This window comes from Vulpes lagopus, chromosome 1 (assembly GCF_018345385.1).
Source record: "Vulpes lagopus strain Blue_001 chromosome 1, ASM1834538v1, whole genome shotgun sequence".
NCBI lineage: Eukaryota > Metazoa > Chordata > Mammalia > Carnivora > Canidae > Vulpes > Vulpes lagopus.
This window is the reverse complement of record NC_054824.1, coordinates 67,703,845-67,831,848: the sequence shown is the minus strand read 5'-3', so window position 1 is coordinate 67,831,848 and position 128,004 is coordinate 67,703,845. Positions and strand designations below refer to the sequence as shown.

Here is a 128,004-nt window from a genome sequence, read left to right as displayed (position 1 = left end):
CCCTGGGTCAAAGGCAGGCGCCAAACCGCTGCGCCACCCAGGGATCCCCAAAATATCATTTTCCTAATAAGTTTTAAAATATAACTAAAGCCATTTGCCAAACCCTGTCAACATGGCCTCTTCTGTTAATGTATTAATTGTCATTAACACTTGAGTGTGAATTTGCCTTCCAGATGGACTCCCTGACCAGGCAAGGCTGTGAGCTTTGGCTCTGAGAGAAGAGGGATGAGTGGTGAGACTCCCAGGCCCTGGGAGGAGTGCCGAGGGGAGACAGAGGGTGGGCTGCCCCTGGGTCTGCAAGCCCTCCTGCGGCATCTGCACGACGACGAGTGCGAACATTTTATCTGACCCTGCCAGTGAGGGAAGGAGGACGACGTTGCAGGGGAGATATGGTTCCTCAAAAAAGTGGGGCAGAGGTTTCTGCCTCACTGTGTGGGGGGAAGTGGGGCCAGAGGTGTGTGTCTGCTAGGCCGGAGTTAGAAGGGTCTCTGACTCAACCTTGGCACTTGGGGGTGCCCTTCTGCTTGCCCTTTCCCTTCCAAGGGCAGCAGACGGCGCTAGGGATGGAAAGAAAAAATGGATATACATATGTATTTTCTACAAGGTTAATATCCTTTTTTAAAAAGATTATTTATTTATTTGACAGAGCACAAGCAGGGGGAGAGGTAGAGGGAGAAGGAGAAGCAGACACCCAGCTGAGCAGGGAGCCGGACGTGGGGCTCGATCCCAGGGCCCTGAGATCATAACCCGAACCAAAGGCAGATGCTTACCGACTGAGCCACCACAAGGTAAATACTGAGAGGGCCAGGACTCAGGCTATGTCCCCAAATTTCAGAAGGGTTGTTGCATTGTTAGGTCAAAGTATACTGTATCCTTTGCTTGGCACTTGGGAAGTGGATTGGAAATAGCTGGTTTCACTCTAATCGCCCTTGCTCCTAAGCAGTGTGAGTTCCTCCTCCTTCTTCCTCTCAGCCTTGTAGCGGCTTGAGAGACATAGAGGCAGCATTGGCAATTCAGCGCTGACGGCTCCTGATGGGCAAGGGTGCTAGAGGCACGGGTACCCCGGAGTCAGCCCCATCTCCCCTAGCTACACGGTCCAGGAGGGCACCCAAGGGATTTTATCTGAGCTAGTGATGGAAGGTTATAAAATTTGCTGTTCGCTAGCTCATTCAGAACGTTGGTTTTAAAAGGAGAAATACGATGACTTGTACTACCCAGAAATAACCATTTCTACCATTTTCATGTAATTCCCTTTAGTCTCTTGTTTTTTGCCAGATAGAGCATGTACTTCCAGTTTCTTGTACTGGGCAGCTGGGTAATCGGCTGTCCCGAGAGGCTGTGTGTTCTGACATCAGTGCAGGAGTTCTTGGCATGACTGGAACATGAGGCCCAACCACTCTCCTGCCTAACTTTGGCCTTGCTGTGTGTCATAAACTGGCCCAAGCCAACTGTTGCCTGTTTTTGTTTTTTTTTCCCCTTTGTTTTGCTAACATATTCATGGTCTCCAGCAGTGGAAATGAAGTGGGAGTTATGTATCTCTATCCCAGGAAATTTGCTACTTGGTGTGCTTTTGCTACTCTGTGTGCTCCATGGAAATAAATCCTAGACCAAATTCCGCCCTGTGTTCAAATATCCGTGAATAAGGACACCCCCAAGGGCCATGTCATTTCTTCTCTAGCTTGAGAAGTTCCCACTCTGCCCTCAGGTTCTGCCACCAGCACCTGGCAGGGAAGGTCACTCCAAGCTACACACAACTCTGTTCTGAGGGCAAAGCCAACAGCCAGGTAGTCAGGCTAGGCTGCAGAAGCAGTGGAGCTTTAGAACTTGAATTCTATTATTGTCGTTGTTGTTTTAAAAGATTGATTTATTTGTGAGAGAGAACATGTGGGAATGGGAGGAGGAGCAGAGGAAGAGGGAGAATGTGAAGCAGGCTCTCTGTGGAGTGCAGAGCCTGATGCAGGGCTCGATCTCACTACCCTGAGATCACAACCTGAATGGAAACCAAGAGTCGGTCACTTAACTGACTGAGCCACCCAGGCGTCCCTTTACTGTTGTTTTACATACAACTTTACATATAGTAATTAAGGTACACACCTTAGGTTTAATGTATAATTTTTACATGTGTATCCACCCATGAAACCACCACCCACATTAAAGTCCAGAACATTTCCAGTGCCCCAGAAAGTTCCTCATACTCCTTCCCAGGCAATATCCCCCTTCTCTAAGGGTAACTATTGTCAAGGCTTCTATGGCCATAGATTAGTGTTGCCTATTCTTGCACGTCATATCATGGACTCATAGAATATGGGCTCTTTTGAGTCTGGCTTCTTTCATTCAGCGTTATGTTTCTGAACTCCATCCCTGTTTTGCATGTGGCCACAGTTTGCTTGAATAGTATTCTATTGTGCAAATACACTGCAGCGTGTTTGTCCGTTCTCTTGCTGCTGGTTGTTGGGTTGTTTCCGGTTTGGGGCCCTCATGCATGGGTAACACTGCTGTGAACATTCTTGTATGTGCCATTTTGTCAACACAGCACCCATTTCTCTTCAGAATATCCCCAGGAGTGTTAGGTCACGGGGTTTGGCTTTAAGCATTTAGTTTTAGCATAAAGCTTATGTGTTTAGCTTTAGGAGTCTCTACCAGTTTTCTGTTGGTTATATGGTTTGCCCTCCCACAGCGTTATATGGGTGTCCAGGTGCTCAGCATCCTTGCCAACACTTAGCACTGTCAGCCCATAGCTTTGCTCCAGGCAGGCTTGTTGACCGGCTTCCATTAAGCTCTGTATACAGCAAGGTTTCTCCTCTTCCATGCAACACTACCCGGTCAAGGTGCTTTTCCGTTGGGGAACCCATTTCTCGGTGCCACCCAGATGCCTGTACTGGCTCTTTGTGAAATAAGCTACCTCTTAGTTCAGAGTAACACAACTCTCCTTATCCCTGGCTGTTGGACTAGGGGTGGGGAGCACTGAGCCCGGCTTCAGGGCTCAAGCTTCAGACCCAAGCTGCCAGCACACCAGTCCTCAAGGAGGGCAGAAGCCATCTCCTGAACACTGTGTCCAAATCCTTCCTTGCCTGCTGGCTGATGCCATTGTTTTGTGCCTTTACCTCTCAGGCTGTGGTCATTGGGGACATGTCCGTGACCCTGATTTCCTTCAAGTTATTGGTATCCTAGTGTAAATTAAGGATGTGCAAAGCAGGTTTTCATGAGGCCCTTGAGGGGAGGATTAGAAAGGGGATGGAGAGAGCCTGTTTGCTGTTGGCTGCCCTTGGTGACACGGAAGCACAGGATGAAGGCACAGAAGTCCCTGAAGCGACTTCAAAGGAATTGCTCCAATCACTCATGGAGTGAAGGCCTGAGATAAGAAGGCAGGGTCGGGGAAAGAGACCCAAAGGAAGCTTTGATTGGAAATGGAAGATTGCAAGGCCAGAATTGATGTGCCCAATTGTTTGAAGCCGGCCCTGTCCTTAGGGGCAAGGCAGTGATCTGGTCTAGGCCTGAGCTGTGGGATGACCCCACAGGCTTTCCTGGGCTGTCCAGCGGGGTTTCTGGCTCCCTGAGTGACCCTGGGCACACCCAGAAAGTTTAGGCACCTGAAGTCTGGCCAGTCCTCCTCCTCCCACCCCACCCCTCCTCCTCCTTCCTTACACCCCCCTTTCCTTCCTCCCCTGCCCACCCCTGTTTCTCTGTCTTCAAATGTTATTATTTTTAAGTTGGTTTATGTGACTCAAAATTTTAAAAATTCAGGGAGATTTCCCTCCTTGTCCCCAGTCTCCCAGTTCCCCTACCAGAGGCAGCCAGTTTGGCCAGTCACACATGTAACCTTCCAGAGATAACATGAATACCAGCATGTGTGCATGTGCTTGTGCATGTCCCTTTTTTATACAAATGGTAGCATACTGTTCACACTGGTCTAGGCCTTATTTTAAAAATTGTTTTTATTAAATATTGAGCAGATACAAAAATAGCAGTTTTACAATAACATATAAATTTAAAACAAAAACACCACAATACAATAAGCTATCTGGTCTCTGCTACCTGTCCCAGGCAACGAAGCAGAGCTTTTAAAATCTGTGTGGCCCTCCCTTGCCACCCCCACCTCTTTCCCCAAATACTATCCCGAATGTTATACTTATCATGCCCTTTTTTTTAATATAGTCCTGCCATATGTTTAAATCCCAGCACACAATAAATGTGTGGTGTCTCATCTTTTTGGATTTTGAAGAGATGGAAGTGTATCCACGCAGTCTTACACAACTTGCTTTTATCCCACTCATGATTACAGTCCCAAGATTCAGTTATGCTGAGATGTGTGGCTGTGCTTGGTTCATTTTCACTCTGTATGGAATTCCATTGTATTAAGATAACACCATTAATTTTTCATTGTACTATTTAAGGACATTTTGGGTTGCTTCCAATATTTGGCTTCTAGGAACAGTACTGCTGTGAATGTTCTTAATCGTTTCTTTCCTGGTATGGATGTCTTGGGTGCGTTGGTGGGGACTTGGATCAGATCTCCTTCGGGTGTTTGCAGGGTCTCAGGGAATACACATCGTCAACTCCAGTAGCTAAGGCCAAACGGTTTTCCAGAGTGCTTGTGTCAATTCACACATTTGCCAGTGTGCTTGAGTGTTCCCTTTGCCCCACTTCCTTGCCAATACTTGGAATTAACAGTTTTTTAAAAATTTCCAGACTGATACGTGTGAAATCACAACTCATCATGCTTTAAAATTTTATGTCCCTGTTTATGCACATTGCATTTACTTAAAATATATTTTGGTGACTGTTGCATATCAGAGCAATGAGGACTTCCTCCTCCTTTCTTGGGCTGAAGAGTGTTTTATCATATGAAAATCTGATCGATCACACCAGTTGCTTATTGCTAGACATCGAGTTGGCCCCAGTGTTCCCCAGACAATTCTTCAATGAATAGCTTTGTGCATCGGTGGCAAAGTGCATCTGTATGTGGAGGAGCCTATGTGCAGCTTTCTTACATAGGAACCTCCTAAACTGTTGAGATGGAAATAGAAGACCATTTTGCTCCCCTCTGGGACTGTGCCTAGCTATTTCCAGCAAATTCCCTTAACTCCCTGAGTTCCCCGAGGTAGGAACCACATCTGCCCTATCTTGTGTCATCACACTGTCTTTTCCCTCGGAGGATGAGGTTCATCACCTCCCTTCTCCCTCCGCCCCAACCCAGAACCATGCTGTTGGTCTCTACATTACCACCCCCACCTCCACACAGATTCCTTAGGGATGATCCCTGCCCCCAGCATCTCCTTCTTATGACCATCCCCATCTCAGAATTAGTATTCCCTGAAGAGCCGGACTTTGCCTGGTCCTGATGGAAAGGAAAAAAACTGCCGACCACCCTTAGAGTCTCCAAGGGGGTGGGGCAGTACATACATAGAAACAACCAGAAAGGCTAGGATGGATCGCAGCCCAGCACCAATCAACTGTGACACTCATGTCCTTGAACCTCACTTCTTTTTTTTTTTAGATTTTATTTATTTATTCATGAAAGACAGAGAGAGATTGAGAGAGAGAGAGAGAGAGACAGGCAGAGGGAGAAGCAGGCTCCATGCAGGGAGCCCAACCAACACAGGACTTGATCCCAGGTCTCCAGGATCATGCCCTGGGCTGAAGGTGGCGCTAAACTGCTGAGCCACCCTGGCTGCCCTTCTCACTTCTTTATAAATGGGGATGCTAATATATCTCTGGGGCTGGGGACAGTGTGGGGTCAAGCACCCAGAGCACCCCACACTCATGCACTTCCAAGTTGTAGCTTTCCTCATTATTGAGGACACTTCCAGTTCAAGGATACCCTTGGTGGTATTACTATAGACGCAAATTCTGAGTCTGAGAATGCCTGGAGGAAGGGCAAGGAAACCCAAATCAGAGGGCCTTCCTGTAGGAGGAGATATTTATACGGCATCCATCAAGGCAAGTGGGGAAATCTCTCTTGAGGAAGGAAGGGAGCCTCGAAATCAGAAACATGGAGGGTGAAGGAAAGGTTTAAATGTGCTTGAGGTCAGCTGAGTGATTTGGGGAGAGATGTGGAGTATAAAGGGTGTGGGACTGAGTGCCAGAGATGTGGCTGGAGCTCCGTCTTGGAGGCCTCAGTGGGCGAGGTCCTAAGGGAGCTCAGGAATCTGGCGTGCACCAGCTATCCAGGTGCAAGCTCGTGTTCACAAATTGCTGTTTTCAACAGTAAGGGCCTACAGCCCAGCATGAAGGGATGTGGGGCTCAGTAGGGCTGAACCGGGTTACCAGAGGGCCGAGTAGCCAGTCTGCAGGGTTTTCCTCGGGAAGGAAGAACTGTATTGTATTGAACTCAGGACATTCCTTCAGCTCCCTGTGCCCACCCCACAACTACCCTGTGACCTGGTACCCTGGAGGCACAGGGACTCCCTTGGGCTGAGTGCCTGGGGCATTGCATGGGACCGGGAAAGAACTGCACGTCCCCTCCAGGAACTTTGGAAGCTGAGCTGCAGAGTGGGAAGCCTGGGCTGCTTAAACAGCCACAGCAACCATTTCCCACCTGAGTGCTTTTGAACTCAGCCTCAGTCTCCCAAGAGTCCAGGTGAGCTTTACCAGGAGCCGTTACTGTATGATCATGCTCCTTTTGTGCAGAAAGCCTCAGAGAGATCAAGTGACTTGTGCAAGGTCGCACAGCTGGAAAGTGGCAGCGCTGGGGCTCGTGCTGGCTACCTGCTGGCTACCTGGTTCGAGAGCCCACGCAGTGCTCCTTGCCCCCTCACCCCTCCTCCCACCGGCCCCCCAAGATACTGCATTTACACAGCCTCAAAATCAACACATTCAAACGGATATACGGTGAACTTCCTCTTCCCCCCTTCCTAGAGACAACTAATGGGAAGAGTTTCTTATACCCAGTTTTAGTACCTTCTGTGCCTGAATAAATACATATATTCCATAGAGACTCTCCCCTGCATTTTTGGATAAGAAATGACAGCATCCTACATACTGTTTTGCACCTAGTTTTTTTTTTTTTTTTTCTTTACTTAGTATTTCTCAGCTCTCTTTCCGTGTCGGTTTACAAAGAGCTTCTCCTTACCGTATTTTACAGCCCATGTATTCACCCTGTTTCATTTCGGTCGATGTTCGGGGGGATTCAGAATGGAGGCTGCTATAAATCATTCTGCAGCAGACCATCTTGAGCTCGGGTCATTTTCCAAGAGCAGACACATCTGTTGGACAACACTCTGGAAGGAGAACTACGGGCCCCACTCAGCACCGTCACGATACTCTCCCCAAATCTGCTCATCGACTCAACAATGAAAACACTTCTTCCTCCTGGAACCCTAATCCACCTCGAACTTGCTCCCGTAGACTATGGCCATCAGGATCAGGGTCCACATCCTGCCTTTTGAATATTCCCAATTCCACAGGCTGGATTCTGGACCTCGGAGCCCAGGACACAGGAGGCGGGCACTCAATCCAGTGAGCCACATACCCTCTTCCAGCGAGTCCTCATTTGGTCAAAGCAGCCTTTTGTGGGCCAGTGGGACGATCGCCTCCCCCCCCCTTTGCAGGTGGGCAGGGTGAGCCTCAGAGGCACCTTGCCCATGCACTGGGCTTGGGCCTTGAGGCTAAGAAGGAACGAAACTTAAAACCCAGGGCTCCTGACTCCCAGTGGACTCAGGGCCCCCAGACCACACTGCCTCCCAGCAGCTTGGGAACTGCAATTAGTGGAGGACAGACCAACATCTCAGCTTTGCTCTGTTGGTTTTCCACACAGAGCAAGAGGAATGGCATGGGCCTTCCAAGTCTGTTTTTGTCTTTTAAAGATTTTATTCATTCATTCATTCATTCATTCATTCATTCATTCGAGACACAGAGAGAGAGGCAGAGAGGCAGAGGGAGAAGCAGGCTCCCTGTGGGGATGCCCTGAGCTGAAGGCAAACGTTCAACCGTTGAGCCACCCAGGTGCCCCTCCAAGTCTGTTTTCATTTGCTTGTTTATTTGCCAGTGGAGATGAGAAAGATCAGAATATCTAGCCCACATTTTTTTAGTCCTCCCACACTCCAGGCTAGTCCCTCTGCATGTATGCTCAGAGGTGGAAGGGATAGGTGCTGTTATTACAGCCCTGTTGTCCAGATGAGGTGACATGAGGAGTAGTAAGGAGTAGAGCTGAGGCTTAAACCCAGGCAGAGCCCATATTCTTAACTCCTCTACACCAAGGCCTCGAAAACAATGGCTTTCAATAGATGACACACAAATTATCTTTATTATATTATATCAAGCTTCTGTAGAAATAAATGGTGGCTATCTCCTTGGTATTTTGTTATTGTATTATTATTATTATTATTATTATTATTATTATTATTAAGAAAGCACATGCGAGTGGGGGTGGAGCAGAGGGAGAGGGAGAAAGAGAATCCCAAACAGACTCCCTGCTGAGCATGGAACCCCACCTGGGGCTCGATCTCATGACCTGAGCCGAAACCAAGTCAGATGCTTAAACCGGCTGAGCTACCCAGGTGCCCCTTGGTATTTCAGGGAAAGCGAGAAGACCCTTCACCCATCAAAAATGAAATACCTTCCCACCAGCTTAGGGCTGCTTTTGACTGTACACATAGAGCTGTGTCTCTTAGGCTGACAGTTTGGATCCTTGATGAAATGAGATTCTCTTGGGCACCTCCCTACCCTTTAATGCTCCGGCCTGCCTTTCATGACAGAAACAGCTCTCTCCCTTCCTGCAGTTCTTGTAAAAACAAGAGAAGACTGCCCCAAATGTGACATTAAATTTTACTGTTAAATATGTCTTTACAGGGGCCTGGGTGGCTCAGTGGTTGAGCGTCTGCCTTAGGCCCAGGGTGTGATCCCGGGGTCCTGGGATCAAGTCCTCCCTGTGGGGAGCCTGCTTCTCCCTCTGCCTCTGCCTCTCTCTCTCTGTGTCTCTCATGAATAAATAAATAAAATCTTAAAAAAAAAAAAAAAAAGTCTTTACAAGCTCTTCCACTCACCACTGTCAGTTTTGCACACCCCTGAAGATCTGAGCTCCCGCTTCACAGCCCTCTCTCCACTCATCCTGCCAGGACACTTGCTGCTTTCGCCATCCACTGAAGTCCTGATCTCCCCATTCCCTGATCTCCTCTCCCGCAGTGGCTCAGCTACTCAGTCCCAAGTTCAAGCCCTGGACCCTCTAAAGACCCCACGTTCAAATGTCTTCCTAGCTCATTCCTTCAAGCCTTCAGCCCCACAGGCCCCGCGGGCTCCATGGTCACTGACCTCCTCACCTTTTCATGGTCCCCTTCAAGGCCCGCCTCCTCTCCTTTCCCGGCCTCAACTCCACAGTTAGTTATTAGAACTCCTTTCTTGTCTACACTTCTTGCACCTCAAGCTTGTTAGATCCTCATCACTCTGCAAAACCCTGGCCCAGTTAAAGCCAACTCTCCACATGCTCTACTATGGCTCCTATTTGTTTATGTTGCTTGCTCCTGGCTGTCCTGCTAGAATGTCAGTCCCACAGGCAGGGGCTGTGTCATCTGGCTGCCCTATCCACCTCCCAAGCATAGTGCCCCCCTGTGCCCAGTGGGTACCCATTGGGTGAATGTGCACATTTGTTGAAGGAATTTCTTTCAGAGTGTGAAGGATCTGAGAGCTTGTTACAGTAGTATCTAGAGAAAAAAGGTCAAGGACAGAAGTCACATTGTGTCCAAGGGAGGCTAGAGGAGGGTGGGAGGCCAGAATGAGGAGGACAAGCCCAAGTTTGCCCAAGGAGGAGGCTGTTCTTCCTCGTTCCTAACTGGCACTTCTTGGTCTAGTGGTAGATCTCGAAAGTTTTTCAATCTCAAACCCAAATTACAGGATTCTGAACCTTTACTAAACTGTAGATTCCTGCCAGTCTTTGTTATTTAAGGCTTCCAAGACTCTCCTGAAATGGTGTGGTATGGGCAAGGCGGGCCCTGCTTGTTAGGTCAGCTGCCTGCTGACCCTCGGTCCAAAGGGGAAATAGCAGGGGACCTGGGAGAGGGGATTGACCCCTATCGCATGCCATTTTGTGCCAGAGGCTTTCTGCACATCAGCCCCGCTAGATTCTCACGATGCATTCCCACAGCTAGTTGGTGGTTGGGATTCAAACCAGGCACATTCTATTCCATCAAGAGGGTTCCCAAGGCTGTGTTATATGGGACCTAAACACTGCAAGTAAGGCATTTCTGGGCCATGAGCTTAGAGTCTGAAGTGATCTCAGTGAGCCCCAGCTGAAGTTCTGAACATTCATTCTCTCCTTTCTCTTACCACTTGAGAACCAGAAAATATTGTACAGACTGGAGTTTCCCCAGAGATCGGTAAAGGAGCATGAACTGACTCATCACCAAGTTTGGACTCGAAAAAAGAAACCATTTGTTCTGATTTGCCAAACCTTAAGTCAACTTTGTTTTGAAAATTGAACCTTCTATGGGATCTCAAGTTTGGCATTTTGTCTTTTTAAAGGTCAGTGAATCTGTGAGATTCCTTTTTAAAAAAGATTTACTTATTTGAGAGAGAGAGAGAGAGCACAAGTGGTGGGAAGGGGCAGAGGGAGAGAGGGAATCTTAAGCAGACACCGCACTGAACACAGAGCCCTACATGGAGCTCGGTTTCATGACCCTGAGTTCATGACCTGAACCAAAATTAAGAGTCAGCTGCTTAACTGACTGAGCCACCCAGGCACCCCAGATCTGTGAGATTCCTAACTAGAGGCTGCCCAGTGGGATAGAAATAGCCTGGGAGTCAGGACTTGGGCTTGCTGTGTGACCTTGAGCAGGTTATGGCCCATCTCTGGGCCTTTGCATCATGAAAATAAAGGGCTTGGTTCTAGTCAGCTCTCCATTCCCCTCTAGACCTAAAGTTCTAGGATCAGAATATGGGCTCTGACTCAGACACCTGAGTTCAAGCCCTGTTTCATCATTTATTAGCTGGTAAGTGAGCAGGTTGGACAGGTTGCTTAACTACTGTGGGATTCAATTTCTTCACATGTAAAACAGAGATTGAGAGTAACTTTGTCATAAGGTGGCAAAGCCTGAATTAGAAGATTCATATAACTTACTTGGCATAGGGAGCCAGCATGAACAGAAGATGCGCTCAAGTTGGCTTGGCACAGTGAAGAGGAAGTTTCTTTCTATGTTATTGGAAATCTATAAAGAACCAGATCATAAAAATCTGAACTCCACCAATAATATTTATTTAGCACATACTAGCATTTGTGGAGAACACTTTTGGTTGGCCCCACCCAAACCATTCCCAATCCCATGTTTGCCATGTCCAACCAAAGAGACTGGAAATGCAGATACTCTCTTTCTCAGCCTCCCTTGCAGCTTGGGGTGGCCACATGATCCATGTGAGACATAAGCTACTGGTGGCTTCTAGGAAAGGTTTTGTTCCCTGTGATAAAGGACAGCCACCAGAGGAGATCCCCCTGCCACTGTCCTTTTGATTTTTGCTCACTGTAAATATGAATACATTATGTGGAGCAATGGCAGTAGTCTTGTGACCATGAAGCACAACTATAAGGAGAAAAGGCCAATAAACCAAGCATATCATAGTGTAAGGCTGAAAAGAACTTGGGTCCAGAGAGACCAACCACAGCATCTGCTGGTTGTTAGACTCGTCACGGGGTGACAATACAAGCCCTGTTTGTTTAGGCAGCTGTCAGCTGGACTTCCTGTTCCTTATAGCTGAGGCCATCCTATCTCATATATCATTCAACAAACATTTGTTAAATTTCTACTAGTGCTAGGCCCCATTCTAGGTATTAGGTTTACAGGGATAGAGAAGATATCTTTAAAGTTTTACAGCCTATTCAAGCAGAGTTTTTTTTTTTTTTTTGAAAGATTTTGTTTGTTTATTCCAGAGAGAGAGAGTATGAGCAGAGAAGGAGCAGAAAAAGAGGGAGACAACCAGACTCCTCACTAAGCATGGAGCCCGAGGCAGGGCTCGATTCCAGGACTTGAGCTGAAACCAAGAGTTGGTTGCTTAACCAACTTTTTGTTTGCTTTTAATACAATGAAAATGTAAGAGGTGGTACAGTTGATGTTAGCATGAGGGCATAAAGGAAGGACTTTCTTCCTTTCTAGACTGTAAATGCTATCAGAACAGATACTTTGTTTTTCTTACCAATACACCTCCAGCTCCTTGCCTAGTATTTAGTCAATGCTCAATAAGTATTTGTTGAATGTGGTAACTGTGAGTGCAGCTTACCCTGTACAAGGGATGATCTCACTTTTATGCCCTTTTAAAGTTAGGTGTGGCTGTGTGACTTGCTTTAGCCAATAAAATATGAACGGAATTGATAATATGTTTGTAGTAGGCGGAAGCAGATGAAAGCTGGTATGGATCTCTCTATTCTTTATCTCCCTACTGCTGCCATGGCCATTGAAAATTAACCTGATTCATCAATGGATGAATCACTGAATGAATGAATGAATGAATGAATAATGGCAGTGTTGGAAATGGATTAGAGGGGTGGGAAGACCAGACAAGGACTTGGACGTGGACACTACTGTATCCCTACTCTATGTTGAAGGTAGAAACAGCCCCTTTGGCCTTCCCTCCTTCCCTCTGACAGAGCCTGCATCCCACTATGGAGATTGAAAATGCCAAATAGTGGCCTTCTCAGCCTCCCCTGCAGCAAAGGCATGGGTGTGTGAGCGAGTGCTGGCCAGTGGACCCTGAGGGAGAGTCTTCTGGATGGATTTCTGGACATGGTTTCCCCCCCCCCCCCCCCGCCAAGTTAAAGAATAGACTTTCCTCATTATTGAAGCCGCTCTGCTTAAATGAACTTATTGAGTTTTCTGTTTCTTGCAGCCAAGAGCAAGCTAACTAATATATGAGTCCATGGGAGAGATAAGGAGGCCCTCAATGCAAGCCTTAGATGAAGGACTTGAGAGAAAGGCACAGAGCTGAGGGAAGCTAAGAAGTAGAATCAATAGGACTTGGTGCCTGAGTGCAGTGGTTGAGCTGTGGGCTGTGCAAAATAAAAGGAGTCTGAAAACCTGGTCTCAAATATTAAGGATCCCAGTGGAAGAGACACGCAGTGTGTCCTGAGGGGGTTATGAGGAGCTGGGAGGACCAAGCAGTCAGGATGGCTGGCCTTTGGTTGCAATGGAGAGAGCCAGTGATAGTAATCTGGGAAGGGTCTTCCTAATATATTTTATACCAAATTTTATAGCTACAACCTTACAAATAATCTTTGCCTTACAACTTACACAATTTTCATTTTGCTTCAATCATTTTGACCTGTTGAATGGAAAGGCAATAGTGGGACAATCCAATTTAATGATGAATATGCTTTAAATATAAGCATTATTTAAAATAGGGCTACTTGACATGCCATTAGGGTGATAAACAGTAGGTCATTTAACCTATGCTTGAACATTTAAAATAGTGCTGTGGTAAGCTCTTCTGGCCAGAGGTTTTCCTATGACTTAGATTATTAGGATAAGTTTCCAGAAATGGAATAACTCATTCAAAGCAATATTGGAAGCAATGAACCTCACCCAAGACACACTGCTATTATTTTTTTTAAAAAAGATTTTATTTATTCATGAGAGATACAGAGAGAGGCAGAGACATAGGCAGACGGAGAAGCAGGCTCCTAGCGGGGAGCCCGATGTGGGACTTGATCCCGGGAACCTGGGATCACGACTTGAGCCAAAGGCAGATGCTCAACCACTGAGCCACCCAGATGCCCACAAATGCTATGATTTCTTTTAAAAAATATTATATTTTAAAATAATCTCTACACCCAATGTGGGACTCTAACCCACAACCCAGAGATAGTCACATGCTGCACTGACAGAGCCAGCCAAGCACCCCTATAATTTTTTATAAATAGCCAACTTGCTTTTGCAGACTGGTAGAACCAAAATGGTTCTGTCATTGCACCAGAGAATTTTGTTTAACATCATACATACAAGACTGGATCGCCTGACACAGAAAGAACTTAGTATGGGCTGTGGCTATTCTCACCATGGAAGCTGAACTCTCAGGACTGTTTTTTCATCGTAAGTTCCTCATAGTCAGGTTATGCTGTTCTGGTTCTGAGCACATATGGCCTGAATACGGGGCTTAAACTGTAGATATTAAGTGAGCTAGAAGGCAAAATATTTCCTCTAAAATACAAAATCATGGGGTGCCTTGGTGGCTCATGGATGCTTGCTTAAGCATCTGCCTTTGACTCAGGTCATGACCCAGGTTCTGGGACTGAGCCCCTTGTGAGCAGGGAGCCTGCTTCTCCCTCTCCCTCTGCCACTCCCCCAGCTCATGCTCTCTCTTTCTCTCTCTTTCAAATAAATAAATAAAATCTTATAAAAAAAAAAAAAGAAAATTGCAACCCTTTATCAAACAGCTAAACAGAGTAACCATTTAACAGCCAAGTAAATAATCCAACATCATGAATTGTTTTTTTTTAAATCTCTTAGGTTTAAATAGTAAGGTTTCTTGAGAAAGAAATGTAATGTTCTCTTCTTACTAATCCTGAATTATTTTCAATCACAGCCAAATATTAACCTCACCTTGATCCTCTGATTGATTAGAATGGACCACTCCAACTGGAGTGGAGCTTAAAAGTCCTTGTTAGGCTGGCGTAAGGACCCGTCTGGCTTTCTAGACTTGGAATCTGTTAAACTGACTATTCATCCTTGGGCTCAGAACCCCTCAGGGGCTTGAGACCTCTCTGAGCCCTGACTAAGCAGACAGGAGGGGCTAGCTGTGTGAACTGGATTGTTGTATTTTCCTCCTGAGGGACAGGACAGCCCTGGGCATTGAGAGAGGAGCACAGTCCCAGCAGAGACTAGAGAGGATGTTCAAAGGGGTGTCAGGGACTGACTTCCCAGTTTGGTTAGACATCAAATGTCTGCATCATCAAAGACCATGATAGCATCTGAACAATGAATTGGCCACCTTTTAACCTACTATAGGACTAGAGAAACTTAATATAATAAATGTCACTTTATTACTCTGAACCTCAATTTCTTTTCTGCAAACGGGGTTAATAAAACCTCTAACTCAGTATTGCTGTGAAAGCCAAATGAGATGATTATCTGAAGGTCTCTGAAAACAGATTAAGAAATTAACTAAGGGGCACCAGGTGGCTCAGTCGGTTAAGGGTCTGAGTCTTGATTTCACTTCAGGTCATGATCTCAGGGTCGGGATCAGGCCCCAAAATGGGCTCCGTGCTCAGCTGGGAGTCTGCTCCCTCTCCCTCTGCTCCTCCTCTGCTTTGCATGCTCTCTGTCTCAAATAAATAAATAAATCTTTTTAAAAAAGAAATGAATTTTTATGCTTTGTTTTCATTAATAATACAGCTAACATCTCTACTGCAGCATACAGTATAGTAGTTCTTCTTAGACTCCAATGTGTGTATGAATCATCTGGGAGTCTTGATTAAATGCATATTTAGATTCAGTGGGTCCAGGGTATAAGACACTGCTTCTGGTTCATGCACACACTTTGAGTAACAAGGATGTACAGCAATTTGCAAGCATGACATTTTCTAATAGTAGATTCCAGGCAGACTTCAAAATTATCAGTTTGGACAGTCGTTATGCATTCCATGTTGTCATATGATCAAAACAGTCTGTGGCCTTTAATATCCTACAGGTGAAATAATTGAATGGCACAGCTTTCGAAGGTAGAAACTAGAGTCTACACAGGACTTTCCTAAGTGTGCTTGACATTTCCTTAGATACTAGTTAAAAAAAAAGATGTGGTCACATACATTGGGTAAACCTTGGGTCAAATGAAATGAAGCCAAGTTTTTTATTGTAGTGTTGTAACTTATGATGCCTTCTTTCTCAAGTGAGTAACATAAAACCCAAATAGAAATTGCTTAAGTAAGGACTTTCTATTTTTCTTCCAATACAAGAAGACTGGCCGCAGGGAAGTTTCTAGGCTGGCTAATCCGGTAGCTGGCTGATATCATTAAGGACCCAGGTCCTGTCTATCTTCTTGCTCTGCCATGTATGGTGCATGGGCCCCATCCTTGGGTGCCCATGGGCTATCCTCATGACCAGAAGATGGTGGAGGCCAAAGAAGCATTACATCTTGATGCTGACCAAAGGTTAAAAAAAGGGGGGGAGGCTATTTCTTCTTTTCGTCTTTTTCTTCTGAGTATTTTTCAGTTCTAGGATTTCCACTATGGTCTTTCTGTAGTTTCTGATTCTTTTCTGAGATTCCCTATGTTTTCATTCCTTTTCTTTTCCATATTTTCCTTTATGTTCTTGAATGTAGTTATAATGGCTCCTTTAAAATCTGTGTCTGCCTGCACCCCGATGTTTCTATCAGCAATGGCCACAATAGCCAAACTGTGGAAGGAGCCTCGGTGTCCATCGAAAGATGAATGGATAAAGAAGATGTGGTTTATGTATACAATGGAATATTACTCAGCAATTAGAAACGACAAATACCCACCATTTGCTTCAACGTGGATGGAACTGGAGGGTATTATGCTGAGTGAAATAAGTCAATCGGAGAAGGACAAACAGTGTATGTTCTCATTCATTTGGGGAATATGAATAATAGTGAAAGGGAATATAAAGGAAGGGAAAAGAAATGTTGGGAAATATCAGGAAGGGAGACAGAACATAAAGACTCCTAACTCGGGGAAACGAACTAGGGGTGGTGGAAGGGGAGGAGGGCGGGTGTTGGAGGGGAATGGGTGACGGGCACTGAGGTGGACACTTGACGGGATGAGCACTGGGTGTTTTTCTGTATGTGTAAATTAAACACCAATAAAAGTTAATTAAAAAATAAATAAATAAATAAATAAAATCTGTGTCTGCTAATTCTTCCATCTTGGTCACCTTGAGTTTGGTCTCCACTGATTGAGCATCCTTTGTCAGCTGGGCCACATTTTCCTGTTATTCTAAATGTTGAGTATCCTGAACATTGCAAGCCATATGCTGTAGAGACTCTGGATTTCTGTTGTTCTTCTCAAGAGTGTTGCTTTCTGTGTTTGTTTCAGCAGGCAGTTGGCTTGGCTGAACCCCCAAACTGCAGACACTGTCTCCTCACTGGTGGATGCAAGCAGCCTTATCTGTCCTACATAAGTGGTCTTCAGAGATGCATGCAGTCTACACACACAGCTCGGGGTGATTATTTTGTGGCTCCTTCCCCTTTCCAGGATTTTGCTCCTCACTTTCCAGCCATGTGTTTACCAGAACTCTGTCCTCTGGTGTTTCTTTTTCTTTTCTTTCTTTTTTTTTTTTTTTTTAAGATTTTATTTACTTATTTGAGAGAGAGAGAGAGCACAAGCACGGGGAGGGGCAGAGGAAAAAGTGGACTCCCAGCTGAGCAGAGTTTGACCCGGCGTTCAATTCCAGAACGCTGGAATTAGGACCTGAGCCAAAGGCAGACGCTTAACCAACTGAGCCACTCAGGCACCCTATCTTCTTCTTATTTTAAGATTTTATTTTTAAGTAATCTCTACATCTAGCATGGGCTTGAACTCACAATCCTGAGATCAAGAGTTTCATGCTCTACCAACTAAGCCAGCCAGGCACCCCTTAGGATCTTCTATTATAATATTGTGTCATCCTCTATGCAGAATTTTTTAGTCTCTCTTTAAAAAATGAAGAGAGCTTTCTCAGAATTCCTCAGCAGTTCTTGGATTTGCTTGCCCTGAAGGGACATGGTTGCCCTGAAGAGGGTAAATAGAATTAGGGTTTGATTAGCCAGGAAGAAGCTGAGAATCTCCCAGCTGAGTGTGGAGCCTGACCTGGGGCTCAATCTCATGACCCTGAGATCATAACCCAAACCAAGAGTCAGACATTTAAGCAACTGAGCCACCCTGGTGCCCCCAGGCACTGGGTTTCATCAGTGTTTTCCACTCAACAATTGTTGGTGAACTATGCAGTGGCTTGGACCAAAACTTGAGATCTGAAGCGATTGCTGAAATAAACAAGAAAGTGTTGTCTCAATTTTTGGTGAACTGTTCCTGGAAGGTGGGTATCTCAAGAAAAATCCAAGGAAAATTAATCTTTCCTTATAACTGTACCTAAATAGAGGGCTCAGGGCTTTGCTCTGATAATTATTTAAACTAAGTTGAGGAAGTGGTGACTTCCCTGGATTTTCTGCTTTGCAGGTAGGTTAGCTAGATCCTGGTGCTGGGGAATGCCTCCCTCTAAAAGCACCAATTATCCTAAAAACAGTTTAAAATATGTTTTTAAAAAACTATTGAAAAGGTGATGTAAAAATACTAGTAAGGACCATTTTAAAGTAGAAAGATCCCCATAGGGCAGCCTGGGTGGCTCAGCGGTTTAGCCCTGCCATCAGCCCAGGGTGTGATCCTGGAGACCCGGGATCGAGTCCCACATTGGGCTCCCTGCATGGAGCCTGCTTCTCCCTCTGCCTGTGTCTCTGCCTCTCTCTCTCTCTCTGTGTCTCTCATGAATAAGTAAATAAAATCTTAAAAAAAAATCCCCACAATCCCACCACACAATGGTTTTCATTGTTACAATCCCTTTCCATGTGCCACATTTTTGTGTACTGTTTTTCCTTGATTCTAAAACCATCAATTTTAAGACTCAGCATCAATTTATTAAAAGCTTTTTAGGGAGAAGAAGAAACTGCCACAAGAACCTATTAAGAATGCCCATTGATTGTAAGATACATTCTGATACCAGAAACTTTAAAATGTAGGGGAAAAACCCATGCCTCAGAATTGAGGAAAAAAGTAGGAAAAAAACCCAAACCATTGATCTATTTTACTTTGCTATGTAGCAGCAAGTGTTTTATTTTACTTTTCTCTCTTTCTCTTTTTTTTGGGGCGGGGGGAAGTAATCTCTATGCCCAAAGTGGGGCTTGAACTCATGACCCCGAGATCAAGAGTCACATGCTCTGCTGATGAGCCAGCCAAGCACCCCCTAAACTTTTTCTTTTTCTTTTCATAGCAAGTGTTTTAAATTATTTGAGTTTTGAATTGGAAACATTCTCACATGGTGCAACATTCAGAAGGTACAAAAGAACTGTCAGTGACCTATCCACCACTGCTCACCTCTCTGTCTCCTTCCTACAGGCCCCCAGTGATTTCAGTCTCTTGTGTGTCATTCAGAGGTATTCTATGCTTATAGCTGCTGCGAGTGAAACCTTATATTCCCTGCTCCCTTTTAACATAGATGGTAGGTTATTAGACTCCCCTTTTCTGAACATTGCTTTTTCACTTAAAATATCATTGAGCTTGATCAACATCATGTCCAGACCATATTGATTTCTTTTGTTTTTCTAAGACTGTGTCACAAGCTTATCTCTGTCTTTTTATATAATTGCCATAATTATCCTTTTCGATGACTGGTTTTGTGGGGTGACTGGACCCCACTTAATAACAACTCCCCGTTGTTGAGCATTTATATAATTTCCAGTGTTGCTCTGACAGGAGCATGCTATGACCATTTACTCATTCAACAAGTATTTATTTGACAACCATAAATTGAGCTCCTCCTATGTACCAAAGTGTTTTCCCCTAAGGGGCTGACAGGCAAGCCTCTGGAGCCGCCAGGGAAATAAGCATAGAAGTGTTTGCACTCTTCCAAGGAGCCTCTGAGTACAGTCAGGGCTCCCACATGGGTAGTGGAAGGAAGGGCGATGAGGGACTCACCCACTGTGCTGGCCTGTGTAAAGGTACAAGCTGGGTGGCAGCTTATTCTGCAGGCTTGAGAGTGGGTTACTGTGCACGCAGGGCAGACACGGATCTCGCCTCCCAGGGCCTGGGCTGCGGTGGGATTTACAAAGGAGGTAAATAAAGACCATATTAACCATGTAAGCACTTCCTGTGCATTTAGCATTTGCCAGGTGAACCCCCGGTGGGGTAAATATTACGTTCCCATTTTATAGATAAGAAAACTAAGTCACCAAGGTGTTAAGTAACTTGCCAGTGGCGCAAATGAACGTGGCTGTGATTTCAGTCCCCGCTGCCCGGCCCGGCCAGCTGCCACGATACTGTCCTGAGAGCACCTGCCGGGTTTAACCCTGGCAGCACTTGGGGTCTTGGTTCTGTAACCACTGACCCAATTCCTTCCCTTCTGAAATCTCAACACGGGTGAACTCAAGTGCCTTTAATTCTCACTTATAGGATGAGTGTTTCCCTCCTGGGAGCCTGGCTTTAACTTTCCTCCCAGAAGCCTTGAGATGGGGGCTCTCCTCCCCCACTGGGGAAGAGGATGCAGAGCCTTTTCTTACCCTGCAGCCAGACAGCACAAGGAGACTCAGAGCCTGGGCGGGAGGTGGGGACCCAGACCAGGGGACTCAGACAGCTGGCCTTGGTACCATAGGGACCCTGGCAGGTCCACTCGCCTCAGACCTGCCCCCACCTTCAGCTGTCTTTCCTCTGCCCGCTTCCCCCACACACACACTCCCATTCCACAGGCAGGTTCCCATCCCCCACTTCTCTCAGTTCCCCTCTCCCTTGTTCTGCAGAAGCCCCTCCGCCCCCCACCCCCCACCCTGTCCCCTGGACAATGGGAATCTCATCACCCGGCTGGAGCTGCTGGGAGCGTTGCCCTTCTGACCCAGCTCCGGAACATATGTAATGAAACTGTCCCGCTGACGCCCAGTCTCCTGTCCCACTTCTAATAATTCAATTGCTTCTCAGCTATTGGAACGAAGGCCTTCTTCACCTTGAAATATTTCAAATGCCAAAACAAATAGCAACTTATAGCAAAAATGGGACCATCCACAGCCATTATTCTTTGTTTACAGTCATGGAAATAAAAGGGAAAACAGCACAAAAGATGGGCAGTGAACATGGGGTTTCCTTCCTACCCTCAAAACCTGGTTCTGTCCTTACAAGTTACCACCCTCAATAGTTTTATTTCTGGAGTTTTATAAGCACACACATAGAGGATCTTTTTTTTTTCTCCTCCTCCTCCTTTTCAACATAAATGAGAGCATATTGTTTGGATCTTGGGATTTTTTTAATTTTCATTTTTCCTACTTATCAATATATCTTAGAAAAATACATTTCATTTATTTATTCATGAGAGACACACAGAGAGAGGCAGAGACACAGGCAGAGAGAGAAGCAGGCTCCCTGCATGGAGCCTGCTGTGGGACTTGATCCCAGGTCCTGAGCCGAAGGTGGTTGTCAACCACTGAGCCATCCAGGCATCCCTTTACCAATATATCTTGGAGAACTTTCCCTATGAGCACATCCAGATCTCCCTTATTCTTTGCTATAGCTGAGGAGAATTACGTTATATGACCATGCCATAATTCATTTAATGAGTTTTCCACTGATAGATATTTAGGTCGCTTCTAGATTTTTGCTATTACAATTGTTGCTTGTATGAACAACCCCATACATATATCTCTGGGGACTCCTGTGAGTACGTCTGTAGGATAAATTTCTACACACATTTTATTTTAAAATGGATGGTACCAAACTGCCCCCCAGACTCTAGTTTTTCAATGGAGACAGAACCAATAGCTTAGGCTTGATGGTTAAATCATTTAAAGTAATCAAGACTCTATTTTACATGGGAGAGCTTTTTTTTATGACTTCAAGCCACAAAAGCGCAAATTGTAAAGGAAAAAGTACGACACATTTTAAACTTCTATACCATAGAGACATCATTAAAAACGTAAAAGACAAGCCACAAATAGGGAAGTGATATTTGCAACGCATTTAACACTAGCTCGTGTTACTACCAATATGTACATGTTCTCGACAAAAGACAAACACTGCCCCCACCCCAAAGGGAAGAGGCTAAGAACAAGGATTTCAGAGAAGAGGAAACTGGATTGGCCGACGAATGGATGAAATGATGCACAGCCTCACAAATAACCAGAAAAATATCAATTGAACAATGAGATAGCCTTTTACATCACTCAGATTGGCAACAATTTTTATTCTGACAATACCAAGAGAAGCAAAGTAATTAGATTTCTTATAAATGCTCAGTGGATCATAACTTGGCATGACCACTGTCAATGGCATGACCACTTGCCACTGACCACTGTTGACAGCAACAGTCAAATTGAAGAAGTGACCTCTGCATTAACTACATTTTCTTATTTTGTATATTCTTTTTAAAAAAGATTTTATTTATTTATTTGACACAGAGAGGGAGAAAGAGAGAGAGAGAGAATAAGCATGTAGAGGGAGAAACAGGTTACCACCAAGCAGGGAGCCCAATGTGATGCTCAATCCCAGGACCCTGGGATCATGACCTGAGTCAAAGGCAGAACCAGTCAAAGGCTCAACCAGCGAGCCCCCTTATTTTGTATATTGATGCTCTGGCCTGTGTGGCTTCCCTGACTGGGAAGAGACTGCCCTCCCATCTCACCCTTCACCCTAGGGCTGGCCAATTCTGAGAAAGTGCAAAGGGTTGGGAGCACACCTTTCTTATGCAAACACGCAATCTGAGCTGAACTACCAGACTCTGAACTACCTCCCCTAATTGGACTCCTACACCCCAGGAGGCGCTATTCCCTGCCCTAAATCACCCAGGATCTGGTACTAGATAGCTAGAGACCACCCCTCTAGTTCACAGCCCTGGCCGGCATGCCCCCTGGTCACTGGAAATGTTAAGTGTGGTAGTCCCCCCCTTAACCAGTGGTTCACTTTCCGTGGTTTCAGTTACCAGTAGTCAACCATGGTTCTGATGCAGACGATCCTCCTTCTGGACGTAGTGCCAGAAAGTCAGTGGTAGCCGATTCTGTGTCCCACGCCTGCATCATTCACTTCGTGTCATCTCGTCACATGGGCATCTTCTCATCTTGCATCGGCACAAGAAGGAGGGTGAACATAGTACAGTAAGATATTTTGAGAGAGAGAGAGAGCTGGAGAGAGAGAGAGAGAAACCACATTCACACAATTTTTATTACAGAATTTTGTTATAATTGTGTTGTTATTCATTATTGTTGTTAACCTCTTACGTACGTACTGTACCGAATTTATAAATTAGACTTTATTATAGGTATGTATGTATAGGAAAAAACAGAGTATAAATAGGGCTCAGTACTATCCATGTTTTTGGGGATCCACTGGGAGTCCTAGAGTCCTTTTCAGGAGATGGGGGGACCACTGTAGCAGAAATCTTCTTTCAATGGTATTAGCCTCTCCCATCATCACTCAGTTCCCTTCCATATATTCAGATTTTGTGGGTGCAGTTGATAATACCCATATCGTGACCTGAAAATCCCCATACCCTGCAAAGGGAGATGTAAATCAGGGTTGCTCACTGCAGCATTATTGGTTGTAGTGAAATGGTGGAAACAACCAGAATGTCTGTCAGTAGGAGAATGATAAATATGTTGTCCCATGGTCCCGTAACGGGTTACCCGAAAGCAGAGAAATGGAGCAGAGAAAGACGAGAGCCGTGTATATCACAACATTGAATGAAAATGCAAATTGCATAATAAATCAATGTGTGCCCTTATGTGAAATTTAGAAATATGTATAAAACAATACTATACATTGCGTATAAATCATATTCATGTAATAAAAGTGTAAAAACATGAAAGAGACAGATTTTATCCAATCTGGGACCTGGTTTCCTGTGGGAAGGAGAGTGGGGGGTAAGACTAGAAAAGGGTTCCAGGGAAGTCTCATTTCCATCCGTGGTGTTTCGCTTCTTTAAAGCCAAACAAATATTTGACCAAGATGTGGTGAAATGTTAAGGTTGTTGAATCTGTCTGGTAGGTACTTGGATGTTTGCTGTTTGCTGTTCTATTTTTGGTACTTTACTGTATGTGGGAGCTACTTCATGAGAAGATATGATTTAGGTTGCATTAGTTATCTCAAGGTCATATAAAGGACAACACGACAGGATGCCAGCAAGCTCTGTTGCCACCTCTGTTGTGTCACATTTTCTCCTCTCTCCCTAAGCCTTATTTTAAAAAATTGCTGACTTTTTTAGAAAAGGTGTAAACACTTGCACCACACAGAGAATATACCTATAGTCGATGGAGTATTCTTTTGCTCATTCAGTGTGGAGGCTGGCCGCCAAATCAGCCCTTAACAATTTCTACCTTTTGGTATTCACACCCTTCCTACATTTTACCAGGGCTAGCCTGTGTGGCCAATAGAATATGGCAGAGGGGATGGTATCGCTTTCGGGATGAGGTTATAAAACGGTTACAATTTCCATCTTGGGTTCACAGTATTTCTGGTTTTATTTTTCTCTCTCTCTCTTTATCTCTCTTCTGCTTTCTCACTTTCTGGCATCTCTCACTCTGGGGAAAGCAAACTGTCATCCTGGGAGCCACCCCTTGGAGAGGTCCATGTGATGAGGCATCAGAGCTTTCTATTAATAGCCAGCTAAGAACTGATGCCCACCAACAACCATGAGAGTGTTGAGCCACTCAGAAAAGCCATTTCTGGCTTTCTAATGCTCAGAAACTGTATGAGATCATAAATATATATTTTTAAGATTTTATTTATTTATTTAGAGAGTGAAATGCATGAATGAGGGGAAAGGGCATCGGGGTTGGATGGACGTGGGGCTCAATCCCACGACCCCAGGACCACAACCTGAGCCAGATGCTTAACCAACTGAGCCACTCAAGCATCCCCATAAATGTTATTTTAAGCTATTAAGTTGTGAGGTAGTCTGTGACACAGCAATAGATAACCAATACACTCCCTGGGCCTGCCATGTTTCCCTCATTAGGTGTAAGATGACTGCCATAGCTCCAAACACCACATTCTCACAAGGCAGCATCTCAGGCAGGAAGAATAGGGGATGGAAAAAATGGGGCTCTCCCCATGTACCTTTCTCTTTTCATCAAGGAGGAAAGTCTTCCTTAGAGGCTGCCAGTGGATTTCACTTTGCTTCTCATTGACCACAACTGGATTTCTGATTGCTTCTAGATGCAAGGGGTGAGGGGTGGAGGGTGTGGCTGGGAAATCAAGTATCAGGTTTTTCAGCTGCTTTATAGGGATGTGGGCAAAGAACAAGTGGATAGGGAATGGGTGTCATGACAGCAATGCCAGTAACTACCTGCCCTTCCCACAAGTTCAGTTTGTCAGGTTATTTCTGTCTGGCACTCTTAAGTTTTTCCTTCATACTCTGTATTCACTGTGAACTGGAAAGTAAGTCTTAATTAGATTCAGGTTAAACATTATTGGCAAGATTATTCATGGGCAATGCTGTGACCTTCATACTCGCTCACCCCAAGAAATTACCAGTTTCTTCACCAAATAAACATTTCACAACATTTAAGCAGAGGATGGCGCACCATCAGTGAAGAGCTAACCCAGAATCTAGATGGTGTCTTTCTCCCTGAGACTTGTCCTGAGTAGCTTCACATATTTTATACTTATGGGAACTCCAGGTTCTCCTGTAAATTCATTTTTGGTTGTCTCATTGTGATCATGGGTGGTGAGGAGTCTCATTTTCCTGCCAGTGACTGCCTTTGTGTGTGTGTGGGGGGGGGGGGGGGCTGATGAGTCGCATCAGGGGCTGTGCTACCTTAGTTCAAAACCCCTAACAGGGTTATGAGCTGACTTTAAAAATCAAACGCAGAAATACTGGAACATGATCCTTTCTTGATGTTATCCATTTGAGGTTCTCAGGGCTTTCAGTGTAACATCAGGAACGTGGGACAATGAGATGAATCTTCTCCATTGTTCAACTCCGGGGCCCTGGACCAGCGAGGCCTGCGGCCCACTTGCCCTCATCAGATGCACAGCACTTTGCCAGGGTCAGCGCTTGGTGAACACCAAGGTTGGCGGCTCCTCTGGGGCCTTCTCGTGTGCTACTGTGAGATTCTGGTTTGCTTGATGGCAGCCGGGCTGTCCTGCACCTGCTGGGGCCTGCACCATCCCAGTGGGATACGTGCCCTCAAGAGAGACTGCAGCCTAGTCCAACAGCCAGGCCTGGGCCATGTCAGGACAAGGCACCACCGTGCATGAAAGGGTGATGGGCCTCAGCCTTCTTGAGCCAGGGCAGCCTGTGTAGAGCAAGAGTCTTGCTTCCTATTTCAGGGATAGCGAGGTGAACCTGGAAGGAGAATATTTGTTCAAGATCGTCTTTCTTCAGCATAACCCTGTGCCAGTCTCCTCCAGCTATCTACCCTTCTTGGCTGCCTCAATGGCAGGGGTCTCTGACACCTCTCTGGGGCCTTCCCACACCCCTGCCTCCAGTTCCAACATCTTTTTTTTAAGATTTTATTTATTTTTTCATGATAGACACACAGAGAGAGAGAGAGGCAGAGACATAGGCAGAGGGAGAAGCAGGCGCCATGCAGGGAGCCTGATGTGGGACTCAGTCCCAGGACCCCGGGATCATGCTCTGGGCCGAAGGCGGACATTCAACCACTGAGCCACCCAGGTGCTCCAAGCTCCAATGTCTTCTTATCTTCTCAGATATGTCCTCTATCCAGTTTCCTCAGCTCAGCCCCAGTTTCCTTAAGTCAGCCAAAGGCTTCCCTACCCATCCCGACCCCCCTCCCCCCGCCCCAGGCTGAATATAAGGCATCAGCAGTGACTCATTCCCGTCCAACCAGTCCCCTGGTCGGGAGAGTCTCTGCGGCAGTGGCATCACTAACTTGTCTTCCTTCAGCTGCTGCTCCGGCCTGGCCTCCAAATCTCTAGGAGGATCCGATGCTATTCTCCTTTCTCATCTTCCAGTCCTGGTCTCCTTGCCCGGTGTGAGCCGCCTGCCAGCTCCTCCTGCACGTCACAAGCAGATCATGCCTTCCTCTTCCCACCCCACCTTTCTATTCCGTTGTATCTCCCAGGTCCATCTTTTCCCGAAGCCTTGACCCTTACTACCCTTTAATCATAACAGATGTTCCACATGCCAGGCATTTTACAGCCACATCTGTATAGCTACAGCATAGGTGTTATTGTCCCTTTCACAGATGAGGAAAACCGAGTCCAGGAGCAGTTACACAGGTCCTGCTGCCTATAAACAGCTGGGATTCAACCCATTGTTGGTGTGATCCAAAACCCTTCATCCTGCGTAATCACCCGCCATCACACCCGTCCCCTCCTCTGCAGGAGCTTGCGCTGTTCCCTACCACTCTACCCTCCCTCTTCCTTCTAGCTTCTTCATATCCCCCAACCCACAACTCCACTGCTTAGATTCTCTCGTGGTTCCTGCCCACGCTACTCACCCTTGATTCTTCACTTCACTGGCAGGAATCTCAGCCTGCACAATTTGGTCCTTAATTATAGACTGCCTTGTGTGGCTCTCTGGTTATTTCACATTTGCCTGTCTCGTTCCCAAGAAGCCTGTGAGTGTCCGAGTTCGGGGATGGTGCGTCCACCACTCCTATCCCCTGGACCCCCGTTACAGAGCCGGGTAATCAAATACTCAGTGGAACTGACCTAGTGTCCCAGGAAGGAGGCAGGGTCTCGATGTTCCAAAAGCTGACTGAACTCCACCCTGTCACATCCCACCTTCTAGTCCAGCGGTAAGCCTCATACCTCTCTCTGCATGCGTGCATGTGTACACACAGATGCACACGTTTGCCCTGTCACTCACACATTTAATCCAAAGGGCTCTTCCCAGATGGAGGATCAAATTATGTATCTGGAACTATCCACCCAAGAGAGAAAACTCCTTCCTAACTGAACCCTGGGCGTGGCCCTCATTGTGGATTCCAGGGGGGACCAGTAAGGCTAAGAGTTGACAGGAGTTCCCTGTGTCAGGTGAGGCATTGACATCATATCCTAACAGAGTGTGGAGCTGGACTGAGCACCAAGTGGGGGACTTGGTGGCTTGATTCCGATGCTGGTCCTGCCACTGGATGGTTTTGGGGGGAGGGGAGAGATGTGATCTTGCCAGCTTTGTAATGACATCCTAGGCAGAGAAATTGTGGGCTGAGGAGGGGCCCTCCTCTCCAGAACCACATTGCACTGCTCCAGAGGGGGCATTACCAGTGCTCCCTGTAGCCAGCCTTGGTCCCCAAGCACCACCTCCTTGCCTTCTGGGCTCCAAATGCCTCTCAGTCCTGACCCCAATGCCCCCATACCTGCCCTCCCAAGCTGCTCATTCTTGGGGTTAAATATTGCCATCTCCAATTTATCATTAGAAGAGCATGCAGTATGAAGGTCCAAACACTTAGAATGATCTAGATTTCAAACTGATTTTTTTTCCTGGACGCTGAAAAGACCACATGAGAGTCTGGGACTTGGTGAGAGGATGCTACAGCTGAGTGAGTCAGTGTTGGGCCAGGAGAAAAGCTGGAGGGCGATGGAGAGGCAGTGGAGGGTGGGGCTCTGAGGCCTGACTTCTCTTCCTTTAAAATTTTGCCGTGGCCAGTCCTGACATGTGAACAAACACACACATTCTTATGTAAGAACAAATAAAAACAATTGTGTAACACACCACACCCGCCCCCAGAGAGCCTGGGGAAGGAGTCCAGGGAGGAGTGATGTTGTCAGGGGGCATGGGTGGGAGGGAGTGTGTCTCCCCCTCAGAAATCATAGCCCACATGCTGGCTCTGCCCCTGCCAGGGAGGGGACACCTTCCTCCTGGGAGAGAGGCCAGCAGATAATTCCTTGGCTGCCACAGCATGTCAGAGACAGAGGCATCCTCTGATAACCATCAGTGAAGGGTTTTGCAACTCTGTGTGTGAAGCCTCCTGGGCTGAGGGCTGAGCAGCGCTGACTCTTTGGGATGGCCCCAGTGGCGGCTGCCAACGCTGCTAGGTTTACGCAGCCTCCTGGGCCAAGGGCTGAGGAGCCCGTGCCAGAGATGAATCTAGCCACTCAATGACGCCAGGGGGTACTCGCAGGCCCGAGACGCTGCTCATACATTCAGGGTGCCTTCTGCACCTTGACCTGGGCCTGGGGCCTTTGATCAGCCTTTGGGACTGCCTCCTGGAGGAGCTGGATGGGCCCAGGCAGTGGCTGCTGAGCCGTCCGTGGGTGTCCCAGCCGACCCAGGAGAGACGGCCCCTTTCCAGGTGCCAGGCTAGCAGGAGAGTGTGGCCCTGACTTGCAGCAGGAGCGCAGCCCAGGAGGCAATCCTTGCCCAGGGCCCGAGGAGATGGAAGAGCAGGTGTTCAAGGGGGACCCAGACACTCCCCATTCCATCTCCTTCTCCGGCAGCGGATTTCTCTCCTTCTACCAGGCCGGGGCTGTGGATGCCCTTCGAGACTTGGCCCCCCGGATGCTGGAAACGGCCCACCGCTTTGCCGGGACATCAGCAGGTGCAGTGGTGGCGGCTCTGGTCATCTGTGGGATTGAAATGGGTAAGGCGTTTGTTCTGGATTCCCTGGGGGAGCCTTGGGGGTGGGGGGACTCCCCAAAGTGGGGATGCTTTGGGAAACAGAGCCAGGCCTTCTGGCTGGTGGGAAGGGAAGGTTGAGAGGGATGGCAAGAAGCTGGGACATTTGAGGTTGGGGTCAGCCAGGTCCCAGTCTCTGAGCCACTGGGTGAGTGTGGACCCGTCCGTCCTTCTCGGTCTCCCTCAACATTTCTGTGACGCCCTGTCTGCCAGGGCCTGGGAGGGACAAAGGCAGTATCTCCCTCAAACATTCTGGTCTTGGAGTCACACCATGACACAGTCAGACACTGGGATGGAGTGTCATTCCTGTTTGGCCTCTTTTGTAGCGCACCCATCCTTGGGTGGGGCAGCACTTTAAACCTTTATTACCTTGGCAGGGTAGCTTCCAGGTGGCTGGAGAAGTGGAAGCCTTGTGGTCACAGGGAACAGCCAGACTGGGAAAGAATCGGGAAGGTGTCCCTTCCCCCTCTTTCCTGCTGCCCCGGGTCCCACTGCTGACCCGGAGGCCAGAAGCGCCATCCCGTGCAGGACCGCCTGGCCGCCCCACATGGCAGGCCTAGCCCAGCGTCCTCACAGCTGCCTCGGATGGCAGTCATCCCTGCACTGTGCTACTGCTCAAAGGCCGTGCCCCAGGAAGCAGAAATTCTAGAGAGGGGAGACAGAAAAAAACATTCAGACAGGCAACCTTGTGATGTCACATCAGGACACCATAAGATCTATGAATAAGATTATAGCAGGAAAGGGGCAGACAAAAGAGAAGCTATTTTTTTTTTAATCAACCCAACCTTTTATCTATTTATTTATAATGTATGTATGCATGTATTTAGTCTATTACCCAGTTACCCCTTCCCCCATCCTCCTCCTCCCCCAGCAACCCTCAGTTTGTTTCCTATGATTAAGAGTCTCTTATGGTTTATCTTCCTCTCTGATTTCATCTTGTTTTATTTTTTCCTCTCTTGCTCTATGATCCTCTGTTTTCTTTTTTCTTTTCTTTTTTTTTTAAGATTTTATTTATTCATGAGAGACAGAGAGAGAGAGGGGGGGGGGCGCATAGACACCGGCAGAGGGAGAAGCAGGCTCCATGCAGGGAGCCCGATGTGGGACTCAATCCTGGGACTCCAGGATCACGCCCTCCGCCAAAGGCAGGCGCTTAACCGCTGAGCCACCCAAGCGTCCCTATCCTCTGTTTTCTTTCTTAAATTCCACACATGGTGGACCTCACATATGGTGAGATCATATGATAATTGTCTTTCTCTGACTGACTTATTTCCCTTAGCATAATATCCTCTCATTCCATCCATGTCATTGCAAATGGTGAGTTCCATTTTTTTGATGGCTGAGTAGTATTCCATTGTATTCCATTGACCACTTCTGTATCCATTCATCTGTCAGTGGACATCTGGGCTCTTTCCTCAGTTTTGCTATTGTGGACATTGCTGCTATAAACATTGGGGTGCATCAGATCACCACATTTGTATCTTTGAGGTCAATACCCGGTTGTACGATTGCTGGATTGCAGGGTAGCTCTATTTTCAACTTTTTGAGGAACCTCCATACTGTTTTCCAGAGTGGATGCACCAGGTTGCATTCCAGTGGGGGCTATTTTAGAAAGAGTGGTCAGAGAAGCCCTTTTGAAGGAGACAACATTCAAACAGAGACCCAAGTGCTATGAGAGAACAAGCCATTTGAAGTGAGGGAAAGAATTTTCCAGCTGGAGGAGCATCCAGGGAGCCAGGGAGTGGGGGCAAGAAGAAAGGAGTGGGGGCCAAGGGTGGAGGGGCAGGCGGGGGTCAGATGGCACCCACATGATGCCTTGTAGCCAGAGCAGCAAGCTCTGAGTCACCCTGATAGCTAAGGAGTGCAGGCGGGCTGTAAGGGGGCGAAGTGGGGAGGCAGTGAAGAGCACGGGATCCAGGTGGATTGGACCCCAGCTCTGCTGTTTCACCATGTGGACGTGAGGCAGACTATTGAATGCTCTGTGCCTCTGTTTCTGCATCTGTAAAGTGGGAATTCTACTCGTACCCAATTCCAAGAGTTGTTAAAGGGTTAACTGAGCTAGAGTGACCAGTTTATCACAGTGCCTGGCACAGGGCAACTGCGTGGGATGTGTCAACTCCCTGGTTAGGGTTTGTAAGGAACCCCAACAGCTGGGCAAAGTGCCTTAGGAGGGGGAGGGCAGCAACAAGGAGCTTAGCGGGAGACCACAGCGTGTCCAGGCAGGGATGAGCACAGCAGGTGTCTGGGTCTTGAGGGGCAGTAAGAAGCCAGTTGGTTTAGGATGTACTTTGAAGGTGGAGCCAGTGAGACCTGCCAAAGGGCCAGCTGCAGTGTGCGAGGAAGCGGTGCCAGCAGGCTGCCTTCCTGCCTGGGGCCTCTGTGCTGGGTGAGAAGTCTTTCTTCATCATAAAGAATATTAGTGATGCCCATTCACTGAGTACCTCTTATGAAGCAGGTAATTTTTTTACTTCTAATATTTCACAAGTAACAAATTCCTTCTCACTGTACAAAATTCAAACAATGCAAAAGTATATGTCCCTAATCCCACTCTTCCTCCTGTAGCTAGTCTAAGAGACCATTTTTTTCCAATTAAAAACATTTTAAAATTCCAGTATAGTTAACAAAGTGTTGTATTATTTTCAGTTCAATACAGCGATTCCACAATTCTACACATTGCTCAGTGCTTACCATCTTAAGTGTACTCTTAATCCCCTTCACCTGTTTCACCCATTCCCCACCCACCTCCCCTCTGGTTGCTACCAGTTTGTTCTCCATCGTTAAGAGTCAGTTTTGGAGTTTGTCTCTTTTTCTCCTTGTTCATTTGTTTTGTTTCCTAAAGTGAAATCGTGGTATTTATCTTTTCCCTGCCTGACTTACTTCACTTAATATTCTATCCTCAAGGTCCATCCATGTTGTTGCAAATGGCAAGATTTCGTTTTTTTATGGCTGAGTCATTATGTATTCATCTCTCAATGGAGTCCTGGGCTGCTATTATAAATAATCCTGCAATAAACATAGAGGTGCATATATCCTTTCAAATTAGTGTTTTTGTATTCTTTGGGTAAATACCCAGGAGTGGAATTGCTGGATCATATGGTAACCCACTTTTTAATTTTTTGAGGAACATCCATACTTTTTTCCACAGTGGCTGTACCAGTGTGCATTCCCACCAACAATGCACGAGGGTTCCCTTTTCCCACATACTCACCGACACTTGTTGTTTCTTGTGTTTTTGATTTTAGCCATTCTGGCAAGTGTGAAGTGATATCTCCTTGTGGTTTTGATTTGCATTTCCCTGATGGTGAGTGATGTGGAGCATCTTTTCATGTGTGTTTTGGCCCTTCTACACCTTCTTTAATGCACAGAGTCCTCTTTGAATGTAGCAGTTCACTTCAGTCACACAGTAGACCCTAGAACAAGCCTTCAGAAAGGGGCTGGGTGAAAGCCCACTCTCTCTTGTCTGGGAGTCACAGAATTCCTGTCCTTGGAGACATCCTGTCTCTGGGATTCTCTCCCTTTCTGGGTATGTGTGTCACTCACATGCTCCATCACTCCCACTCTCTTCGTGTCTTTATTGCGACTTCTTAAAAGACACTGTCTGAGAAAGTCTGTGGTGTTTCCACCCTCTGGCATTCAAGGATTTGCCATAATTCATTCATTTCAATCAGTTCCACCAGTACTACCAAAAACGGAGTCGGCCAGGCTGTGAGAGGCATGGACAGCAAGTGAGAGGCACTAAAGCCCAGGAGGACACTTAACTGTAGGTGTGACCAAGGCCCTGACCATGCACACTGCCGGTGATCAGGACAGTAGTTCAAGGAGGAGTGAGATGCACGTGGGACTTGCCCTTGTCATTCAGCAGCATATTTATGAGATTTATCCACGTCATTCCAGCCGCCTTCATTCAGGTTAACTGCCACATAATTCACTGTTAACTAGCACTTCCTTATACCAGGCACTGTTCTAAGTCTTTGGTATATTAACTCATCCAGTCCTCACAGCAAGCCCCTGAGGTGAGAACTCTTATTGCCTCCATTTACAGAGGAGGCAACTGAGTCACAGAAGGCCTAACTAACTTGCCTACAGTAATAAAAAGAAGCACGTGGTAAAGCTGGGGTTAGAACCCAGTCTGGCCTCACCTTTTATTTACATATTTATTTTTATTTTTATTTTAAAAAATGTTTTAAAGATTTATTTATTTTAGAAAGAGAGAGTGTGCACAAGTGGGAGGAGGGACAGAGAGAGAGAGGCGGGGGGCGGGGAAGGAGACTCTGTGCTGAGCACAGCGCCCAACGTGGGGCCCAATCTCATAATCCTGAGATCATGACCTGAGCCAAAACCGAGAACCGGACACTTAACCGACTGAGCCACCCAGGCGCCCCTGGCCTCACCTTTTAAACTACTCTGCTTCTTGACAGAGCAGGGTCAGGGAGCGCAGATGCTGGTTGTATGGCTCCTGGGGTCAGGAAGTCTCTCTAAACAGATGGAATTTGCACCGGGACCTGGAGGGGGTGAGAGAGTGAGCCACGAGAGTATCTGGGGAGATCATTCTACAAAGAGGGACAAGTGACTTGTGTAACGTCCTGTTATCAGCCAGAAGCAGAGCAAGAAGCAGGACCAGATTTCCTGACTTTTATTAAGGATCTTTACCTCTTTCAGTATATATTCCATTAGGACTATATCATGGCTCATCCAGCCATTCTGTTGATGCAACAGCCTTGTTTTTGTTATAAACAACCCCGCCATGAACATCCTTGCTTGTATTTCATGCCCACATGAATGTTTCCCTAGGATATGCACTCACATTAGCATTACCAGACTAAAGTATTCTCTGAAGTTTAACCACTAGCAGCGTGTACAAGTTCTAATTTTCCCACAATGTCACCAGCTCTTGGTACTGTCAGACCTCAAAGTTCTAAGTCAATCTAATGAGTGTGATACTATATCTCATTTTACTTTGCTTATTTAATCTTCCTACCCTGATTGGTAGTAAGCAATGTTAGGCATCTCCGTGTGTTTATTGCCTGTTTGCGCGCCCTCTTCTGTGACTTACCTGTCTGCTTGTGAACTTCTCCTGCCTTTTTTCTCTACCATTATCTTGTTCTCTTTAACTTGTAGATGTTCTTGATATAGTCTGCACGTGAATTATGTCAGTTTTAAGCATTGCAGCTACACTATTCCACTCCGTGGCTTGTCTTCTTATTTAAGGATGTCTGTTTTTCACTCAGAAAATTTTAGTTTTAATATAGTCAAATGTATGAATCGTTTCCTTTTAACAACTTCTGTGTTTTAATATCTTCACTTTGTTACAATGAGTCCTATATTTTCTTTTAAGAGTTCTAAGGTGGGACACCTGGGTGGCTGAGTGGTTGAGCATCTGCCTTTGGCCCACAGCATGATCCTGGGGTCCCCGGATGGAGTCCCACATTGGGCTCCCCACAGGGAGCCTGCTTCTCCCTCTGCCTGTGTCTCTGCCTCTCTCTTTGTCTCTCATGAATAAATTTTTTTAAAAAGTTCTAAGATTTCTTGCTCTTCCATTAATCTAGCTGGAATTTACTTTGTGGCTAGTTTGAGGTCAAAATAAAAAAATTTCATTGTTTTGCCACATGATAACCAATTTCCCCACACCATTTATAGGCAACCGTTTTCACACTGGTCAGCTCCCTCTAGTTTCATTCAAGGTCCTGGATTCTCAAGGGTCTATCCCTGGAGTCTCTCTTCTCTCCCACTGGCAAATTTGTAGATTTCTGCACCACATCTCGCTGTTTTAATCACTGTAGCCTATTGTGTATGGCAATCCCCCTCTCCTCTGCTCCTTTTCTAATTTCTTCTTCAATATTGCCTCTGTTATTCATTATCTCTCTTTCCCCCTTATGAAAGAACTTGGGATTTTAATTGAAATTATGTCTTCCCATTTATAAATATAGTCTATTTCTTCTGGCCTTTTATGTCATTTAATAAGGATTCTGTGTCTTTTATTGGATTTATTAGTTTTTGTTGCTATGAAGAATGGGTTCTTTTTTCCAATGGCATTTTCTAATCTAATTGATTATTGTTGATATAAAGGAGTGTTGATTGTTTTTGCACATCGATCTTGTTTTGAGCAAACCTGTGAATGTTCTTAATAGTTCCAAAAGTTTATTGATAGATTATTTCATATTTTATGTGTAAACAATCACCGTATCTCCATATAATCAGAGGTTCATTATTTTCTAGAAAATCTTTGAGGTGCCTGGGTGGCTCAGGTGGTTAAGCCTCTGATTGTTGATTTTGGCTCAGATCATGATCTTAGGGTTGCGAGCTCTGTGTTGGGCATGGGGCCTGCTTAAGATTCTCTCTCTGTCTCCTTCTGCCCCTCCCCACCATCATGTGCACATGTTCTCTCTTTCTCTCTCTCTCTTAAAAAAAAAGAATTCTCGGGGATCCCTGGGTGGCGCAGCGGTTTGGCGCCTGCCTTTGGCCGGGGGCGCGATCCTGGAGACCCGGGATCGAATCCCACATCAGGCTCCCTGCATGGAGCCTGCTTCTCCCTCTGCCTGTGTCTCTGCCTCTCTGCCTCTCTCTGTGTGACTATCATGAATAAATAAAATCTTAAAAAAAAAAAAAAAAGTTCTCTATGAAGGAAATATTTAGTCTTACTTGAACAGACAAAAGAAAACTTGGTGAATGCAATTTAAAAAAAAAAAAAAAAAGAATTCTCCAACACATGGCATGCAGGGCTTCTCTCTTCCAGGTCACAGCCCTCCTCTTGTTCCAGTCTGGGCTTTCTGCCCTGGGAGTGCATGTTTATTTCCCTCAAATGCTAAGGTAGCAGTGGGTCCACCTTCTGGAAAGTGTGCCAAGCTCTGTGATAGGACCAATTTGGGGTATATGAAAATGTTTGTAAAAACACTTAGCACAGTGCCTGGTTTTCATTAGTAATGCAGTAAAGGTTTCTGTTCATTCATTCATTTACTTGAAGATAGATGGTCTTAGTGACAACAGGTGGGGGATTCAGGATTTCCAAGCTGGACAAAACTGGGCCTGGGAACTTGTCCCCAGTTGCATAATTTTGAGAAATAAAATTTCTTCTTATTCAAGAATGGGGATTTGGTGGACTTAAAACCCCATCCCCACTTTAGCTACTTAGCACCTTTTCCCCCATAAAAACTACATAAGCAAGCCTTTCCTTCCTTCCTTCCTTCCTTCCTTCCTTCCTTCCTTCCTTCCTTCCTTCCTTCCACAAGTGTTTTCTGAGCATATGCTTGGCTCTGCAGAGGACACAGAGACAGAACACAAAATGAAACTCTGTCTTCGCCCTCACAGAACTTACAGTCTACTCAAACTCAAAGGCAGCTGCTGAGTAGGTACAACACAAGAGAGTTCCAACTGAATGTTGGACAATTCAAAGGCTTAGGAGAGCAGAGGAAGGGAACAACACCTCCAATGGTAGGAAGCCTCGTGGAAGTGGCATCTGAGCTGGCACTTCAAAGATGAGGAGAAGCTCCACAGGGAGGGATAGGTAGGGCAGGAGCCTAGCCTTCTAATGAGGACCAGGCATTACAGCACAACAGTAACACAATGGGGGAAACGTGATGCCTCCAGGAGGTGGTGAACTGAGCAGGTTGGCTGATGTCAGGGGCCTTTTGCGAGAGTCACAGAAGCAGCTTTGTCTCAGCAAGAGTTGCCCAAGACGGGAAAGAACTGGTCCTGAAGAAAGGAGCACCTGCCCTCGGAGAGGCCCACACAGAACCTGGAAGCCACCTGTCTGGTTGCTGCTCCCATGGGTCCCCTTCATTTGGTGCAGTCACTGAGATGACCCATAAACCCGAGGTCTCCAGATTCCAAGACCGAAAGGAACAGGGAAAAATATTATTTATCTTGTGACTCATTGTAAACATAATTCTAAAAAAAAGAAAAGTTTCCATGATAGGATACCATACTCAATGCCATAATTTTATTTTATTTTATTCTAAAGACTTTATTTATTTGAGAGAGAGAGTCTGTGAGAGAGCACAAGCCAGGTGGGGAGGGGCAGAGGGAGGGGGAGAAGCAGACTCCTCATTGAGCAGGGAGCCCCAACACAGGGCTCGATCCCAGGACCCTGAGATCATGACCTGAGCTAAAGGCAGATGCTTAACCGACTGAGCCACCCAGGCTCGCCTCAAATGCCATAAATTTAATATTCTCTTCCTGTCATTAAAACGACTTCCATTAAATCAGTGGTCCTCTCAGCTGCATATTCGAATCACCGGGGTGCTTTCAAAATGTCCACTGCCCAGGCTTCTCACCAAGCGAATTAATCACATTCCCCCAGGATAGAACCCAGGCTCTAGTGTTTATTCAACCCCAGCAGATTCCACTGTGCAGCCACGGTGGTGACCCAGTACGCGTTGAAAACCTAAGTGTACCACTACCCTAAGACTCTATGAATGTCTGACCAGGCAGTGGGAATGGGTTGGGCATTTCATATGCAAACCTGCAAAATGCCCATCACAGTCCTGGACTAATGGCATTTCTCTGTCTGATTATTAATGGGGAATGGCTTTTCCCAGGATAAAGAGAAACTGTTGCCTTAGGTTGGATTAGATTCTGTGAATTCCTCTGGCTGGGCCATAAATGAGGAAGACTGATTTTGTGAAGGGGTTGGTCCATCCCTTTCTCTTGGACCATCCCCAAGTTGAAACCACTTTTCAGAGAAGCCAGTGGACACCCCTGGCTCAGAGCCTCCCCTGGGTGTCTTTATTTTTCTCCTTTACAACCCCCTCCTGGCCTTTAACTTGCAAAAAACAGCTTTATTGAGATATAGTTCACATACTGTACAATTCATCCATTTAAATCATGCAACTGAATGGCTTTTAGTATATTCACAAAGTGGTGCATCCATTATCGCAATCAATTATAGAACATTTTAATTACCTCCAAAAGAAAGCCTAGACACCTTAGCTGTGTCACTTCTCAATTCCTATATTCCCCCCAAGCATCTGACAGCCGATAATCTACTTTCTGTCTCTGTAGATTTGTTTAATCTGGACATTTCATATCAATGGCATCACACAATATGTGGTCTTTTGTGTTCAATTTCTTTTATTTATTTATGCATTCTAAAATATTTTTTCCTTAGATTTTATTTATTTATTTGAGAGAGCGAGTGAGAACAAGCCCGGGGGTGGGTAGTGGGGCAGAGGGTGAGGGAGAAGCAGACTCCTTGCTGAGCAGGGAGCTCTATCCCAGGATCCCGGGATCATGACCTAAGCTGAAGGCAGATGCTTAACTGACCCAACCACCTAGGTGTCCCTCAGTTAATTTAGCAGAATGTTTTCAAATGCATCGTATTATAGCCTGTGCTAGTGTTTCATTCCTTTTTATTGTTGAATAATATTCTATTGTGTGGATATGACATTTTATTTATTTATTCATCGGGTGATTTACATTTGGGTTGTCTTTGCTTTGGGCTATTATGAATAATGCTGCTATAAACCTTCATGTACATTTTTAACACTTACTAATTACTTTTTTAATGAAAAAATTTCAAACATGTTGGAAAGGGCAATACCTCGACTCCCAAGGACCCATCTTATAACTTTAGTAGTTAATTACCAGCATTTACCAACTGGATTTCAACCACAGACTCCCCGCCTCACTTTGTTTTGCTTTGTTTTTTACATTTTTTGTTTTGTAATGATTTTAAGCTCAGATGGAAGTTGCATGGAGCCTCGCCAGGCTCTGTTTTCTGCGCCAGTGTTCCAGAGCATGTATCTCTGTGCAGATAAGGACTGTGAGCCTGAGGAAACCCAAGGGAATGGGACAGGTCGATCTGCTTGCAGCACAGAGAGTGTGTGTGTGTGGGGGGGGGGTGTAGGCACCTGCTTGGTAGAGGGGACTGTTCTCCAGCTCTTCACCCATGGGTGAGGGGAGGGACCAGGAGACAGAGCTGCCTTTTAGCTGAGATCATCAAATGACTTTGTTTTGTTCTCTAAAAGTAATTATCTTCCAATATTGTCACACTGCCTTCTCAACAATGCCAACCCCGGCCTCTACCCTCACCGCCTCCAAACACCCAAACCACTAAATAAAATATTAAAAGGGTGGGGCCCAGGATCCGGGCTGGGTTTGGGAGCTTTTCTTTTCACTTCCACAGTAGGTAGTCTCAGGAGATGTCAGTTCTCTACCTCTTTGGTGGAGCTGTTTCCTCTCTGAGGAATGCCATCTCTGCTTCTCTCCCTGTGGATCAACTCTCCATCCTCCAAGTGAATCCTGATTCCCTTCAGGCACTGAATCCCTGGTGTTCCCACAGCGGCTCTAGGATAGGCTTGTCTCAAAGGCCGGAATTGCCAGGGGAAAGGGCACCTGAGTAGGAATAAGGCTCTCGGGACTCTGAGAACTGGAGTGTCCCACAGTCAGATTATGAGCCTCGCTTGCCACATGCATTATTTTCACATGGTCTTTCACAGTAGAGTTTAGTAAGGAGGGAGGTGCTACAGGGCCTGGGCAGGGCCACCACGGCACCGTTACATCCTCCACGTAAAATGACCTTCTGGTTTTCTCTCGAGAGATGTTACCCTCCCAAGACACCTTCCCATTTTACCCTACTGGATCTTTTTCCATGATCTCTAGTTTACCCACAGAATCTATCCACCTGTCCTAGCACTTGATATACGATCTTATTTCAGATGCTGCATCTGATTTCATCAGCTAGATTGGTTGAGCAATCTGAGATCTTATGGGTCCCAAGGCTTCACAGACTGCTTGTCAAACAAGAAATCTTGATAAACTCCTCACGATTGCTGGCCATGGGCAGGCATGACCTTGAATGGGTTTTCGCATTTCTATTTTGGGAGCCTATTTCACCTGACTCTTAGATAACTTTGTACATTTATGGATATGACTTTACTTATAATACTAGAATTTCATAGAAGGAAGGTCAAGGAGTCCAACTTTTTCATTTTAAAGGTAATTGTATTTAGACTTTGGGAAAGGAAGTAACTGGCTGAAGGCAGACCTTGCTTAAGCCAGTGATTTCCAAGCTGTGTTCTGAAAAAAACCAAAGTTCTATGGGAATGAGGGAGGGTGAGGGGTGAGGGAGGGAGCCAGGGAACAGGGAGAGAACACACACTGAAGCTCTGGGACCTTCCCCAGCTTCAAAAAGTATAGTCCTGCTATTGTCCATTCTTTTTAAAATTTCATTTAGAGGAAGTTTTCCAAGTGATTTTTTTTTTTTTTAAGTTTCAAAAACCACTGTTTGAGTATAATCCACTTAATGTGCAGACAAAGAAATTGAGGGCCAGATTCTGGCTGAATTACAGTGAGTTCCAGCAGTGAACAAAACGCTGTCTGCCCTCATAAAGCTGACATTGTCTTGGTGAAATCAAGCCATAAATAACCAAACACATAGAAAAACATCAGCATGCGTGCTCCAAGGAGAAAATAAAGCAGAGGAAGGGTGTGGTGAATGATTAAAGGGTGAAGTTTCAGGTGTGCAGGTCAGGGGAGGCCTCTCTCAGGCAGAAGGAAGGGAGGAGGAGCCACATGAGCTCAGAGAGAAGAATGTTCCAGGCTGAGAGACCTATGGCACAAATGCAGTTGAATTCAGCTGTCCTTCTGGACAGAAAATGGTCTTTAAAGGGACCTCGCAAAGCATACGAGGGCCGGCAGAGCAGTAGGGGCCCTGCCCCACATCCACGGGCACAGCAGGACCCAGCAAGACCCTCCCATGGAGAAGGAGTCCACTACGGGTGTTTGGTCTGCCTCCCACATGCGGGCCAGTGCTGCCTCAGGCAGCTCCTGCTACCCCAGTAACCAAAGGCCTCCTGGGGCACTTGGAGCCAAGGGTGGCTGAAGTTATTGTCACTGGCAGGTGGCTCAGGTGTATTCTCCGCCCTGGGCCCGGTGGGGTCTCAGGGGCATGTGCTGGGAGGACAAGACTACTTTGCAAGAATCTTGACTCTGGTAACTCCTTTCTTTTTTTTATTTATTTATTTACTATTTTGTTTATTTATTCATGAGACACGCAGAGAGAGGCAGAGACACAGGCAGAGGGAGAAGCAGGCTCCACGCAGGGAGCCCGATGTGGGACTCGATCCCTGGACCCGGGATCACAACCTGAGCCAAAGGCAGACAGACGCTCAACCGCTGAGCCACCCGAACTGCCTTTTTTTTTAAGATTTTATTTTATTTTATTTTTTTAAAGATTTTATTTATTTATTCATGAGACACACAGAGAGAGAGAGAGAGAGAGAGAGAGAGAGAGAGAGAGAGAGAGAGAGAGGCAGAGACACAGGCAGAGGGAGAAGCGTCTCCCAAATCCTTCAAGCGAGGAACGAGAGCCTCCATTCCCCCTGTGCGTGCGTGCGTGCGTGCGTGCGTGCGTCTGTGTCCCTGCGTGCCTACGCGCCGGCACGCATGCGCATATGTGTGTGCGCGTCCCTGCGAAACCCTGGGTGGGTCCTGGCTGCCGGGCGCGCTCTCCGAGGCAGGGTGTCTTCATCAGCCGTCATCCCGTTACCCATCTGCCCGGAATGGCGACGTTTCCTGTAAAAAGTCACTCTGCTCCGATTCCTGCCTTGATGTCATGCTATTAACAGCTATTTATCAGGCCCTGAGAGCGTGCCCGGCCCTGTGCTCAACGCCTCGCACGAGTCACTTGCTCTAATTCTCTCGCAACCCCACGAGGCAGACACTGTTTAGACCCATTTTAGAAAGGAGGAGACAGGTATTTAGAGCGGTTAGATAACCTGCCCGGGTTTATACGGCAGAGCCAAGAGTGAGCTCTCTCTCTTGCTTCTGCCTTCTCCGTCCTCAAATCACGAGTTCAGATGTTGCTTTGCAAGCAACGGGACAGCTTTCCTGCCAAACTCTGCCCAAGCAATTATTTGCACATTGCCTAAGAAGGTGAGATCACATGACATAATCAATGCAAAAAATGACTTTTTATAACATGCTATAGAAGTGACATCACTGCATGGTGATGGTTGTAACTCACTACGGTGCTGACATCAGTACCTTTTAAATCACTCAAAGCAATTTGTGTTTCGCATGTTTAACATTTCCAGCCAAGTGGATAAAGGTCAATTTCCCCCCAAACAATCCTCTCCACTCTTAAGTTGAAGAGAAGTGAATGGCAAATCTGGTCAAACTCTGAATGTGCTGGTTACACAGTAGAAACATCTAACAACTCGGAAAACAACTCAGTGATGTCCTGCAATCCGTTTCCCCCAACATCCGCAGGCGTGAGCTGAGCCCCTGCCGAGTGGCAGGCTCTGTGTGTCTGACAGCCCTGTCATCTGTGGTGGGTTTTTTTTTTTTTTAATTTCACTTATGATAAACTTTTAATTCTGGAATATTGCTAGAATTACAGAAAGGTTGCTGAGATCATACAGAGAGTTTGATATGTTCTTCACCCATTTCCCCTCCCTAATGGTAGCATCTTCGTAACTATGGTACACTTGTCAGCAGTAAGACATTAACGTTGGTACATTACTATTAATGATAGATTTCACCAGTTTTTCTACTAATGTCCTTTTTTTTCTGTCCTAGGATCTAATCTGGGATCCCTCACTGCATTTTATGGATCCATTTCTTCTTTTTTTTAATCACTCTGATTTGGTGATTTTTTTTTTTTTAAGATTTTATTTATTTATTCATAGAGACACACAGAGAGAGAGAGGCAGAGACACAGGCAGAGGGAGAAGCAGGCTCCATGCACCGGGAGCCCGACGTGGGATTCAATCCCGGGTCTCCAGGATCGTGCCCTGGGCCAAAGGCAGGTGCCAAACCATTGTGCCACCCAGGGATCCCCATTTCTATTTTTTAAAAAGATTTTTTGATCTATTCATTCGTGAGAGACACAGAGAGAGAAGAGAGGCAGAGACACAGGCAGAGGGAGAAGCAGGCTCCATGCAGGGAGCCCGATGTGGGACCCAATCCCGGAAGTCCAGGATCACACCCTGGGCCAGAAGGCAGATGCTAAACAGCTGAGCCACCCAGGGATCCCCTATGGATCCATTTCTAAACCAACTCAACTCAGTATTAAGATAGCATTGTCTTTCTTGCTTCACTTTGGGATTAAATTCAGCAAAGATAGCAAGCTCCATTTCCAATTCTATAGGGAAAACAGGCAAACAAAGGATAAACAAACCTCCAGACCAGCTTGACTCCCATTTGAGTCAGGAGTTGACCATTGCTCCAACTCTGACCTTGTGAAACCACCACATTAGGAAGAATCTCCTCCTCAGCTCCAGCTCAGGGCTTTGTGCACATTGATCGATGTGGGGGCAGCAGCCAGGACCAGGCTTGACAGAGAAAACTGCTCTGTGGTTTACTTTCTCACAACCCCCAGTCTGGCTGAGTCACTGAAGTTTCTACCTTCCTTATCAGCAGTTGGAAAGATCCTTAACAGCCCAGTAGAAAATATATTCTCTCTCTCTCTCTCTCTTTTTCATTTTTATTTATTTATTAGAGGTGGGGAAGAGCATGAGTGGGAGAAGGGCAGAGGCAGAGGGTGAAGCAGACTCTCCACGGAGCAGGGAGCCTGATGCGGTGCTCAGTCCCAGGACCCTGGGATCATGACCTGAGCCGAAGGCAGATGCTTAACTGACTGAGCCACCCAGGTGCCCCTAGAAAAGACATTCTTTGATATCCTTTTTCAGCTCATTCTTTCACTCATTTTGTTAAACATTTATTATTAATTTATTAAATCGGGCAGCCCGGGTGGCTCGGCGGTTTGGTGCTGCCTTCGGCCCCGGGTGTGATCCTGGAGACCCAGGATCAGGTCCCGCGTCGGGCTCCCTGCACGGAGCCTGCTTCTCCCTCTGCCTCTCTCTCTCTCTCCAATCTGTGTTTCTCATGAATAAATAAATAAAATCTTTAAAAAAATAAAAAATTATTAAATTAATAAACATATATTAAGTTCCTACAGTGTGCCAGGTACTGAATTAAGTGCTGGGGGCATAATGTGGAACAAAACAGAAATAGTCTCTGCTTGTGAAACATTAAATAGTTTATTTATTCTTGAATACTGACCAAGTGATCAACTCTGAGCTAGGCAATGATGGGAGAGAAGGGTATTCTTTTTTTTTTTTATTCATGAGAGAGAGACAGACAGACAGAGACACAGGCAGAGGGAGAAGCAGGCTCCATGCAGGGAGCCCTATGCAGAACTCGATCCCAGGACCCTGGGATGACACCCTGGGCCAAAGAGACGCTCAACCGCTGAGCTACCCAGGCATCCCAAGAGAAGGGTATTCTTAATATAGGCCCTGCCCTGTCTTCAAAGGATGCAGCTAGCCAGAGAGACAGGACAGGCCACTCAAGACAGACTGAGATAAATTGTGTGGATGGTAAGGGGAGACAGAGAGTGACTCCTATGGCATGAATGGAGAGAGATGGAGGTAACAGACCGGACCATCCGAAGTCTCGGACAGCTGGGGTAGTGAATGTCTCCAATCAACAGACATAAACTTTTGTTATCATGGTGTTTGAAAGAGGGAGACCTAGGTGTTCCTCTGCGGTGGCACCCTAAATTGAGCATATCTGGAATGAGGAGATGTTCAGAGATGGCTTTCTGTCTGTAGGGCAGAGGCTCACATGAAGGTCTCTTGACTACCCACCCCCTCATACACAAAACAAAACAAAACCAGCTTTTAAGACTAAAGGGTGACTAGTTCACAGCTCTCACATTATCCCAGGAGCCCCCTCAGTAGTGCAGGGAGAGTCTGGAGGGTAGGACAGGCCACAGCCTAGAAAGGAGACAATATTGGTTTCTACCTTGGGGCAGGATCCCAAAGAGACTTCTAGATCCACCAAAGAAAACAGAGAGAAAAGAGCAGGGGCAATGGCCCTCAGAACATTCTGAGGTTCCAGAGAACCTTCTGGATACATTCCCTGACTGCCTGTTTTATCTCAAGGTGATCAATAGATCCTTCAGTGGAAAGCTGGGGAGAGTGTGCCCAGGTTCTGGGGGAGAGGCACACAGGCAGAGTGAGGCCCCAAGTGCTTGGAAAGAGCTTCAGGGGCACCTTGATAGGAACCTAGGTGAGGAACCAGTGGGAGGCACCGCTGTTTCCACAGCAACCTGAAATTTAAAAAACAGATATGAACTTTAAAAGCCAATTCTGTAGCAAACTCTTAGGGTTAGAAAAAGGTGTGTGTGAAAGATTGTTATTATCCGTAGGACAGTATTGGTTTGGGGTTTTGTTTTTTATAAGTGCTTACTAGGTCAGACTTGTTTTGCCTTTGGCTGAAGCCTATAATGCATTCTGAACAGGGTAGAAAAATGTGAATTTTGTCATACATTCTACTTCCAGCTTTTGTTAACATAGGCTGTGTGACCCAGGGTATATCCATCCTATTCATTTCTCTGTGCATCCAACCACCCAGCCATCCGGCTGTATTTATTGAGCTTAATCTTCATTTGGGCTCAATTTCTTACCTGCAAAATAAGAGAAATAGTCTGGTTTCACATTTTGACCTAGGCTCCTAGCATCTTAGGAGTTTCAAGGTGGTGCTTTCAGCAGTCACCTTCCTAGGGTGGGGATGGGGCGGCAGGCAGGGTCTGACACCCCACTTGGCTTCAACCTAGAACAGCCCTGTTATAAGCCGTTATATGTATTGGATTTCCACTTGAGATTTCTTTGGAACAAAGGCTCCCTGACTGAAAAATCGCTGCCCCAGAAGATCTCCATGGATCTTCCCCGTGGCAATACTGTCGCTTCAAGGCAAACTGTTTTCCAGTCAATGCCCCTGCAGTGCGGGGTATGGAAATAGAATGGTGAAGGAACCAGGGTCACTACCCCTGGGGGCTCGCTGTCACTGTGAGGATAGACTGAGATTGTAAGCGTGAAAACCCGCTCGGGTGCAATGACTGTTGTTAAGATAATAATTTTTATTATTATAGTGCAGTCGCGCAGTGGAAATATACCCATGGGGAAAGGCAGCGATAATTCAGCCTGCAGTTAGGGACCAGGTAGGAGCAGCAGACTCCCAGGGGCTCCACACAGGGCCTCGGAGAATTGCAGGGCTTTCCTGGGAACGCAGCTCTGCTCGCTGCCGCCTCCCCTGGGGCTCCCCGCGCCCGCTGCTGCCGGGGGCGGCCCGGGGCGATGGGGGGGGGAGGTGTTCGCTGTGATTGGCTGAGCAGGAGGTTGTTGCTAGGCTACCAGTCCGCGGGAGACTGGGGCCACGCAGTCCCATCCAACACCGCAGATCTGTCCCCCACTGCCGACCCCAATCGGCTACCCCGTGAAGGAGATTCCCCAGCAGTTTAAAGTGGCAGCTGCCAAGTGCCCATCTTTCTAGGATTTTTTCACTTAGCTTGAGGTCTGGTGGAGGAGGGGAAGAGAAGCTGTTTTATTCTCGGATCGCCTTGAATAAGCTGCTTGCCTTTCTGGCCCTCAGTGCCCTCCTTCGATTCCTGAGGTCCCTTCATTTATTCATTATGCAGGCATGCATTCATGTTTATTAAGTGCCTCCCATGCTCCCGGCACCAGATCAGGCGCTAGAGACAAAAGGATAAACAAGATAGAGACCATCCTTGCTCTCAGGAAGCCCGGATGGGGATGGAGGTGGGTGAAGAGGTGGAAGACATTAGACCTTTAAGCAAATAAATAAGATAATAAAATAAACATTTATCTAATCCCTTTCCTTCCTCTTCAGTGATATTTCTAAGCCCTGTCCCTTTTCTCTGCTAAATCTGTAGGGTTCCCCAAGTTGACAAGGGAGGGAGGGCAGATGCCAACAGTGCCTTTACTGCATTACAGCTGACCTATCACCTTACTGTGCTCTGAAACAGAGGGACACTCTCATCCCCACAGTGCTTGCTCTTTTGCATCCCAAAGGAAGCCTGAGCATACCTCAACAAAGATAGGAGGCAGCGATCATCATGGTCCTCTGCTCAGATGAGAAAGCTAAAAGCCAGAAACATCAAGAAGACTTCTCCACGGTCACACGAATTACTAGCATAACCTAACTGATAGTGAGCACTTATTATGCACAGAGACTTAAATAAAACAATCTGCCTCATAACATAACAAGTCAGTTAAATTATTATTATTCCTATTTTATAGGTGGCAAAATTGAGACTGGAAGAAGTTATTTGACTTGCCTGTGATAGTATGTGGTGAAGCCTGAGCCTTTCTGAGAAATGGAGCTGGTCCTAGAAAAGAGTAAAAGACTGTCTGAGTGGCTGAGACCTGGCTTCCAGATGCCCTTTAAAATCTCCTAGTCCCCAGATCTTGTTTATTTATTTTCCTATTGAAATTCTTGGCACAAGAGACTCAAAATGTGATGAATTGGCCACAGTTACCAATACAGTTGACCTTGTTGTCGCTCCATCTATCTGGGATGATCCTGCCTTCAAGCTTTTACTGAGTAATGATGTTGAGTAGCTCTTCCCTGTGAGCATCTCCATCGCTTGCTTCTCCTCCCTGCCAGGTTTTCATGTTTCTTTGTTCACATACTGAACAAACATTGGGCACCCACCAAACGTCAGGAGAGGCTTGGTAGACAAAGGTGAGTATCCATCCTTGAGGAGTTCCCAGCTTACAGCAAAGGTTTCTGAAGGGCCTTCCATAGGCAAAGCGCAGTGATAGGCCTTAGAGAGGAAAGGACCATAAGGATCTTCCCCCAAAGAATCTTCTTCTTGGCTTGGGAGACAGACCGAACTTAGATAATAAAAGGTGTGAAAAGAGGTGGGAGGAAGCAGAAGTGAATGTAGCAAGTGTGGGTTAGGGGTGGGAGAGCCAACCTTGAGTCTCCTGTGGTGCTGCTTTTAAATCCCATCTTGCCGTGGTCAGTGTGGGAAAGTGTGTCTTAGAGCCCAGCAGCATGCAGCTTGGAAGGAGGCCTTTAAATGGGAGAAGGTGCTGGAAAGTACAGAGATGCATAAAGAAGCAAGCTAAATTTATCCCTTCTCCCAACACCCAGCAATCGCTATGCTTAACACTTGACTTTCTACCAACAGAGACTTGTTTAACCAGATTAGTCGCTTCTACCTCAGCTGGGAAAAGAGAGAGAAAAAAGAGAGAGACACATTTAAGCATCGGCCTTCGGCTTGGGTCATGATATCCGGGTCCTAAGTTTGAGCCCTGCATTGGGCTCTCTGCTTGGCAGGGAGTCTGCTTCTCCCTCTCCCTCTGTGCTGTCTCTCTCTCAAATAAATAAATAAATAAATAAATAAATCTAAGAAAGAAAGAAAGAAAAAAAGGAGAGACAGTCAAAAAGAGACAGAAGAAGGGATGGTCAGAGACTCTAAAGACAGAGACACAGAAAGACCTGAAAAGAAGTAGGAGAGGCAGGGATAGAGGCAGCCTCTGCTACAGAGTACCGGGGAGCAGCAGGAAAGAATTTGACACTGGGCGCCTGAGTGGAAGAAATCAGACAATCTCCTGCTCCCTCCCTCCCTGACTACATGATCCTGGCTAGAGCACTGCTAATTTCTAGACAGCACAATTTTCAGATGTGAGTATCCTGGAGATGTCTGTACTATTCCTATTGTCTTGGTCACTGATTTGTCTCTGTCACCCATCACCACTCCTGAATAGCTGAGAATGGACTGTAAATGGGTGATACACAAAAGCCATGATTAAAATAAGCAATACAAGATGAAATATGCATGCCTTTGACCTAGCATTTCCACCTCTAGGAATTTATCCTAAGGACAATAATTAAGGACATAGGTTAAAAAAAAAAAAAAAGGCATGAGATTATTCCCTGCAGCATTGTTTAGAAAAGCAAAGAGCAAACTACATAGCTAACCCCTACCAGGCACCTGCTCAGCAAATAATGGTGTAACCTGACAATAGCTTTCCATGCTGCTTGTAAATTGGATTATAAATAGACACTTATTGATGTGGAAAGATGTTATTTATTAGGTTAAAAAACCCAACCAAGTTACAAAATAATGTATATAGTATGACTCCATGTAAGTATTCTTATAAGTAAGAATACATATAAAACCTATAGTCTAGGAAGACATAAACTAGATGTAATCTCTGGTTGGAGAGATGCCCAGACACTTTTTTTTTTTCTTTTGGCATTTCTGTATTTTAAAAAATTCTTTTTGCCACAAGGAACATGTGTTTCTTGTGCAATTGGAACAAATTTCCTTCCATCAATCCCAGTGAGCATCTCCTGCGGGGAGTCCAGGTGTGTAGGGGCAAGCTGAACCAGTTGTTCCTGGCTCAGAGGCATTGTGGGAAAGGCCAACCAACCCATGCAAGGCCATTCGAGCTGCTCATTAAGAATTCCACAAACAGCATGTCCCCATCCTGGTTTGACTCCTGTCCTGACTGGTCTGGTGGGCAAGAACTCAGTGACCTAGCCACTGGGTATCCACATGCAGTTGCTTCGTAACTACCGGTGAGTTGGCCACAGCTCTCCCTTGAGGGAAAACGCTGTTGGTACAAGTTGGCACATGGTAAAGCTAACCTTGCTAAAACCCTAGGTCCTTCCCACCTCCCAGGGACACCTTCCCCTGTAACAGGATGACGGCCAGCATGTTCTGTTGCTCTGGTCAGTCTCTACTACACAGATGCAGTTTGATTCTGAATGTTGGGAGGCGGGAGGCCGTCACTATGGCAACCCAGGCTTGCTCAGCCTCTGGGATCAGTCCAACACCCGGGAAAGAAGGTGGGGTCTAGAGTCAGAACAAACATTGTGGGGCTATCTGACCTCACACGAGGCACTTAGCTTTTCTCTGCCTCAGTTTCTACACCCATAAAATGATGCTGAAGCTCTTTATCCTACCCACCTCCAGGATAAACTGTAAAACATGGAAGGAGTAGCGCAGTCCTAGCTTTCATTTGTCTTCAAATTGCTGTGTGTGAGTTTGAGAGAATCACTTAACCTCTCCATGCCTCAGCCACTCTATTTGTAAATAGGAATATAACATCCACTGTGATGACTTCCCAGATATATTGTCAGGCATCTGTAAGAATCCAAAATCCACATGTTGGAAGGAATCTTAGCACTCATGCAGGAATCCCTTTGATAAATCCTCTGGCTGAGGTGCCTGTCCCTCCTTTGCTTGATTACCTCCAGTGGCAGAGAGCTCATGACTGCCCAACTTCCCAAATAACCATTGCTACCATGACACTAATTGTAAGAAAGTTCTTCTGTATAGGATTTCTTACAGTTAAATATTCATTTTAAAACATTGGCAATCCTTTTCTGAGCTATTGCTGCTTCTGATTTTGCCAGAGGGCTTGCACAGGGTAGAAATTAGCAGCAACTGGCAAGGAGCAGGTCCAGGCCCAGCTCTAGAAGCCTGTGGTTTAGTGTAAGGGAAGGAGTGTGGGTTCTGGTGTCACACACCCCAGGTTAAAATCCCACTTTGTTCAATTGCCAGGCAGCTGGTCTTGGGCCAATTATAGTATCTCTCTGAGCTGCAGTCTCCTGATCAGTGAAATGAGGCTAGAAATGCCTACCTCACAGTGTTGCCAGGAGAATCTGGCATGATAACAGTTCTCATCGAAATTACACCCCTAACTTCCGCAGGAAATTCTAGGGATTGGGAGGACAGGTTACACCTTCTCTGTGATCCCCTGAACAACACATCTGCCCGCCAAGCCCCATCTGGCACATGTAGACTCTTATGTGACCTGACTGTGCTCCTCTCAGAAAGAGGGAGAAAGTTCCTCTCCAGGCCCTGGGGACACCTGCAGCCTGGCCTGGCGCAGTTTGTGCTCCATATTTTACGGCCTTTTCTCTCTCAGGCCTGTACCAGGGGTCCTAAAGGGAAGATGCATGCAGTGGTTTCAAGACACAATTCACTTTCCCAATTCACCTGCCTCAGGGCCAGTACCCCCTCCCTGCCCACAGATATTGTGGGCACTAAGCTAAGTGTCACAGGGTGTCACTTGATGAAGGCTTTCAACTGTATCAGTGTGTTTATTTAATTTTTTTTCAAAGATTTTATTTATTTGACAGAGCAAGAGAGAGAGCACAAGCAGGGGAGTGGCAGGCAGATGGAGAGGGTGAGGCAGGCTCCCACTGAGCAGGGAGCCGGATGCAGGACTCGATCCCAGAACCCTGGGATCATGACCTGAGCTGAAGACAGATGCTCAACTGACTGAGCCACCCAGGTGCCTCTGTATCAGTGTTTTAATAGGAATCTCATATAGGGCAAAAAGTCTCTAAGACTCCAAAAGAATGTAGTCTGGTGGTAGATTTCCATGCAAGTTGGGGTAGGCATGGGGTCCTTTGCCCTCAATATGAAAGGGGTCAGGATGCCTGCATCGAGTTTGGCCATCGACTAGCTGCAGGCTCCCTGAAGCCAGTGACTTAATTCTTCTGTGCCTTGCTTTCCCCGTGTGTAAAACAACAGGTTGATTCCAGAGACCAACACTGCCTCAGAATTCTAGGGTTTCCCGTGTTGGCTGCAGCCTGATTGCCACTGACCTCTCTTGTCCACAAGCGGCTGACCTGCCCCCTCCTCTCTGCTTCCTCCACAGAAGAGTACCTGAGAGTCCTCAATGTAGGTGTGGCTGAGGTGAAGAAATCCTTCCTGGGGCCCTTGTCGCCATCGTGCAAGATGGTGCAGCTGATGCGGCAGTTTCTGTATAGGGTCCTGCCCGAGGACTCCTACAAGGTCGCCACAGGGAAGCTCCACGTGTCCCTCACTCGGCTCACGGACGGAGAGAGTGTAGTGGTTTCAGAGTATACATCCAAGGAAGAGCTCATCGAGGCAAGGGGCAGGGCCTGGACCAAGGGGTGGGGCCCAGTTTGGGGAAACAGTCCCCCATTCTTGGAAGGAGTGAAATATCACCAAATGGGTTATCACTTAGGAAAGGGCACTCTGGGAGCTTATTATATGCTCATTAATATAAATCTTAGTTATGAATTATTATTGTTGGAAAGTGCTGTGGATATGCCCAGTTTTCTTTTGGGACAAAAAGGTCAAGTGGCATGACCCTCTGTCCCTTATCTCCACTCCCCTCTCCTCTCTGGAATACAAGGCCCTTGCCATGCAGACTCACAGCCCCATGCTGGCATGGCCATGATCTTGGGGGTGAAGAATGAATGGCAGTAGGCATGGACACCTCCTTCACCTACCTCACATCTTCCTGGATTTATTAGCACTCAGCTCTCCAAGACTTCTCTCTCCTGGCCATCTCCTACCAGCTTGCACTCTTGCTCCTGCCAACGAGAGTGAACCATACACAAAGCAGACCTCTGTACCTTTGCACCTGCTGTGCCATCTGCCTGGGATGCCTTTCTCCCCTCCCAGCTCGCTTCACCTGCTTAACAAGACTCTAGTCACTCTGCCTTGGAACTTACCTTCATCATCTGTCTGCCCTGCACTCCCCTGGGCTGGGCACTCCTCCTTAGGGGCTGCAATGCCCATGCTCACCTCCTTCACAGCTCCTGTCACCCTTGTACCCTTGTCACCTACTTGCTTACTCTCCCTCGTTGAGCATTCTCAAGGGTGGGCATCTCACCCTCCTTTGATTCCAGAGCCTGGCCCAGGACACACACACATTAATGGTTGCTGAATTCCATTGGATTCATGAAGATATGGTGCTAGAAGGAACCCTGGAGGTCACTGAGGCTGCCCTGTCTCTTTAAAACCGGGATCTTGGGGATCCCTGGGTGGCTCAGCAGTTTGGTGCCTGCCTTTGGCCCAGGGCGAGATCCTGGAGTCCCGGGATTGAGCCCCATGTCAGGCTCCCGGCATGGAGCCTGCTTCTCCTTCTGCCTGTGTCTCTGCCTCTCTCTCTCTCTCTCTCTCTCATAAATAAATAAATAAATATTAAAAAGAAAGATAAATAGAAAGAAAGAAAGAAAGAAAGAAAGAAAGAAAGAAAGAAAGAAAGAAATAGTAAGATACCTTTAAAAAAAAAAACAACAAAAAAACGGGATCTTGGGACCAGACTACCAAGCACGTTCACAGGGACGCAGCTCTTTGGGGCCAGGCCAGGAATTGAACCTGGGGCTCTGGTCCCCATAACAGTGCCTCTGTCTTGGATTTAAGAAGGGCCAGGCTGCTGAGGAGGCCTCCCTATCCAGCCACCAGAGCCTCAGGCATCTCTGCTGGTTCTCTCCCCACAGGCACTGTACTGCAGCTGCTTTGTCCCTGTGTACTGTGGACTCATCCCCCCAACTTACCGTGGTGTGGTGAGTGCTTCGGCGTGGGAGAGGATGAGCCAGGACCCAGGAGTACCCTGGGGCCCATAACTGGGAGAGTAGAGGGGTGGTCTCAGAATTCAGTGGGAAGTCCAAGAGTTGGAAAGATTCTTGTGTTTTTCTACTTCTAATTCCCAGTGTGGATGGATTTCTGGGGCTTTGAAGTGAACTTTCCCTCCATACATTGGGCTTCACTCTGGACCCACCAACCCATTACTGAGCCTGGCTAGTCAAGACTCCATAGGCTTGCTGGATTTTCTCACACTTGACAGAGGGTGTAGAATAGGACCCTGTGACATTGGTACCCGGAACTGTGATTGACGAGGACCTTTAAAGTCATCTAGGCTAGTGTACATAAATCACCTGGGGTCAGAGGGAGTCATGTAAACTAAGGCAAATTCTAATTCCCTAGGCCTGGGCCAGGGCCAGAGACTCTGCCCCTCAGACCAGCCACGGCTAACCCCAGTGCTCCTGATCCACGGACCATGCTTTGAGTAGGAGGATCTAACCCATGTTTCTTCTTCATTTTATATGGAAAGAAAATGAGATCCAGAAATCAGGATTCAGCTAAGAGATGGAGCACATATTGCACATGTCAGCCGTGTACTTCTCAGGCACCCCAGAGAAGTATTTGTGGTCCTTTGTTCAAGATTGAGGCAACAGAAGCCCCATGAGGGAAGGGATATGTGGCGGCTGGTGGCCAGGCCATGGTCATTCTGGAGAGTGCCAGGGATACCTGACCTCAACAGAGGGAGGCAGTGTAGACACACAGCAGTCTGGAGAGGGGATATTTCCCAGCCTGCTCAGACCCACTATGTGTTCACATTTTCAAAAGGCCATGGGAACAGGCTCCATTCCCTGGCCCTGCCCTTAGCAGTTGACTGGCTCAGGAGGGGTAGCCTGGGAGAGGGAGCTGTGACTGGGGAGCATTTGCTCATGCTTTATCCAGATTATAAATGTCCCTCTCCCTGCAGAGGCCTGGAAGCCCCAGTCTCAGGACCATAGAGATGGCTGAGGACAGACAGTGAGGGACAGAGCACTGGGCTGGGGGTTCAAGGACCACTGTGGACACACCACTTACCCACCTGGACCTTGGTCTCAAGGCTTGTCCCAAGGGACTCATTTCCTGGGGGTACTCCTTGATCGGGGAAGAGGAACTCTGATCCCATGAGCATTTATTACTCTGCCTGCCCCCCATAGCGCTACATTGACGGGGGCTTCACAGGCATGCAGCCCTGCTCCTTCTGGACCGACTCCATTACCATCTCCACCTTCAGCGGGCAGCAAGACATCTGTCCCCGGGACTGCCCCGCCATCTTTCACGACTTCCGCATGTTCAACTGCTCCTTCCAGTTCTCCCTGGAGAACATCACCAGGATGACCCATGCCCTGTTCCCGCCAGACCTATTGGTGAGAGGAGGGGCCCGAAAGGGAGGGAGACCCGCAGAAGGTGACAGGGCCTGGGGGTAGGGTTGGGGAGCCAATGGGGTCCATGCATTTCCATTTGTGTCTCCTTAAACTTCCTCCTAAACCCGTATCCTCGTCTTGCTGCTACCTAGCTATGTGACCTTGAATGAGGCCCCTATGTGCTCTCGGCCTCAATTCTCTCCCTTGTAAAATGAGATGATATCAGAACTGCTGATAGGAATCTTACCTGAACTTTTCCACTCTGACATACAATGTAGGCAACAGCAGCCATGGCCCATGAGCCAAATCCAGCCAGTGGCTTGTGTTTTGTTTTCAACTTTCAATTTCCAAAACTGCTCTTAAAAAAATAAAGTCTACATGTCTTTCCAAATGTATGTCTTTCTCCAACACAGAAGGGTGAGCCTGGGAACAGGCACCACGTTTAACTCATTTTTTTGACTACACTCACCATGTCTACAGAAGGCATTGCTTATAGAAGGTTCTCAGTAATTGTTGTTTGAATGATTAACTCCTCTGAGCCAGTTTTGTGACTTGCACTCTAATTATTGTTTACAAAACTCATAATCAAAACACTATTACACTTAGTCAGGCTATGGATACACAAGGTATTTTATTCATCTGATTGACTTTGTCCTCCAACAGTTGCATTAGGAATTCCAGCATCTGCCTTAAACTAATTCTTTGGTAAAGATTATGTCTATTTACTTTCATAAAAGCAATCCACAAATAGGCAGTTCAAGAAAGATAGAACAAATACATTGTATTCGTCAGAGCCTCTAGAACTTGAGTTTCTGCTCACAATCAGTGCCTGCCTTCCATTCTCAAGGTGGCTTATTTTTATATAGCCTGTGAGCTGAGAATGGGCTTTCCATTTTCAGAGGGTTGTAGAAGTAGAAGAAAGAGAAGGAGAAGGGGAAGAAGGAAAAAGAGGAGAAGAAAGAGGAGGAAGAAGAGGACAAGAACAAGAAGAGATAATCTGTGGCTTTCAAAGCCCAAGTTATTGACCATCTGGCCCTTTATGGAAATGCTTTGTGAGCAATGATAACCCATGTAATCCTCCAGAATCCTTTGCAATAGATACTATCATATTCCCATTTTACAGGTGAAGAAATCGAGGTTGTGAGAGGCTACAGCCACACAGCCACACAGCACCAGGATTTGAACCCAGTCTCCAAATTCTGCTCTTCTTATGGCCCAAATGCACCTTCTCTGGCTCTGCTATAAATATCTCTCCTGCCTAGGGGAAGCTGATGATCAGCTAGAAATGGTTTAACACATTAATGCACTGCCACTATGGACCCATAATCTGCAACTGCTCCCCACTTCTCAGCAGATAGTGAGGGATGGAACACTGGATGGGTACATTCTGAAAAATCCATCAAATAAAGCTCAAGGGCCATTAGGTGAGGGGACCTCGGCTCTCTCCATTGCTGCAGCCTTAGTCATTTTCCTGCTGTCCCCTCCTTGCAGATCCTGCACAACTACTACTACCGAGGGTATGAAGATGCTGTTTCATACTTGAGGCGGCTGAGTAAGTACGGGGTAGGGCCCCCAAAGGGGTGGGTTGGGGGTGGGGTAAGACAGGAAGTAGAAGGGCTGAGTCCAGGAGCATTGTCCTAAAAAGAGAACCCGAGATGCCCTTCCCCAGGAGGGCTGGGAATGGGTGCAAGGACCTGGCAGCTTGCATTGTCCAGGACACACCACTGTGGCCAAACATTAGGATCTCCATGGAAAAGTGGTCTTTAGGGTCACTGCTGGGACAGTCGATATGTTTTCATACAAATATATTTCTGGATTTAAGGACTATGTTTAGGAAACACCATAGCTTGTATCTTCCTGGAACATTCCATTTTCAGGTCATTTCACTTTATTCTCTTTCCAAGACGATTGCATTGTTAATGCAGAACTAGACATGATGAGTTTATATTTGGGTAAGACTCCAAGAGACATTGATCAACAAAGGAGAGGGTCTGTGTCCAACAAATGTTGGTTTAGCAAGGATGGTCCCCTACACCTGCAAATGGCTCCGTGAATCCTTGCCTGGAAGATTCCAAAGGTATGTATTTTACACGCTAACTCCACGAAGACCATGGCAAACATCCCTGACAAAAGGAAAGAAAAAAATCTTTTGCATATTTAGAATTGTTTCCATAGAACATATTTCCAGGGGGAAGAAAGGATTCCGGGATTGGATGGTGTTTACCTAATGCTGTATGAAGTGGGGGGTTTTGTTTCCCAGGTTGTCATGTGGTCTTTGTGACTGTCTTTTTTGGCAATCCTGTGATATTCCATGACAGTTGAACAGAAACTTTGATCATTCCTTTGAGTTTCCAAATGTTCACTGTTATAAGCAATACTGTGGTGAACTTTTTGTGTACATAGTTTAAAAAAATATTTTAGGAGTCAGTTAAGGGATTGAATGTGGGTTTTTCCCTAGGATGTGTTGGCTATTTTTCCTTCAAAGCTGCTTCCTGCTTTCCCAAGCTCCCTTTGTCTTGACTCTTTCCTTTCTCCTAGGGCCATTCTCCGAACAAGGGGTGGGGAGAAAAGGATGGAGGGACTGTGAGTTCTGGAGGCAAGTAGGTCTGAGCCAGGATTCTCATCCCCCCTGGCTGTGTGAACTCAAGGAAATCACTTGCCCCCTCTGTCTTGATTCCTAACCTGTAAAAAGGATTAAATTGTTGTTCCTGACACCTACTAACTGTGTCATCTTCTGGGACCTCAGTTTTCTCATCTGTATAAGGGGGCTGACCATGGAACTTACCTCAGAATTATATTCCTAGACACAGTCATTCCAGCCCACTGACCCTGTGACCTAGGAGTCAGGGCCATCCTCTCACCTCCCTGGGGGACAGATTCCTCCTAACCCGGACTCTGCTTGGACAACTCTCCTCTTCTCCACATTTACATGAGTGACATCTCTGAAAACTATGCCAAGCGTCCAAAAGCTGGACCACCTGAGGGGTGTTAGTGGAGGGTTAAGATGGGGTCTCACTCTCGCCTCAGGAATAGGAGGGGCTGGTGAGGGCCTGGGGTCCTTTCCACCACCAGCTGGGAAACCCCTTCACTCTTTCCTCAGTGATGGTGTGTACTGGGGATGTGGTATTGGGGGATCCCCTGATTTGGGACCAATTCCCTACGTCAGGAGACCCCTCTACCTCTCAGGTTCCAGCCTGGCTGCCTGGCTACCACCATACCTGTCTTTCCCCTAGAACTTCTTTCTCTTCCTCTCAGAGCAAGCCTAAGGAGAGTTACAAAGTGCCTTGCTTTAGCATCTCTGGTGTCCCTCACTCCTCAATAGCCTCTGGAAGGAACCCAGTGCCATCTCATGCCCCCACACTCTTCTACCCTTAGGTGATATGAACACCATGGTCTAAATGGCAGTCTTAAACCAAAGGATGCTCTTATAGGAGCATTTCGGGTATCCATGAAAGAATCAGGGCAGTGTATGGAGGCTGGTGGGCTTTCCCAGGGGCCATGGAATCACTCCAAGTAGGAACTGACACAATGTGTAAGGAAGAAAATGTCTCTTGCTGGCTACTGACTATTTTTTATTCCTCTTCCAATTTGCCAGTGTTTGCATGGCTTTCTCAGTGCAGGTTTCTTCAGCTCCACCCTAGATCCTCTTAGGTTTGGTAGGGCTGGATTTTCCTCCCAGCACCAGATGCGAACAGGAGGTATGACGCATCTTGAGAAATTGTGGCCAGTGCCCAGAGCCACACTCTTAATTCCCACCTCCCATCTGGGAACAGAAAAAAACGGGAGTCCGCCCCAGCCTCCCACCCACCCTACTGCTTTCTGGATGGGGGTCAGCTCCAGCAGAAGGCTACACCTGCAAAGTGTCACCCTCAATTCCTCCACTCACATCCTGGCATCTCCCTCTGCTGCCCTCCTCAGGGCTCAAATCCACCTAATTATTCCTGCTGCCAGGCCAGCTTCCCTCTCCACCCTTGGCCTCCCCTGGCAGCAGCCTTCTGCCAAAGGGAAGGGCACTGCTTGCTGGCATGCTTGAAAATCTACATTCCCCACACAGACATGTGGACGTGGGTGCTGAGTGAGGTTGGAGCTCAGAGGATGCCATGTCTAAAATAATCCATCTGGCATCCAGGCGTGCCTGGCCAGACCAACCCATCCATCCTTCTTCCCTCCCTCCCTCCCTCCCTCCCTTCCTTCTTGGCATTCTTCCTTCTCTTACAATTTGTTAAGTTCTCTCTCTCTCTCTCTCTCTCTCACACACACACACACACACACACACCTACCTATGAAACTAATACCACAATCAAGAGAGTGAACCATTATCCATCATGCCCCAAGTTTTCCTTACGTTCTTTTGTGACCCTTCCCACCTTCCCCCAGAGTCCCCAGTCTACTTTCTATCATTATAGAAATTTCCTACTGGACTTACAGTATGGGCTCTATTTTGTCTGCATTCTTTCACTCAGTATAATTATTCTGAGATTCGTCATGTTATTGCATGTATAAATAGTTCATTCCTTTTTAATTTCCAATCCATTTATGAAATCCCACAGTTCATTTCTCCATTCACCAATTAATGGACATTTAGGCTGTATCCAGTTTGGGCTATTATGAATAAAACTGCTGTGAATACTCATGGAGTCTTTCTATGAACATATGCTTTCATTTCCTTAGGGTAAATACCTAGGAGTGGAATGTCTACATGGTATGGTAAATGTACATTTAATCTATAACCGTATTTACGTAATATACAATATTATATGTGTATAATTAAGGTAAATGCATAACACAAAATTTACCATCTTAACTATTTTTTAGATTTTTTTTTTATTTTTAAAAAATATCTCCTACACTCAATGGAAGGCTTGAACTCACAACCCCGAGATCAAAAGTTGCACGCTTTTCCCACTGAGCCAGCCAGGTGCCCCACCATCTTAACCATTTTAAGTGTACGGTTTGGTAGTATTACGTATAGTCACATTGTACAACCAATGTCCAGAACTTTTTCTTACTGCAAAACTGAAACTCTATACCCATTGATCAGCAACTCCTCATTTCTCCCTCTCCTAGGCCATGGCTACCACCATTCTATTTTCTACTTCTAGGAGATTGACTACTTTAGATACCTCATATCAATGGAATCATACAGTACTTGTCTTTTTGTGACTGGTGTATTTCGCTATCATAATTTCCTCCAGGTTTGTCCATTTTGTAGCATGTAACATACCACATTTTCTTTATCAATGAACAATTTGAATTGCTTCTTCCTCCTGGCTATTGTGAATAATGATGCAATGAACATGGGTATGCAAATACCCTTGTTTCAATTCTTTGGGATATAGAGTAAGGACATATATCCAGAATGTATGTTTAACTTTTTAAGAAACTGTCAAATTATTTATCGAAGTAGTCGTATCATTTTACATTCTCACCACCAGTGCAGAAAAGTACCAGTTTCTCTGTATTATCACCAACACTTGAAATGGTCAGTCTTGTTAATTTTAGCTATGTGAATAGTTGTGTGGTGGTATCTTACTGTGATTTTAATTTGTATTTCCTTAATTTCTAATGATGCTGAGCATCTTTTCATGTGCTAATTTGCCATCTATATTATATATCTTCTTTATTGAAGTGTTTAACTCTTTTGGTCATTTCCCGCCTAGACTTACAATAAGCTTTATTTTTAAAAATACTTTTAGATTTCCAGGAAAAAATATGAAAATAGCATGGAGAGCTTCCATATACTTTACATTCCCTATTATTATGTCTTACATTTGTTATATGTTATAGTATGGTATATATAAAATTTGGTACATAGTATAGCATAGTGTTTACAATTGATATGCTAATATTGGTTATTATTAACTGAAGTCCATATGTTCAGATTTCCTTACTTTTCAACCTAATGTCCTTTTTCTGATCCAGGATCCCATTCAGGATACCACATCACATTTTACCATGATGTCTCTTTAGGTTCCTCTTATCTGTGACAGTTTCCCAGACTCCTTGTTTTTAAATGAACTTGGTAGAATGGAGTACTGGAATGGTCCTTAGTTGGGGTTTGAGGTTGCCTGATATTTTTCTCAGGATTAGGCTGGAGTTCTCAGTTCTGGGAAGGGAGATCACAAAGGCAAAGTACCATTCTCATCACATTATGTCCAGGGTGCATGCTATCTACATGGCTTATTATTCATGAAGTTGGGCTTGGTCATTTGTCTGCAGTGGTATTTATTGGGTTTCTCCCTGTGAAGTTGCTCTTTCTCCCCCTTTCTCTTTGAAAAGAAGTAACTATGCACCACCTACTTAAGGGATGGGGAGTTAAGCTTCACTTCCTTAAGGACAGGGTAATCTACAAAAATTATTTGGAATTCTTCTGGTTGGGAGATTTGTCTCTTCTCCCCTATTTGTATACTTCTTCAATTCCTTGTTTGTTTCAGTATGGACTCCTGGATACTCATTTTATACGTTGGGCTATTATTCAGGTTTCCTTTATTTATTTTGCTACTCAGATTGGTTCAGCTTTGGCCATTGGAAGCTCTTTCAGTGGGCTCTTTTGCCTGTCTTAAAAATTGAATTGTTTGTTTTCGTATTTAAGAACTTTTATGTAGTTCAGATAAATGCTCTTTATCAGAAATATGATTTGTAAATATTTTCTCTCAGTCTGTAATTTCTCTTTTCAAGTCGTTAAGTCTTCTGAAAAGGTATTTTTTTTTTGAAAAGGTATTTTTAATTTCGATAAGGCCCATATTATTAATTTGCTTCTTTTATGGATTATGCTTTTGGTGTTTAATTTGCTTCTTTTATGGATTATGTTTTTGGCATCTTATCTAAGAAATCTTTGCCTTACTCAAGATCACAAAAAGGTTTTCTCCTATGTTTCTTTCTAGAAGCTTTCTAGTTTTTTGGTTTTCCATTTGTGTCTATATTCCATTTTGAGTTAATTTCTGACTATGGTTCAATATCTAAAACAAAGTTCTTTTTTTTTGCATATGGATATCCAGTTGCTCCAGCACTATTTGTTGAAAAGGCTATGCTTTTGGGTGGCTCAGGGTTTAGCGTCTGCTTTGGGCTCAGGGCATGATCCCAGGGTCCTGGGATCAAGTCCTACATCAGGCTCCCCAAAGGAAGCTTGCTTCTCCCTCTACCTATGTCTCTCTCTCTCTCTCTGTTTCTCATGAATAAATAAATACATAAAATCTTTTAAAAAAGACTATGCTTTCTCTGTTGAGTAGTCAGTTGTCTCTATATGTCATGGGTCTATTTCTAGGCTTTCTGTTCTGTGCCATTCATTTATTTCTCTGTCTTTATGTCAGTATCATACTGTTTTGATCACTGCAGCTTTATCATAAGTCTTGATACCAGGTAGTCTTGGTTTTCCATCTTTGTTTCTTTTTTTTTTTTCTTTCAAAGTTGTTTAGGTTATTCCAGATTCTTTCTAATCCCATATGAATTTTAGAATTAGCTTGTGGATTTCTACACAATGTAGTCGTGCTGTATTTGTCTTGGCAACCTATTCTCTCCTCCTCTGCTATCACCACCCTAACACTTCCCTGCTCCCTGACCTTGCCTCCAAACAACTTTACAGAAGAAAGCAAAAGCCAACAGAGAGTTCTCTCAACTTTGTGCTACCAAATATACAAACTCACCTTGCTTTGTTTCCCTCCTTCCTAGAACATTAAAGGAAGCAACCATCTTCTTGCCTAAAGCCCACTTCCTACCTGTACTCAGACCCTTCCCCAACTCAACTCTTGAATTATCCATTATTCCATCTCTCTTTTACATATCCAACCTCCACCTCTCAACTGGATCCTTATCAACAACTTGTTGGTCTACCCCAATCTTGCCTATTTTAGAAACTTGGCCTAGGTTCCTCTCTCTCTCTCTCTCTCTTTGCTCAGTCCTGGCTCCCTCCTCTTCTCACTCTGCTTTTCCTCCCTCAGCAATCTCCTCCATGGACACCATCACAGCTTCAGTGACCATCCATAGATGGGACTCCCAAATGTACATCTCTAACCCTCATGTCTTCTCTGAGATCCAAATTCATGTATCCAATCATCCACTTGTTATCTCTCCTTGGACATTTCTAAGGCCCCCTAAAATCCACATATCCCCAAACTATAACCTGTGCCCTCCTCACTGCTTCCCTGACCCATTCCCTTCATGGTCACCCTGCCAGCACCAGCATGCATCTGGTTGAGCAAGCCAGCTACTTCCTCCCTTTCCCCCAATCAATCCATTGCCAGTTCTCATTTATTTTACCTCCTAAACAGAATCTTCTATTTCTTTTTCTCTCCTTCCAAGCACAAGTCCTAAACACCTCTCCACAGCAGCCTTACAGGTTTCCTGGGGCCTCTCTGCCCTTTTCAGTGAGTTTCCACACAGCAGCCATAGTAATCTTCTTAAAGCCAGAGGCAGTGCAGCATTCCCCCCTGCCTATAAGTCTTTCAAGGTTTCCATGAAAACCAAAGACCCTCAATGGTGTCTATAAGCATGGTCTGGCCCCTGTAGCCTCCTCAGCCCCATCTCCCACCAAAGTACCCCTCTCCAACCAGACTGACCTTCAGCCCCTCCTCATGCTCCCTCAAACCTGTGGCATTTGTGTGTGCCGTTCCCACTGTCTGAAATGCTCCTCATCCCACCCTGACCACCCTCTGGAACCTCACTTGCCCTTCAGATCTCAGTTCAAATGTTGCTCCCTCAGGGAAGCCCCCCGCCCCCATGAAATCCTCCCTGCTATCACGGTCCTTTCTTGCCTAGGACTTATCTTGGTTAAAATGAGATTATTTGCATAGTCAGTGCCTGCCCCCATGCCAGACGTAAGCTCCAAGAGGCCAAGAACCATCACATCTGTTTTTGTCCACTTCACTCCTCAGCGCCTGCTATAATGCGTGGCACATACAGATGCACAATAACTATCCGTTGAATAAGTGAATCAATACACAATATAAATTTGAGCACATTCTGCTTCTGAAAATAATTTGGGAAATCATTTTTGCAAATGCCAGACTGATGTCAAGGGTTAGTAAAGCCACCAGTGACCCCAGGCTGTTGTTTTCCTAGATGCTGCTTACATCAATTCTCCCTCCAAGAGAGTGATGTTCCCCCGTGTAGAAGTGTACTGCAATATAGAACTTGCCCTTGGCAACGAGTGCCACGAACGCAGTCAGTCAAGCCTCCAAACACAGCAGCAAGAATCCATACAACTTCACACACAGAGGGCTCCTGAAGAGGAAGGAAAGGGCAGCCACGGTTCACTTCCGTCCTCACCTGTGCAGACACCCGAAGCCACATGTGAGTGGCCTGTAGAGTCACCTGTTTCACCACCTGTCCCTTCACCTGAGCAGTCACCTGCAACTCCACTGGCTTCATCACCATCACATTCTGCAGCTGACCTGCCCCCTGCTTTGCTCCCAGCTGTACCCTTACCACTCAGCTCAACACTTGTGCTGTCACGTGTATCACCACAGCAGCAGGTACAAACTACTGGATCGCCACCAAGATCCCCACCTTCCCAGTCATCTCTGTCACCCAGGCCATCCTTGGGGCCTTCATCTGTAGGGGCATCTCAAACACTGCCCCAACGTTCTTCTTCAGCATCACCTGCACAGCCACCTGTGGAGGAACTAGGCCCAGAACAGTCCCAAGGTACAGACCCTTCTGGCTTCTCACAGCTTCCTTACGTCTGGAGCCTCTCAAGAAGTGTGCAACAACATGGTAGCTGATAACCATTGCTTCGGAGGGGTGCACTGGTAAAGTTAGCAGTCTGCTTTAGCGGCTCTACCTATTTTGAGGATAGGCCACCACAAGGGAACAGTGTTCTTGACATTTGTTCATGTCTTTAGTCCAGTGATTTTCAAAGGTTGGTCTCTGACCAACAGCGAACTCATCACCTGGGAATTTGTTAGAAACGAAAATTCTCAAGCCCTACTGTAGACCTACTAACTCAGGGGGTGGGACCCAGCTATCTGTCTTTTTTATAAGCCCTCCAGGGGATTCTTTTGAGAACCATGTTTGGGAACCACTGTAATGGAAGGTTTTTATTTTGTGATAACCACCGTGCCAGGGCAGTGCTACTCAAAGAGTGCTCTGTGGACCAATGCTGGTCCCTAAACTATTTGTTACTAATTTACAATGAAATGAGCACAGAAGTTAAAAGTAAGCATTTAGAAATGTTTATAGCCATGACATCCAAGAGCTTGGTCATTTTCTTACCAGTTCATTGTATTGTATTTCACAAATGTACTAGTCCATTATGGATTACAAAAAAAAAAAAAAAAAAGATTTTTAAAAAGCTGGTTCTTCATAACTGGTATCTTCCACAGATAGTTTGAGAAGCATTATTCTAGAGGCTTCATAGCCACACAATTCTTAGCTCCTCACTCTCAGGAAATCTCCCTTCCAGCAAAGGGGATGACAGAGATACCAACCTCAAAAATACAAGCAAGAGTTATTAAGTACAACATTACTAAAAAGAGTATTGGAAGTATTCATAGAGATTAAGATTACTTCTCTCTGGGGAATTAAGGAAAGCTTCTTGCAGCTGCCAGGTGAGTTGAAATGAGCAAGATTTTGACCATCATGGTTTGTAAGACAGGATGAGGCAAAGTAGAATGAGAAGTTTAGGCTTTGTTTATCCTAGAGGCTCAGGTACAGAGAGGGAACGTGCAAGGTACGTTCAGGATGAAGAGGATACCTGTTTAGCTACTGTGGATGGTCTGGGTGGGGGCAACAGGAGAGGAGCCCAAATGATGGACTGAAGCCAGGTCATAGGGTCTTCATGATCCATCCACCAAATTCCCATAGTTATTAGGGTAAACATCAGCACCAATTAGCACGATGGTTTCCTTCTTGGCAGATCTGCCCCAGGCAGGGGCACATTTTCTCTAGAATAGATTTGACTCTTTTAATCACGGTGGGACAAAAATATCAGGACATTAAAAGTAAGGAAATTGGCCCAAGTGTTTCACATGCTTTCTTATTTGCTATTAAGTGAAATGCATTTCTCTTATGTTATTCACACCTGTGCCTAAAGATAGTCCTCTTCAGGTAGCCTGAGCAATCCTGGGCCCTGAGCTGGCATTCCCTGCTCAGATTGGGGATAGAGGGAACAGATTGTCCAGTGGTTCTCAACTAGGAGTGATTTTGTCTCCCAGAAGACATTTGGCATCAAAGACATTTTTGGTTTTCACCTAGTGGGTAACATCTAGTTGATTGTAGATCAACGCTGCTGAACACTGTACAATGCACAGCCTCACAACAAAGAGCCATCTGGATCCTACATTCAGTAGCTCTGAGATGGAGGAACCTTGTTACAGTCTTCAACTGAGCCTTAGTAAGGACAGCCTAGGTCATCTGTGGGAGCTGAGCAGAAGGGAGCCTCTTCAGAGGCTAGTGTCATCTGTCATTTAGTGATGGCCATGTTGTTGTTGGGGGTGGAAGGGGTTGCAAAAAAGTTTCAGGAAAACCCATAAGCAAGGGAGCTTCAAATGGATTTGGGAGTGCCAGAGATATCCAATGTGACCCCCAAATGAAAGAACTTCAAGTAGAACTAAAATATGTTTTATATTATTTTTATCTACACATATTACAAAATTACATACCAACCTTTATATATTATATACCCCCATATTTACATAAAATATGAAAAGCACTTACTTAAGAACAACAGTCATGGGTGCAGCACCTGGGTGGCTCCATTGGTTAAGCATTCTACTCTGGATCTCAGCTCAGGTCTTGATCTCAGGGTCATGAGTTCAAGCTCCACATTGAGCTCTATGCTGGATGTGGAGCCTACTTGAAAAAAAAAAAAAGAACAATGGTCATGAAACTAGTAATGTTTTCTATTCTGTTAAAAAGGAAAAAAGCATTATATTCAGATACAGCAGCCTGAAAACTCACACTAAAGGGCTGTTTTTTGTGAGGGAATTGTTGATAACATTGCATTAATTGATAAATTACATCGATTATTGATAACATTACATCAAAGATCAGCATCTGTCCTGCCACAGATGCCACTGCCCTGGGTCTCAGTCAAATCCAACAACGTGGTTCTGGTCCTAAACATGAGACTTTGAGATTAAGAGAGCTGTTTATTGTTTCTGGACACTCTCACTTACTTCCTATTTTTATTTCGAAAATGACTAAGTCCTCCTCCCTGACCTTACCTCACTCGTGTCTCTTATTTTTTACTGCAGCTCCCCTTGCCTCTTCAAATCCAGAAGGTACCACACCTTTGGTTAATGTGAAGGAAGCCACCAGCAAGCCTCATGCAATGTAAATTTCTCCTTAATCGGGACTCATTCTTTCCTTTGGCTGAGGGTGGGGGAAGTGGCGGGGAGGGTAGCTAAGTGAAAATTTCCTTTTCTTTAGTTGCGCTAGAAACACTGGGATCCTTTTCCAGTTTGTGTGATTACATTCCACGCCTTTACACTTCTCTCTTCTTCAGTGGGGGCAACGAATGGGAAATGAGTTATTCATGCTCACAATGTCGTTCTCTTCATCTCCTTGCTGTGCCCCCTGGGGAATGTGCCTTCTCTGAGTGTAGTAGGAGAACGTGCACCCCCTCATGTCTTATTCTCTGGTAGTGTCTCAGTTCAAGGGAGCTAGCAGGCATGCTACATACTAGCCTGAGGTAGGCTATTTCCTGCATGGTATGAATTGTGAGACTCTATCAAAGGCCTCCTTTAATCCAAATGATTTTATATCAACACAGTAAGAGGGCTGATATTGCTATGTTGTAAATTGTCCCCAGAAAATCTTTTTTATAACACACATCAATTGTCTGGATTGTGTAACATGTTCTCCATTACTTACCTTCACAGTCATTCTGAGAGGCCTGAGGATTAGTATATTTTTTAAGATTTATTTTTATTTATACGAGAGAGAGCACACATACGTGCATTTGCAAGCACAAGGATGGGGAAAGGAGAGGGGTGTGTAGGGGCAGAGAGAGAGGGAGAGGGAGACCTATGCAGACTCCGCAATGAGTACGGAGCCCCATGTAGGGCTCTATCTCATGACCCTGAGATCACAACCTGAGCCGAAACCAAGAGTCAGAGGGCCAACCAACTATGCCACCCAGTGCCCCAGGATTGGTATTTTTAAGTTCCTTGGGGACCACATTACCCAGGCTCCCTTGCTGGCTTCTTCCTAGTTGGGTTAGCCAGTGGAAGGCACCAGCAGGAGATTAGAAGATGGGCTAAAGAGTATCTCTCCCCTTTCCCAATCTCATCCCTCCCGCCTTGGGCAGTTCTGGCAATGACTATTCCATGGCCATGGCTGCAGCTATTGGGAGAGCAGGTCCTTTTGATGTTCCAACTCCATATCATCAAATATATTAAAACATACCTGCTTCTCACATTAAGTATCACTTTAATTATAAAACTTTTTGAGGAACAGCTGGGTGGCTCAGTTGGTTAAGCATCTGCCTTCAGCTCAGGTCATGATCCCAGGGCCCTGGGATTGAGCCCCGCATCAGGCTCCCTGCTCAGCCAGGAACCTGCTGTGCTTGCTTGCTCTCTCTCTCTAATAAATAAATAAACTCTCTCTCAAAAAAAAAAAAAAAAAAAAAGACTTTTTGTAAGAGTTTGCATAAATTTAAGAATTTTGTGCTCGGGCATATACTATGCGTTTTGTTCACATGGTTTAAACTTTATTGCATTGACATTGAACTTATAAAAGTTTAATTGAGTTTCAGTTGACTAGTTGGTATGATGTTACTTAGATAAATAGTCATTGGTTATAAAACGAATATTTGCTGTGGAACTCTGGTGTTCAGCCAGGGTTAAAAGCCATAACATTGGCTTGTCTGTCTACCTTCTGAGCTGGAACAGGGCCCTGATAGTGAAGGACACAGGACAGGTCATTAACAAACTATTTACTTCATCTATTGCCTAGGGGAAACCCTACTGAAGACTCCAGTTGGATGAGCAAGGTGTTCAAGAAGAACAAACAAAAGACAAGTAGCACCAGAAAAGGCTTCCCAAGACATCCACGATCCAAAAAAACAGGCGGCAAAGTGCAGTGAGCATGACTAATGTTTTTCAAAATCTGTGGGGAGGAAAAGCTCCGGGAAGAGTCTGCAGGAAGATCACAAGGGGCAGAGGAAGAATCAGTAGGAGCAGGTGTTAGGAGCTGGACTTTGGAGTCAGACCCACCCAATATAAACTCCCTGCTCTGCCATAATCTTGCTCAGTGATCATGCTTAGGACATATGGTCTTTCTAAGCCTCTATTTCCTGATCTGTAAAATAGGGATAATATTGTGAGGGTTTAATGAGGCCAACATGTAAATTTCTTGCAGAATGCAAGATGTGTAATCAGCACTCAATAACTTAGTAGGTATTAGAGTTATATGCAGAGGTTAACTACCTGCTTCTCAGTTTCTGAATAGAACTCTATTTACAAACCAAACTAAACAGATGTGTGACTGTGTGACCCTCAGCATATAGAGATCCTAACTGTTGCCAAGCTACAACTAAAAGCCCTAACCAATGTAAGCCTGCTTCTTACAGCTTTTTTATTATATTATATTGTCATTGATCCATCAATTAACTTTGAGCACCTAATGAGTGCCAACCACTCTTCTGGGCTCTAGAGATAGTAAAGATTAATTGAATTCAATCTCTGACTTTTAAAAAAACATTTTATTTATTTATTTGAGAAAGACAGAGAGAGATTACAGAGGGAGAGGGAGAAACAAAGATTCCCTGCTGAGCAGAGCCTGACACAGGACTCTGATTCCAGCACCCCGGGATCGTGCCCTGAAGCCAAAGGCAGACATTTAACCAACTGAACTACCCAGGCACCCCTCGATCCTTAACTTTTAAAAGGTTACCCCAAAATTGAACTTAAGACCAAAGACAATAACCAAGTTTTAATTTTTTACTGAAATATAACATTGTTTTTTAAAGGGACATGCATATATACATACACACTTACAAGTGAAAAATGCCAGCTTCAAACAAACCAAGCCAGGGATCATCTACAACTATTTTATTGGATTGTCAAAATATTCTCTGAATGGAACAGACCCACACTGCTATCTACTTTGCTTCAAGCTTCCATTGGTCAGAAAAATCCCCAGATTATTCTAAGCGACAACATTCTGTAATGTTCCTGTCCCAGGTGGGGATCCCAGGTGAGCAGAGAGCTGTATCAGGGAGGTGAGGGTCAGAAGCTTGCCCTAGCATCTCAAGTTCACTTTGAGGTCTGGGCAAGTAGGTACTTGGTGGGTGGTGGGAAGGAGATTCTCAGGAATCCACTGCAGGAAGTGGGGCAGATGTGTGTGTTACTTTCTGGATTAAAGGACAGGCAGGGAAGGTGCAGGACCCAGTGGGCAGTTGGCAGTCTCCTTGAGGGTCATGAAATTAGTGAATCCTGGAATTAGTTTCACTCTGTTCCTTGGTATCCAGCCCCAAGTCTTCTTTGACTTTTGAGCGTCTGTATCTCTGTTGCTAGGAGCTCAAGGTCAATTTTGGCCAAGAGACCATGGGCAGGTCTGCTGTGGGGGTGGGGAAGCTTCCTTGGAGCTGGGAATGCCATCTGGAAGCCAGGCTTAGAGCTAAGTCCCTTCATTCCATAGCCAGGCTTCCTCCTATACATCGGAGCAGGGGGAACTATGTAATTCAGTCATAGCTACCCTGGTCATTAAATTTCTAAGAATCAAGGTGCTTTATAAAGAAGAAGGCTATGATAAAAACAAACAAAACAACATTCACAGCTGTGGGAAACACTGTTGTCAGTAGGTCACACATTCTGTCTGCGGCATTCCTTTATAGAACAGATTACGAAACTGCCTGGAAGCAATTTACCAATTGATGGTCTCAAGCAATTCCATGCAAATTCACTGCTCTGAACTTCAAAGACCAGGGTAGGGGTAGGGGGGTAGAAAAGACAAGTTGAAAAAGGTTAGGCATAGAAGAGGAGTGATCCAGAAAGAGAGAAATCTGCTCATTTCCTCCCAGAGTATAATCACAAGAGACAGGGTCACATCCATGGGCTAGTCCTGTGCAACTCCTGGCCCCCAGCTGATATTCCTCCCAATAAAGAGGAGAGAAGCTAGAATAAAAGCTACAGAGTAGATGTTCCATACATTAATATCTCTCTTTCTCTCTCTCTCTGTTTCTTAAAGATTTTATTTATTTATTTATTTGAGAGCAGAGAGAACCAGTGGGAAGGGGGAGTAGAGAGAGAAGGAGAGAATCTCAACTAGGCTCCATGCTCAGCATGGAGCCTGACCCAGAGCTCAATGCAGGGCTCCATCATACGACCCTGAGATATGACCTGAGCCAAAATCAAGAGTCTGATACTTTAGGGGATCCCTGGGTGGCGCAGCAGTTTGGCGCCTGCCTTTGGCCCAGGGCGTGATCCTGGAGACCCGGGATCGAATCCCACGTCAGGCTCCTGGTGCATGGAGCCTGCTTCTCCCTCTGCCTGTGTCTCTGCCTCTCTCTCTCTCTCTCTCTCTCTCTCTGTGACTATCATAAATAAATAAAATTTTAAAGAAATATATCCATATTTAAGAGTCTGACACTTAATCAACCAAGCCTCCCAGGTGCCCCTCCTTCTGTGTTTTTTAAGTCAGATGTTCAAGTTCATACTCTGATGCTGGTTATTTTAGTGAGTAGTTGCTGTTTGATAATGCTACCTAACAAACACCCCTCTCCATCTCAATGGATTACAAAGCAAATGTTTATTTTGCTCTTTCAGAGTTCTGTGACTTGTCTGGGATAGATCTGCTTAGGCTACAGGTTGGAGTCGAGTTTGATCCCTGTCCCTTGCATTCCAGGACCAGCAGATGTGCCAGATATGCTCTGCTTCTGGATCATGGCTAGATACATGTCTCAGCCTGGCTTTCCTCTGCTAGTTTGTCTCTCCTCCAGTCAGATTTCAGCAGTCGTCTGATGCGGGTTGTGTAACTGGCCTCAAAGTGGCAAGACAGATTGAGAAATACAGGGACTGCCTACGGCTACAAATGGAAAAGGAGGAGGTCCCACTTGCTAACTGCCACTCAGATCCTCTGGACTGCTACTGTCTGTCAGACTCCTCGCATTTCTACCATTTCTACAGCTAGAAAGCCCCTCCTTTTAGTTACTATGGAATTTCCCCCTATTCAAATTAGAATGTGATGATAATAGCTAAAACTTAGAGTAGTTCTTATGTTCCAGGCATTGTGGTACAGAGAGGGTAAGCAACATGCCCAAAGTCACACAGTAGGTAATGACAGAGCCAGGATCCGAATCCAAGTTGTCTGTCACCAGCATCTTGGTGTCAAGCACTAAGTGATATAGCCTTCCAGGGTAGGAGCACCAGAGTGCATCGGAAGTCACAGGGTCTAGTCCTAGATTGTCTGTTTGGCAGGGAGGGTGCACTTGGAGGTGCACAGACATGGCAGGGATATGGGTGCCATGCTAACAAAGTTGGACCTCACCTGTGGTGCTGGGGAGACATTACAGGGTTTAAACAGAATGACATGGTCAGATTTGAAAACCATCCAAGAATGTACCGTGTACAGTGCACACGCCAACATTTCTCTGAGGTGGACTCTGCAGGAGGCTTCCTACAATATCCTTTAGAGGGCCAATGACTGGCCAGGGCCACACAGCAAGTGGAAGAGGCCTTGAAACTCAGGGCTTCCCATTGCCCCCTTGTCTCATTTGTCCTCACACCTGCTTTCTTGGCTTTTCACATCCAGGTCTGCTTCCTGTCCCCTCGACTTCACTCTGCTCTCCACTTCCGAGACAGTTTGGGTCACCTACAGGCCTCATCCCAGCCAGATCCAGGAACACAGCTGTCCTGAGGTATGGAACTGTCCAGCATCACCCTGGAGGCCACACACGACCTGCTCTGTCCCCAAATGCTGCGGTGACCTCTGAGCACTGTTGACCCAGTTTCCTTTCTGACCCCACCTGCCTCTTCCTGGTCACAGTCAAGGCCAACCCTAGCGCATATAGTTACTCATGTACTAAGAAAACAGTACCCTTTCTGAGAGAACTTGATTGCGAGCTGTTGGATGATCTTGATAATACACTGATTTTGTTAAAACAGTTGACTGCCACCTGCTAGAAATCTGTATGAATGACATATAAAGCTACAAAACGGTACACATAACATACAAAACTGTACAAATAACATGTGGCATAAATAGGTCCATGATATGTGGCCCCGTTGCATTGGCAGTTTCTCCTTGTACAGTATACAGTCTGTACAACTGCACTCAGCACTCTGGAGGCCACTCCACTTCTTTTCCCTTCTCGAAAAGCCAAGTATTAACCAGACTTTTGTAAATCTAATAATGTTTCAAACACTCTTTTATCTACTCCTGCTCTGCAAATGGAATTCTCCATTTGCAAACAAAAACAAAAACAAAAACACAACAAACACACACACACACCCCACAAAAAAACCCTCTTGTATAACAAAGTGGGATTTGCTAACTGACTTTTTGGTATAAATTGAGATTTCCAATTTACACACATCAAGTTGGCTATAATGGGGCCTGGCTACTTGCTTGGGGCTGCCCGAGGCATAGGAAGCTATGAGGGATGTTCTCAGTGAAAATAAGGGGAGGAAAGTCCTAGATGAGGGACTTAGAAATGATGTATCTCTGTCCTTTTTCTAGGAAGCTGTGAACCAAGAGAGAACTTGAACTGGAATGAAAGAGAACCTGTTGACCGCAAGGTAGAACCTTCTCCCCAAGGCTCTCAAACACATTCTCTTCACCTAGGCCTTTTGGGGATCAGATGTCACCCACGACCAAGCCTGTTAGTGCAGAGGGTCCTGCTTCTCCTGGTCAAGCACCTCCTTGTCTGAACAATCTCTCAGCTTCTCTGCGGTCCTCCAGCCCTTCCACTACTCTGCTCTGGACAGAGAGATGGACACCAACATGGATAGGCTCTGAAGAGCCCACAGCACATCCTGCTCCCATCTGGCTGGGCTCTGGGCCTTCCTCCCAGCCCAGCCTGAGTTTGCTTCTTCGAGATGGACCACATCACTTCTGGCCCACCCGGGATCTAGTCTACAGGGCCAAGCTCTTGGGGGTTGAGCAAGACTGAGCATGGATGCACTTTCCTCTTTCCTGTGGTGTCAAGAGACTGAGCTCTTTGGTTTTGTCTTGTTTTTAATTCTCAAGTGTACCAAAGGCTTGATTTGGAACCACTGGACTCAGCTGCTCAGTGGAATCACTTGTGGAGCGAATCCGGCCTGAGGTCTTTAAGAGGGCTTGTGCAGCGTGGCCATGTTGAGCAGACCGCCCTGGGCTTCCCTGAGCCCTGGTGTGGCTGTGGAGGAAATGGGAGGCCAAATGCCCCTCCCCTTCCCATCCCCAGGAGGGCGGCACGAGGGCAGACTCTGCTGTTCACACCTCAGTGAAGACATCCCATGACAAAGATACTCTCAGCCTCAGTTTTTCCAGCCTGTCCCCCCAAAAATTAGCCCCACTTCTTGCTGGAGCATGGGTAGCTTCCAGCCCCCAGCCAGGCCCCATAAGGAAACCCAGGCTGCCCACAGGCCTCAGATGTATTTGCTTAGCAAATTCTGGAATGCAAAACCCAGATGACTGAGTGGAAAACAGCTTTGAACTTGGTTGGAACCCCTGGAGGAAGCATGCAAATGTTAGCCATGGAGGGTGGAGGGCTGTGGCAAGGCGGCCTGGTGGAGCCTAGTCTAATGGGGCCATGTCCTGGAGCAGGAGTCCACACAGGCAGCCTTAAGAAAGTTCTTCCAGGAAGAACCTAACTGATATGGGAAACAAAGGCAAAAGAAAAAATTAAATGTCCTTTGCTGCCTACAGCCCATTGACAAGGCCTTGAAACAGGCAGAGTGACTTTCCTCTGGGAGCTCAGCTGCCTCCACGTTGACACTCTCCTAAGGGCAATGTTATTCCAACCCCCCAGGATTTCCTATAAACCTACTTTTACATATAAAACTCCCTTTGGAAACTTCCTCTATCTCTAACCCCCCCCTCATGATACATGTTAGCAACCATCCTCCAGGCACATGGTCCACTGATCTACATCTGAAGGGGCTCTTGATGGAGTTTTTACTAAACGATAATAAATGACCTTTTCCTAACAATAGCCAGTGCCCTCTTGCTCCCTCAGGATCCAAAACCTCGTTTCCAAAACGCTTGGAGGCTTGCACCGTCCCTAACCCCCTCCCCACTTGAAAGTATATAGACAGTCACAGCTCACAGCCCCAGGGCTGTTCTTTCTGCCCACAGATCCTGTCCCCCTGCTTTTAATTAAACCACCCTTTTGCACCAAAAATGCCTTAAGAATTCTTTTGCGGCTATCAGCTTTGCACTCCAACATTTCCTACATCACTAACTGTACCTTTGAGAGGCTCAAAAGGGTCAAATCTCAGGTGTTCTTGCACCTTCTGCCTACCTGATACTGATACCCTGATGCTGTGGCTCAGACGGGTCAAGGGGAGCACCTGGGGACCGTGTAGCGGGGAGGAGAGAGGCCCCTGCAGTGGCCCACCTGGCTGTGTCTCCTGCTCTTGTGGTTTTCAGGTGGCTGCGTGCAGGGGGGCCGGGAGACACGTGAACGGGGGGAGGGAGGGTTTCATTCCCACGCAACTCTATTCCCTGGTGTGCAAGGGGGACTTGAACATAACAATAAATTGTTCCAACCGAAAGCCTGTATTTATTTAATTTTTTTTGTTATTTTTTTAAAAAATTTTTATTTATTTATGATAGTCACAGAGAGAGAGAGAGAGAGAGGCAGAGACACAGGCGGAGGGAGAAGCAGGCTCCATGCACCGGGAGCCTGATGTGGGATCCGATCCCAGGGTCTCCAGGATCAGCGCCCTGGGCCAAAGGCAGGCACCAAACTGCTGCGCCACCCAGGGATCCCCCGAAAGCCTGTATTTAGAGCCCAAATGCCCTTATGTTAGCGTTATGTTACTATCAGAGGTTATCGATAAAGCCCCCTGGATACTTTCCTTAATTTTGCTTATTTCCCTTTTCCCCTTTACAAGGTAATTAGGAGAATTGTTCTTGCATTAGCCCCAGGCTTGCCAGATAAAATACAGGGCAACTTGTTCGATTTGAATTTCAGAGGAATCATTACTCAGTAAGAGTATGGCCCCAGCATGGCTATTATTTGTTGTCTATCTGAAATTCACAGTTAACTAGGCCACCCATATTTTTATTTGCTAAATTTAGCAACTCTAATTAGCTCCTTTCTCCTTATAATGCTTTTTTTTTTTTTTTTAAAGCCAATACTAGTAGATTGTTTTTTGATGTGCCAGTCACTGTACTCTGAAATTGGATGTCTCAGGCTGCGGAGGTCAAGGGCAGACCGCTCTGGTCTTCCAAACAAGCATATCTGAATGACCTCTCCAGCCCAACCCTCCCTGATAACTCAGCTAACACCCCGGAACTCAACCAGGTCTTGGCTGACCCCATTATCTCTGACTCACTCACTTAGCCTCCTGACTTCTCAGGGTCAGAAATGAGGTTAATTATGTCCTGATGCTACTTACCCACCTTTTCAAAGCCTTTCAGAGCAGCAGGGTCTCCTATGCATCTCAGCGCTCTTGAAAGCCTCAGCGGGGTGAGTTAAGGGAACCCCGCCCTCACACAGTAGTGTCCCTGCCACCCTATATTCTTACTGGCACTAAAGTCCCATAATGAGTAAGGCCTGTGAACAACCTGAGGGCAGAGGTTGTGCCTTTTGCATTTGTGTATTCCACAGAGCTAGGTCAGATCTGGCACGTAGTAAATGCTCAATAAATATTGGTTGAGTAAATGAACTACTGAATGAGACAGTACCCGGAGGCACTAAAACAGGGGTTCTGGGACCTGGATCCTGTCCTGGTTCTGTCTGTAGGGGGCCGCGTGACCTTGAACAAGGCGTCTGCCCATTCTGAGCCCCTGCTTCCTCGTCTATGAAGTGATGTGCTGCCCTCTTCTGCCCTCCTCAGATCATTACAGGGAGCCTTCAAGGTTGGGGAGTGGAAAGGTGGTTGGGAAAGAATCTGTACACCAGAGGGCCGCCTTCCCCAGGGAGCCACTGGAAGAATTCATGCATTCCTTGAGAAAGGGGAGAGGAGGTCTTCGATGCCTTTCAGCAGAGACCATATTCTCTGGACCAAAACCCAGACACTGTATCCTGTCCATTTTTACCCTGGTTCTGAGTGACAGTTTGGGCACCAAAATTAGGGACTTACTAAAACAGATGATGTAGAATCAAGACTGGCCCAGATATTCTTGGACTGTCATCTTGGCAGGCACAGAGTTGTAGAATGTCAGGTCCAGAGGCAAGTCTCATGTCCCTGAGGTCCTCAGCCTGTGGGGAGTTATACTAAAACCCAGGTCTCCTGATGCTCAGGGCACTCCACCACTGTCTTACCAAGTTGGAGCCCAAGGATGGGACCCCTGGGTAGCTGCTGGAGAGGGACCCCCAGCTGGGGACAGGGAGGCTGACCCTCACAGCCTTGCAGGCACCAGACTGGCCTAGATGTGGCAGGTGCCCTCACACCCTGCCACCATTGTGAATAATCCAGATTAGACCTTTGTGCAAGGCAATGTCTTTATTTGCTTAAATAACACAGTACAAAAATGAGACTCAGATGCCAGCATCAGGAACTCATACCAAATACTCCTACAACTGAAAGGACATCATCCCAAATAAGAAATTATGTACAGAAGGTTCCTGACCCTCATTTCAGAACTGATTCTGCCCCTTTACAGTTAGGGGTTGTGTTCTTGACAGTAAAATAAATCCATAAATAGCTCATCTCTCCCCAACTTCTTAGGATCGGCAATAAAACAAGATGACTTCAGAATATGCTTTGTTGAACTTCCTAAAACTTTGCCTCCGGCTTGAGGCCAGTCCTAAGTGCCCAAGGCCTCACCGCCCTTTGTTTTACTCCCTCTCCAGTCCTACCCTACAGTGATCACCATGGGTTCAACACGACAATGCAGTGTCCACTATAAGGGTAATAAGAATGAGTCTAGATTTTAACACTGTCTCCCCCATGGTCATGTGTTCCGGGCAATGTCCAATGGCTATGTTTATAGCCCTGTTGGGCATGCAGGGATGTGTGCAAATTGCCCATCTGAGCCAAGCTATTCAAACTATTCAGCTTTGTAGAAAGCAGAGCCTCTAACAGCCTACACCTCACCTTTGTGCAAAAACAAAAGGGAGTCCCTTTCTCAAGACACTTTTCTGCCATCAGGTAGAAAACTATTATCATAAATCTATAAATCTACAATGTCTAGGAAGTGAATAGCATTTCCTGGGGTATGGTACTCTTGAGCAGTGCACACCCATGCAACCATCCCTGGCAATCCATCTTAAAGCCCTTCCCTATTTCCTGAAAACTACCCACTTGTATCTGTAATAAGAATAGCAACATACATGAACATAGCACCATGTAATTTTCAGAACTCTCCATATTCATTTTCTCACTGACTCTTGACAAACCCTCATGAGATGGGAGAAGTGCAAGACATCAGCTTCACTTCTCTGGACATAGAATTATAGTATCACAACACTGGCAGGATTCTGAGAGACCGAGGATCCCCAATTCACAAGTCTTCCCTATCTGAGGCCTGTAGACTTCCTGAGAGGTGTCTGCACATCCATGTGGATATTGATAATCACTATTGGTCAACTGAATAAATTGCTTGTTGCACATGGATGCACATCTGACTAAATGCATGTGGGTATTCTGGTGGGAGATTAAACAAAAATTTATATAGAAAACTAAGGCTCACTTGAAATTGACATCTAGAAAATGCCAGCCAGCTTTTCACATGATAGTAGGTATCGTTTTAGCCCCTAAGGGTCAGGAAAATACATGATAGTAAAAAATAAGGGTACCTAAGTCCATACTAGGGTTGGCCCCAGAATGTGAAGGCCTTGACCCCAGCCCCCAATTTGGAGATAGAACTACCGGTTGCACAATCCCAGTTGAGGACCACGGCCTTCCAAGGAATGCCTGGTAGAAGCATCTGGATCTCAGGAGCTCTCATACTCATTTGTCTGATCATTCATTCATTCAGTGAAGACTTAAGGACTGCCTCCAACTCAGTGGGGTGTATTTAGCCACTGAGTGAAAGCCTGACTTCCCTCCCATTTAGGGAGACTTCAGCATGATAGAGTCCAAAGAGGTCTGATGGGTCACATAGTTTTTGCCCAGAATCCAAGGTGTGGAGAAGGTGACAAGTCCAGGGTCTTGCAGCAAGTTTGGGGCAGGTCAGGAGGTGGAGCTCTGGTCTCCTAACTCCCAGTACAATGCTTTTCTTTCCCCGACATGGCCTCTGCCTCCTGCTAAGTGGAAGAGGGCTTTGTGTATCTCAGTCTCAGTAAGCCCACAAGGGCACATGGACACAGATGGCCATCCATACTTGTCTTCATTCATGCCTGTGAAGCACTGGATTGGGATATTATGAAGCATCTTCAGAGGGTCCCGGCTAAAGCTTACAATTGCTCAGGTAGTTCAAGGAAACTTGAGTTAAAAGCATAGCTTTTAATCTGGACTTTGGGTTTCAGGACTTGTGATATTCTGAGAGGAGAAAAAAAGAACATAGGTTTTAGCCATAGCTCAGTTACTCATGGGTCCCACTCTAATAGCAACAGACAATAGACTTCTAATTAACATATTAACACACCACACTAGCTGTCTTTACTCAGACAGCAGCTCTTGCCTTATAGTGCCCTCCTGGCCCTTTCTCCCCATCAACAGCCTCCCCACCCTCAAAGGCCAAAACCTATGCCTGCCACCTCCTGGAAGGCCTCCCAAATCAATGGTTTCACTGGCCTCAGTTACCACTAATTTGGCATTTTACTGAAACTTAATTGTGTCATCAGGAAACATTCTGTCTTTCCGTATAACAGAACCATACAGAGGCCCTCCAGCATCTCACACAGCTGGGCCCAGTGGAGGCTCTCAATACTTATTGGTTGAGGGATCCCTGGGTGGCGCAGCGGTTTGGCGCCTGCCTTTGGCCCAGGGCGCGATCCTGGAGACCCAGGATCGAATCCCACGTCGGGCTCTCGGTGCATGGAGCCTGCTTCTCCCTCTGCCTGTGTCTCTGCCTCTCTCTCTCTCTGTATGACTATCATAAATAAATAAATTAATTTTAAAAAAAACTATTTAAATACTTATTGGTTGAATGAATGAAAGAGTGAGTGAATGAATGGTTAGTAAAACCAAAAGCTGGAGCTAGGGCTACTGAGGAAGTCAGAGCTGTTTTTCTATAATATCTTTCACAAAGAACTCAGATGACTCCATAAGTTTTTATCTAACCCATCCTAGATGGCAAATTATCCATAATAACCCCATATCTGGGCAAAGATAATGAGGCTGAGGAAAGAGACATCGAAGGTCATAAGGAGTTCTCACCAGGAAAACAAGTCAACATAGAGCAGACCATTTGAATGACAAGAAACGAGTATTATGAGATCAGAGCTTTCTTGAGAAACTTATCATATGACTTTGAAAGGTAATTCCAGGAAAGACTGGGTGTTTCCATAATGGTGACATCATTGTACTAAAGATCTAAGGACCGTTTGGATGTAGAAGTCCTGTTTGGCCAATGCCAACAGACAGAATCCTTCCTCCCTTTATTTCTTTTTAAGATTTATTTATTTATTTATTCATGACACATACACACACACACACACACACACACACACACACACACAGAGGCAGAGACACAGGCAGAGGGAGAAGCAGGCTCCATGCAGGGAGCCCAGCATCAGACTGGATCCCGGGTCTCCAGGATCAGGCCCTGGGCTGCAGGGGGCGCTAAACCGCTGCGCTACAGGGGCTGCCCTCTTTTTTTTTTTTTTTTTTTAAGATTTTATTTATTTATTTATTTATTTATTTATTTATGAGAGAGAGAGCATGAGCAGGAGGAGAGAGATAAGCAGACTCCCTGTTGAGCGGGGAGCCTGACAGGGGGCTCAATCCCAGGACCCCAGGATTTTGGCCTGAGCCAAAGGCAGACGCTTAACCAACTGAGCCACCGAGGCACCCTGTGGAACACTTCCTATAATGTCACCCCTTCATTCAGTAGATTCTGCACTAAAGATCTAGGTCAAAAGGCCTATAGGCAGGTTATCTTAAGTGATTTTGAAAAAAGTGGGGAACGCTGTTTATCAGAATCCACCAGACAACATGAAAACTCAGACTTTAAAAAAATCAGTGAGGAGTATTATTTCTAAAGGGACCACCTCAGAGCCTTAGGGGCAGGGGCGAGGTTATTAGGAAAAACACGAAACCAATCAGAAGAGTGAACCTGATGATAGGGAGAAGCTACTTTTAATCAATCAACCAAGACAAGGTCAGTGAAGGATCACTGCCCCCTAGAAGCCTTCCAGATCCAACAGGATCCTCCTCATCTACCTCAACCACTTACTTCACTTGATATGGAATCTTACTCTGCTTTGTCATTCGAATTTTATGACAGTCTTGAATTTGGGAAGCCAAACAGCACAACCCATGAAATAATAAGAAGGGCAAGCTAAGGTAGCACCGGGTCCAATATTCCACATCCAAATCAAAAAGTATGGAAATGCACATACAATTAGGGGCTGGAGCCAAATAAAGAAGATTCTAATGATCAAATAAAGTAAAGCCAGTGAGGGTTTGGGGGAAAAAATAGATCACGTGGGTTAGAATCATCTCACAAGGCCTTAGTAAGAAGGTGGCATTTGAGCTAGACCCCAAAAGTCAAGAACTCAGCAGAGGAGGGGAGAGGACAGTATGCCAGTCCTGTTGGGATCTTGAGCTGGGTGTTGCTTGTTCTCACCTGCTGGGCCTCCCGACAGGGGAAGTGGGAGTAGCTGTGTTGGCTGTAGCGCAGGCCCATGAGGCTGAGGACGGCGTGGCTGTTGTTGCCAGCAAATTTGTTAGGCAAGCCAAAGGCAAAGTGGTAGGGTCCCTTAATTAGCTTCCTGTCCGACTCCGTAGAGTGGGCCTGCTGGCTGTGTAGGGTGGCTGCCAGCTTCCTGAGGGAGGAGTCTGAGAGCCTGTATAAAAACCTCTTAAAGCTGGGGTGTCGCTTGATCTGGAAGCAGAGATGAAGACAGACCATCAGTGCTGCTGGCGAGTAGCCCCCTCCCACCAGCTGCCCCTGGCCCCAACTGCGTGCACCCAGGCTGGACACCTTCCTGTCCCTGGGATGAGCTCCCTTGTTAAATGCTTCCACCACCACCAGCCTCTCAGAATCTGTTCCGCAAGATTCAACTCCAAGCAGCAGAACAACATGGAACAGGAAGAATGTGCAGGTCTTTGTATAACAGATGCTTAAGTAGCATTTACTAGCTGTGTGATTTCTCTGAGCCTCAGTTCAGTTGTGGGTAAAATGGCAGTAATAATACCCCCACCCACACTCAGCGTTGTTCGGGGAAGGGGATTAAGTGAGATGGTTTATGTAAAATGTTTCATGCAGAGTAGATGTTGGATGGATTTAAGTTCCTACTCTAAGTCGCTTCCTCTTAATACCTAAATGTCCTAGGTTGGGTTCCCCCAGAGACAAGGGCTTAAGTGCAGTTGGTTTATGTGGTCAGTGATGCTGCAAAACACCAACGGAGGATGAAGATCCAGGACAAGGATGGGAAGGAGGTCCACAGAGGTTAGCTACTGAGCCTGGTCCTCGCTGGCCACTCCAGGAGTCAACATAGAACACACTCCTCAGAGTTATCTTCTCAAGGGGCAAGGGAGCTAAAGTATGTATACACCAGCTCCCAGAAGCCATGGGCTGCTCCTCAGAAGGTGGGGGGTGATCATTCTGGCCTACTGTGTGGATGGTAAAATGATTCTAGGGGCCAGTCCTCAGGCAAAAGGATGCAGGTGCTGGCAGTGGGGAGCTGGGCCAGTGAGCACTGTGATGGTAAGGTGAGGCACTCACAGTGTCCCTATGCTCATGACTCATCTGTGATCTGGGTTCATATCTATTGCTTCATATGTGATCTGTGTTTGTTTCTCCAAGTTGACTGTGAGATTTTCAACAAGAGAACTTTCTGTTATTGGCTCTTTGGCAGGAGAGGCAAAATCTAAAAGCTTGAGACAACTGCTGATCATAAAGATGCTGAAATGTGTGCCAACACAGAGTGAAAAGAAAGCTAGTAGAGGACAAGATCAATGGGACTGGCAGGCCCAGGGAAAGGGGCTTCAAGGGAGGTGTGAACATGAGTTGAACTTCAAGGGGGATTTGGATTGGGGAGGTCCTGGAGGGCGGGGTGAGCCGAATAGACATTATATTAAGCTAACATTTATCTCATCTGCTATGTGACTGGCATTTTCTATATATGCACTAAACTTTGTCAAGTAGGTATATACCCCCCATTTTGCAAAAGAGAAAACCAAGACTCAGAGAGTTTAAGGGACATGCCCAAGGTCACCTGGATGTAGAGATGGGGATTGAATTCAGGCCTGAGTTGTGGGTTATGAGGCCCCCGGGGCCAGCCTTGGGGGTACTGAGTAGTCCTTACCTGCTCCCCTAACTGGCCATCCACTTCCTGGAGAAGGTCCGCCAGCCTCTGAATGATCACCTCCTCTACAGAAAATAAAGAACGATTCAGAGGCCATTGACAAGTTCTGCAACAACACACCCTCCCACTACAGACAGTATTTTGTCTCTAAAACACAGTACACAGATGAGTTTTGAAGGGCAAAGAAAAATCTTCTCCAAAACTAGGGCTGGAGCATGAGAGCTTTATTTGAGTTTGCTTTATAGGAATTGAAAAGACTTTGGCCAGTCGAGCCTCACCTCAGCTCCATTTTTACAAATGTGGAAACTGAGATCACCCAATATCTCCTATCCAGGCTATAGAGTAGCATGGTCACGAATGGGAGTTGGGACCAGGAGCAGCTAATTAGAAAGCAGGGATGGGGAGACGCCACAGCCATGGATGTAATAGGATCGCGTCCACCAGGTGGGGCTGTAAATGGCCACATGCGTTTGTCTGATCCTACCAAGATCCAATCGCAAATATTCTGAATATTTGCAGACCTTTCATCATCAACAGTTGGCAGCTTGAAATCAGCCATGGTGGAGACACTTACACCACGGAAATCTGCAAAAGCTACATATCGGGGCTCCCCCACCACACCCACCCTCATTCTGTTTGCCAGAACACCACTGGTTATGAGACCCAGAGCAAGCCGGGAATGTTATATGAAACATTCGAGCAAACCAGTGGAGCAGGGTGGGTGAATTTACATCCCACAGAAAGACAGGTGTTCTCTACCTCACCTGCAACTCGGCCCCAGGAGCCCCAGTTGAAAGGCCAAGGCTGCCTCCTCCCCAGCCTGCTAGAGTCTCCTGGGGTATTTGTCAGTAGCCCTTCCAGACCCTACTCGAAGTCACCCTCTGAGACCCACGCAAACAGAAGCCCCACAGCAGCTGCCCCGGGAGAGAGTAGGGTGGTACTAACTAGATTCGAACACTTCATCTGGCTGTGGTCCCTCCTCTGGCTTATGGCCTCTGGTCTGGGAGGGTGCATCTGAGGGCCCAACAGGTGCCCCTTCAGTGGACAAGGACTCCTGGAACTCGACACCGTCCAGATCTGAGGGCAGAAAGGAGATGGTGTGAGCATGTTTTGCACCTGTCTCAAATCCACAAGCATATCCAGGTCCAGGTTCTGACAAGAAGCTGTCCAAAGGCACTGGCCCCAGAGAGGTCCTGCTTCCCTGGGCTCCTCAGGGAGCCCCCCGACCTCTAGCGCCTGCCTCAAAGGCATTCACAGTGCCTTCTCTACCCCCTCCAGAAATATTCTTATTTTCTGCCACCAGCCCCCTCTGCCTCCCTCCTCACAATGCAGGAGGAAACAGAGCAGGCCTGTCCACAGATCCCACCAGATGAGCCCACATCCCCTTTGCTCTGTGAGGCTTTGCCGAGTCACTTCCCCTGCGTGAACCTCACTTTCTCCCTCTGTCAAATGGAAATACCAAGGCTGACTTCACTGGTTGTAAGTGGTTTAAGTGAGATAACATGTGGGACAGTAGCATGTAGTGGGCCCTCCATACATGTCAAGGGAATCACTGTATACCTCATGCTTCGGAGGAGTAAAAAAGGCCCTGGCCATATCCTACTTCATCACACCGAGGTCTCTGTGGTTTTCTATTAGCTTTCGGGTGAGTCAGATGCACCCAGCTGATCAACCCATGCACTGCTCTCTGGCTGCATTTGATTTTAAGTATTTGTGTGCTTGTGGGTGGGGGAAGGGAAGGCTTGCATCGTGGGTGGTGGGTCCAGCTGGCAATCAGCACCCCCTCTCTCGACAGCCCTCCCACACCTCCCCACCTCATTGGAGCAGAGAGCCAGAGAGTGGAATCAAGCTTGAAGCAGAGGTCACACAGCTGGCCTAGCCCGCTCTGAAGGAAGCCTGGGGCCAGAGGCAGCCTCTGTTGCCATGGTGATGCTGGGGCTGCTCACCAAGGCTGCTGGAGGTGGAGGGCTGATGGCCTCCCACACACAGGGGCAGAAAGCTGGGCCTCCTGTGCGGCCGGGACTCTGGGCTGGTGGCACCTGCAGCCCCAGCTCTCTTCTGGTCCTTGGAGCCATGTTTCTTATGAGAAAAGGCTTTTCTGAAGCTGCTCTTTTTCTCATGGGATTTCCGTCTGTAGGGTAGGGACAGGTTTTCTACAGCCACCTCTGGTTCCTGGACTTGAAGCTGCTGTGGGGGAGATGAGAGAAACTGAGTCAGGGCCCCCGACCTTGAGGAGATTGCAAGCAAGCTGGGGAAAGAGACCAGCCCCCCCTGAAACACACGGAGACCCCGTGTAGACAGAGGGTGTGGGTGCAGCCTGGCCAGCGCGAGTGTGGCCTGCAGCCGTGGGGGTCGGGGAAGCTGGCTTCAGGAAGGCCGAAGGCTTGGAGGTGGGCTCTGGAAAGATGGAGAATTGGGGGAGGGGCAGCGAAGTTATTATGCCAGGCAGGGGTGGGGGTGTCCCCAGCAAGGGTTGGGAACGTCGGCCTCACCTTCGCTCCCCACTGCTCCTCTGCATCCGGGAGTAGGGCAATGATCTTCTGGATGAATTCTTCTAAAAAAGAGCAAAATGGCGGCTTACACTCGAGGGTAGAGAAAAGCTTATCTATGGTCTGTCCTCATTTCCTAAGGCCCAAGTGGCTCCCTGGGTGAATCTGACAGGTCTCCAGGCTGCTAACGAGCTTGCCCTTGTCCGGTGTCCCAGGCCGGGCCCTGAGGACACCGGTAGATTCCTCAGAAGTGGCCTGAGGGCAGAGCTGGTGCCCTGGGAATATGTTCATTTCTCCGCTGGTCAGTGAGCGCCTATGGGTGCCACGTTCCATGTGGAGGCCCTGCCTCCAGGAGAAGGTGCCTCGAGGCCATTGGAGAGGCCTGGTCCCCTCGCCCAGCACCGCCTTCCTCTCCTACTTAGAACAGGGGCCCTCCTCAATTCCCCTTCAAGGCACATTTTCTGTGAAGAGCAAACAAGGCAGGAGGGGTGGGGGGGGAAGGGGATCTTTAAACCATCTCCAGACGCACAGAACTGACAGTGATTGTACGACCCCATCCTCGGCCCTGCCGATGGCAAGGAAACAGTAAGCATCCCGGCAGCCGGCAGCGGCCATCTGTTGCACTTCTCCCCCACAGCCCCTGCCTCTGTCCTACCCTCTGGACTTCTGCTGAGGCCCTGTCCTCAAGCTGGGCCCCATGGCCACACCAATAATAACAACAAAGGGCAGCTAACATTAATTAGCTCTCGGTAGCTTATTAACTATGCTGAGTGCCCTGGAAGCCACACTGCCCCCTGCCAGCTGTGCTCAGAGGAAGTCAAGGCCACGTCACTGTCTGTCTCTGGGTCAGTTTCTCTTCTACATGTAGAAGGGTCGGATCAGATAATTTCCAACAGGCCTCCAAGAAGAGGAGAGGGTACTAACTGAATTCCAAGGCTGTGTTGGTCTGCACGTCCTCTTCTGGTTCCTGACCTCCTGCTTGGGCGGAAAGCTCGAAGGGACTTGGACCCCCACTGTCTGTGGATGCGGCCTCTTGTATGTTATGTTCCTCCAAGCCTGAGAAGCAAGAAGAAAGGGTGGGTGTGTTTCATCAATGTGAAGGTGTTGACTCACATGCAGAAGTTAGCAGAGGTTCCAAAGTTCACTCTGTGGCTAGAACGTGCAAAGGTCTTGATGCAGCAGAGGTGAGCGGTGGGTCAGGGTCAAGGCTCCCGTGCACGGGCCCAGACCTGCCTCCCTTATCCCGCTGTACTTCCTAACAACCGGTTTTCCTGGGCTCTGCCCTCCTCTCCTCCCTCCCCTGATAACCTCATCCCTCCTCCAGCATCTTGGCTTGGAGAAGAAAGGCCTGATTCCGTGGTGTGAATTATCCCAGCAGGGCCAGAAACCCCCTGCATGAGGACACCTGCCCCTGTGACCTGAAATTCTACCACTGGGGCTCCTATTTGGTGTGAAGCATTGCCCCTCCTTTTTAAAATCTAAATTCCCCCAGCCAGGCCAAGCGGCTGGGCTAGGCGCTTCTCCCCGCCACCCAGGATGATCCTTTCTCTCTAGCTCAGTTTCCAACACTGGTGGGCCATGTGACTCTGAAACACATTGTTTTACCTCCTCAGGCCTCAGTTCTCTCATCTATAAAATGGAGATAACAATATGGCTATGAACACTGATCGAGTATAGACACGTAGTACGGAAGTGTCTTATTTTACAGGTGAGGAGCCTGAGGCAGTCACAGGGATTAGAAAGCGTAGCTCAGAGTTCAGGTGCCCTGATTCCCAGGCTGTAGTTCCTTCCTGCACATGCTACCCCCTGCCAGGGTAGAGAAGCTGGATGATGGAGAGATGTGAATGGCTAAGGGATCCCTCAACAGTGTCTGCTGTGGGCTTAGCTGGATTGCCTGGGCAGTGAGGTCTTGCGTGTGGAGGTGATCTTTCTCCTCCCACTGCCCTCCCCACACTGCTTGGAGCAGAACAAAAGTCAGAACTGGGATGGCAGCCCTTCAAACGGCCAATTCCAGCCCTGGAGAAGGTTCCAGAACTGGAAGCAGCTGCAGTGTTGCTATGGTGACTCTGAGTCTGCTCACCAGGGCTGCTAGAGGTGGAAGGCTGATGGCCCCCCACACACAGGGGCAGAAAGCTGGGCCTCTTGAGGGGCCGGGACTCTGGGCTGGAAACCTCTCCAGGCCCCGCTCTCTTAGGCTCCTCCGAGCTATGTTTCTTGTGAGAAAAGGCTCTCTTGAAGTTAGACTTTTTCTCTTGGGATTTCTTCCTGACAGCTGGCGCTGGGTTCTGCGACACCAACAGCAGCTGAGGAGCTTGAAGCTGCTGTGGGAGAGATGAGGGAAACTGAGTCAGGCCCTGACCTTGAGGAGAGGGAAAGCTCCTCGAGAAGCAACCAAAGAGCAGCCAGGTGCTTCGGGGTGGCCCCAGGTAAGGGAGGTGAGAGAGCCCAGAGCCGGGGAGCACTGAAGCCTGGAAGGGCAGACAGGGTTTGAGCATGGAGGAGGAGGAGGAGAGGGGAGTAGGGAGAGGAGGAGGGGGGGAGGGGGAGTAGGGACAGGAGGAGGAGGGTTGAGGTCAAGCCGATGGGGGTTTACACAGGCCCTTTGCTCCTTACCTCTTCCTCCCACTGGTCTCCCACTCTTTGGAGAAATTCCACTATCATCTTGATGATTGTATCCTCTGGAAGAAAGTGAATGCACCCAGTTAGTCTTTCTATGTGCACAGAGACCCCTTTCTAATGACTGTCTTGGACTTCTGGGATCAACTTAGTCCTGTATTAAGAGACAGAGCTAAAAAAAAAAAAAAAAGAGAGAGAGAGAGAGAGACAGAGCTCTTAAAACAGGTCCATGGCCCACGGACGTGGGGAAAAGCACCGTGTCCCAGGAGCTAATCCTTCTAAAGAGACTCTGGAGAGCCACAGGAAAGGGCAGTAGGCCAAAGCATGCAATTTTAGGCAGACAATCTCAGGTCAAGCTTCAACCTGTACCCCCTATTTCCTTTGGCCTTTACAGATTTATAAGTACCTGCTTTGGGTTTGGCAAGCTGTATGACCTTGAGTAAATCTCTTAACCTCTCTGGGCCTTCATCTCTCTGTGAAGTGTGAATCGTAATCCCGGTCCCACTTCCCTCAGTTGGCTATCAGGCCATTAAGGAACTGTGCTTGGAAATAATTTAGGAGCCTAATACCAATCTTCCCACCTGCAAAGTTCCAGTGGGGAAAATGGTGGAGGCTCAGCCTAATTAAAGTAGAGAACGGAGAGACTCCAGCAGATGTAACACAGACAGCCTGGCAGGTGGACACCTCTAGCACACCAAGTCTTTACGGAGAAACCACAAACAACATAAATGGTTTTCTTTGATACCCTCATCAACTGACCCAACAGTATGCTCAGAGTAGCTTCTGCTAGCTGTCACCTGAGCGGTTTACATGAAAGAAGGTGTAAACAAGACTCCCCCAGCCCCGGGCTGTCTGCACATTTTGACTCAGTCAACCAGCCAATTTCCTCTCATGTGAAAAAACCAATCTGCAGGGCACCTGGGTAGCTCAGTGGTTGAGCGTCTGCCTTTGGCTCAGGTCCTGGGATCGAGTGCCACATCGGGCTCCCCATGGGGAGCCTGCTTCTCCCTCTGCCTATGTCTCTGCCTCTCTCTGTGTCTCTCATGAATAGATAAATAAAATCTTAAAAAAACAAAAACAAAACAATTTACGTGTAAAATAAACAGCCTGCAGAATAGCCAACTAGATGCCTTTTAGTTATTGTTTGACAGATGCAGAGATGTTTTATATCTTTTAAAATGTGCCCATTCATTATAGGGAATTAGATTCATAGAGCATTCACTATTGATTTTATTAAGGGCAATAACAGTATTGTGGTTGTGCATGAGACTGTACTCATTTCTTGGAGAGACGTGCTTAAGTATTTAAGGATGAAGGATCATTTTACTGAAAATGGCTCAGCAACAAAATTAAACACACACACACACACACACACACACACATTTATGAAGCAAATGGTGGCCTACATCAACAATTGTGAATATATGAGTATCTGTAGAACTCTTCCACTCTTCCATATATTTAACAATGTATATACAATCTATACTCTTCTATTCCACACTCCTTCTCTAAATTGAAAAAGACTAAAAAAAGTCTCATGCTCATTAACACATAAGGCAGGAACATTTGCCAGTGGCCGTTCTAATTCCTGAGACTCCCTTCTGTGAAACTCTAAAATAAGTAAATGTGACCAGAAGCCCCAGAAGGAACAAGATCTGTACACGATCTTGAGAGGACCATCCAAGGTCCAAGCAGTCATCCAGAACAATCCATTATAATCATTTGGTATCGGCCACCCCCACTGCAGAGAAAGAGGACACTGTAGATTCTGACTCACTGTCAGTGTTTTTGAGGTCTTCTCCCCACTGGTGACATGTGGCTTGAGGAGAAATTTCTGCTGCTCCAGGACCCCCATCCTCAATGCACAAGGACTGGGGAAGATCAGAACCTTCCCCACCTGGAAGAAAGATGGAAATAAGTGTCTGGGTTGAGGGGGAGATCAGGGGGTGTCAGGGACGTTCTTCTGACTTTGCTCACGAACACAATAAAATGACAGAATTTGCAGCGAGACAGACACTGATGTAGCCAGCTCTAGGCTTAACCAAAAACAAAAAATCAGAAACCTGCCAAGGTTTCCATTTGAAAACAGGCTGCTTCAACCCAGGCATTCCTTCTCCTTATGAAAAACATGGTGAGTTTGGGGTCATCTGGGTGGCTCAGTCAGTTGAGTGTCTGACTCTTGGTTTGGGCTCACGTCATGATTGGACTCAGGTCATGATCTCAGGGTCCTGGGATCATGGGATCGAGCCCTGTGTCAGGCTGCACGCTCAGTGGGAAGTCTGCTTGAGATTCTCTCTCTCTCTCTCTCTCTCTCTCTCTCCTTCTGCCCCTCCCTTCACTCATGTATGCTCTCTAAATAAACAAACAAATAAATAAATAAAATCTCAAAAAAAAAAAAACCCAAAAACCCCATGGTGAGTTTTGAGTGCTCTACCCCCAGGTGCCTATAGTGCATTCAACTCCAGACATAAGAGTCAGAAAAGAAAGGCACCTTGGGGACCAGCTTCCTTGTTTTAGAAATGAGGAATCAAAGGTCCCAGAGAAGGGCCGTAACTTGCCCAAGGTCACAGAGCAAGTTTATTCCTGACATAGCCAAGTGTGGGACTGGCACTGGGCAGCTGGCTCTTTCCACGTCTCTGGCCGCACCCATGGTCCACACAGATGGATCGATGTCTGGGGCAGGGCTCCCCTCCTCACCTCTCTCCCTGCCTTCCCGGTTCTCCCTGGTCTTTGCTCCTTCAACTAGAGTACTTAACAACAACAGCCACCATGTATGGACCATGGGCCAGCTCCGGGCCACAGCTATCCCAGCGGAGAGCAACTATTACCCCCATTTTATGGATGAAAAGAAAACAGTGGTGGAAATGGGGTTTGACCACAGGCTTTCTGCCATGGTGCTGTTCTGCCTTGAAGACATTTCACAGTGGAGCTGTGCCTGATGGTCGCCCCACCTTCCACGTCCCTTCTGTTGAGAGGTTTGAAGAGCCCACTTAGAGGACCATAGCCCTTGAGGGTGGGGCAGGGGGTTACCAGGCACGGTCTGCTCACCCTTGGGTGCTGGGCCCCCGTCAGCCTCCTTGGAGCATGAGGTAGCAGCCAGGTTGGGCAGCCCAGTCTCTTGGCCTTCGGCCTCATGATCTTGGGCCCCCTTGGTTTCTTCAGCAACATGTTTCTTGTGACTGTGTTTCTTGCGGCTGGCCTTCTTGTCGGGGGCTTTCTTCCTGGGAGCTGTGTCCCCTGGTGCTTCCGGGGTTTCTGCAGACTTGGGGAGGCCTTCTTTCCCCTTTGCCTTCCGGCTGGCCTTGTCTTTGGGCTCCTCAGGGCCTGTCCTCAGAAAGAAGTTTATGATGGTCTTCAGCCACCCCTGCTGGCCCCGCTTCTGGGCCTTGTCCTTCTTGGTGTCCTGCGGAGGCCTCTGGTCACTGGAGAGAAACTTCTTGGTCTCCTCCAGGCTCAGGGCACCATGGCCATGAGCTGGGCTCTGGGGACATCCGGTCCCATCACTGGCCGTCTGGTGAAGCACCCTCTTGGAGGGGGGAGTGGACATGGGCAGGGAAAGGCCCTTGCAGTTCCATGACTCTGAGTCCTTCTTGGGGCTGTGTGACCTCTCCAGAGACCTGGCTCTCCTCCCCGACAGAGGCTTCTTGGGTCCCCGTGGATGATCCATTGCACTACAAACAAAACAAACAGCTCCCTTACAGGACACCTCCCAGAGATGTGCAGGTGGGCTAACATGCCGACGCATGCTCCGACCCACCCTGCCCATTCGTGTGAGTGACCATCAACCCCCAATGCTATTGTCTCCTTTAAATTCCTCAACCATCCTGGGAGGAAGGGCTATCTTTGTCCTCATGTTCCAGAGGAGGGAACTAAACCATAGGAGGTCATGCCCCAGATGTCAGAGCCGGTCTGCAACTACCCCAGGGCCTCCAGAAGGACACGGCCTTGCCAGCAACTTGCTTTTAGCCCTTGAGACTGCTTGTGGACTTCTCACTGCCAGAACTGGAGGATGATTAATTCACATTTCCCCCAAACCTCTGAGTTTGTGGTATTTTGTTATAGCAGCAATAGGAATCTAATATAACTGGAGCCAGGGGCCACGTCCTGCCCCTTGGAACTTTGGGCAGGTCATGTACCACTGTCCTCATCTCAAATATGCCTGAGACCTGCCTGTCTGTCTCACAAGACAGCTCGGTAAATGGCAACTCTGCTCCTCCAATCGCTTGGGCCAAAAATTTGAAGTCATCCTGACTCCTGGCTTCCTCTTGCTCCCCACATCTAATCTGATGTGGTTTAATTCCACATCAGCAAAGACTGTTGGTTCCATAAAGCACATCTGGACCCCCACCCGTCTCCTCTCCTCCTCCACCACCCCATGGGTAAGCTAGGCCCAGCTCTGCTCACTGGGGCTATTGCAATCGCCTCCCAACTGGTCTCCCTGCTTCTTCCCTCAGCAGCCACGTGTTTCATTGTTATTGTCTGAATCTCTCTTCCTTCCCTCTGTTTTGCCAGGTCCTGTATCCTGACTGCCCAACATTCAGTAAGCACTCATTCAACAAATGAATAAATGTACAACACAAACATTTAGGAGACTGTGCAATACATAGGTATTTTTGGCTGCGTAGTTAACATACAGGACACATATTTGGACCAGTCCCATCTTAGAGCAGCGGGAGCCCTTCCTTTCTCCATCCAGAAGGAAGTAGCTGCCCACAGAAAAGATGATAGAAAAAATCATCTCCTCCTGGGCACCATTTTAATCAGGCCAGACTATGAGCAGTGCACCTAATTTGTGTGTCTTTAACCCAAAAGTCCTGTAGCTTCCCAATTCCTCCAAAGCTGTTCAGAAACCCTTTGCCCTTTGGGGGAAGCTAAAATAAAATATGGTCTTGAATCCCAAATCTGAGCCCCTGGAGATTCCTATGTAGTTTAGATACACAGACTGCCTATGCTACTTTGTAATTACAGCTTTATCATGCATTTACTAAGTATTATTTAGCATATTCCTTATTCAAGAATTACCTATTTACATCATATCTCCTGCATTTACCAACTAATTCATTAAAGTGTGCCCTATCACATGTCCAGCTTAGAGGCACAAGTAACAACCTATAATTGCAATTTCAGATGTGTGGGGATCCATGTGAATATGAGGAAAATACATAAAGAGAGAGAGGACAGGCATGGGGAAATACAGAGAGATTTGGAGGTGACCATAGCATTCAGGATATCTTCCCTGCTTCATGCACAGGTCTGGGGAGGAGGGACTTCGAAGGGTGGCCAGAGGCCAGCGGGAACCAGCAGCATTGCTGGGCATCCACATGGACAACCTTGCAGGAAATGATAAAACGGGCTGGGGAGGAAGCTGGCAATTTGGAAGTCTTTATTTGGTGTTTAATGTTCCTTAAACGGAACTTCTGAGTTATATGAAAACTTTAGCTCTCCGTACCTGTACCTTATGTGGAAATTAAGTAATGTTCTCAAAAGCCTCAGAGGTCGCCTTCTGGTCATGCTTTTGAAATGTGGTATGGGGTGGGATGAGCAGAGGAAATCATAGAAGAGAATATTTTCTTTCTTTTCATTTATGCCTTTCAACAAATGTTCAATAAGCACCCACTAAAAACCAGGAATTATGCTTGGTGCTAGGGATATAATGTACCAGATACAGGTGGTACCCTCGGAGGGAATGCTCTGGTCTTCTTCAAATGGGCACCACATAAGTGGTGGTGACAGTAATGCTCTATTCCCCTGAGAGCTGCTCTCTCTTTAGTAGCACATGGTCTTAAGAGAAGATAAATTTAGGTTGAAGGTTTATTTAACTTAAGATCCAAGCAAGCTGAGCCAGAGATATTTACTGAATGGTGTCAGGGTTCTCTCTGCCTCTTTCATATATTCCTGTGGTCAGGGCACATTGGATGGGGCTGGCCGAGAAGCAGTTCGCTAACAAAACCACCGAACCACCGAACCAGTGAACCACCGAACCACCGTAACACAACAGAACACCCTTGTTCGGGAAGGGGGAGGGCGGCTTAACACAGAGGGAGGGTGGGAGCATCCTTCCCAGCTAATGGGGAAAGAGGCGCAGTAATCTGTTTAAAAGCTGTCATTGCCATGGGAACGGTTTCCACCATCGCGGATGGTCAGACGGTCACAGTGTCCTCCTCCTGCATTCAGGGGACACGCCGAGACTCCTAATCACAGCATCGGTACAATTCCACTGGGTGATGGTTTCCTTCTTGATGTTTTCTCAAGAAAACTGCCTCGATTTGGCCACCCTCTCTCCAAAGCAGCAATGCCCTGGGCCCAGAGGGAGGCGATAGAGCACAGCAGCTTAGAGCAGCACCTGAGGCTGGGAGAGGCCTTTCTGAGTGTTGCTCAGAGAAGAGTGACTCCAGTATCTCCTGAGGCCTCCCAATTCCAAATCCAGGGACCTCATCCTTCCCTAAGGTACTACAGCATTTGATACGCTCTTCCCTCTCTAGGCGGCTGTGACCCAGCTCAGTCCACCCTCCTCCTACCTCTCAGACCTCTCCTCCTCTTTCACACTCTAAAGATCGGCCAATGCCAGCCCCAGGAGTTGAGACAGTGTGGCTGGCCAAGGAGGCCAAGTCCACCCATCCCCCAGGGAGACACCCCAGAAGAGCCCCCCTTTGGCCAAAGTGTCCTCAGACTTTTAAAATCTCTCAGCCCTAAGAGGACTGTGTTTTCACACACACTCCACATTCTACATGTGCTGAAATTAAATCTTTCCAGACATTCTGATTGTAAAATTCTGCCTATCTAGAATTCACCAAAGCAAGATGTTCTCTTTCTTTCCTCTTTTTTCCACGTTTCATGCCCCTGCTCTGCCTGGGGGTCCACCCACGTTCAGCCTCCGAGGGAATTCCACTCTGTCCCGGAGGTGTGTCCAGACCAGTAACCCCAACACTGCAGCCAACCCCTACTGTACAGAAACCCAGCTATTCTTGTAAACTGGTTTATGACCTTGGCAGAAAATGGACTTCGGAACAAAGTCCGAGAGCCTACTCAGAAACTCCCAAGCGATGTGCAAATCACAGGACTTCTGATAAGATGTGATACAGGCCGGTGACGTGTTACAAACAACCGCCACCCACCAGAGAAAGCCCACAGAGCTGACCTTGACTTACCAGGGAGCAGGAAGTTTGCCAACTTCTAAGCGTGCTGCTGTTCTTGTTGCGCTAAATGCTGCACTGACCTCATCTGTGTACCATTCTCTAATGTAGTCCTCTGGCTCCATTTCTCTGTAACCGCTCTGGCGCCAGTTCACAGAGATACTCTGGGGCTGCCTTTATCCACCCCCGTGCTTTGCACAATAGATATTCTTTTTTTTAAAGATTTTATTTATTTATTCATGAGAGACAACAGAGAGAGAGAAAGAGAGAGGCAGAGACACAGGCAGAGAGAGAGGCAGACTCCATGCAGGGAGCCCAATGTGGGACTCGATCCCGGGACTCCAGAATCACGCCCTGGGCCGCAGGTGGCGCCAAACCGCTGAGCCACCCGGGCTGCTCTGCACAATAGATATTCAACAAACAGCTGGCTACTCCGAGGGAGTGTGTACGGCACCCACATGGGGGCCCACCGTCAACACCCACAGACGCTCATTGCCATGGTCTGAATGTTAGTGTCCCTCTGCTGCAAGTTCATATATTAAATCCTCACACCCAATGAGATGGTATTACAGGAGGTGATTAGGTCATGAGAGCAAAGCTCTCCTGAAAGAAACAGGCTCCCTGGCCCCTCCTACCATGTAAGGGAACCACGAAGCCCCCACAAGACACCAAATCTGGGGCACCTTGTTCTTGGACCTCCAGCGTATCAGAACCGTAAGAAGTAAAGGTTTGTGGTTGAAGCCACCCAGTCCATGGGCCAGAATGGGCTAACACGTTTGTGTGTCACAGAAACACACTCTAATGCACATACATCTATGTGGATTTATAACACCGTGTTATTTTTCTTAAACCAAAGGCAAGGGAATAATGAATTAAGTGTATTCGCCGCCACACTACCACCACCACCACCCCCAAGTTAGGAGAGAGGACCTGAACCTGCCTGGTTCCCAGCTGTATCCGCACCGCCTGGGCGGGGCTCTCAGGTTTGCAGAACAAATAAGCAATACACAGATATGCACAAATTCAACCAGTCACCTGTACGCAGCCACAGAGCGTCCAGAATGCCCTTTGAAACTGGCCCAGCTTCAAAGCCACAGCCTTATGAATCCTACAGGCTGGTGGTGGGAAATTGAGTCTCTGAACAGTTGAGAGACTCACCTGGGCTCCCACAGCCAGGAAGCATAGAGTTGGGGCTTGAGTCCACCTCCTCGAATTCTAAATCCTTTGTTCTCTCTCTGACACCAGGTGGCCTTCCATAAACATAAACACACACCAGGACTTAGTGGTGAGCAAATCTGCTATTCCACACTCAGGCACATAACCACATCTATACACATGCACACTGTGACCTGTACACATGGAGTCACAGATGCACAGGTGCTTGGTATAGATGCCCATGCCCCAGAGGCAAAGACTGTCAACACCAGGCGGGGCTCACAGACCCACAGACTAGAAACCACTCAATAGGCTGGAGGGTCAAGGGCCTCACCTTGAGGTCACGCTTGCTTCTCACTGGCAGAGGCGGCCCCATGGACACTCCAAACTCCTGGAGTGAGAGCCATGCCTGTCCCCAGGTTCAAAGCCTTCTACCTGGGCTCCCACAATGATGTGGGTCCCATTTGAAGCTCACATGCCGCCCCCCACAACATGCAGTATAGTGAGGAGTTTCTTTGGGGAGGGCCCTCCACCTCCACTGACCAGACTCAAGGGGATGGCAAAGCTGTCATTTTCTCTTTCAACACTAGACCCATCCTCTTCCCACGCACACCTCTCAGGTGTTAGATGGTAAAAATCCAAGGTATTACTTCTCCTTTCTGGAGTTCCTAATAGATTCTAGGAGCCAGAAGTCACCTGAAAAGGATCTAGCCCTACCTCTCAGATAGGACTCCTTTATGCCACATTCCTGGCAGGTAGGCTTGCTAACCATGTTGAAACACGTCCTACAGTGGGAACTCACCACCCTTCCACTGTCAGCCAGTCCGTAGTTTAAGAAAGTCCTCCTTAGACTGAGCTGAAGTCACCAGCAACAGCCCAGCCCAGTCTATCACTCTCTGTCCAGTCCATCACTCCGATCACTCCAGCCTCAAATCACATGGTTTCTAGACCTGTCGCCCTCCTGGGCACCCTTCCCTCGGTATTCACCTACTGGTCCTTGTCCACTTCAAAATGGACAGAAGCTCCAGCCAGGGCCCAAGCCCAACCACAGCAGAGCCTGATCAGATCTTTGCGTGAAGCCTCAGGTCACAGGGACATTTGAGCAGCCACATGGCACCATTGGGGGTGCCAGCTCGGTGTAAAGGGGTAGAGGAGTGGACTTTGACCATCTGCCTATTCCTTATCGCCACCACCAAACACACTTATACCTGGTGCCTATTTTCCAAAAGGCTGTGTGCTTGCATCTCTTAAGGATCCTTCAAAACCCAAAAGAAAGAGCTACCTAATGGCGGAGCTTCAGGCACTAAGATAGAGCAGTGGGGCAGACTTGGGGCAGGGGAAGTGCAATCATCATTCCCAAGCTGAAAAACTCCTAAGATAACCACCACTCCCCTCCATCCAACACTAGACTGTGCTCTATCCCATCCTCACCCCATCATGTCCTCTATCAAAGACCACAGGCAATGCAATGTTATAATCTGCCATCAAATCCTTGTCAGAGCAGCAGGCCACCAGAATTCTTATCTCTTCCTAGCCTTGGACTAACTTCCAAGAACTTTAAAAGGATAGACATTGAATCAAGCCATATCATAGTAACAATACCTCCTGTATGTGAGGTCTCTTTACTATATACCTTCACATAAAGTCCATGACTTGACCTCTACTATGTTCAATGGGGAAACGAGCAGGAGAGGTAGGTAATGCTGCTCCCATTCTATAGATGAGGAAACAGAGGCCCAAAATAAGGAACTTGCTCCCACGGGCTTGCTGGGCTAATAAGAGGCAAGACTAGGACTTGAATTCAGAGCTTGTAAGCCCGAGTTAATTCAGAGCTCTTTGAGCGGCACTGCTCAAGATTACTTCACTGACATCTGCCCTTTCTAGAGGTGAAGAAACTGAGGCCTAGGGAGAGTCCAACAATCCAGAAGCAGAATTGGGGTTCAACTCAGAGTCTGAGTCCTGGGTCTGCCCCTACTTTCAGGACCCCAAGATACCCAACTGCTACTCCAGCCCCCAAGAAGAGAGTATCGTTCAACTAACCTCAGACCACAGAAGTCACTGCTGCCACAGGACACCCTTGGCCAGGACCTCCAGATCAGGAGCTCTGTGTCGGGTACCCCTGCAGTATCTGGGTACAACTCGCTGTTGGCTGGAAGTTGCACCGAGGGGTAGTCCCCCTAGCTCGCCCAGGGAGAAGATGCTACTATTGTTGCTGCCAATTTCCAGTGTCTCAGAAGATGCTTTGGTCATGGTCATTTATATCCTAACTCCCAGGAGCTGAGCTCATGGGCAGCCAATCCAGAGAGCCAAGTGTCAACCTTTGCGGGTTATGGCCTCACCCTGTCCTATCACAGCACTGCTTCCTGCTCCTCCAGCGATAGGAGGCTTACCTCAGTTACCTGGGGGAAAAAAAACAAACCAGTTTCATTCAACAACTTCCCTATTACATCCAACCATCAGCAAGAAACCAACGCCAGAAAACAACCTGAGACCTGGCTGGAGGAAAGCTGGTCCGTGAAAGAGAAAACCAGCCAAGAGGGAAAGATCTAAAAACTAAAAAGAAAGGTCACTGAATGCAACATATATACTGGTTGAGTTGGGGGGCAAACTCAGAAGGAGGAGTGATAAGGCACCTGTTTTCCAAATCCCACTACCCCTGGATTAGGGTCTCCATGAATCTCGACAACATTCTAAAAGGTCTTAAAAATTCACATTTTCACTTCCTGTAATGCCTGGATGTTTTTAGAGAGTTAATACATGTTTATAATCCAAAAGAGAAGAACTATTTTTATTTAAACACAAGCAAAAATTGTCCCCGAAATCCAGTCTTGGTTAACTTGACATGGGAGGCATTGCAAAGTAAATATTGAAAGCATCACGCTTTGGAGGCACCCAGACCTGGAACCATATGCCAGCAGGGGACACAATGTGTCTGAGTTTTTTTTTCATTCAAAAACTAAGTAGTCTCCAAAGAGGGTGAGCATAGGGCCAGATGTGATAATGTTCCTAACGAAAAGAGGAAAATCTACTGAGTGCCAAGCCCTTTTCTCAGTACTTTGTTTTCTTTATTTTATTTTATTTTATTTTATTTTATCTTAATTTATTTATTTGAATGAGTGAGAGGGAGAAGGCTACAGACAGTGCACATGAGCTGGGTGCGAGGAGGTGAGAGAGGGGCAGAAAGAGAGGGAGAAGCAGACTCTCCGCTGAGCAGGGAGCCCACAACGCAGGATTCGATCCCAGGACCCCAGGATCATGAGCTGAGCTGAAGGCAGTCGCTTACCTGACTGAGCCACCTAGATGCCCCTCCATCCTTTCTGTGTATTGAGAGTGCTTAGCACCTAGTAAGTGTTCAATAAAGGGCCAGTGTTTTGCTGTGTTTTCTTAGCCATGTAATCTGGGCCCCCTGTGCATCTATGTGCTCTTTCTTATTCGGAGGTGAATAAGCCCCACCCAGCCCTCACGGCTTCACAGTGTAGCTGGAAGAGAGAAGAATCATACAAACAGGTGGTAGGGTATGGGGAGTATTGTTTTACGGGTACAGGGTATCAGCTTGGAGACATGAAAGAGATCTAGAGATGGATGGTAGGCTGGTTGTCCAGCAAAGTGGATGTACTTAGTGCCACTGGACTGTAGATTTTTAAAATGGTTAAAACGGTAAATTTTGTGTTATATATATTTTACCACAATTGAAAAAGAAAAAGCAGATGGAAGAGCAGGGGCAGAGCCAAGGGGGAGTGGTGTCCAAGCCCACCCTGTGATGCAGTAAGTCCACTCACAGGTACATCTAATCCCAGGTTCTCATAGGAGGGAGAGCCATCCTGGGGCCATTATGGCATTTGACACCTTCTGTAGTCAGCCAGAGGGGACCCTCGCCCTGGCTCTGGTGCCCGGGGCCAGCTGCAGGATGTGTGAGGCTTAGGCCAAATGAGAACCAAGGGCCCCTTGTTCAAAAAGTGCTAAGTAGGGGCACCTGGGTGGCTCAGTCAATTAACGGCTGACTCTTGGTTTTGGCTCAGGTCATGATCTCAGTCAGGGTCATGGGATCGAGCTCTACCCACATCAAGCCCCACATTCCACTTGGTGGTTGGCGGGGAGTCTGCTTGTCCTTCTCCCTCTTCCCCTCCCCTCTACTTGTGCTCACCCTCTCTCTCTCCAAAGTAAATAAATAGAATCTTAAAAAAAAAAAAAAAAAAGATGGTAATTATTTCAAGACAGAGACAGCAGAGCATGAAATTGTCTCAGGCGTTTCTGAGTGCAAGCCCTGTGCAACTGTACAGGGCCATAGGGGACTCTGATGTCCAGGATGGTTCTCAATCAGTGCTGTGATGAAAGCTGACAGAGGAAGGGAGAGGGGGAAAGTAAGAGAGACTGCTTTTTGAAACTTTCGTGTATCACATATAGAAAGGAGCACCAATCATAACCATACAGAATTTTTGCAAAGAGAATAAACTTCTAGAACCAGCACCCAGATCAAGAAACAGAATCCCAGCTTCCCAGAAGCCTTTCTCATGCTTCTCTCACAGGTACCCCAATCGAGACTTCTAACAGCTTAGATTATTTTTGCCTGTTTGGGGGGCTTTATGTAAATGGGAACCAGAGTGCATGTTTTCTTTCACAGCTGGTTCTTTTCTATTCCATGTCTCAGCCATACAGCAGCCTGTAGTGGGGTTGTAAATTCTCTGACTGATGTATCAAGTGTCTGAGAGGATGTGGGGGGGACCAGAACTCTCCTAAGCTGCCAGGTGCAGCCACTTAGGAAAACTGAGTGTCGATGTCTACTAAAGTTGAACAGACACCAACCCTCTGACCCAGGACTTCATTCCCAGATAGAAACACAACAGAAATGTATGCACATCCCCCCCAAAAGCAACATTTATAAGAGGGCTTCTATTCTGGCAGACACTGGAGGGACAGGCAAAGTCACCGAGGCAAGGGAGCATAGAGGGGGATTGAGATTCGCTGAGCACTGAAGGCATGAAATGTAACTCCAGTCATTTTTTTGGGCAGAAACCAAAAGAAATTCTGAGACTGCCTTCTGGCCAGGAGTAATAGCCCCAAACTCAAAAACTTATAATAGCCCCTTGCACAGGGGCGCCTAGGTGACTCAGTCAGTTATGTGTCTGCCTTCAACTCAGGTCATGATCCTGGGGTCCTGGGATCGAGGCCCCAAGCTGGGCGCCCTGTTCAGTGGGGAGCCAGTTCTTCCTCTCCCTCTCCCCCTACCTCTTACACCAGCTTGTGCTCTCTCTCTCTTTCAAATAAATAGATAAAATATTTTTTAAAAAGTGGTAATTCAAAATGGAGATTTTTATTCCCCTGAGAGTCTGTGTATTTGTTTGTTTAGAAAGACCATTCACCCTCTTCTGTGGCCTATGTAGGCAATATAGGGACACTCCAGACCAGAAGATAAACTTGGTCTCGAGGGAAAATGAAGGTATCGAATGAGGAGGGGTGGGTAGGAGGGAATGCTCCAGTTTCAGGAGCCAGAGGAGGGGCAGTTCTATGTGATATGTTTAACAGAAGAATTTTCCCAACAGAGATTCAAATCTGTCTGAGTTTGAAATCCCAATTCCCAGAAATCTACCTACCATCCCAGCGAGAGAATTGACGTTATGGAAACGATGGGTCCCAAGAGCAAAGAGCAAGCACCTGGACGTGCCCTCCTTTCCAGGGCCACACCCTCTGCCTGGAATCCAACAACCCAAAGTCCAGCCCCAACCTTTTTTGGGCTTTCCACTTACCCAGCTTCCTGGAGACATGTCGTCTTCACTCTCCTCAGTGAGAGGTGCCCGAACTGTGACCCCACACTTCGCCAAGTCAGGTTAGAACCAAGGACCAAAATCCCCTAGCCAGAAGGCAGTCTCAGAATTTCTTTTGGTTTCTGCCCACAAAAATGACTGGATTTAGATCTCATGCCTTCAGTGCTCAGTGAATCTCAATCCCCCTCCAAGCTCCCCTGCCTCAGTGACTTTTCCTGTCCCTCCAGCAGCTGCCAGAATGTCCCCCCCTCAGTCATTTCTGGGTCCCTGCTGCAAGTGGATGACTCAGGTGACCATCATGATGGCATGGCTTTGGCTTTGGACAGAGCTGCACTGTAATCCAGGACCTCGCTTGCAGTGGGCACACTGGAATAGTAATGCCAGCAACAGCCAAGAGCTTTTATGTGTGGTATTTATTTTCATCCCCATAATAATGGTTATAAAGTCAATATTGTTCTTTTACAAATCTGGAAACTGACACTCGAAAAAATAAAATGCTGGGTGCCTGGGTGGCTCTGTCAGTTAAGTGTCTGCCTTCCACTCAGGTCATGATCCCGGGGTCCTGGGATGGAGCCTGTGTCAGGCTCCCTGCTCAGCGGGGAGTCTGCTTCTCCCTCTCTCTCTCTGCCTGCCACTCCCTGATTGTGCTCTCTCTCTGTGTCAAAAAAATAAAAATCTTTATTAAAAAAAAAAAAGATTAGGGCAGCCCCAGTGGCACAGCGGTTTAGTTTAGTGCCACCTTCAGCCCAGGGCATGACCCTGGAGACCCTGGATCGAGTCCCATGTCAGGTTCCCTGCAGGGAGCCTGCTTCTCCCTCTCTCTCTCTCTCTATCTCTCTCTCTCTGCCCTGGAAACCCTGGATCGAGTCCCATGTCAGGTTCCCTGCAGGGAGCCTGCTTCTCCCTCTCTCTCTCTCTCTATCTCTCTCTCTCTGTCTGCCACGAATAAATAAATAAAATCTTAAAAAAAAAAAGATTAAATGCTTAAGTGACACTGCTAAATGACAGAAGAAAACCTGTCAGTAAGTCTCCAAACATGTCATTAACGATGGCACGCCACTGCTCAGTTTGCATGGCTGTGCAATGGGAATAGATGATGCTGACCTGGCTTAATTGTCGGGAAAGTTCAAGGAAGCGATTCCCATGAGCATTACCTGGGGCACATAGTAAGGGGCTTGGGCAGTGGCAGTGCTGGATGTAGAGGGTATCTCAGCCAAGGGCCTGGGGACCTCAGCTCTCTCACGGAACTTGCGACAAGCCTAACAGAGCTGTGGGAGTGAAGCCAGCTGGAATAATTACCTACATGTCTCTTTCCCGTGTCCCATGTCCTAGACATTGGTCCGTTCACCCTCCTGTGGCTCTGGCCAGCCTTTCATATTCTCTGTCTCAGTAATGAACATACTTGGTCAATAATGGCTTATACCAAAGTCTCTCACCCTGGCTCTATTGACATTTTGGACCAGATAATTATCATGTGGCCTCTCCTGTGTATTGTAGAATATTTAACAACAATCTTGGCCTCTACCCACTAGATGCCAGGAGTACCCCCTTCCAGTAGCGAAAACCAAAAATTCCAAATATCTCCCAGAGGGCAAAACCACCCCAGGTAAGAACCACTGGCTTAAGCAACAATGACATGTAATTATCTCATCCAACAGGGAGTCCTTGAAAGTTGGCAGTTCCAGGTTTGGTGCAGCAACTTGATGATGCTAACAAGGACCATCACCTCATAATCACAAGATGGCTGCCACAAATCCCATTGTACCACCATCACATTCAAATTCAAAAGTAGACAAAAGGCACAAAGGGATAGTGTCATGTGTGGCTTCACCCTCAATCTTAAGTTTTCCCAGACACTCCTCAATAGATCTTTTCTATGTCTCGTTGACCAAAACTGGTTGTATGTCCATCCCTAGCTGCAAGGGAGGCTGGGGAAGAGACTAGGTGGCCAGGGAGGATGAGGTAGGAAATGGTGTGGGTCTCCCCTGACATGGCAGTATGGGCACTCCCCTTACCTGTGGAAATTATTTTTCTATCTGCTTTCCTTACCAGACGAGAGCACCTTGACAACAGGGGACCTCCTCGGGTTTTCCTCTGTGTCCTCAGAATTTAGCCAGGTGCTCAGCACTGTGAAGGTGCTCGTCAATGCTCATGAATGAATAAGTGAGTGAACCAATCAATCCATGATTTCTCTTCCTTCTTCTTTGCTCTTATCACTAAAAGCCCTACATAGGCAGTTGTATATTCATATGCAAACTAAACATGGTTTAAATACAAATAAGCCCATAATGCAAATGATGATGCAAACATCTCCCAGTTCCTTATACAAAGCATGATCCCTCTGGTCATCGGACATGCTGTTCTCTTTGCCCAGAACATTCTTCCTGCCACCTCCAACCGCCTCTCACCCATCTTCACATGGCCAGCTCCTTCTCACTCTCTAGGCCTCTGCTTACATGTGACCCCCTCAGAGAAGCTTTCCCTCATCTCCCCAGGGTGGCTTAGCACCTCTGCTCTATTCCCCTCAAGCCCTCCATGTTGTCTCATTCTAGCTGTTGTCATCCTGTGACTTCCATCAACTGTTCTGGAGACTAGAATAGCACCTTTTTCACTAGTGGGTTCTCCATAAACTTTTGTTGATTAAATAATTTATATTAGTGTTTGGCAAAGCTTTTATGTACAGAGACAGATGGTGAATATTTTCAGCTTTGTGGGCCACATGACCTCTGTTGCAACTATTCAACTCTGAACAGAATGAGTGAGAAAGCAGCCATAGATAACATGTAAACAAATGAGCGGGGCTCTGTTCCAATAAAACTTTATTTATGGCGGCTGAATTTGAATTTCATATAAGTTTTACATGCCATGAAATATTATTCTTCTAAAAAATCTCTTTTCAACCATCCTAGACTGTAAAAATCATTCTCAAAGTCTCTTTGGCCATACAAAAACAGGTGACAAGCCCTAGTTTATTAACTCTGATTGATACTAAGAGTCACATGCTTTGGGATTTCCAGGTCACTCTCAGGAATACACCAGAACCACTTAATGCAGTAATATAACAATATTTCTTTTTTCCCTCTTTTTTAAAAATTTAAATTCAATTTGCCAACATACAGTATAATACCCAGTGCTCATCCTATCAAGTGCCCTCCTTAGTGCCCATCATCCAGTCACCTCTTCTCCCTACCCTCCTCCCTTCCCTCAACTCTTTGTTTGTATAACAATATTTCTTAATTCCAAGCAACAATTTAAACTTGAAAGTACATTAAATGACTTTGCCATAACATTCAGTAGGCTCTATTTTAAGAAATCAAAGATGATTTGAGATTAACAAACAGTTACTGTCAGGAAGCCATGTCAACAGGTTTTAATAAAATTGTTTGACAATTTCTTCTTCTTTTTTTTTTTTAATATTTTACTTATTTGAGAGAGAGCACAGAGGGAGAGTAAGAGGGAAAAGCAGACTACCCACTGAGCAAAGAACCCAATATGGAGGCTCAATCCCAGGACCCCGAGATCATGACCTGAGCCGAAGGCAGACACTTAACTGACTGAGCCACCCAGCACCCCTGTTTGACAATTTCTACATGCAAAACTTGAATTTTTTTGAACTAGACCTAGGAAGGTATTTCTTTCTCTTGATAAAAATTATTTACCTTAAATAATATCCAAAATATGACTTATGGAAGTAACCAGTGAAAAAAACAGGGGCTTTTTAAAACTGAGTTTCACGTATTAGAGGACTATGAAGTGCTGAATGGTAGTGAAGCTGTGGGAGACGCAGGAGCTTCCACACTCTGCTGGGGGTAGGGGGGCATATGCGCTGGTGTCTGTATTTCCAGGATGTAACAATTCCACCCCTAGGAATTTTCCCTCGGCTTCTTAAGGGGACGTGAACAAGGCATTCACCGCAGCACTATTCATGATAATGGAGATCCTGGGAGATGGACAAATAAAATATAGAGGAGGTACAGCCTGAAGAGTTATTTACACATTAGAGGCATCTGGTTGGATGAACACATGGCAATGTGGAAGTATCCTAAAAATATAGTGTTTGGTGAAAAAAAAGTGGGAAACAGAATGAGATATACCAAATAGCATTATGAAAATTAACAAGATAAACAGGCAGAGGCGCCTGAATGGCTTAGTCAGTTAAGCATCAGACTCTTGATACCAGCTCAGGTCATGATCTCAGGGTCATGAGATCAAGCCCCTGTTGGGCTCTGTGCTGGGCATGGAGGCTGGTTAAGATTCTCTTTCTTACTCTCCCTCTGCTCGCCTCCCCCACTCCTGCACATGTATGCATTCACTCTCTCTCTCAAAAAAAATAAAAAATAATAAATAAATAAACAGGCAAAGTGACAAATCTGGATTTATAAGAATATATAGAAAAAGATACACAACCAACATATTGGCAGGGTCAGTTTGGGAGACAAAAGCACACATACATACATAACACGTGCTAGAGGAGGCCTTGTACCAGCAAATGATGTACCATGAGCTGTACCTGAGGTCTAGTAAAAAAACAAAATAAACGAAGAAAACAAAAATAAACAAGAAGAATATAAATCTCTTAAATCTGCAAACATCATTACACAATAGTGAAATATCAGAGGTCTTTCAGTTTATCCTCTACAGGAATAAAAGGTAAAGTAGTTAATTATCTCATAATTGGTGAACATTGTTCCAGGTATTTCAGACCAACCCATTAAAACTCAAGTTCGAAATAAAGGTTGTACATTAAAGGTGAATAGGTAGGGAGATGGATAGACAGATATAGATACAGATACAGATATACACATATACACAGACATAGATTTTTTTGTGGGGGGAGAGAGCAGCAGAGACATGAGCAGAGGGAAAAGCAAGCTCCCTGTGGGAAGCCCGATGCAGGACTCGATCCCAGGACTACAGGATCATGACCTGAGCTGAAGGCAGACACTCAGCCACTGAGCCTCCCAGTTGCCCCCATAGATGCACAGCTTCCACTTTAGCCAACTTCTGACCACAGAGCTTCCTAAAAAAAAAATCCTTCAAGTATCTTGTCAGGTTTCAGCTGGGACAAACGTAAATATCCCTAGCAGTATTAAACAATGTCATGGAGGGATCCCTGGGTTGCTCAGTGGTTTGGCACCTGCCTTTGGCCCAGGGCACGATCCTGGAGTCCCGGGATCAAGTCCCACGTCGGGCTCCCGGTGCATGGAGCCTGCTTCTCCCTCTGCCTGTGTCTCTGCCTCTCTCTCTATCTCTCTGTGACTATCATAAATAAATAAAAAAAAATTTTTTTTAAAAATAAATAAACAATGTCATGGAGGGATCCCTGGGTTGCTCAGTGGTTTGGCACCTGCCTTTGGCCCAGGGCACGATCCTGGAGTCCCGGGATCAAGTCCCACGTCGAGCTCCAGGCATGGAGCCTGCTTCTCCTTCCTCCTGTGTCTCTGCCTCTCTCTCTCTATGTCTATCACAAATAAATAAATCTTTTTAAATAAATAAATAAATAAATAAATAAACAATGCCATGGATCTGAGAGGCATCCCCCTAAAGACTGCAAAAGATGATACCTGCCAAAGATCCAAAGCCACTCCCAAAGATACCTGAGAGAAAGACTTAGACAAGTTCCCCAGGGACTCGCAATAGACCCTGCGTGCAAATGGGCTGCAACCCACATTTGTGTTCAGCCTGAGGCCTCTAACCTAATGGTTGCCACACCAAGTTCTTAGGGCACAACACAAGACAAACAAGATAGTAACAGCTACCCAGGGGTAGAAAAGGATCCATGACCAATGGATTTGGATTTGGATTTGAAAAGGAAGAGACAATGTGAGATTTTACCTTCCTCTCTCACTTGAGCTCTACAGACAGAGATTCAGGGGAGCTGGCCCTGGTGAAAATTCTTGCCCTTTGCTGGCTGCTACTAGCTTTCCTAGGATCCCATCTGCAGGATCCAAAGCAAGTAGAGTTTAAAGTACTGAGTGTAGCTCTGGTATCTATGAGAAATTGGCAAGATTTTCCATTCATTTTCAATTTCCCTTGACTGTTTAAGGTCAGTTTATCAGAAAACCCCTCAGATCCAGTCAACCCTGGAAGGGACCCATGGGGGTGGGGATGGTCTCCTTCAAGGATAGACATGGGGCCACCTGTAAGACCACCAATAGACTTTTGTTTACAGTCAGGTAGTCTCTTTAGAGTAGAAAGATCCATCAGATAAAGGACTAGCAGAATGAGTACCTAAGCAAAGGAGGGTAGGTAGACGGGCCATAAGAGTGACATCAGTCTCATGGTCTTTTGTTTTACGTATGTTTATGCCTTTAAATTACCATTAGCCTTTGCAGTGAATATTTAAATGAAACTATTTTGGAAATTTGAAGCCTTTGGGAGGCTTCTGCATTGCCAATTGAAAGGTGTCCCCCCCCCCAAAAAAAGATGTCCCATTTTGTTTGATTTGAGAACCCTTGCTTTCAAGTGCATCTTTCATTTTTTTTTTAAGATTTTATTTATTTATTCATGAAAGACATGAGAGAGAGAGGCAGAGACACAGGCCAAGGGAAAAGCAGGCTCCATGCAGGGTGCCCAACATGGGACTGGATCCCAGGTCTCCAGGATCACGCCCTGCGCTGAAGGCGGCGCTAAACCGCTGAGCCACCTGGGCTGCCCAAGTGCATCTTTTAAATGAATGAGCTTGTCTGATTGGAACGTTCCTCATAACGGTCATTGTTTTAGGCTGTCTTCAGTAAGATTGGTCCATGCACATGAAGAAAGATCATAATTTTTTTAAAGATTTTATTTATTTATTTGAGAGAGAGAGAGTACAAGCTGAGGGGAGGATCAGAGGGAGAGAGAGAAGCAAATTCCCTGCTAAACAGGGAGCCCCATGTGGGGCTCGATCCCAAGACCCCAGGTTCATGACCCAAGCTGAAGTTAGAACAACTGGGCCACCCAAGCATCCTGAGACCATAATTTTTTTTAAACATAAAACCAGCCATTATTGCTAAGGAGGGGGCCATCCTTAAAGCATTTAGATGACTAGGATCCCATTTTTGGAGTTTTCCTGAGAACAAAGAAAAAAAAATCTTAGATAGCCTAGGGGGCATGCTTGGGGTTGAGATGTCAGTTTTGTTTGACAGTATACCTCTCACAGGATACTTCTTTCTCCTGGCAGACAACTTCTGCCCTGTTTATCTGACCTGTGACCAGGTGTCCCTCATTACACCAAATTTTCTTGCTGGTAGCAAGTAACCTAACATGAAACTTCCTCATCTGTGATCACCTTATCCTTACACAGTAGTCTTGTGCTTCAGAGATGGTTGTCTCTCATAGAAAGGTGGCAAGTGCTCTAGCAGCATCCGGGTGCTCAGCCCGTGTCCATTGGTTTTGGTTTTAATCTTGCTCTCAGGAAAATTCACAAGTTTAAATCTAAACCAAACACATTCTAATTCATAAACCAAGTACATTCTAAATTCAGAAACCAAGTGCATTCTAAATTCAGAAACCAAGAGAGTACTAACCAGAAGGACAATCTGTCCTTATCCAAATCCCAAAAAAAGTCAGAGCTCAACCAAAAGGAGGAAGCTTGAAATCTGAGAGGAGACTCCCAAAACCAGAAGCCGAAGGTCACTTGTGAAAGCAGTCAAGGAGCGCATAGAGGGGAAGTCCAGCCAGAGTCCTGTGTGCAATATAAATACCACAAAAAGATCAAGTTTTTCTATTTACTGTTATTTTCAATATTTTCTATTTACTATTTATTTTTATATAGCCAGGAAGGTGTGATGGCAGGAATTATGGCAGACGCAATAGCAATTTGAGAATACTCTGTTCAAAGAAGAAATGTAAGAAGATCTATAAGCCGTATAAAAGATTTGAGAAAATACAGAAACATGCACATTCTTGAAAGGAAAGCATATGCAAAAAAATTACAGTTCTCTGCTGGTAATTCATAGTTCATTATAGTTAAGATTAAAATTCAAAAGAATTTGACAGAATCTGAATTTAGAAACTGGCAAATTTTCCCTGGCTATATGTCCCTGGAAAATTAACAGGTAAGGCCACTATAAAATTTTTGGAAGATAAAAATAATTGAGATAAAAAAGGGATGTTGTCTCTGCTGGATAATATAATATAATATAATATAATATAATATAATATAATATAATATAACAAATGTACTATAAAGCTAAAGAGGTAAAGCAAGGCTGTATCAACAAGAATCAATGAACAAATCTCCCAGAAAAAAATAGTTCTGAAACCATTGCCAATAATATATGAATTTTCTGTATGAAAAAGAAAGCTCACAAACCAACAAGAAGAGGTGGGTTGTACAGCAAATGATATTGGAGAAATTGGCTAGAAGGTGGGGAGTACCTGTTTAGATCCACATTTTATACTGTAATATAAAATAATTTGCAGATGCATTAAAATATTACATGTAAAAATAGCACCGCTTTAAAAACTTAAAAAAATAGCTACATAACTAAGTTTGGGTGAAGGACTTTGTAATAATAGAAACCATAATGAGGGGCACCTAGCTGGCTCAGACAGTAGAGTACCCAACCCTTGATCTCAACGGTCATGAGTTCAAAATCCACGTTGGGCCTAGAGCTTATTTTTAAAAAAAAGGAAAAAAGAAAAACAAAACACAACATAATGAGAAGTGTCACATAAGAAAAAAATGATAGATCTGACAGTCAAACTCATAAACTTCTACAAATCAAAAACACTACCAAAGGTTAAAAGGCAAACAACCAAAGTAGGAAGAATTATTTGCAACAAATAATACAGGCAAAGGGTTACTCTCCTTATTTTATAAAGGATGCAAAAATAAATACAAATTTAAAAGTAATCGGTAGGGGCACCTGGGGGGCTCAGTCGGTTAAGTGTCTGCCTTTGGCTCAGGTTATGATCCCAGGATCCTTGGATCAAGCCCTACATCGGGCTCCCTGCTCATCAGAAAGTCTGCCTCTCTTTCTCCCTCTATGCACTCTCTCAATCTCTCTCTCTCTCTCTCTCTCTCTCTCTCAAATAAATAAATAAATAAATAAATAAATAAATAAATAAAATCTTAAAAAAAAAAAAAAGACATGGCTACCCCCTTTGGTAAAGAAGGTGTGTGGGGGGGATTCCTGGAGTATCTTGCTCAGTGACAGCATCCAAGTTGCTGTGCCCCACAGAAGCTCCTTCCTGTCCACATGGAGTCTCAGATACGTCACCCTGGGTCTCTCCATTTCACCAAAAGACTCAAGCTACAGGCCAAACTTTCTCTATCATGATCCTGCTCCCAAGGAAGATGCCATGCAGTGGCTCCAGCTCTCCATACACTGAACAAATTCAAATCAAGCCTTCCTATCTGGGAGGGTTGTTGGGGGGAGGTCCCCACCAACCCAAGGCCAGGGAGTGACAACAAGCAGAGGGGAAGAGGAGTTTCAAGAAGGCCCTGGCTCCTCAGGAGCTGATCACCTGCCCCAAAGTGCCCATCTATTTCCTCTTCCATTGAGCACCCAGGGTATTCTGCAAAAGGGCCCCATTATGCCCATCTTCCAGCCAGGTCTGAACTGGCTGAAAGGCTGTGATTTAGGCTCCAGGAGCTGGAAGCTGCTTTGCAAATATGAGATCATGCAAATTATTAGAGAGAGATTTGCATCTGCCATGACCAACTGCAGTAGCCCAAAGGGCAGTGAAAGCAGCAGTGTCTTCACTCTCATTGGGCCCTTCTCTGTAGTGGGTTGAATAATGACCCCCAAGAGGCTATGACCAAGTCCTAACCCTTTGAAACAGGGGAATGTGACCTTATTTGGAAAGACTTTTTTGCAGTTGTGATTAAGTTAAAGACCTCAAGAGGAAGGGTCCTTGGGTGGCTCAGTGGGTTAAGTGTCTGCCTTTGGCTCAGGGTCCTGGGATGGAGCCCCGCATCCAGCTCCCTGCTCAGCAGAGAGTCTACTCCTCCCTCTCCCTCTGCCTCTCCCCAAGCTTATGCGCGTGCGCTCTCTCTCTCCCATTCTCTCTCTGTCAAATAAATAAATAAAATCTTTAAAAAAAAAAGACCTCAAAATGAGATCCTCCTGGATTTAGAGCAGGCCCTAAATCCAATGGCAGATGTCCTTAGAAAGACAGAGATTTGAGACTCACAGAGGCACACACAGGAAGAGATGTTAGTGACGCATCTCTTGACTGACGAATGCCAACGGTTGCTAGTGACCACCAGAATCTAGGAGAAAAGCATGGAACTGATTGTCCCTCAGAGCCCTCAGTGGGAACCAACCCTGCTGAAACCTTGATTCTCAATCTCTGGCCTTTTAGAAAAGAATAAATTTCTGCTGAGTCAAGCCCCCAAGTTTGTAGTCATTTGTTACAGCAGCTACAGGAGACTAATACACTCTCTTTCACACCCAGCTGTTCAGCAGTCTGGGTCTCCAGGTTCTGGCACCCCCACCCAGCTAACTCTCACCCAGACTCATGGTTCAGCTGCCCACCAATCTCCTCCAAGTCAGGAACCTGCTGCAATAGTCCCTTTCCTGCTAGAACAAGAAGCACTCAGAAGCACCCCAAGTCATCCAGCAGAAGGGTGCATACCAGGCAGATGACAGTGTCATCCGGCCACTTCCAAAGTGTCCCTTCACAGCCCTAAAAATAAAGCAAAGAAAATGAATTATAAGAGAAAATAATGAATGTTGAAATCTTAAAAACTGTGAAACCAGTATCATAGATACTGAAGCCAAGGCAAAGCATTGCTCACAAGTCTTTCTGTCCTGAGGGACAGAAGGTTCTGAGTCATCTCTGACTTTCCCATTAAATTCAAGGTAAGACTAGGTTTTCACTTGCAGATATCATCCAAAGGTGACACCTGAGGGTCAGGCCTTTCTGATCACTCTGGAATTCCCTGGGTAATGTGATCAGCTATCAGAATCCTGGGTACTAGGCTCCAGCTGGAAGGAGCCATGTTTCAGGGAAGAGGCAGGCCTTTGAACTAGCAGGTGACTGTCTTGTAGTTGATAAGTAAGATCTCTCCACTCCCACCAGGGCACCAGAAAACAAGCAGTCCAGGATAGACTTTGAAGGTCTTATCTTACCAAAACAAGAGCCTACTGACAGGCAGGCAAGCCTGTGGGCCAACTTGGCTGGGAACAGAGCAGCTTCCTTCAAGAATAATACATGTCTGTGTGTGACTTAAAACACCAGAGGCCACCCAACGCCCCCACACTTGGAGATAGCCATTGCTTTGAATAAGCCTTCCTGGGATTTTTTTTCTTTTAATAGAAAATAGCATAGCATTACATATTATTATTATGTTCCCATTTGGGGAACTTTTAGTATATACTGTTGCATAACACACCCTTTCTTGTTTAGGGTCCTCTGGTCATGGGATTCCACAATTAACAGTGTGTTTTAAGGGAGTTTGGCACCAAAGAGTGGAGGAAATTCCCTTCTTCCTTCCAAGCCCCAAATGATTTCTTTTTTCTTTTTTTTTTAACTGAGTGAGTGAAAGGGTTTGCAACTCCAAGAGACAGTCAATATTCAGGAAGTGAATTCAACAACATCCCCCATACTTCCCATGCATTTTAGACTATTTAGAAGAATCTTGCATTTTTCCCACACTGGCTTCTCAGCCTTCTGCTGATGACTTTTTCTCCTTGGAACATACAAAAGCTTCAGGTGCCTGGGTGGCTCAGTCATTGGTTAAGCATCTGCCTTTGGCTCAGGTCTTGATCTCAGGGCCCTGGGATTGAGTCCCATGTGGGGCTCCCTGCTCAGTGGGGGAGTTTGCTTCTCCCTCTCTCTCTGCCTCTGCCTTTGGCTCAGGTCATGATTGATCAGGTCATGTTCTGGAATCGAGTCCCACAGCAGACTCCCCACAGGAAGCCTGCTTCTCCCTCTGCCTGTGTCTCTTATGAATAAATAAATAAAATCTTTTAAAAAATTAAATTAAATTAAATTTATAAAAAGACAGGAAAAAATTTTGGAAAGGTGGAGTAGAAGTCACTTGCCCCCTTCCCACCCAACCCAGATAGGCAGGGATGTGGAAAGGTGACAAGGAAATGGACCAAAATCAGCCTTGGGCAGCTAGGTCACTGGGCTTTTGGGCTTTTCCCAAATTTCTGTAAGTACAGCCCCGTGTTTCAAAGACTGTTTCTATAAATATATATATTTTTTTGTATGTGAGGACATTTCTGAAAGTCATTTTCTCAGAAACAGAATGGCTGGATCATAAGGCAGATACTCAATTTTTTGGTAGGCCCTGTTGAATTTCATTTCCAATCTTTGCATCTCTTTACCCCACCAGCTAGGGTCTCTGAGAGTGGCTGCATCTCCGCACCCACACTCATAGTGGACATGGGTCTAGGGAGCTTCAACCATCAACATCTTTGCCATAGACCTCTCTACTGCAAGTGTTTTCACTGATTAACTAATTGACTGAAGGCAATTTTGCCATAAGAGCTGAAATAATGCAATATAAGAGGGACATTAAAAAAAAAACAAACACGGGGCATCTGGGTGGCTCAGTCAGTTGAGCATCTGCCTTTGGCTCAGGTCATACTCCTGGGGTACTGGGGTCAAGCCCTGTATCAGGCTCTCTGCTCAGAGCCTCCTTCTCCCTCTCCTTCTGCCTGCCAATCTGCCTAGTTGTGCTCTCTCTCTCTGTCAAATCAATCAATCAATCAAGCCTTTAAAAAAATAATGAAGGGCAGCCCCCCTGGCCCAGCGGTTTAGCACCACCTTCCACCTGGGGTGTGATCCTGGAGACCCCGGATCAAGTCCCACATCGGGCTCCCTGCGTGGAGCCTGCTTCTCCCTCTGCCTGTGTCTCTGCCTCTCTCTCTCTGTGTCTGTCATGAATAAATAAATAAGTAAAGATAATGAAATATGGAAAAATTATTAGAATCACCATAAGGCAATTTGTCATAAAAAATAAAATCACGAAAAATAAAAGGGGAACATTCATTAAAAAGCACATAATGAAATATGAAAATTGAACAACGGAATTAAAAATATTGGGAAATGCAAAATATTTGAACACATTCAAGATGCATACTGTAGATTCATTGGAAAATATTTGAATACATTCAAGATGTGTAGTGTAGATTCATACAATGTGTAGTATAACAACACTGCACAAATAATTGATTTTATTTTGTGGATTGTCCCTCAGCATGTGTCTTCAAAGTCTTTCATTCATAGCAATACAGTGATCTCTCCTTACCCATAAGGGGTATGTTCTAAGACCCCCAGCAGATGCCTGAAACCACACCAACCCCTATATATGCTGTGTTTTTTCCCATATGTACATGACTGTGACAAAATTTGATTTATAAATTAGATGCAGAAAGAGATTCACAGCAACAGCTAATAATAAAACATAATATATTGTAATAAAAGTTATGTAAACGCAATTCCTTTCTTTCAAAATACCTTATTGTGCTATTATCACCTTTCCTTTTGTCATGACCGTGATGATGTAAGAGGAGAATCATCTGCTTTTGCCAGTGTTGATGGACTAGGGTAAATGAAACTGGTGGGGGCAGCACCAAAACTCCAGTTAAGGGGGAACTACTGTATGCTTTTTAAAAAATTTTTTGCTTGTTGATTCATCGCCTCCTTCTGTATTACACTTTTTTTTTTTTTTGCATGAAAATTTCTTTTCAGGGACACCTGGGTGGCTCAGTAAGTTAAGCATCTGACTCTTTGTTGGTTTCAGTCATGATCTCAGGGTGGGGCTGCAATGCTCAGTGCAAAGTCCGCCTGTCCCTCTCCCTTCCCTTCTGCTCCTCCCCTTGCTGGCTCTCCTTCTCTCAAATAAATAAATAAATAAAATTAAAATTAATTCAAAAATAACAAAATAAAATTTCTTCTCACTAAAAGAGGTATCAGTTTCCAAAGAGTGGGATGTATATCTGTAACTGAGATTTGTGTTGCCTTGTGAAAGCCTTCCATTCCACATTGTTGTTTGTTCTTGGCATATTGGCACCTGTGGAAGAAATGCCAGTGCTATAAAGCATTTATAACTGAGCTCTGTGATTACTGTAACTGATAAGATATCATCTTCTGGCACAGTGTGGCATGCGGTCTGCGCTACACACTATGTCACGCTGCTGATAAACTTGGCCACCGAACTTTCTATCAAGTAAGATATACATAGCTGTTATCATCCACTGTTTTAAGACCACCACCCCTACTCAACACTGTCTAGACCATTATGAGGGCTAGCGAAGATTTATATAACATAGAAACAGGAACTTTGTCAGAGGAGAAATGAAACCCAACATCAACTAGTTATTTTAGCTTGTATGGCAAAATCGCCTTATGGCCAATTAGTCATGTGACAAAAACGTTTGCAGCAAAGGTGTGTACAGCAAAGATGCTTACAGCAAAAATATCAGAGGCGAATAGACACTCCTGAGCCTGTTCATTGCTGTTGATGTGACAAGCCACTCTCATTTTTTTATTTGCTTTTAATTATTCATGAAGTGAAGCATCTTCTCAAATGCTTCTTACCTCTGAGTTTGTTCTTAAGTAGTTGGTTCTTTATTGGAAAAAAATTCAATTTATTACATTATATTGTTTCCTCCAGGAAGGGCTCATTATTCTCAAGAGAATACGTGGAAGCTCTTACTTCCTATAACACACAGGAGTTTCGCACTTCCTGTAGGAAAAGTGGCTATTCATTTCAGCAGCAGCCAAATACAGAGCACTTGAAGTCAGATACAAGGAGTCATCGCAGGAAACCACTTCTCCTGGTTTCAAGGACTTTGGAGGTAAATTTATAGACTCCTCACACAGGAAGAAGTCATTTCACACTGCAAATATAAATTTTCCTCAGCCAAAAGGATACAGAGAAAGAGAGAGAGAGAGAGAGAGAGAGATCATTAGTTGTTTAACTCAAGTTTGAGTCAAAAGAAACGTCAAAATCTTGATATAAGGAGGCTGGTCTTGATGGATGGACGCCATTCATGTCCATCCCAGCCTCCTGCCAGTGGCCTTTCCTTTACTGCATAGGCTGAAAAACAGAAAAGGATACTTCCCACCCTCCTTTGCCACTAGAGTTTCAGAAGTGAATTGGGATCTGCAATTAGATGCTGTGGCCCAAGATTGGAGAGGAGCAGGGTGTCTTCCTGTGAGGACAAGCAAGGTCAAAAGAAACTGTACTTTCCAGGAGCATTCCAGCATCGTGGGCACCTCTCCGTGTAAAAAGAGTGGTCCTCGATGTCCGGATCAGAGGTAACATGGCAGTGTTTCAGATCATTCCTGGAGGCCGCACCTCAGAACCCTCACTTCCAACCCTTCCAACCACTCTGTAAACCCCTGATTACATTCCTTCTACAATCAGTGGGCATAGTTTCTCATTCCCCCAGCTGAACCCTGACTGATACAGTTCAAAAATACTAATCCTGTTGAAGCCAGGCAAGATACAAGAAGGAAAAGCATGGACAAAAGCAGTGCTGTCGTGAGTCAGGCTTATTACGGGTTTCCTAACATTTTAGTCAGAAAACCTCATCCCTGTAGAAAATTTGAGAAGTACGGAAAAGGCCAAAGAACAAAATAAAAATTATCTGTTATTGCACAAGAATCAACTATTAATGGGAAGAAAAGATTTAACTCCACGAAGATATAGTCCTAATGGGCCAGCTGTTGCTGTTCATTTGTACGCAGAATCACTGGCTCAGCCAAGGGGAGCCTGGGCTGATTTTGGTGCTCACACTTAATACCTACAGTGAGACTGCAGAGCAGCTCCCAGCCCCTTCCCAAGAGTAAGGGAGAAAAGTTGAAGCACTAGAATGTGCCAAAATACCCAATCTGCCTCCTAGGTCTAACCTACTTGGCCATAGTACTGGGAGGCTGAGTATCTGTATTCTTTCCCTCTCCAATCACCCCCCCGGAGAGGGTTCTCCACATCCCTCTAGCCCTGGCTGCAACCTAAAATCTATTTGTCTAATTATTTCATCTGGGCCTCTTCTTCCCACCTTTTATCCAAGACCAGTTTCCTTCCAGAGACCCTTTCCCTCTCTGTCCAAGAAAATAATAATAATAATAATAATAATAATAATAATAAGCAGCTATCATTTATTGAACACTCTAAGCTACCAAGCAGGTAATCCTCCTAAGAACCCTACAAAGTAAGAATTATTTTCATGTTACAGATGAGAGGCTCAGAGAAACCATTTCCCAACACTCTACAACTCATGAGAGGTGGAAGCAGTGTTCAAGTACACAACCATCAGGACTCAAAACCTGAGTTTTGATCCCTACTCTCTCTCCCACTCTTAGAGCCCTGGGAAAGTGCCTCTGACCTGCTGTTGTCTTTGGGGAAGCTGCCACTCCACATGGAGGCCTGTTTGCACATAAACACTTTTTTTCTTCAATCACGTCTTTATTGTGATCTAATTCACATGCCATAAAATTCACATGCCATAGTTTGTAGAAAACCGGAGTTATGCATCAGTCACCACTATCAGATTCCAGAACATTTTCAACATTGTGAGAAGAAATCCCATTCCCATTAGCAGTCATTCCCACTCCCCCATCCTTCTAGTCCCCAGAAATCACTCATCTGCCTATCCAGACATTGCATGTAAATGGAATCATACAATCTGAACTTTATTCCTTTTTATGAATAATATTACACTGTATATCTACACAGATATACTACTATTCTTTATCCATTCATGTCAGTTGATGGACATTTGGGTTGTTTCTACTTTTTGGCTATTATGAATCATGCTACAATGAACATTTATGTATGAATTTTTGTGTGGTTCAATTCTCTTGGGTATGTACCTAGGAATTGAATCACTGGATCATACAGTAAATCTATTTTATCTTTTTGAGAAACTGCTAAACTGTTCTCCATACCAGTCACACCATTTCACATTCCCACCAGAAATGTATGAGGGTTCCAATTTTTCCCCATGCTTGTTACTGTCCATCTTTTCCAAGATGGCCATTCTAATAGGCATGAGATAGTATTTCACTGTGGTTTGGTCTGTATTCCCCTAATGATTGATGATGTTGAGCATCTTCTCATGTGCTTATTGGTTGTTCACATACCTTTTTTGTTCATTGTCTCTTCAAGTCTTTTCCCTATTTTCAGTTTGGTTACTTGTCTTTTTATTATTGGTTTTAAGAGTTCATCATATTTCCTGGGTATAAGCCCCTTGTCAGATACATGATTTGAAAATATCTTCTCCCACTTTATTTTTTTAATATTTTTAAAAGATATTATTTATTTATTCATGAGAGACAGAAAGAGAGGCAGAGGCAAAGGCCAAGGGAGAAGCAGGCTCCATGCAGGGAGCCCAACGTGGGACTCGATCCCAGGTCTCCAGGATCACGCCCTGGGCTGAAGGCGGCGCTAAACCACTGAGCCACCCAGGCTGCCCTCTTCTCCCATTTTCTGTGCTGTCTTTTCAACTTCTTATTTTGATGAACTCTAGTTTATTTATTTTTTTCTTTTGTTGCTGTGTTTTTGGGGTCTCATTTAAGAAACTGTTGCCTAATCCAAGTCATGAAGATTTAATTCTGTTTTCTTCTAAAGGTTTTTTAGTTTTAGCTCTTATATGTATGTTTTTGATTCATTTTGAGTTAATTATTGTATTAAGCTGAATTTTCTATTGAGCTAAATTTTGTATATTGGTGTGAGGTTAGGGTACAGTCTCACTTTTTTGAATGTGGACACCCAGTTGTCTCAACACCATTTGTTGAGGATATTATTATTTACTCATTGAATAGTCTTGGTACCTTTATCAAAAATCAATTGCCACTGATGTGTGGATTTATTTTGGGATTCTCAATCCTATTTCACTGATCAACATGTCTATCCTATGCACGTACCACACTATTCTGGTTACTGTAGCTTTGCAGTATGTTTTGAAATTGGGAAACATGGGTCTTCCAACATTATTTTCCTTTTCACGATTACTTTGGCTATTGTTTTTGGCTATTTATGGTCACTTACAGTTCCATATAAGTATTAGTATTAGCTTACCTATTTCTGTAAAAAAAAAAAAAGTTGGAATTTTGATAGGGATTGCACAGGATCTGTAGGTCAATTTGTGGAGTACCACCATCTTAACAATAGTAAGTCTTCCGACCCATGAACATGGGATGTCTGCTTATGTATTTAGGTCCTCTTTAATTTCTTTCAATAATGATTTGTAGTTTTGAGAATATATTTCTTATTCTTTATTTTTTATTCCTAAGTATTTTATTCTTTCTGATACTATTGTAAATGGGATTGTTTTTACATTTCATTTTCAGACTGTTCATTGTTAGTGTATAGAAATACAACTGACTTAATTTTATTTGTATCACAAGGAAATAAACCATATGTTTTAGTTTAAAAAAAAAAAAAAGAAATACAACTGACTTTTATAGATTGATCTTGTATCCTGCAACTTTGTTCTAATAGATTTTTTCCTTTGTCATTTTTGTATACAATATCATATTATCTATGAACAGACATAGTTTTACTTCTCCGTTTCCAATATGAATGCCTTTTATTTTTTTTCTTGCCTAATTTCTTTGGCTAACATCTCCTGACATTAGGGGGAAAGCATCTCATCTTTTACCACTAAGTGTGATGTAGCTATAAGGTTTTCATAGACGACCTTTACCAGGTTGGGAGAGGTTCAATTCTGTTCCCAGATATGAGTATGTTTATCATGAAAGAATGTTGGATTTTTGTCAAATGATCCTTCTGTGTCTGTTGAGATGATGACATAGGTTTCATCTTTCATTTTATTAATAAAGTGTATTATACTGATGTTCATAAACTCTCCATGTATGGGTTCAAGAGAAAAGTAGAGCTGTGTTCAAATAGTGGGCCTACCTAATCCCTGGCAGGTAGAGTCTGTACAGAATGGAATCGGTGACAATTACTGAGAATATTTTATGCCACACGGTTAAATCTCCTGAGCTCCAAAGCAGCAATTCTCTCTGATTCATCCCAAAGGACACCCCCTCTCTGCTCAAAAACCTCTGGTGATAAGGAACTCACCTTCTAGGATGGAGAGAAGTGGCAGGCCTGGAAACAAACTTGAAGAGTGCCAAACAATTTATGGCAAGAACTGTATCTCCTTTAAATAGAGTCCAAGCATTCTTAATTATATAAGACAGAAACCCCAGCTCAAACCAACTTAAGTGAAAGGAGATTTATTAGAAAGCTAGCAGGGTTGTCAAAGAATTGAAGGAAGATCTTCAGGGATCAGGACAGCTCAGAGCTCCCAAGGATTGGCACTGGACAGCCGACCCTGTCAGGACTTCCCTCACCTTCCTGCTTCTCTGTCACACTGTCATGGCTGAGGGTGTAACCACCACCAGCTTGGGGGTAACCTCCCTGCCAGCTCCAGTTAGAAAAATGCCTGGGAAGGATTTTCATTGGCCTGCCTGGGTCACATGCCTTCTCTGGGACAATCACTGTGGTCAGGGGAATGAGCGTCTCTCAATGGCCCCGCTTGAGTTGTACGGACTTTTCCCAATTGCCAAAGGGCAGGAGACTGTGATGGAGCAGGAAAGAAGCTGCTCCCAGATGCAAAATCAATTATTACCGGGAGGATGACAAGAGGGGTGCTGGGCTGACACCAGCATTATCTCATTGCCAATCTCCTTGGGGCACAGTCTTAGGAAGATTCATGCTTCAAGTAGAGACATGTTATTGAGGGGAATTTGAAGGACTCTCTTACCTCCACTGAAACATCGTCACAGGTTATCAGAGTACTGAGCCATAACCCAGAGAAGCCTTCAAGGGCTAAAACCCAAGATGGGACATGTATCAGTTTTCTAGAGCTGCCATCACCAAGTATCACAGAGTGGATAGCTTAAACAACACAGATTTACTTTCTTAAACTTCCGGAGGCTGGAAGTCTAAGATGAAAGTGGCAGTGGGGCTTGGTTTCTTCTAGGCCTCTTTCCATGACTTGCAGATGGCTGCCTTCTCACTGTGTCCTCAGAGGGTCTCCTCCCTTGTGCACACATATTCTGGGTGTCTCTGTATGTGTCCTAATCTCCTCTTCTTGTAAAGACACCAGTCAGATTGAATTATTACCATAATAGCCTCATTTTATTTTAATTACCTCTTTAAAAGCTCTATCTCCCCAATGTAGTCACATTCTGAGGTACTGGGGTTAGGCCTTCAAGAGATGAATTTGGCACAATTTAATCTATAAGAGGAAGTTAAGAGAAGATATGTGCCAGGTGATATATTATGAGAGTACTTTTATTTTGGAGCCAGAGAGAAAACCTGCATTGAGTTCACAGGTAAGGCACCACGTAGCTCAGGACAACCAAGATACAATTTGCATTTGGAGGGACTAACCCAATGTCAGTTGAATAGATCCCCTGCTCAGTCCATTCACTTTACAGGTGAAGAAGCTGGGGTGCAGGAAAGAGGCATTACCCTCTACTAGCCTACACAGAAAAGCCAAAAAGCATAGAGGTCAGAGCAGATGGGGCAAAGACAGCTGTCCATCAAAGAGACCCTTCCAGATGGTGAAATGAGACACTCAGGTTGGGCCACCATTCCCCAGACCCTCTGCATCTATGCGTGTCCACATGAAGCAGTTGGGATCACAGCAGGAAAGGCACACTCTACCAGACAATTGTGAGAAGTTTAATAACAAGACCATGTACAAGGATGAGCGCAGGGTGTAGGGAAAGCAGCAAATGATGGTGCGGTTTCCTGGGGCTGCCAACAGTGGGCAGTGGTTCAGTCTAAAACGGCAAGTGAAAAGAACAGGAACAGAACTTGGAAGGAGTGACTGTATGGAGAGGGCAGAGACAGAAACATGGCCTTTAGTAAAAGAACACAGCCAAACTATGCACCTGGCTGGCACCGGGTGGAAAGTCTCCCAGTCAAGGAGGGAACTAGGAGAAATGCATACCTTGGCCACATTCTCCAGTTTTCCTGCCAGTGGCTTCCTTGACCAAACTCCAAGCAGAGGACAAAGGAGCCCCTTGGCGCAATCCATACAGGTCAGCCTCCTGGCCATGAAGCAGGAAAAAGAAGGCTGGAGAGTGGAAGAAAGAAGGGTGGAAAGTCATTCAGAAGGAGCAAGGAACATATATATCTGTATGCCATCGGCCTGAGTTCTGGCAATGGAATGTGGGCAGAAATGATGGGTGCCTCCCTCACCCCAATCGAACCCATGAAAACCACCCTCACAGTCCTCTGGGCCTCTCCCTTCCCCACCAGCTGCCTGGAGGTCAAGCCCCCATGGAAACCATATGAAGAAGATAACAGTAGCACCTCCAGCAGCCTGAGTCCCCAAATGACTTCGTGGAGAGAGCCCCCCAACCAAACTTTACATGACTGAGAAACAAATGTCTATCATACTAAGCCACTGAGACTCTAGCTCATATGATACAGCTAACATGACCTTAACTAATACAGTAGGAGCAGATTAAACAGGACTGGCTTCCTTAGTACAAGAACTGGATTTTGATCTGGGCATGTCCAACTCACCATAGTCAAATGAGTGAACTTGCATTATCAGAAAGGCACTTCATCTGGCTGAAAATCCAGATGAGGTTGACCCACTAAGTCTTTGTTTCTGCTCTTTCTCTGGGGACCTTCTGCTGTTGGCTCCAGTTCAGATCTTCTGCTTGTCAAAGGTCCATTTTTTTCTTTTTGTGGCTGATTGAGACCCAAGTTGTTAAATTATTCACCCTTCAGCCAGGAAAACATAACATTCTTTATTACAAATCCCATTAGAGTTTGTAAGAGGCTGGAGTTGGGATGATCTGTTCCAAAGCTTGGAAAGGAGCCTGGATGAAAGCCAGGATCCCAGACCCTTGGGCTCCCCTTGACATCTCTGATCTTCCATTGTCCCATCCCTAAAACGGGACCAGATTGTGATCCTCATACAAGATGGTAAGAAGAAAAGTGCTTTGTCAGATGCTTCAGAATCTCTTTGGGGGGCACCCCGGGTGGCTCAGCGGTTTGGCGCTGCTGTCAGCCTGGGGCGTGATTCTGGAGACCCGGGATTGAGTCCCACGTTGGGCTCCCTGCATGGAGCCTGCTTCTCCCTCTGCCTGTGTCTCTGCCTTTCTCTCTGTGTTTCTCTGTGTCTCTCATGAATAAATAAATAAAATCTTTTAAAAAAATCTCTCTGGAGATTTACTCACCAGGTCTAGCCACCCCCAGGCATCTGCTCCCTGATAATCTGATATGCACCCTCCATCCCAGATCACAGGTTGAAAACCTGAGCATGTCACTAGCTGGAGTGCATGACTGAAGGGAAATCCCTTCCTGATAAGAACTGCTGGGATTTCAAGGGTCATATTTAGAAGTCTGGGCTTTCTAGTCAGAGTGCTTCGAACAATGCACAGCGCTTTCTTGAGTTGTGGAAATGGGTGTGGCCTGGAGAGTTCAAGCCTGTTCAGAAGAATTTATTATCTCATTGGCCTTAGTTTGTGGCTCCCCCACAGGGAAAAGAGAGGACTGGAGAGGATTAGCTCTGTGTCAATTTGGTCTTCTCCTTCCAGCCTTTCCGTCTGCATTGTTCATATCCATGAGGATTGCGTCTGATTGCACATAACAGGAACTAACAACAGTGTCTATCTCAAAAACACTCAGAAACAGTACCTGTCTCACTTTCACGGCGTGAATCACAGGCCAAGAGAAGGATGGACACACTATAGGGAATCATTCCTGCTTTCACATGCTTGTCACCTCTCTGATAGCTCAATTTAGATCTCCCCCCTCACTTGACCCCATTGCATCTTCCTTCCTGGCACTTACCACACCACTCAATATCAGATTCACTCTTTCTTGTTTACTTATGTCTTCTCTAGTTTCTAGAATTGTGCCTACCTTATAGTAGGTGCTCAAGAAATACTCGTTAAGGGACACCTGGGTGGCTCAGTGGTTGAGCATCTGCCTTCTGCTCAGGTTGTGATCCTGGGGTCCTGGGATCAAGTCCTGCATAAATAAATAAAATAAATGAAATAAATCAGTCTCCCTGCAGGGAGCCTGCTTCTCTCTGCCTGTGTCTCTGCCTCTCTCTCTCTCTCTGTCTCTCATGAATAAATAAATAAATAATTTTTTTTAAAAAAATAAATACTCATTAAATAATCAAATGCATCATTGCATTGGCAATTTCTCAACAACTGAATGCGGCAAGCAGGGTAAAGGATGCTGTTAATCCCTTTACAGATAGGGAAACTGAGGCCCAGAAGGTTGACTTCAGTAAAGCCACCAGGGAACTCAGGTAGCCTCAGTCCTTTGATTCCTAATCAAGGCCCAGGGGGTGGGAGGTTAGGAGATAGAGAGGCTTTCCGACATACCCCTGGCCTGTGTCCCAGATCTCTGAAAGATCTCTTTGGGGCTGCTGTTCAGAAACTTGACAAATTACTCAGGGATAAGGTGATTTAAAAGAAAAGGAGATGATAAATTATTTCCAACAAAGAACCTGGTACTAGGGATTTTAGAAACCAGTGGCCTGGGACGCCTGTGTAGCTTAGCGGTTGAGCGTCTGCCTTTGGCTCAGGTGGTGATCCTGGGATGGAGTTCCACATTGGGCTCCCTGCATGGAGCCTGCTTCTCCCTCTGCCTGTGTCTCTGCCTCTCTCTGTGTGTGTCTCTCATGAATAAATAAATAAAATCTTAAAAAAGAAGAAGAAAGAAAGAAAGAAGAAGAAGAAAGAAGGAAAGAAAGAAAGAAGAAAGAAAGAATGAAAGAAAGAAAGAAAGAAAGAAAGAAAGAAAGAAAGAAAGAAAGAAACCAGTGGCCTGAGTGTTGGACAAGGAAGGGTGACATTATCACCCAACAGGTGGCTTTTGGATGGCCTCAATTTCACCCCTACCCCTACCTCCACTACTTACCCTGCCCCCATAGGTGGTGAGCTCCCCGTCCCCGGAGGTGTTTAAGCAGAGGCTGGATGTCTGCTTACGGAGTATGCCAGAGTTGGGGTTTTGTATTCCCGTCCTGGTAGGAGAGGGCAGGCCGCCCAGACACAGAACAGGTGGTGTAGGCAGTGGGTCCAGCACCCGCAAGGAAAGGAGGCTTTGCGCCACCTGGTGGACCTATCTTTGAACTGCAGGCCTTTCCAGGGGGAGAAGCCCAGCTCCTGAGTGTCCCCAGAGTCCTGGGCAGTGAAGACAGATTAGGCCTCTGACGGCCTCACAAGGACCCGAGTTAGTGTGTGAGAGCTCGGCGGGGCCTCAGCATAGATCCAGGCACCAGCAGGCTCCCGAGGGGCAACTGTTACAGGGAGGATTTATTAACAGGACTCAAGGCTTGCTAAGGCATGTGCCTGGGATTGGAGGGGACACAGCCCCCCTAAACTCAATCCAGATTCCTGGGAGGACAAACCGAGAAGTCACCTGGCAGGAGGAGGCTCGTTTCTTCATTCTGCTTGCCTCTGTATCTGGGAGTGACCCTGGACTGTCTTTGCCGAGAAGTAAAACTTCCCAATTCAGCTACACATGAGCCTCCGTAAAACCACCCATAAAAAAGCAACAACTCGGGATGCCTGGGTGGCTCAGTGGTTCAGCGCCTGCCTTTGGCTCAGGGTGTAATCCCGGGGTCCCAAGATTGGGTCCGCATCAGGCTCCCTGCATGGAGCCTGCTTCTCCCTCTGCCTCCTCTCTCTCTGTGTCTCTCATGAATAAATAAATAAAATCTTAAAAAAAAAAAAAAAACTAAAAGTGTTTTGCCCAGTGGATGTCACGTCCAAAAGAGTCTGTGTACCAAAGTGCATATTTTCATTATGTTTGTTATTTGATTGCATCATTCATTATCATCAAAGGCCCTTTACAACTGCTAGTAGAAGCCACGACGGGCCTTGCCCATCACCGGGACCACATGGCATGCCTTTAATTGAGCAAAAGCGTAGACGTTTGAAAGATCAGTGAGTCCATGCAGCCCCCTGTGAGGTAAGTGTTGGATTATGCTCAGCCGCCCTAAAACACTGAAATGGGCTCTGGCTCCCAGCCCAGCCTTCCTTCTGCTCTGGGCAGTGAAGCTCAGGGCTCAGTTACTCCCTGCCCAGCGCTGAGCCCTGGCCAGCTGCCCCTCTCACCACTTCTCCTTTCATTTTCACTTCAGTTCTGAGAAGAGGGCATAGTTTTAACCAACAGTTCATCCCAAGCCTGGTCCTGGGTGACGGAGGCCCATCAGGATCCTGCAAAGTGGGGCAGGGAACCCCGGTCCAGGACCTGAGGTTTTCTCCTGAGTGAACACTTGAAGGCCCCCTGTGTGAACTGGCTCTAAATCATGTTTTTCCCCAGCATCAGCTGGCCCATGAAGTGGGGTATGTGCAGTTGGTGCTGTTGGGAGTTTCATCTTGTAGGTCCTTATGGGTTGACACAGGACACCCCCTGCCTGTTCCCAAAGGCTCTCTCCTCCCCCTTGTGATGATCTCAGACCCAGTCCTGGTCTATTTTCCCACCTTGTGAACAAGGCTGACCCAAGGATGTAACTCAGGGACCCCTTTGCCCTGGCCCAGGGACAGGCCTCTGTGGTCAGCCCCTGACCTACCCTCCACTCACAGTGATCAAGAAGCCCACAGCCCCACCACACCTCCAGGCTCTCCAAAAAAGGGAAAAACAGAGCAGAAGCCTATAGGATCCTCCTAGGGGGCACTCTCTCTGGCACCTCCCAAGCAGAATTCACCAGTGTTTTGTCCTCACTGTCTCCAGTGGGCATGGACTGTGACAAGGTCTAATGTGTGAACTTCCCCAAAGGCAGGGCCACATCCTCCTTCCTATGCCACCCCCATATTAGCAATGAA

The 128,004-nt window shown here is 46.1% G+C and overlaps 2 protein-coding genes across 7 annotated transcripts; one reads left to right on the top strand and one right to left on the bottom strand.

Moving 5' to 3' along the window:
* Positions 1-28,679: 28,679 nt before the first annotated feature.
* PNPLA1 (patatin like phospholipase domain containing 1) lies at positions 28,680-75,272 on the top strand. Of its 3 annotated transcripts, none has more exons than XM_041763496.1 (10): positions 28,680-29,145; positions 51,605-51,741; positions 53,202-53,267; positions 54,477-54,686; positions 56,175-56,235; positions 63,741-63,971; positions 66,875-66,953; positions 68,577-68,702; positions 72,375-72,480; positions 73,302-75,272. In XM_041763496.1, the coding sequence occupies exons 1-10, from the start codon at positions 28,941-28,943 to the stop codon at positions 73,326-73,328; spliced, it is 1,248 nt and encodes a 415-aa protein (XP_041619430.1). In that variant the 5' UTR covers positions 28,680-28,940; the 3' UTR covers positions 73,329-75,272. The 3 variants fall into 3 exon arrangements, with proteins under 3 accessions (XP_041619430.1, XP_041619438.1, XP_041619447.1); XM_041763504.1 differs by having other exon boundaries at positions 63,741-64,325; XM_041763513.1 differs by lacking the exons at positions 72,375-72,480; positions 73,302-75,272 and having other exon boundaries at positions 63,741-64,325; positions 68,577-68,706.
* A 1,939-nt stretch (positions 75,273-77,211) lies between these two features.
* Positions 77,212-98,732, bottom strand: BNIP5 (BCL2 interacting protein 5). 4 transcript variants are annotated; one of them, XM_041773153.1, is made up of 12 exons: positions 98,567-98,732; positions 91,287-91,909; positions 90,016-90,135; positions 88,236-88,300; positions 87,703-87,943; positions 86,547-86,678; positions 85,626-85,687; positions 85,080-85,320; positions 84,079-84,210; positions 83,134-83,198; positions 81,450-81,707; positions 77,212-79,198 (listed from the first exon to the last, which is right to left on the bottom strand). In XM_041773153.1, exons 2-12 carry the CDS (start codon positions 91,903-91,905, stop codon positions 79,163-79,165), a joined length of 1,971 nt encoding a protein of 656 aa, XP_041629087.1. In that variant the 5' UTR covers positions 91,906-91,909; positions 98,567-98,732; the 3' UTR covers positions 77,212-79,162. The 4 variants fall into 4 exon arrangements, with proteins under 4 accessions (XP_041629087.1, XP_041629095.1, XP_041629106.1 ...); XM_041773161.1 differs by having other exon boundaries at positions 85,080-85,317; XM_041773172.1 differs by having other exon boundaries at positions 85,626-85,684.
* Between the last annotated feature and the right edge of the window lie 29,272 nt (positions 98,733-128,004).

Excerpts from the sequence above, each read along its gene's own strand:
- BNIP5 (XM_041773153.1), bottom strand. The coding sequence starts at position 91,905 with ATGGATCATCCACGGGGACCCAAGAAGCCTCTGTCGGGGAGGAGAGCC. Across the intron at positions 86,679-87,702 it reads TTCCACCTCTAGCAGCCCTG|GCTTGGAGGAACATAACATA; the intron begins GTGAGCAGACTC and ends CTTGCTTCTCAG. Across the intron at positions 84,211-85,079 it reads CTCCACCTCCAGCAGCCTTG|ATCTGGACGGTGTCGAGTTC; the intron begins GTGAGCAGCCCC and ends TTCTGCCCTCAG.
- PNPLA1 (XM_041763504.1), top strand. The coding sequence starts at position 28,941 with ATGGAAGAGCAGGTGTTCAAGGGGGACCCAGACACTCCCCATTCCATC. Across the intron at positions 29,146-51,604 it reads CATCTGTGGGATTGAAATGG|AAGAGTACCTGAGAGTCCTC; the intron begins GTAAGGCGTTTG and ends CTTCCTCCACAG. Across the intron at positions 66,954-68,576 it reads ACCAGCAAGCCTCATGCAAT|GGGAAACCCTACTGAAGACT; the intron begins GTAAATTTCTCC and ends TCTATTGCCTAG.